Source organism: Molossus molossus, unplaced genomic scaffold (genome assembly GCF_014108415.1).
Source record: "Molossus molossus isolate mMolMol1 unplaced genomic scaffold, mMolMol1.p scaffold_m16_p_6, whole genome shotgun sequence".
Taxonomy (NCBI): domain Eukaryota; kingdom Metazoa; phylum Chordata; class Mammalia; order Chiroptera; family Molossidae; genus Molossus; species Molossus molossus.
The window spans coordinates 5,001-122,500 of record NW_023425399.1 but is presented as its reverse complement, the minus strand read 5'-3'; the positions used below and the strand labels follow the sequence as shown (position 1 = coordinate 122,500).

Sequence of the window (117,500 nt, the reverse complement as noted above, 5' to 3'; positions counted from 1 at the left end):
TAGCTTTGCTCCCAGGTCCAACCGGGGGCCAAATGGAGCCACCCTTGTCCCCTCCCTGTGCTCCCTGCAGACACACCAAGATGAAGACAGCTACCAACATTTACATCTTCAACCTGGCCCTGGCAGACACCTTGGTGCTGCTGACACTGCCCTTCCAGGGCACAGATGTCCTCCTGGGCTTCTGGCCGTTCGGGAATGCCCTGTGCAAGGCTGTCATCGCCATCGACTATTACAACATGTTCACCAGCACCTTCACGCTGACCGCCATGAGCGTGGACCGCTACGTAGCCATCTGCCACCCCATCCGCGCCCTCGATGTCCGGACCTCCAGCAAGGCCCAGGCTGTCAACGTGGCCATCTGGGCCCTGGCCTCTGTCGTCGGCATCCCTGTGGCCATCATGGGCTCGGCACAGGTCGAGGATGAAGGTCAGTCGGGTGGCCCTCCCTCCCCAGGCCCGGGCCCAGGCTCCCTGGCTGCACCTGACCTGCTTCTCTCCCTGCAGAGATCGAGTGTCTGGTGGAGATCCCCAGCCCGCAGGACTACTGGGGCCCCCTTTTTGCTGTCTGCATCTTCCTCTTCTCCTTCATCATCCCCGTGCTCATCATCTCCGTCTGCTACAGCCTCATGGTCCGGCGGCTGCACGGTGTTCGCCTGCTCTCGGGCTCCCGGGAGAAGGACCGGAACCTGCGGCGCATCACGCGGCTGGTGCTGGTGGTGGTGGCGGTGTTTGTGGGCTGCTGGACGCCGGTGCAGGTCTTCGTGCTGGTCCAAGGGCTGGGCGTCCAGCCAGGCAGCGAGACGGCGGTGGCCGTCCTGCGCTTCTGCACGGCTCTCGGCTACGTGAACAGCTGCCTCAACCCCGTGCTCTACGCCTTCTTGGACGAGAACTTCAAGGCCTGCTTTCGCACGCTCTGCTGCACGCCTGCCCTGCGCCGGGAGGGGCCCGCGTCCAGCCGCACGCGCAGCACGGCCAAGGGTGTGACCCTCGCCTGCAAGACCTCTGAGACAGTGCCACGGCCTGCATGACTAGGCGTGGACCTGCCCATGGCGCCCGTCAGCCCACAGAGCCCGTCAACACCCAACACGGAGCTCACCCAGGTCACTGCTCTCTAGGCTGACGCACAACCTGAGCCCTGAGCATCACTGCCTCCGGGGGCTTCCCTGTGGCCCGAAGGGCCTGGTGACGTCATGGAACAGGTCAGGGCATCAGGGCTGCCCATGGCCCAGTCACACTAAAGCTGCCCTCCTGGTGCAGGGCAGGGGTGTGCACGAGAACTCGCCAGTGAGTGTGCCCGGCCAGAGCTCACGTGGACCCAGGACTGTGATTCACAGGACTCCATGGCCTCTCCTCTGCTGCGCCCGGTGTGCCCTGGGCGGGCACACACCCGGAGGAGCGGCAGCAGTGTGTACAGTCCCCGTGCCCCGTGCCCCTTGCCCCGTGCTGTCTGCTGTCTGCTGTCTGCGCCAGGGCAGTGGGACTCACCCTCCCCTGGGAGCTGCTGCCATGGACCTTCCTGAGCCTCGCGCTGTGCGGCCTCTGTCCCTGAGTCTGCTCCGCTCCAGACACCCCGCAGGCAGCCTCCCCCCCGCCCCCCCCCCCCGAGTGCAGTGAACTGGCCGCAGAGGCCTGGCCAAGTGTGAGGAGCTGCGGGGCTGGGGTGAGAGCTGGGGACCCCAGGAGGCTGCTCTGTCATCGTTTGCGAAGCAGCCTGTGTACCTGGTCGTGACTGCTCAATGCCGAGCGTCCCCACCTGGGGTCCCTGTGCCCTCCTGGCGCTGTCTCCCTCACAGTCTCTCCTGTCCTTGAACTCAGACGCCAGCCACTGTGCGCTGGCAGGACCCTGTGCCCTCTTTGGCTCTTGGTGGCCTTGGCAGGTGGCAGTTGGGATGGGTTTTGCTCTGCACCCACAGTGACTGACCCCCTGCCTCATTTCCAAGTCTCCAGGTGTCTCTGGGGGAGGCCTGAGCTTCTGGTCCCCAATCAGAGGACGGTTTCACCTTTGGAGCTGGGGTGACAGGTGGGGCTTGGCAAGACCTGCTCGAGTGACGCTGTGCACACTGGGCCGTGGGACCCTGGTGGGGGTGTCTCCCTGGGGAGTTCACTGGAGAAGCCTGCTCCCCATCTGCACATGGAAGCTGTGACTTGGTGACTTTGCAACTAGTCCTCCTGCGATGTCGAGAAGACTGTTCTGCCTCCACCTGCAGCCCTGGGCCAGGTGACCTTAGGCACCTGAAAGAACAAGATTTGCTGACTCCGGCTGGCTTCTGCTTCCCTGGCCCGTGGGCTGATCCCGGGAGGCTCTGAAGCCCCAGCCTCCGTGGCTGCAGCGCTCGTGGCTGCGGGCCTGTGCCCCTGCGTCTCCATGTATTTATGCATGTTTTCCAGGTGTGACCCCTGCATGCATTCAACCTGAACCCGCACCTCGGGCTCAGGAAGGAGGCCCGTGACACCCGCCTGCTGACCAGGATGCTCTCCTGGCAGCAGGTGTTCCTGACCCCTGCTGGGGGCTGTCCATGGTGGGCGTGTGTGGTCCTCCTACCTGCCCTGTGTTCCTCCCCTGGCCACCCCCGCCCCACCCCCACCGCCCCCACCGCGCCTCCAACTTTGGTAAGGGGTGTGACTAGTTCCCGTGCCAGGGCTGTTACCTTCTATTCTGTGGACAACGACCAGGGCGCCTCTCTCCTGCAGTGGCAGGTTCCCGTGGAGCCAGTGTGTGGGTGTTCGTCCACCTGGTGTCCGCCGCCCCACCAGCCTGTCCTCCCTGGAGCGGCGCTGAGGGGCGCGCTGAGGAGAGATGAGCAGAGGCGCCCCCTGGGTGCCCCGAGATGCGCGTAGGCCTCCTGGCTCGTGTGGGCCCGGTTCTGCCTGGTGGACCCTCGGGGCAGGGGACCCTATCAGAGGGGCTTCTTAGGGGTGGTGCGGGCGACCCGGACTGAAGTGCTGGGCCAGGTGGATGGGCCAGGTGGTTCTGTACAGGTTTCTGTGATGGCACTTGGCTGAGGGGAAAGTTTGGGAGGAATGGGCCACACCAGGCAGAGAGGCAGTGACCTCGACGGACTCCGAGGGGGGCTCCTGGGGGCCGTGACCTTCTGCACGGCTGCGTGTCCAGGGTGACTCCACAGTGCCTGACCTCGCTGACCCGCAGGGAGCAGTCGGGCTGCACCAGGCAGGCAGGGATGAGGGGTGGGCAGTGGCCAGGTGGACCTCGTCTTGAAAGTGGGGGCCATCAACCCCCAGCTCTCCGGAGAAGAGCCCCCTTTCTGCTCCGGTCCCCAGCCCGCACCCCTGCCCCCTGCTTCCGCCCAGGCACTGCAGCACCAGCCCCTGGTGAGGTCTTCGGGCTCCTCTGAGCTCAGATTTCTCTCTGGAGCCAAAGGGACAGCCGAGTCCCCCTGGTGGGGCTGTGGGGAAGACCCAGGCACGGGGACACGCCCTGTCTGTGCCTTTGCCGGGCTACAGAAGCACTGTGGAGGGGGCTAGTCCTCTCCCAGGCCAGCAACTCCCTGGGGTAGGATCCTGGAGAGGGTTCACCTCCCCCTGCCTCTTGGCTGGGTCATGACTCCCTGGTCCTTGGGGTCTCCCTCCTGGTGGGTGGGGACGGAGTGAGGTCTGTGGGTCCCTGGCTGGTCTTGTCAGGGTGTTTCCAGTGGAGCTGTGGAGGGGTCAGGAGCCACCCGAGGGAGCAAGGGGCCTGGGGTCTCTCGGGAGCTCGGCCGGCACTCTGCTGTGGACAAGCTCCGCTGGGCAGAGGGCAAACCCTGAGCCGGGTCTTGTACGCGGTGCCCGGCTCTCTCCTCATGCCTCGTGCCTCACACCTGCCCTCTCAGGCAGGGTGTGGCGTCCCAGCATCTTCCCCGAGAAACCGGAAGGGCACAGGATGTGGTCATTGCCGCCCTGCCTCGGAGGGGTGACTGCGGCGTGGGGGAGCGGCAGAGGTGTGGGTGTCAGCGGCGGTTTAGAGTGTCCACAGCCCGCGTGTGGGCCAGACATCGACTCCCTGCTGAGGGAGAGAGCAGCCACACCCTGGTCTCCGCTCGCCCCGGCTCTGCGCTGTGGCAGACGCCCCTGCCGCAGGGGGAGGGTCGGTGAGTGGAGGGGCTGGGCTGCGCCTGGCCCTGGGAGGGGCCTTGAGGCCCTGAGGCAGAACCTCCCCAAGCTGCTGTCCGATTCCTGCGCCCAGGCCCCCAGACACCGTGGCCGGTCCAGCCGCAGCAAAGCGAGTCTCGTGTCGCTTGGTTTCCCAGCGCATGGAAAACGTATGTCACTGTCCCGTGTGCAGTGGCAAAGTGTACAGAACAGTGCACACACCTGCGTCACAAAACGCTTCCGTGTGGAGATGTCGCTGTCTGAACCTTCCGTGAATCGCGACCTTTCTGCTGGCGGGGGCCGTGCCTCCCTGCGGATGACGCGGTGTCTGAGGGACAGCGAGGTGAGCTCCGTCCTGGGAGCGGCCACAACAGGTGCTGACGCTGGGACTGGGAGGGGGAGGGGAGGCGGGTCTGGGCTCCGGGCTCTGCGGGGGAGCTGCAGTGACTGCCTGGTGGGGTGAGACCTGCACCAGGGGCACCTCAGGGGATGGCGGACGCAGGTCCCGGATGCCAGCCGGGCCGACTGGGCGGAGCTGTGTCGTGGGGACTGAAGCCAGCCTGGGGCTCCTGAGCGGAGAAGGGTCACGGGAGGTTCAGGGTGACTACAGATGGCTGGAGGGCCAGGGGCGGAGCCAGCGGGGCGCAGGGGGCGCCTTCAAGGCTGCCCCACCCTCCTACCTGGGGAGCCTCTCTCAGAGGGGCCAGCACCTCAGCGTCCCCACCCTGACACGGTGCCTCTAGGCCCCAGGCCACACCCTGGGGAGGAAAGGGCCCAGGTGCCGGCCTGTCCAAGTGACAGGTGCCCTGTGGACTGTGGGTTCCAGAGGTCCGGCAGAAGGGCCTTGAGTCCAGTAGCCGGACGGGAGCGGGCCACAGACTGGCTTGGACACAGGTGCATGGAAGGGGAGCAGAGGGCACAGGGCATGTGAGTGCATTTCGTGGCCTCAGTTTGAAGCGTGGGGTGGTTGCCGACAGAGGGGGGTGACTTCATCCTGGGGACCCCAGTCCCGACCCTGCTGCACCTCAGCTTCCTGCTGGGGGAGCTGCCCTGGATCTTGCCCCCCCCCCTTTGCCCAGCTGGTCTGTGACACACCTGGGTGCTGTCTCTGCACCAGGCTGGGCTGGGACCTGACCGGGTTCGGTGTCACCTCCGTCCAGGGCTCACGGGATGGGTCTTCTGCTACCCGCTGTCCGCTGTCAGGAGAGGCCTGGGCTGGGGCGGGTGGGCTGTGCCTCCAGAGTGCTGGTGGGGGCTTCTGCCTGAAGCCACTTGTCCTGCCCTCTCATCACGTGTCCTGAGGCAGGTGTGTCCATCACACACCTCTCTCCTCCCTGCCTGACCCTCCAGGGACCCCGAGTGGGGCCTGGGACCCTCCTGTGCACCGTGGTGCGCTCGGGGGCTCGGAGGGAGGACAGCGGTGGACGCAGGTGGAAGGAGCTTTCGGCAGGAGAGGGAAGCCGGCCAGAAGCAGGGTTTCAAGTCTTGGGGTTGCCATAGCAACACAGACCTCCCACACAGCTGTGGGTGTGGTGTCCGGCTGGGTGTGCGGGAAGCCACAGGGCTGGTGGGCTGGTGCCGGTGCAGGTGAGGCCTGCTTGCCGGGACCTCATCCCTGTCAGGGTCCAAAATGTGGGTCCGTGTGGGGCGGGGTGGGGGAGAGTGGGAGAGCCTGGTGTTGACCTCGTCGACCTGGCCTGCCCGTGGGTCCTGCCGTGTCTGTGGGGACAGTCCCGTGTCCTGGGGTCCCATGGCACCATGTTTTTTTGGTGTCCTGGGAAGGACAGAGTTTGAATCCAGACTGGTGCCCCCCCACCCCCGCCAATGTTGGCCTCAGTCTGCCCTCAGCTGCGGATCAGCGGGGAATGGAGATGTGGGCAAGCACCTCGGGCATCGCCTGCCCCGTGAGCTCCTTCGTGCCAGTGTGGGGTCAGCAGGGCCAGCACCGCATGCGAGTAGGTGTCAGGCCAGGTGAGGCCATTTTGGGGGGGAGACGCAGTCTCTGAGGGGAGATCAGGGTCAGCAGGAGGCCAGCGCTGGCTGCAGGTGTGGGACTGCTGCAGTGGGACAGCCTCAAAGCCCCCCTCTTCCCGGAGGCCCTTGTGGGTTAGCTCCGTGCACCCTAGGGGCAGCGCTTCCCCAGGGCTGGGGTGGATGCTCAGGGTCCCCTCCAGCTCCCGCAATGCAGCTCAGCCCTGACCCCCAGTGGCCACTGCTGCACACTGCTGCGCCCTCCTGGAGAAGAGTCTGGGTCTGGAGCCCGTGCTCGGTGGGGGGACACTGGCAGGGAACGTGGGGGCAACCTGATGTGGGTGTGAGTGGGAGAACAGTTATGGCGCCGGCATCCGTGAGGACGGAGAGATGGTGGGACTGGTGTTGGGAACCTGGGCTGGAGTCAGGGCCCACTGCCAGTGATGGACGGGAGGACGCACGAGGTCTCCAGGGCTCAGACTGACCTGGTCCCTGGGGAGGCCTCGGCCATCCGCCTGCCCAGCTGGGCAGGGCCCGTGTGGTGGTCAAGACCCCGCAGAGGAGCGGGCCCAGGAGTGTTGAGGATGGAGGTGCCTGGGCAGTGGGTGCTGCTTGGGGCCGAGGGGGACGATGGTCAGGTGGGAGCCCAAGGGCAGCCGCAGAGTCAGGCTCAGAGGGGCTTTGGGAACCTGACAGAGGCCACCCCTGGAGTGGGGGAGCTTCTGTGCCGGGTACACGTGTGTGTCTAGTGTGTGCCTGTGTACACACGTGTGCGTGTGCGCATGCCTGTGTCTGCGTGTGCACACGTGTGCGTGTGTGCCGGGCTGAGTCCTCCCTGCTCCTCTCTCCTTTTCCTTCAGGCCATTGTTGGCAGCCAGGGCTGGCTCCCTACACCGTAGGGTCATGTGACTTCTCCCTGAAAGCCTTCAAAACGACTCATTTAAACACTGATGACTGAAACGATGCTGTCAGGCTGGGGTTTGAGTCAAGGTGACTCTGTGGGTGTGGGTTCTCTCCGTGCTTGAAATTCTGTCAGGATAAATCGCAAAAGACTTTGAATGTAAAAAAAAAATTAACTGGTGTCCAGATGTTCTGTCTCTTGTTTTTCTGAACACTTTTAACACTCTGTAATTGCAGAAAATTGATAGCAGTGCAAACAGTTCTTCGCAGAAATGCAGATCAGATCTGTGTGCCGAGAGCAGTTGATCACCGCTCCTCATTTTGCGTCTGCGGACACAGCCCTGCGGTGTGTGTCTCTGGTCTGGGCTCTCCTTCGAACCAGGTTGTGACGTTTGACTGCTTTCTTCATCAGCGCTGTGGGTTGAAGTGCTGACCCCAGGACCTGTGCGTGTGGCCCGACTGCAAGTCAGGTCTTTGCGGATGTGGTGAGCGTGGTGCGGTCACGCTGGAGTCCTTATAAGAACAGGGACATCTGGACACAGAAACCGATGACACAGAATACCAGGTGATGACGGAGCCAGTGACTGGGGTGACGACGTGTGCATGGCTGAGGGACACTCGGGGCCACCAGAGGCTGAAAGATGTTGCCCTGGAGCCTTGGAAGGTGCCCAGACCACCTGGAGCCTTGGAGGACGCCCGGTTCTGCTCACACCTGGAGCCTTGGAGGACGCCCGGTTCTGCCCACCTGGAGCTGGAGTTCTGCCGCCCAGGCCGAGTGAGAACGGATCTGCTTGTCTTTAAGCCTCCAGGTCTGTGGCGCTCAGTCAGGACGACCTCACGCCTGTGTTGGGAGGGGTGGGCCTGCCTGGAGGGGTTATGGAGAGGATTTTGGACATTTTCCTAAAGGCAGTGGGAGGCTTTTGAAAAAAACAAATAAACAAACAATCAAAAAACAACTCATCCTAGAGAATGTTGAGAGGAGTTTCTGGGGGTTGTGTGAGTTCTCCCTGTCGTGTGGCGATGCTGCACGTTGAGGGTGGGGTGTTAGGCTGTGTGTCCACAGGTGGCTGGGGGTGGCCTCTGGGGGCCCTGGCCCAGGTGTGTGCACATGTGTTTGTGGACGGATCACAGGGTGGAGGTACCGGCGTAGCTGCCCGCGGCGTAGACACATGGTAGGGTGCAACGGATGTAGTCAGGGACCCTCTGCGACCTCAGGGCAGGGCAGGTCTCAGAGAGGACAGTGTGGGCTGTCTGGTCACCACCACGTCCGCACAGTGGTGCTTGGAGGCACTGGGCTGGGCCCGAGCTCTGTGCAGTGCAGGAGGCAGGATGAGGACCTGAGAATCAGGAGGGGGGGCCCTGGAGGGGCTCATGTTCTCCTGCTCTGGCTCCTCTCTCAGCCTGTGGGGACCCTCCTCACTTGTCCTGGTGGGGCCCGGGGCCTGGAGGGGTGTCAGGACCCATTTTCCCTGGGGTCTCCAGTGCTGATCTGCAGCCACATTGGAAAGAGCCTGAGAATTCAGTCCCGTGGCGACTGGGGACCCTGCTAACCTCAGGCCCCCCCACTGCCCAGGCAGGTCCGGAAGGCCTGACACCTTTCTGGTCGACGCAGACACGTGACACCTTTAGACACCAGTGTGCATCCCCTGGACATGCATAGTGAGCCCCGGACCCCACCACACAGAATAGAACATGGCCCTGGAGGGGGCCCCCAGGTTTTAGCAGGTCCCCCAGACTGTGTGTCCTCTCTCCTCTGCCAGAGGGTGGCAGCGGCCCCTCACGCTTGCCCGCCAGACTGCTCAGGGCTGGAGACCAGGGAGAAAGTGGCCACCTGTTGCTCCCGGCCCCTGACCCCAGCGTTGAAGACCCTCCTAGTGGTCCCCACCCCAGGCCCCAGGGCTGAACCTCTGGATGAAAACAGAGGCAGGAATTCAAACACGCACATTTACATGTCGAATACATTTTGTTTTCTTCTAGGGGAGGGAGAATAGGTCACATATCAGAGCAGAGTCAAAGAGAAAGGGGGGGCCTGTGAAAGGAACCTCTGTCTTTGCTCCACGCCATGGGTCTGCCACCCCCCTCTCGCAGGTGCTGGACGCCGTGCAGGTGATTGGCCAGTCCGCATGGAGCTCATAGCCCCTCTGAGCACAGGTGGGCTGTCCCTGACCTTTCTGCACGGATGGTGGGTCAGTGATGCCCGACTGTGGGCACTTCCCAAGGGGAGTGTGGAGACTGTGGGCTCACCTCTCAGTGGGTGCGGTGTCGTCCCCACACCCGCCCAACATGTCTCAGGTAGGAACCCTTGCATCTCCGACAACCTAGGGTTCATTTCATTTCATCTTTGTTAATCCTCATCCAAGGATATTTTCGCATTGATTTTTAGCCAGAACCTAATTAAGAAAGGAGGGAGAGAGACACACACACACCCCGATTGTGCCTCCCGCATGCGCCCCACTGGAGCCAGGAATGGAACCTGCCACCCAGGTACGTGTCCGTGACCAGGAATCAAACCTGTGACCCTTTGGTGCACGGGCTGACGCCCTAACCACTGAGCATGCTGGCCAGGGAGACAGTCTAAGGTTTCACAGAGAAAGTCTGCATTTTAAATTGCACGTCTCCTAGCATGAGTATGGTGGAGCAACTTTTTCTTTTAAGTTATATTTTCCCCTTGTTCTGTAAACTGTTTGTATCTTTGACCCATTTTTTTTTATTGAGTTCTTAGACTTGCTCTTAGTTATTTGTGCAGACTGTTTACATAGGGAGGCTTTATTCCTAAATGTTTGCAAATATTGATCCTTGTTTGTTATTTGACTCTTATCTTTGTTTAAAGTAGTTTTGCCATGTAGAATTCTTTTATTATACGAGGTAATTAATCTTCATGATTTGGGCTTTGCAAGCTCATAATAGTCCCCTCATGCTCCGAGCACGTTATGGTTATTTTTAGACTTTTGTATCTTTAACCAACTTAGGATTTATTTTGGTATAAATAAATTTATTTTGGTATAAGATCCAGGTCAGGGATCTTAGTCTGTTAGGATTCAGGTAAAAGATGGATTTTCCCACTTTGAGGGGACTGAAGAGTGGGCTTCAGGCTGGGCGGGGTGCAGAGACCACTGAGTGTACCGAGGTCCACCCTTGACCTGAGGGGTCCTGGAGAAGGCTGCCCGCAGGACCCTGCAGGGAGGGGGGGAATGAATACCCCCCCCTCCCATGGGCCCCCCAGGAGGTAGGCAGGCCACAGGTGAACCACACTGAGTTGGGAATGGGGGGAGGAAGGGTCGTGTTGGGTAAGTGACCTCAAATTGGTCTGGACAGTGTAGAGTTGCAGGGAGCTGGGTCTGTGGGTGTGGGGGGTGCCAGGGAGGCCGTTGGTGTGCACAGGTCCCCAGTGCCCCCCAGGGGGACCCAAAAACGAGGGCATCATGCTGCACCATCACGACTCATTCATTCATTCGTTCATTCGTTCAGCACCTATGAGTTGAGCCCTTGCCAAAAAGTGGGATCCTCCCTGACATAAAACTCAACAAACACTTAAGCCAGACACTGGTGTGACCAAGTCCCAAATGATGATTTTTCCCAGGATGACTATTTAGACCCTTTGGGGGAGAAAAAGCCCGGTTCTTGAAACAATTATTTTGGGTGGTTTGATGGTTCTCCAACACTTGACTGTTGGGAAGTCAGTGCCAGTTGGGTGGGGTCCCCATGGGCAGGGCCTTGACAGTGGGGGCTGGGGAGAGCAGGAGTTTGGGTCCCACGGAGGCCACCCAGGGAGAGGACGTGGCTGTTGTCCCGCAGGAGCTGCTGGTGACCACACTGGTGGGGGGACAGGGGCCTCCAGGACTACTGAGGACGAGGACAGCCTTCAGCGGAGCTTGGGCAGCATGGGGTGGGGCTGCAGAGCGGGTGACCCCTCCGTCTGTGGCCCAGTCCAAGGAGAAGGTGGGGAGGAGAGGAGGGCATGTTCACCTGGCCGAGGGGTCCAGGACCCAGGAGTGAGCGGGGCTGGCCAGAGGCCTGGGAGCAGCAGAGGGAGGCTGGCAGGGGCCCAGAGGGCACTTCTTGGTGACAGACCGCTGGTGTTTGAAGTCACAGGGCAGCACTCCCCAGCCCTCATCACCACCCCTATCCTGGCCCTCACAGCCTCCCCAGGTGTCCCCTGGTGTTCCCCAGCATTCTCTGTGGGTCCCCTGTGTGTCCCCTGGCCCTGTCCTAGCTAACATCTCGCACCAACCCCAACAGTCCATCATTGCTCCCACGTTTCCGGGCCCCCACACCTCTCCTGGGCCTGTGTGCTCCCTGACGGGGCTCTGTGGGCGGAGGACTGTCGTCTGCAGCCCCGGACTGTCTGCCTCCCTCTGCATGGCCCACAGGACGTCCCCAGTGTGGGGACAGCGCCACCAAGCCCTGCACCCCCCACGCCGAAGGAGGATGACAAAAAGGCGAGCTGTCCCTTTAATTTCTTCCTAGGCCAAGTCTCCAGACTACAAAAACAACATTTTAATTTAAATTCCGATTCCACATCCATTCACAGAGCAGCTCCGAGCAGGGGTTTCATTAAAAGCTTTAATGGGTTTTATGGGGCTTGTCACATCCGGAAAGGAGATGGAGAAAATCCATTTTCTCTGCTCCCAGAATTTCAACAACGGCGGGGAAACAAATTGCCATGAAAATGCAGAGCAGTCCAGCCTGGTCCAGACAGGGAGCAGACTCCCTCCAGGTGAAGGCGCCGGTGACCTCCACCCCCCACACACGGGGCCATGACACAAAGGACCAGCCAGGGCGACAGTCCAGGTTTAAAGCCGAGAATCCTGGGCCTGGCCAGGCAGCTCATTGGTCAGAGCATTGTCCCCGTAGGGCAAGGCCGCAGGTTCGATCCCCAGTCAGGGCACATGCAGAATCAGCCGAGGAGCCTGGCTGGTGTGGCTCAGTGGCTGGGGCCTCGGCCTTCGCACTGAATGGTCGTGGGGTTGAGTCATGGTCAAGGGCACATACATCCTTGGTTCCAGCTTCGATCCCAGGCCCTGGCCCAGGTGTGTGCGGGAGGCAACCAGTCAATGTGTCTCTCTCACATCGATGTTTCTCTCCCTCTCCATTTCAATCTAAAACTCAATGGAAAAAGTATCCTTGGGTAAGGATTAAAAAAAACAGCAAATCAACCAATGAATGCATAAATATGTGGAACAAATCAGTGTTTCTGTCTCCCTTCCTCTCTCTAAAAATCAATAAATAAAACTGAGAGTCCCAGACACACCTGTGTCCAGGGTGGTGGGCCGCAGGGTCAGACAGGCAGCAGTCAACCCACCCCACAGGGGCCTTCCTGTGACCCCCTCTGCCCCCCTTGTGCACCTGCTCGGGCCCCCACAGATTCCCCGAATTCAACTGTCACCAGCAGAACCGCTCTCTGCCCTCGGATCTCCCCCGGCCTAGGTGCTCGAGGCCTGTGGGTGGAGCCTCCTGGGGTCCTGGACCCCTCGGCCAGGTGAACATGCCACAGCCCTCCTGTCCTCCCCACCTTCTCCTCGGACTGGGCCACAGACGGAGGGGTCACCCGCTCTGCAGCCCCACCCCATGCTGCCCAAGCTCCGCTCAAGGCTGTCCTCGTCCTCGGTAGTCCTGGAGGCCCCTGTCCCCCCACCAGTGTGGTCACCAGCAGCTCCTGCGGGACAACAGCCACGTCCTCTCCCTGGGTGGCCTCCGTGGGACCCAAACTCCTGCTCTCCCCAGCCCCCACTGTCAAGGCCCTGCCCATGGGGACCCCACCCAACTGGGCACTGACTTTCTAACAGTCAGAGCAAGTGTTAGAGAACCATCGAAGAGCGAAAACAATGGTCATGCTGGCGGGTGGCTCGGTGGAGCAAGGACCCTGCACAGAGAGGTCCCTGTTCGATCCCCGGTAGGGGCACATGCCCGGGTTGTGGCTCGATCTCCAGTGGGATCGATGTTTCTGTCTCTCTCTCTCCCTTTTTCTCTCTAAAAATCAATAAAAAATATTTGAAGAAACAATTGTTTTAAGAATTGGGCTCCCGCCCTGGCCGGTTTTGCTCAGCGGTTAGAGCGTCGGCCTGCGGTCTGGAGAGACCCGGGTTCGGTTCCCGCTAAGGGCACGTACCTCGGTTGCAGTTTGTCCCCGGCAGCCACTCGATGTGTCCCTTCACGTCAGTTTCTCTCTCTCTCTCCCTCCCACTCTATCTGTACAAAAAATGGAAAAATATCCTCGGGTGAGGATAAAAAAAAAAGAATTGGGCTCCCCTCTCCAACAGTCTAAAGAGTCATCCTGGGAAAAGCCATCATTTAGGACTTGATTACACTAATTAAGGACTTGACTATGGACTAATGTTTTTTGTTGGGTTTTATGTCAGGGAGGATCCTCACTCTCCACACCCCGCCTGGTAGGACAGACGACAGCAGACAGACACGCACCTGGAAGTGGGCACAGCCCTGTGAGGACACACTTGGGACACTGAAAAGGTGCTTTTATTTTCTTTTCTCCTGGAGGCAACGTCACCCCGTTCCTTCTATGATGAAAAGTTCTAAGAAACACTCAGAACGTTTAACATGATAGCAGCCAAGTGCTGTGAGGCTACACGGAGGACCTGGTCCCCAGAGGGAAGCCCAGGGGCCCACGCTGGGGGCAGCGAGTGTGGCGGGGTCAGGGTGCGGGGGCACAGCTCACAGCCTCAGGCGCTCCAGCGGACATGGACGTCCGTGATGCCCACAGCCAGCGAGGGTCTCTCCCAACACGGGGAGATGTTTATACCTCAGCAGGAAAACCACAACCAAATGAAACAAAGGGTGATGGGTTGTGTAGAGATGAGTTGCCCAGAGAGAGCAGAGCTGGAGAATTGGCTTTTGGGGACACCTGTGTGCATCCTCCCTCACCCCAGATTGCTGAGCTGTCTGAGCAAGGTGGGCTACAGCTGCTGGACCTCGAGAATATCCAGTCCCCGCGTCCCTGAGGGGTGAGGCCCCGGAACAGCCTCTTGACCATCATCGGCTGATGATGGTACTTGAGTGTGTGGTACCCCCCATCATTTGAAGAGACACCCAATGACACGAATCACCCAGAAAACACAAGGGGTTAGCAAAACTGAGAATTGGAAATAAACTTCATCCCGTGGCAAGAGGGCCACCACCAGGAGCCCTGGAGAGCCTCATCATGGCGCCCAGAGTCATTCTCATCACCCAGGGTCACTGTCATCACCCAGGTCATCTTGTCACCCAGGTCATGCTCAGTGTCCAGCACCATCCGTGTCACCCAGGGTCATCTGTGACATTCAGTACCATGGAAACAGTTTCATTGGAAATGTACTTGTCATGACAAAAATGCGACCTGTGTGTCCCTCAGCAGAGATGCAGGTTTTATTCACTTCGTGTAATGCTGTTTGAAGGTGAGATCAGGCAGATCAACTCTCGTGCACCTCAGGAGCAGTGCTGAGCGCTAGCAGCACGTTGCAAAGGACTTCATTCCGTGTGATCACACGGATTCGCATCGCTGCAAGGACTGCTCCGTGACGCTCTCGAAAGTGCAGAGATGACGCAGAGCAGGTGCAGAGGCACGCCTTCTGGGGATGATGATGACTTCTGAGTGTTTATCACTGTCTATGTGTTGAAACATCTTCATGCTTACAAACTTAAAAGCAACAACAAAAAGATCAGGAGGGCTGGGACAAGGAGGCACCGGCTGGGGGCTGCCCCAGTGGTGGGCTGGGGAGCCAGCAGCCTGGGGTGGGTGGGGGATGCTGCTGAGGGTACCAGGCAGGATTTGTAGGAGGAAGAGGAGGGAAGGAGTCCGGGGCAAAGGCCAGCAGCGGGGTAGCAGGTGCTCAGTTTCTGGCCTCAAGGTAGGCTTGTGCCCAGCAGGTCACATTGGGAATCAGAATGACATTTCTGGGAACCTGGAGCTCAGGTGGGGACACGTACCTACACCGTATTGCAGAATCCGGGCAGTAGGCGCTCTGCGGTCCAGAGAGGGGCTGTTCCTCTCCTGGCCCTGGGTTGACCGGGCTGGAGAGGGAGGGAGGACACTCACGACGCGTCACTCAGACACACAGCAAGTAAGCAGTGTGTGAGCCTGGCTCAGTCAGCTCAACAGGTTTATCACACACACTTCAACTTTTATTCATGCCACAGCTAATTGCACCATAAACATTTTTCCATCAAGAGATTACTGTTTACGCATTTGCCAGTCAGCTCATTATCTCGCTTCCTGCTCCCACTTCTTCCCACTTCCCAGATCCAGGTGGTCACAGCTCCCCGCTGCCGCCCTCCAGGCCCACCCGTCTCCTGGCAGGTCAGCACCCCTCCAGCCGCCCAAGCCCAGTGTGACCTGCTGTCCCTGCTCTGGAAGAGTCGGTGCCCCTGTGGCCAGTCTGACCCTGCCCCGACTGCTCCCCCTTCTCGGGCTCCCTTCACCACGGCCCTCAGCTTGTCCATGGTCTCCCCCCACCTGTCTATGACTGCAGGGATGACAGAAAGTGGAGGGAGCCCTGGGTCCCCGAGGCTCATTCCTTTCCGTGAGCAGCACCTGTTCCTGCTGCTCCTGCTGCAGGGGTGCTGCTGCCTGTGTGGCTGGTCTTCCAGCAGTGCCTCCTGGAGTGTTCAGGTAGGTCTCACATCTGTTCAGTTGTTCCTTCCTTCCTTCCTTGAACCTTGACCCCCTCCTTCGCACAGGGCGCGGCAAGAGTCCTTCTCCCAGGAGCCTGCGTGCAGCCGAAGCAGAGTGAGCTTGAGCAGGGAGATGGGCGGCATTTCTGTGGTCCCCTCAGGACCCCTCAGCACAGAGAAATCGAGTACTTTCTGTGGGCAGAGTCTCTCCAATATCCCTCTGAGGGTGTCCCCTCCATGCTGGAGACAGGCCAGAGGAGATACTTGCACAGCAGCGTCTTGGGAGGAAAAGGAGACCATTTCCACTCCCCCTGCCCCTTCAATTTTAGGTCAGACATTGTCAGAGCCATTCTGATGGGCTGGGACAGTCCAGATGGGACTTGGCTGTTAAGAAAAACCATCCGCCACCCTCCCACCCCAAGAAAGACCAGGTTCAACACAAGGGCCTGAAGACTTGTGGGGGGCACACAGGGGGATGATGCAAACAGCCCCAGGTTTGGATCTGTGCCATGCCCAAGCTGATGAGAGTCGTGATCCCCGTCCCCACCGGGCCTGTGGGGATGGAGACAGCAGAGCCCACAGATCCAGGAGCCAGGGAACAGAGCTGTGCAGGACCCTTGCTCCACAGCGACACCTTCTGGCCACCACCGGAGCAGCACCTGGTGGAGCTCTGCTCTCTCTCCCTGGGTTGGGGCAGCACAGCCCTCTGGGTCCTGAGCCAGCGCCTGAGCCCTGACATTGGAGGAGGAGGTTTAGGAAGGAAATCATAGGCGTTGGGCCTAGAGGGTTGAGACTTGCTATTGGAGAAACAAAAACCCTGCTTACGTTTGTATCTGAGCTGGTGAAGGCCCCTCACACCCACTCCTTCCCTCCCTGGTGTTTGCTGGCCCTTCTCTTGGGCCCTGCAGAGGGTGTGGCCAAGGCCTGCTTGTCGGGTCTCCTGGTCAGGTGGGGGAACAGACCTGTCATAACTGCACATTAGGCTGTGGGAGTCTTGGTCCCGGGTGGATCATCAGCCTCTGCCTGCGTCCTGCCCTTGGGCTGGACACTCCCTGAGTTTGAGTCTGGTCCCAACCAGCCCCAACTCCCAATCTGGCCGGGGGCTTGGGCTAGGCCTGGGGTCAGGCGACAGAGAGCCACCGGGGCTGAGGTCCTGGGCAACTGAGGGGCTTCAGCTTGGCAGGGGGATGGGCTGTGACTTCCAGGACCACATCCTCCCTTCCCTCGTTCCACCCCCTCCCCAGACTCTGTTTTCAATCAGTTCAATTAGTACAACTTTAAAGCAATTAGGGAGAATTAGCAGCCGGGCTGCTGCAGGGCCTGAATGCACTCCTGTCCCCCACCTGCCCATCCCCCTTTGTCCCCCAGCCTGGCAGCTGCACCGACTCCCGCCTGGAGCCCCAGCTCAGGCTCACCTTCTCGCCGGGGTCCCAGGAGGGGCAGGTGGGCAGCCCAGCAGAGACCCAGGGACACCTGGGCCTGGGCTTGCTTGTGCAGGAGACAAAGACAGGGCGCTGGTGAGCCGCTCACCCCAAGCCAGGGTGCGGATCCCATCTGAGCACCTCCCTCTCCTCCCCCTTCTCTCCCTCCCTCCCAGACCTTCCTCCCTGGGAGAAGGAGGAGACTTGAACCCGCCCTCAGGGAGGTGAGGGCACTGGGTGACATTCCTGCTCCTGACAGCTGCTCCCCTTTCTGTGGTCTGGGGGGGCGAGCAGTGCACAGCAGTTTTCTGGGGAGGGCCTGTGCCCACCTCTGCCCACTGCCCCCTCCCTTTGGCCTCTGTTTGGGGCTCTGGTCTCTGCACTCTGCTCACCAGGGTGAGTGGGCGGGTGTCAAGCCCTGCACCCCTGGGCCTGCTCCAGGGACACGTAGAAGAGGAGACCTGTGTGCTGTGGGCTCCCTGGGGGAGGCCGAGGCCCCTCCCCCGAGTGAGAGGATGGAGGGGGCAGGGCAGGTGCAGGGCCCGACTACTACGCAGACAGAGCCCTTTGTGTAGGTCCGCCCCCCACCGAGCCTTCCGGCCCTCCCCCTCTCCCCCAGCTATCAAAGAAGGCCTGTTCTCCCAGTCTCCTCTGGGACCCCACCCGCCAGCCTCCCTCAGATGTGTGGGGCATCCTCACCACGTTCTCCCTCCTCTGCGTCCTCTGCTCTGACACTCTGAGCCCTGAGCGAGGCTCGGCGAGGCTTGGGTGAGACAGACTCAGACTGCCCCTCAGGCTGCCCCTCGTGCGACCCCCGAGGAGCTGGACGCTGGACAAATGGCCACGCGATGACTTGGGAAATCCCATCTGTGACAAGGGCTGCGGGAGGATGGGGCCGGAGTGAGGGGCCAGGGCCACACCCCAAGGACGCCCTGGCCTCATCTGGAAGCTTCCCAAAAAGGGTTTAGCAAGAGGAGCCCAGAAGGAGCTGGGTGGGCAAAGGCTGGGAAGTGGGAGGGAGCAAACCCCACTGTGGCTGAGATCAGGGGAGGCAGGGCAGGGGGAGGCCTGGGCCTTTATCCTGAAGGATGGGGCCCAACGAGGGGGGGGATCCCCAGGATGGGTGGTAGCTCCTCCAGGCAGGTGCAGGGAGGTGCTGGGCATGGCAGGAGGAGGGGCCTCCCTGTTCTCCAGCCCAGGAAGGGCCTGTCTGACTCCACAGAGGCCCCTCCCATGCCCTCACAGGTCACAGGGACGAAGCCAGTGGACAGCTGAAGTGGTCTGGGGTTGGCTCTGGGGTGTTTGAACCTCAGTGGCAGGATATGAGGAAGCCAGCCTGTCTCCACTTGTGAAACTGGCGCCGGTGTCCAGCCACTGCTGTGTCCACACTCATGCGGGCTGGTCCTCTGCTGGCCGAGTGTCCATGCCCTGTGTCCCCACAGCTGTGCGCAGCAAGTGCGTACACCAGGAGGGTCCCCTGAGGAGGGGGACCTCCCTGCCCAGCGAGACTGCAGTGGAGACGGTGGGACACCACAGAGCTGCTGGGCAGTGAGGACTCGCCACTGCCCCACCCGAAGCGCATTATCTCAAGTCCAGGTGACTTTGCGCTGCACACATTCGCTTCATCCCGACCTCCTTTCTGACATGTGCGCTGGTCCCCGGGGGGGGAGCTCCGGGCAGAGCAGGGCTGCCGCCTGCCCCCCACTCCTCCTCGGCTGGGACTCCGGCGTGATGCGGGCCAAGGACGATGGAGGGACCTTATGGGCTGCTTAACGGCCAGAACACTCTCCTGATGCTTGCTGTTCCCATTACAGGTTCTCACTTTCTGAACAAGCTGTTTTCAACATAAAGGCCCCACGTTGCAGGATAAATACAAGAAACACCGACGAGGCCTGAGATAAGGACCCTTGGGATCATCGTCCACAGAAGCAGAGGGCTGCAGGCGGCTATCGGTTGTGGCCTGGGACCCTCCAGCTCGGGTTTGAGGGGGAGACTCAGCAGACTGACAGGTCCTCAGGCCGGGTCACACTGGGCCCCCAGCTGAGGGGTCTGGCAAGGCCTCTGGAGGGACCCATGAGCTGAAACCTTCAGAACCAGCCTGTCCCCTCAGCGAGGGGCAATGGACAGTGTCCCTGCTGTGGCCAGCATGTGCAAGGGCCTGTGGAAGTGGGAGACCGCAAGGCCGTGGACGGGGATCCGCACACAGCCCACTGGAGGAAGGCCTCACGGTCTGAGGAGGGGCGTGATGGGTTCACAGACAGCAATGAGGGGTGTGAGGACTAGACATTGGCCTGATCCAGGCGCACGGCCACTGGATGGCAGCTGGTGGCTGGTCCACGTGCCCTCCTGTGGGTGAGGGTCTAGACCTGAACTCTGGTGCTTTCCCCAGCCTAGTCCCCTTCGTGAAACAGGGACAGTGTGTGTACACAGATGTGTACACATCGATGCACGTATGTGCAAACACAGGAATGTGCAATGTACACATGTACACAGATGTGCTTGGACACTTGTACAAGATGCGTGCACACAGATGTGGACATAGACCCACACATACATGCATGCACACATGTGTGTACACGAATGTGCATATACACTGTACAGGATGTGCACACAGACATGCAATTGCAGGTACGCACACATGTACACACAACACTCACAAAACAGCTCCTCTATGCAGCTTCTGCTCCTGCTGTCACTTGGAGACAGTAATGTGCAGGAACCCTGGCAGGCCGTGCGTCCCCCAGGACAGGGCTCAGGCTGAGGAAGAGTCCAGCCCAGAAGAGGACGTGGCAGCCCTCCCCTGCACGAGTGGGGTCTGAGCTTGACTGCAGGGCCCCAGCCGGCCCCTCTGTCACCAGGGGGGCAGAGTTGGGCCACCAGCTCTCTTCCGCCTGCGTCTGCCTTCCGTGTGACCCTGCGGATCCACTCTGCGGACAGCTGTGATGAGTGTCCCATGGACGAAGGGAGACTTCGGGAGGGTGCAGCTGCCTTGTCCGTTGGAGCTGTCTCGTTTTCTCGAATTTAGAAGCAACTGTGGGGATGTGCCCCACATGTCTGGGTCCCCTCAGTCTGGCCGAAGACAAGGGGTGGGGGTGCAGGACATGGTGTAGTGGTCCTTGTGTGCACCTTGGACGTCCAGCTGTGTCTGCCACCTCCAATCTGGCCCCAGGGACTGCTGTGTCTGTCTGCCCCCCCTGGTGTGCGTAGTGTGCACACGGTGTCGTCCCATGAGCTGCCTGTGCTCTGTGTGACGCTGAGGTCACTGGCATGGTTTCCGAGCTCCAAGGAGTCCATCTCAGCCGATGCAGGACTGGTACCGGTGCCCTGGCTCCATTGGGCCCGAGTCCATGAAGCGGGTGGGATTGTCTCACCTGAAACACTGACGATTCACCGCGGCCGTTGTCAGAGGGCACCTGCCAGGGGCTCAGGGACTGGTCACCACTCTTCCTCCTGATCTTATTGTTTCACGTGAACTCAGGCCATTGTTGTGTTTCCAAGGAGACTTTGCAGCTGAGTGAACGGACAGGCCAGCAGCCTCAAGTCCACGCAAGCCTGCGTCCCGAGCGTCCTGCCCTCAGCCGGGGGCTCCCAGCTCCCAGTAGGGTACCTCTCCTCTCACTGTCCTGCTTATCCTTCCCGGGGTGGGGGTCTGTGGCCACCCTGTCCCCTGCCCTCCTCTCCAGCACCCTGCCTGCATCTGGTCTGCCTCGCCCCCCTCTGCACCCTCTGGGGATTTGCATACAGGTGTTCCTGCCTGGTGCAGCTGGGGGGGCACGGAGCACAGGTGGTGAGACAATGGCCGCTCGGAAATGGGTCTCATTCTCCTGCTGCCTCCTCCGAGCTGCCGTCTTGAACCCATGCCAGCAGGGGCAGTGGGCTCGGGTGTGTGGGGCCCCCAGGGTGCCCTTGGTTGGCCCTTAGCTCCCCTGGAGCTTGTCACCCTTACTGGCTATCGAAGCCTTCGTTCCTTGTCGGTAACTGGGGTGACGAGGGCCGCGGGGGAATGGCCCGCAGGGCTGCTGTGGGGAGGAACTGGGGTTCTGTGCCTGATGGAGGTGGGCCAGGGGGTGTCTCTGCAGCTGCAGGAGGACCCTGAGGCCCAGGCTACACTTTCATGAAGACTTTAGGGTGTCCCTCCAAACGGGTGGTGCTCGGCCAGGAGGGTGCTGAGGCTCAGCAGGGCCGTCAGCAGGGCCGGTGGGCCATGCGTCTGATTGTTTCAGTTACTCCAACAACCATCCAGTGAATCGTTCAGCTGTGACGGGGGTTGGTTTCCAAACGTAAAAGCTGAAACACACCCCTTTTTGGGGGAACACTGGGTTCTTCTGTTCTTACGGGCTGGGAACCTGGTGGGTCAGGGGAGTCTCTCCGTCCCCACGTCCTCAGGGCCTGGTCACCTCCTTGGTGAAGGTCTGAGGTCTAGGCTCATGGCCCCACCCCAGCCAGCTCTGGGCCCTCGCCAGCAGCCTCATCCCCATCTGCTGCCCAGCCTGTGTTCCTGGGACCAGGGTGGCTGTGTTGTCCTGGTCTGTTTCCTTCCAGACCCGTGATGTCCAGTGTGTGGGGCTGGGGTTGAAGTTGCCTTTCAGGCAGTTCTGGTTGGGCACCAGGATGTGTCCAGGGCTCCTGGTGTGTGTGTGTGTGTGTGTGTGCGTGTGCGTGTGCGTGTGTGTGTGTGTGTGTGTGTGTGTGTCGGGGGTTGGGTCAGGTAGATAGGGACACACAGGGTTCTGAGCTGTAGCACAATGTGGACTGTTAGACCGGTGCCCCCAGTGAGCTGTGTCCTGTGTCCATGTTTGATGAAGCCTCATCCAGATGTACCAGCAAAGTGATGCATCCATCCCAATTCATTACCCCATCTGCTGTCCACCCATCTACACCCCCATCCATCCATCCCCCACTCATCTACACCAACCCCCCACACATCCATCTACCCACCTACCCACCCATCGACCCATTGACTCAGTGACCCACCTACCCATCCATCCGTCTGTCCGTCTGTGCACTCATGGGTGGCAGAGTTGGAGCATAGAGAAGTCAGGGCTATAGATGGGTTCACTGTAGCCTCATCCAGCAGATTCAGAGCTGTGTGTGTATGTGTGTATGTGTGTACGTGCGTGTGTGTGTGTGTGTATATGTGCATCTGTGTGTGCATCTGTATGTATGTGTGCATCTGTGTGTGTATGTGTGTATCTGTGTATGTGTATGTATGTGTGCATCTGTGTGTGTATGTGTGTGTATATGTGTGTATGTGTGCATCTGTGTGTGTATGTGTGTATCTCTCTGTGTGTATGTGTGCATCTGTGTGTATGTGTGCATGGATGTGTATATGTGTATGTGTGTGTGTGTGTGCGCGTGGATGTGTATGTGTGTATGTGTGTGTATATGTGTGTGTGTGTGTGCGCTGGGTGGTGGGAGGACTGCGTAGGTTTGGACAGGTCCAAGCTGCTCTAACCTACGATGACTGGGTGGGCATCCAGGGGAAGGTGTTGCCTTGCAGCCCAGGGCAGAGCCGCTAGACCGGGCCTGGTTCAGGCCGCTGGCTGGTTGGGAAGCCCTAGGCTGACCTGCCCTAGGCTGACCCGTCCCAGGCTGACCTGTCCTAGGTGGGACCTTTCCTCACCTGGAGGCTTTGACTCCTGCACCGAGAGCTCTTTCCCAGTCAGTTCCCCTTGAGGAAGCACCACGGAGGCCTCTCAATGGTGCTGAAGGCCCAGATCTGGGCTTTGGCTCCTGAGGGTCCTGGACTCCAGTCCCAGCTCTGCCCTGGGGTCTGTGGGCCCTTGGCACTCGGAGGCATGATTGCAAGTTAGGAACAACACTGCTGACCTGGCAGGGGCTCCACGGTGCCTGGCATGGACGTGTTGTCTCCCCTCCCTCCTCCTCAGGGGCTGGGCTCCTGGGTCAAGTGGCCAGTTTGGATGCCTGGCTCCCTCGGGGGGCTGTGTGCTTGCTGGGGTGCTGGGTGAGCTGGCCCTGGGTCTGCCCCTACTGCTAGCTCCGCTGAGGTTCCAGGTGCTCTTTCCCCCTTTGGGCTCTGGGGCACGAGCTGGGATGGGAGGGCCTTACACCTCTGCCCTCACCCCAGGGCACTAAATCTGCGATGGGGGCAGATAGGGTCTGTACTTCCTGCCTTCACTCACCTGGTGTGGTGTTGGTCCTGGGCCGGCTCTGGGTCTCCCATGCTGGGTACGGCTAGAACACCCAGGGTCAGCTGTCCTGAGCTCCACCTCCGGCATCTCAGCGTCTTGACACTGAGTGTTGGGAGGGAGTGTTTCTCCTGACATGACCTTGGACCCAAGCCTGAAGCCACCTGGTGCCCACTGGCCCCACTGAGCTCCGTGGTTGCTGCTGGGGGCCGATGTTCAGGCCAGGGTGCTTCCTTTCTGGGGCTCTGCTGGAGGGCTCCCCTCCACAGGAGCTGTCTTGACATTTGTGGGCGGCAGGCTCATGGCCACTAACAAGCAGACACTACCAGCCTGGCTTGCCATGGCAACCGCCCTTGGCCTCACCCTGCCCAGGCTCCGGGTGGCTTTATCTCCAGGGCCATCTGTTCTGAGAGCAGAGTTCCAAAGCCATTTAAACAGACCTGGAGCAGGGAAGGTGCCTTCCCCTCCCCCCTCTCCCCATGTGTGCACGCACACACCATACACACGCACACACGCACACACAACACACATGGACACCCCCACCCCACACACATGAACACCCCCCCCCCACGCACACACACACGTACAAACCACACACACACACAACACTCACATGCACACACTCACCTGCAGATGAGGTGTGACCCCTGCAGGGTGCAAGGCCACAGAAAGGACACATTCTAGAGAGAGTTCCACCTGGCACTGGGTGTTCTGTCTTTCGTCTCCTTTTCTCTACTTTCTTCACTTCTCTGTCCATCTGTCTATCTGAGCCTGTCTGATTGTGGCCTCACCTCTCTGCCTCGGTCTCTCCTTTGTCCCCACCCCTGTGTCCTTCGGCCTGTGTGTCCATCTCTGTGTCTGCTCCCTTGGCCCTTGCTTCCAGCCCTCCCTCCACTGCTGGTCACTTAGGCCTTTTCTCTCTCCTCCCTCCTACCCGGGCAGCTGCTGGCCAGGCCCTCAGCAGGCATCTGGTCCTCTCACTGTCCTGGACACACTTAGAACCCTCAGGTGGGGCTTCCCACTCAGGTCTGGACCCATCTGGCCTCTGCCACCCCCAGATGGCAAGGTGGGGGGCAGGGGCTCTCTGACACTGCGCCCAGCTTCCTGGACCCCACACCTGGGGGTAGCCTGCCTTCAGCTTGCACTGCGACCCCTCTCTCTGGGCCAGCACCCTGAGACCAGCCTGCATGGACAGGACAAGAAGCCTCAGCTTGGGATGTGGCCAGTGATGTCCCGAGGGCTCCCTTGTGTTGGGGTTGCTGCTCTCAGCACTGCCCTGGCTCTGGTCAAGGGAAGGGAGCTGCCATGGCCACACAGAGCCCCTGAGAGAGGCTGGGGCGACCTCTGTCCTTGACAGTTAGAACTGAACCCTACAGACAGGGAGCCCTCCCAGGGGCTACTGTGGCCAGAGGCAAATGCTCCTCAAACTACAGGGCTGCAGGTCACCTGAGGGGTCTTGCTAATTCCTGGATCTGACTCAGCTCAGACCTGGTCAGAACCTGTGTGGCCTGGGGCTCCTGGGCTGGTCCTGCTGGCCCCGAGCACCTGCGCGTGGGTGAGGGAGAAGCCTGAGGCCCTCTGCAGCCCCTCAGAGGAAAGTCGACCGTCTCACCCGAATCTGAACTTGTCCAAGTGGTTCTGTCATGGGATGGGTTAGGAGGCCGTTTGGTTTTATAGCAGGAAACAGCACAAGCATTCACAGGTTCCCCCATTGTTACTTTAAATAAGCAATCTTAATTAACTCCATCCGAAGAACGCCTTTTCCCCAAGGTTAGGGAGTTAGATGAGGTGGAGGGAGCTAATCTGCTAACTGTGGGCATCTGGCACCTGTGGGAGGGACTTCCTGGGGTCTCTGAGGTTGGGCAGCGGGCGGTGTAGTGGTGGGCCCATCAGCAGTGACTCAGCACAAGCCCGTTGGTGCCACCCTGTCTGGGACCCACAGGGAGGCTGGCCCCTGGCCCTCTTTCCAAAGACAAAGATGAGGAGGTTGAGTCACAGGAGGTTGGATAATTCTCCAAGGTCAGTTCTCTGAAAACACACAGGTCACTGCAGACAAGGGTCAGTGACAGACAGGGGGAGAGGTCCCACCCGGTCCCAGCAGCATCTGCAGCTACCTGCCCCTCCCCCACCTGCCCCTCTCCCTGTGCCCTCACCAACTTCACCCACTCTCACTGGGCTGTCTCCTAATTGGAGGGTTCACCTTTTTTGGTTAATGATCCTTACCTGAGGATATTTTTGGATATTTTTGCATTTACCTTCAGATAGAGTCGGGGGAGGGGAGAGAGAGAAACATCGATGTGAGAGACACACATCAACTGGTTGCCTCCCGCACGACCCTGACCAGGGCCAGGGGCCGAACTGCAACTGAGGAACGTGCCCTTGACCGGAATCGAACCCTTGACTCTGGTCTGCGGGCCGGCGCTCTAACCCGGAGCACACTGGCCAGTGCAGAGGGACTCACCTTCTGTTCGACCCTGACCCTGGCCCTGAGCCTCACCCTGGAACCCGCGTCCTAGGGAAGCAGAGCTGTTGGTTTACACACATCTGCTCCCTCCTGCTGAGTCCGGGCACTGCCCCCACCCGGTGGCCAGGCCAAGCCTGGGGTCCTAAGCAGTCCCCGTGGTCCCCACCTTGCCCCCGCCCCACATCCAGACCCTTAGCAGCCTGTACCCCTCCCCGTCAGGGGCGGACGCCTGCACACAGGCAAATGAGTCCCCAGCACTCAGGATGGGATGGAGACCTCCCCAGGAGTGGAAACTTGAGTTGTCTCAGGGTGAGCAAGAGCCAGGCTTGAAGCTGGGAGTGTCCAGCCGGGCCCGGGGATGGCCAAGCTTTGCGTAAAAACGCGCCTGTGGGCAGTGAAGGGTCAGGGACAGGGACAGGGGGTAAGGCAAGAGGACTTGTCCTAGACAGCCCCCCACCCCTCCCCACCCCTGGCCTGGACTGAGCTGCTGACCCTCCTCACTGAGAGGTGGGTTCCTGGTCCTCCCTCCACCTTCCCCCACCCCTCCCACAAGGTCTCCCTAACTAGGTGGTGAGGAGTCCATAGCTCAAGGGCCCCAGGGTCCCACCCCCTACGTAGTCGGGGATTGTGTTGGGGACAGGCCAGGACTCCCCAGACTTGATCCTACCCCTATCCCACTGGTCTCCCCCCAGGTTTCTGTCCTGAGTGGGTCTGGGGTGAAGTAGGGATAGAGGGAAGGTTGGAGGAGGAAGGTGAGGGGGAGGGGAGGAGAAAGGAGGAGGAGGAGAAGGGAGGGGGGAGGAGCTCAGGGAAGGGAGGGACGAGAGGGGGAGGGGAAAGCATCCCCGGGAAGGCCCCTCCCTAGCTCACTTGTCAGTTCCTCAGCTGAGGGGCTGTCTTCTCTTCCCCACCTGCAGGCGGGGCTCATTGTCTGGCTAGCCCCATTGTGTGGGGCCGGGAGCCTCATTGGCAAAGCATTAATTTGTGGCTGTCTGTGCTCTGCTCTGATTGGCTGCACGAGAAGGGGGCTCTCCAGGGCCCTAGGACACAGAAGTTTGCGCAGCAACTTTTTCCAGCATGAAGTGACTGTGTGTCCAGGGTCCAGGCTTCCGAGTAGAGGTCACCCGCCCAGCCAGGATGACGCTCTGTGGGACCTTCCTGGGTGCGTACTTTCCCCGACGCCCGCACTCCTCCCCGGGCCTGTTCATGTTGCTGCCAAGAGCAAGCAGGCTAATTAGCTGTGTCCCCTGTCAGCACTCAGTGCTCTTTCTGGGGAGGAGAAGGTGCCAGACAGGCGCCTTCGTGAGAGGCCCCTGGAACCAGCACCTCCTCCAGCTGACAGGACTCGCAGAGCTGTCAAGGCCACGGCTCTGGGCTGGCCTGGGAGGTTGCAGGTGGGGTGGCAGCCAGGGAGGGTGTGGGTGCGGGGGTGCCGGGCTCGGGAGACGAGGGGGTGGAGAGAAGGTGCACGTCTGTGCGTGTGGCCGGAGGGGCCCCTGGGCCTGCTGCTGGCATTTCCATGCCGAGTTCCCGTGTGAGCCTTTAACACAGAGCGGGAGCCAGAGTTGGTGTGTGAGCCCCACAGATCCCCCCAAACTTGTGTGTTTGTGTGCGTGTGTGTGTTCACACAGTGTCAGAGGGCTGGTGTGTTTGAGGTCTCAGTGTGAAGCAGTCTCACAACATGGCCCCGAGCGTGTGCGTGTGCGTGAGACAGGCACATGGAGTCAGCCCGGGTGTTGGGGAGAGAGGCTCTGGGTTTTGTTTGCTCCATCTGCCAGCGCCTGCCTGGGGCCGTGCCCCCCCCCGCCGCCCTCAGCTGTTCATATACAATATTAATGCTGACCACCTCGGCTCCGCACACAAGGGCCCTAATTGTCGTCTGCAGCTTTAAGACGGGCGCCCATCTGCAGGGAAGCTTTTCAGAAAAAAACAAGAAAGCCCTCACCCCCAGCTGGTCACCGGAGAAGGTGGTGCCAATTACAGATGCAGAAAAGTTTAGACCAAAATTGCTTGAAAGAGTTTTTATGAAGCAAATGAACAGACACTTGGACTGTCTGTGGGCAGATTTGCACAAGGAATCACCCTGTATTTGAAATGCTCTCTCCAGCTGAGCGGTCCTCAAGCCTGTTTCCCAGCGAGGGCTTCAGCCACCAGTTTGGTTTTGCAGTTTTCCTCCCCTTCTGGGGCTGGGGACCCCCAGCCAGACAGGTTTTTCCTGTGGGTGTTTCCAAACTTAACAGTCCCACGCGACTTCCCTGTAGCGCTGAAAGGAGCAATCTGCTCGGGGCTTAGTTATGGAAGAAGAAGTATCTTATGAGCGGTTTCCACCTGGGTAAGAAAGTTTCCGGTTGCACCTGCTGTTGTCGCTCCCAAGCAGGCCCGGCACCCTCGGTTGGAAGCGCCGCTGCTGCGGGTCCTGAGACGGTTCCGAGAACAAAGGCCGGGCGTGCGGCGCTGTCCAGAGTGCTGACCAGACCGCGGGCGCGGGGAAGCCGCCCAACCCCAGGAGCTGCCCGTGAAGCCCCTGCCCCGCTCCCGTCCTGTGTGCCCTCCTTTGTTCTCCTGACCATTCAGCTCAAGATCCTGAACCTGTGCTCATCAAAACCTATCTTCTGAGGCAGCTCCGGGGCTGCTCTGCCGGCTCTTGGCCCGGGCAGCGGACACGTTCGAAGGCCTGTTCCCGACACAGAGCTGCACAGCTCAGGAGGGGTGTGTGGAAAGCTGAGACCTAGGTTTGCACAGATATAATTTCCGTTACCTGAACAAATAATTATGCTGCTCCAGGGCTTTTGTTGCACAAATCGATGTCTCCCTGTTGTTGCCTCTGCCGGCTGTTGTTTCCCAAGTTTGACGGTTACACGTCTGAATCAAGGGCTTCCCGAGACGGTGGGCATTGTTGGGGAATCGGCTGATTCAGCACCGGCCCTCCCTTTGAGCCTATCTCCACGGTGAACAATGGCGCAGGGCTGCCTGAGCCTGCAGCCTGCCGATAAGAGTTTAATAGAATCTCTGAATGCCAAAGGTTTGGATGTAAAATATCCCAGCACTCACAGCGTGTCCAGAGGAGACAGAAAATGGCTTTTCAGGAGAGCTCTCAGCTGACTATGTCCTTCTATGCTAATGGACATGAGCTTTGGAGAGAATAAAAACAATGGTAGGCAGTCATTGTGGGAGCCTCAAAGGACTCTCGTTTGGCTAATTAATATTTCATCCTCAGTTTGACCAGTGAAGGTGTGCATTCCTTCTGCTCAGTCTGAAAGATTGCCCTCAGTATACTGCGTATTTTATTTGATGAGAATAATGTGCGTGTATAAGAGCTGGACGTACCTGCTTTAGAATGAAGCTTGTTGGTTTGCCTACAGACAGAACACTGCATGGTGAAAATAATTGCCCGTGAAAGAGTTTTAGCTGATTTTCAACGCGTGCGTTTTTTAGAGGATGCTAACTGTTCCAAGTCTGTCTCACTCATACTTCTGGTGGCCTGAGCCCTTTAGGGCTCATTAAGTTGAGGTCAGTGTGTTTCTGAATAACTTACAAGAAATGCTATTTGCTGCCATGAAATCTCAGCGCTGAACTTCTGAGCCGTGGGTTCACGGGCGTACACGCTGGTCTGGACGGCATCCTCGGAAGGTGTGTGAAATTCATAGGACAGTTCCTAGCAACCTGATTATGATAACGGACAGCTGCCTGCCTGATTCATCAGCAAGAAAAGGGAATTTGAGTAGGAACCAAGAATACCTTGGCTCCTGGGCACCGAGGAAATTCCTTAGTTTACCTCAAATGTGGAAAAAAGTCACAAAGTGACAGACTGAGAAAGCAGACAACTGGGTTGCCTAAAGAGTGGGTGGGCACTTCTATTGTGTGTGTTATTGATTTTCCTCCTCTTGATTTTCATTGGATAGCTCCTTGCAGGCAGTTTTAAAAAGACTCAAAAAGATAGAGCAGAGAACTTGAGCGCTGTGCTTCCCTCTGGCTGGGATAAACTTACCATGTTGGGGCTTCAGGATGTACCCACGTTCTCTTTGAGGGGATTTTATTACTTTTTACACAGCAACCGGGGGTTTTACACAGAAAGAGAACATGCGATGAAAAAAAAAAGTGTGTTTTCCTGATCGATCCTTTGTGTGTATGAGTTAATTTTTTGGTCGGTGGCCATAGGTACTATTTATGCATTTCAAAAATATACACACATATCCATCTGAGTCCTCAATACTTGCATATGCAGATGGGCCCATAAGCAGCCCTCCTGGTTCATCTGAGTGATAAATTCTGCTGTCCGTTCTTTATGATGGTAGGTCATATTCTTAACCACCAATAAATATTGTAAAGTACTTTCTCTGCAGCCGTGCTAACCCAGGGCATCTGTCATTCCGGTTGCTGCTATTAGGAATTATTGGACTGAACCACTGGTGGAGAAAGCAGAGGGGTGAGCACGGCAGTTGTGCCGCTCTCTGCCCTTTTGTGTATTTTGCATAAAAATAACCTAATCATGCTGCATATTAATTATAAATCAGTGTGGGCAAATGCGGGCACCTTGGGCTGGCAGAGGCTTGAAGCCAGAGCCGGGGGCTCTGCCGGCCGGGCACCTCGGTTCCCAGGTCAGCAGATCCATCTTGCTGATGCTATACTGTAAATTTATTTCACCTCGGAGAGTAAACAGATATATTGGAGCCCCAAGGGTTCATGGGTAGCGTATTTACAAAGGAGCCTCTCTGCCAGCCCGTGCCACCGCTGCTAATGAGAGCGGTCATTAAGTAAATGAGATGTCGCCTTTAGCTGGCTTAGGAGTTCGCACACTGAGGGGAGAAGATATTTAATTGAAACCCGCACCCAGGCTTCCCCACATGTGACGCGTAGGAGGCAGCTGCCGGCCCCTCCTCCCCCGTCCACCCTGCACCCCCCCATGTAAATTTCATGATTGCTTTCCGTGATGTCATTTTGAAAGAGGACAGACAATAGCTGTGGGGAAAGGTAAGTCAATGTTACGTTCTTTCGCTGACAAAGGCAGATGCGGGTGTTTGGCTTCTCCCCTGGCCGGGGACAGGGAGCGGGTGCAGCTGATTGCTGAGATGAAGGCGTGCTCCGCGGGGAGAGCAGGTCTGGGGAAGGCGCTCTAGAGCTGCTCGGCTGGACCGAGGCTTTCTTCTCCCGGGTCTGCCCTGGCGGTTCCCTCCTCTCTCGGTCCCTCCGCGGCTTGCTGACGCGCGTGGCCTCTCTGAGTCGAGCGGACACATTGTGCGTCCTGCCAGAAGAGACGTTGGGGGGACCTTGTATCAAGACGAGAAACTTTATGTGCGTTTCTGGAAGACGAACAGAGATACACCTGCAGCTGTGGGATCAGGCGGCTGGGACCTGGCAAAGGCTGGCTCCTTAAGCAGAAGACCTCTCTGGGACCGGGACTCAGTCCGGACCTCATGTGTGGCCCCCACCCAAGACTCGGAGTGGAGATGGTCATGTGAGCATTTTGTCTTTGCATGTCACGTATTTCTAAAGTTAGGGGACGGCGTCTAGGTGCGTGTGTCTGTGGGGTGGGTGTGCAGGACTGAGCAGCCGTTCCTCTCGGATCCCGTCTCCAGATGTGACCTGGTCCCGAGAGCCGTTGTTTTTGTTTCCGTGGAACCGGGCTTGCGTATTTAAAACTAGAAATCATGGTTGGCCAAGCAGTTGGTGTGCCGTGAGCAACGCTGTGCCTGCAGGGTGGTGCATCTGGGCCGTGGACTTTGTTCTGTCCCCCGGATTCACTTTCTTCTTTGTGAACCCGGAAAATAGACCAGCTCGGTGACTCTCGCCTGTGGGGGCCTCACATGGGAGCCCCCGCCTTCCCCTGTCCCCAGCCTCCTCTTGTCTCAGCATCCATGTCGTCCATGGGCATCACTGGCCGGTCAAGTTTGTTTTTTTCCTTGAACAAAACATCTGCAAGGGGCTCCGGTGGCAGGGAGTGGGCTCAGCCGCAGGCCCTCGGACGGTTCCTATGATGGCAACAATGACATCGATTATTATCATCATCCTCATGGGAGGGGGAGGTGGAGAATTTGCCTTTGTGGTTAAAATAAAAAGTCAGAGGAAGCTGCGAAGATCTCTGAGGATAGTGGCTGAGTGAGCAGAAGGCTGGCGGGTGCCGGGCAAAGCCAAGGAGCTGAGCCTCAGCGAGGGGTGAAGGGTGTGCTTGCTCTGGCCCTGCAGGGGGGTCCTCACCACCAGGGCACCCCTCCCATTGGTCCTTGGCTGCGATTGTCACCTCCTCCCATATGCTCCTTTAATTCATGGTAAACAGGAGTGGAGAGCAGGGATTGGAGTTTGTGGTGCCAGCAAGGACGTGCCACCCACAGGGCAGGACCTGCCTGGCTTCTCAGAATTGCTCACTGTGCAGAGGAGGCTGGGCAGGGCTCAGGGGCAGCTTGTTGGCCGAGAGGGGCAGCTGCATGAGCCCTCTGCCCCTGAGCTGGAGCCCGAGCTCCTACGGCATCCCTGCCCCCGGGCAGCGTGCGTCTCCCCCGGCCTTGGGGAGGTCTTTCCATCCTGCAACCACCTGGGTTCGAGCTGCCTCAGACCACAGGGCCCAGATGTGGGCCTGGGAGGTCGTGCAGGTCAGAGAGCCGCTTCTGACCCGGGGCCTGTGGGGACTGGGGATTGCTCTGGTCCAGAGGCAGCAAAGGACTTGGAGCCAATACTCTTCTTGGAAGATTCTCGCAAAGGGAGAGCCACCTCTGGTCTCTCCGGCCGGCGGACCTGGTTAGAGGTGACCCCACGTGGCAGGCAGGCCCTGGGCTGAGGTGGCTCTGTCCCAGGAGTCACAGCAGCTGCTGCTGCCCTGTCAGGGCTCGGAGACGCCAGAGTGTGCTCTCCCTGACCCAGAGTGGTGCTGGTTCTGGCTGGTTCTGACGGGAGCGTGGCTGGGCTATTTTGGGCGCTCTCCCTGGTGCTGCCCAGAGCCAGGGCCCCTCCTTTTTCCTGCTGCCCTCCTTCGGCCTGGAGTCACCAATGTGCCCACAAGGACATGGTGACTCTGTGAGTGCGGGGGAGGGGCGGGAGCCTGGTGAGCGCAGGCGGCAGGGGACGAGCCGGCCTCCCTCGTGTGGGCCACACCTGGGATGGCAGCAGGACAACGTGTCTGCGGGCAGAGGACGCACCAGAGAGGCCCCTGCCTCCCGTAGCTGCCCCGATGGCGCTGGGCACACTGGCGGGGCCGAGACCTCCTGCGTGGACTCCGTGCGCCCAAGCCCTCGCCTGGGCAAACACCCGATCAGCATGCCGCCTGCTGGCCCTGAGTGATGGAGTGACTGGCCCGGGGGCGGGGGCGCCGCTGGTCACCTGATCCTCGGGCAGGCAGGGCACTGGGCAGCAGTCAGGTGCACGTCAGTCACCCAGTCTGGGAAGAGCAGCACCGCGCCTGCCCAGGCCCTGGAGGGCCCGGCCCAGGTCCCCCTCCTTGGCTTTCCTCCTGGGCGGAGAGTCAGCTGGCGGGCACCCCTCCCGCGGCTCCCGGATCCTACGCACTTTCCCTGAGAACTCACTCCTTAACAGCCCAGAGCCGAGTGTCTGCAGATGTAATTTTAACGGGAATTTTGTGGGGAGGGTTTACAGGAAAACGTCTTTGGGAGCATCTTTGGTTCGTCAGCCCCAAACGCTGTTGTCCAGCGGCTTTCTGCTCCCAGAGACCCTGCCGCCCATTCTCTCGGGACCCTCCCGGGCAGCCCAGCCCAGCGTGCTGCTGCGGTTCTCTGAGCACTTCCTGTCTTTCACGGACACTGAATTTCTCCCAATGTTGCTTTAAAACCTCAAAACAAACGAGAGAGAGAGAGAGAGAGAGAGAGAGAGAGAGAGAGAGAGAGAGAGAGAGGAGAGTTGTCACAGGGCCTGAAATGCATTTGCTCTGTGGAGAGTCAGAGGGAACAGACACGTGGCTCGTCTGGGGCAGCACAGCCCCCGCCAGCCCCCGTGGCCCGGCTCCTACTGTCAGGAACACACGCACTTTCTCCAGCCAGGAGGAGCGTCACCTTTCACGTCATCCCTTTTCCATTTTTAAATTTGTCTACAAAAATGCAATGTCATTTTAATGAGGCAGAATGAAAGTAACTGAGAGGGCGTGAGTCCGTGCCTCTGTCGGGAGCCGTGCGGCGGGGTGGGGTGGCCCGCACAGGGTGGGCACGGGGGCTCACGGCCGTCCTGCAGCCCCCTTCAGGTGTGTGCTGGACACCAGGCGCCATCCCCCCGGGGAGCCTGGAGTCGGTCAGTCGTGTGTGGTGAGCCGTGGGGTTGGTTTGGGACTGTGGCCGGGGCAGGACTGGCGCGGAGGGTGAGCTTGTGACCGCCCTGGAGGGGCTGGCACGCTGTGCCTAGGGGTGGCGGGCAAGGTGTGAACGCAGGCACACCATATGGCCCGAGCTGCTGACAGACCAGCCCTCGGGCTCCCACTCACCCTCACACCTTGATCGTGTTGGACGTCAGGGTGGGGGCTCTGGCAGAAGCCATCTGGGTCCTCTCCTTTCCCCCCATTCTGTTGCTTAAACACTGCACATTGGCGGAGCAGCCTGAGGGACCCAGTCCCCAGAGCGCCCAGGCCAGGCGGCTGCTCCCACCTGCAGGCTTCTCGCTGGACCCAGGGCCAACCTCCCACGTTTCCTGTGCTGGGGCTGGAGGTTGGATACTCTGCTATGCCAGGTGGCTGCTTGACCAGGTCCAAGGAGGTCCCTGGGGCTCCCAGACCTCAAACCCGCAGCAACCAACAGCTCGGGGGTAAGGCCCTGGGTCTGCATGAGCCAGACCTGTGGCTCTGAGAGCCCGAGACGCTGCCCCGGTCCCTGTGCGTCTGCTGAGCTGACCACTTGCAGCCCTTCAGCCTTTACACCCCAGAGTGACCGGCTTCAGCCCTGTCCTCTGAGGGCGGCCCAGGTGGTTCTGATGGCTGGAGCTGCCTGTTCCCACGAGGCTTTAGAGACAGAGCTTCACCGATGACGTGGTCACGTGCGTGAAGCAAGGGCCCTCCCAGCCTGGGCTTCCCCGGCGGGTACTGTCCCAGGGCCCCCGGACTCGTGGTTCAAAGTTGCCTGTTCGGTTCCCAGACTTCACGGAACAATGAGCTCACATGTGGAACTTCGGTCTGCACATGAAACTGTGCAATTTCTCACACATTCTACCCTGGCCTACGTCTGTGCGGCCAAGACAGGGACTTGACATCGGGAGGACTTAGGACATTGTTTTCTTTGAGGCTGGACCACCACCTACAGCACAGACACATTTGACACTGTTGTGTCAACTGCTGTGCCTGGGGATGTACTGACCCATTTTCCCCATCAATGTGCCTGTGGGTACACAGTACGGCCCCCTTCTCCAGGCAGGCACTGACGCTGGGGGGCAGTTAGCTTCCCACAGGGGAGGTCCAGCCCGGGCACTGCCCCCAGGGGCAGTCTGCCCCCAGGGCTCCCGGAGGTGCTCTCCGGCTGCCTCCAGCCTTATTTTCCGTCCCAACGTCGAGATCCCTCACCTGCTTCTGCAACGCAGCTTCATCTCCTGCAGCTGAGTCCATTTTCTTCTCATTCAAGGCCCTGTGCCGATGCCCCGGGTCTCCCGTGGGCCTCTCTGGCTTTGAGGTCGCTCTCCCAGGTGTCTCCTCCTTGAGCCCCCAGTCCTGGCAGCTCCCTTGGGACACCGCCTCTGCCTCACACCTGCCTGCTCCCTGTCAGGGGCACCTGCGGGCGGGTCGGGCTTCCCTGGCAGGGGCCCGATGTGGGTGCTGCCCCGAGTTCTAGTGCTGGGCCGGACATGCCAGGGATGCTTCTCAGTGTTGGCTCTGGGGTTGGAAGGAAATTGACGTGAGCAGAAAAGCTACTGAAAGGCCCCCCTGAGAGCTTCACTTCTGAGTGTCTGGTCCACTGTCTGCTCCTGGAGGTGTGTCCACTGGGGGAAGCCGAGCGTGGGATCCAGACGGAGGAGCTGCTCCTGCTCTCCCTCCGACGTCCAATTCTGGGGTGCTGAGTCTTGTGCAACCCCTTTTCTTGGTTAATCCTCACCCGAGGTAGATGGAGTAGAGGGAAATAGGGAGAGAGACAGACACATCAACTGGTTGCCTTTTGACCCCGCCTAGGGTAGGGGATCAAACCTGCAACCCAAGTACGTGCCCTTGACCAGGAATCGATCCCGAGACCCTGTGGCCCGAGGCTGATGGTCTAACCACAGAGCAAAACGCCCGGGGCTGTGCGCCTTCATTTCACTCCCACCCTGTTCATGGTTGGTGAGAGTTGTGATGAGCCGTGAACTCTGTCTTCTCTCATGTGCCTCCGGATGCTTCTTGGAAATGCCCGGAAGCAGAGAGGCCTGCAGACAGGGCCCTGCTCCCTCAGAGCTCAGTAAGGAGACGGGTGGGTTTGGGGGGGCCCCGGCTGGCTGTGGGCTCTGGGTCCCGGCTCTGCTGGCGGCTGCGGGTCTGATCGTTGGCGTCTGGTTCGGGACGTGCTGCTGCACCTCTGGGCCCTGCAGGACCCCAGGTGGGCTCTGAGCAGGGAGCTGGACCCCAACTCTTCTATGATGCAGCAGCCTCCCAGGCAGGGGGCCTGATGTCCTCCCACCCAGCCCGGCCCCTCCTGGCCAGGCCCCCTTACTGTTCAGTTCCTCGGAGGCCACCAGAAAGGCAGCGGCGTGTTGCTGGGCATCACCAGGGGGCCGAGGGCACCCTCACCGCCAGGGCCACTCTGAGCCCTGGAGCTGGGCCAGGTTCAAGTCCGCGGGGAGCAGCTGCCTGACTCCAGGAACAGGGAGAAGGAAAACCATGCCCCCAGGGCTCGTGGTTCCCCTGCAATGCCGCTTCTGAATCGGGGTGACCCAGGGCACGGAGCTTTGGCCAACTTTATCTTAGTTTGTTCAGGAGAGAACCCACTGGAGTCGGGTTACCTTCAGGACCCTAAACCAAGTGTGGTCTCAAGAGAGAAGGAAGTGGCCTGTCGCTGGGAGGGGCAGTCCTGACTAAGAAAGGGGTTCCTAGGACTCGGGACAAGGAGTGGAGCTCCAGAGATGGCCCTGTTGTCTTGGAGGCTGGTGTCCCCTGGGGACCACAGAGCGCTGTGAGGAGGGGCCCGAACCGGTTCTTGGTTCCCACCCAGTGGGCAGTGGGCGAGGACTTGCCAGCTCCATCTGTCACGGTGTGTTTACCTGCTCTGTGCCCTTGTCTGAACCCAGGATTGAGACGGACGCTGATGCCGTGTCCCTGAGAGCGGCTCAGCCTGTCCAGCCACTGCCCCCCTTTCCCGAGCACTTGGGGTGCCCGGGTGCTGGGCATGTGGGCAGCAGCTACAGACATGGAGGATGGGTGTGTGGCAGTTACAGGGGACCCAGGGGCTGTGGGCAGGTGCAGGTGACAGAGTAGATGTCTTTCCGGCTTCTGCCTGGTCTGTGGCTTGGGTAGCGGGGTGGGTCTGGGGTTTGGAGGGAGCCCCAACCCCAATCTCTTCTGTACCCACGACAGCCCTGCCCATCCCCCCTGGGCTCTCCCTGGTTCTCCGAGGCTCCAGCCTTTCCTATAGGCCAGGAGGGCCGCCTCCCCCGGCTTCTCTTTCGGGGAGGGCGGGGCTGTGTGCCCAGATGTAGGTGGGTTGGCGCTAGAGCGGACCCCTCGGGTGGAAGTCCACTCGGGTGGAAGGTTGTCTGTGGAGCCTCAGGAGCGTGTGTGCGGAGCTGGAGGCCTGGCCTGGGGGGCACAGACTGGAGCAGCTCTGCCCGGCTAGGCCTCTCTGGGGGGCTGGGCACCCCCAGGGCTGACAGCGCCTCCCGTCCTGCTCGGACCCGCCCCGCCGGCACACTCCTGCCGGCCCCCTGGAGAGCAGCCTGTGATTTCGCTGGAGAGTCATTGTTCGGGCCGAGCACTTTAGGTGTTGTTTTAACAGCCCTGGTAAGGTTAAAAGAAATAATAATAATAATATAAGAAAGACTCAGCCCCAGTAGCTGCCTGCAACGTGCTATTTGCATGTTTAAGGAAACACTTCTTTGAGACAGCCTGGGTGAAAGGTCGCTATTTGCATGTAAATGGAAAAGAAAGTGTACGAGGCTGGAAGTTACATCTGTATTATTTTCTCAGCGGAGAGCTGCTGTGTGGAGACTCAGGGATGGGGCTTGCATTTGGCTTTTATTGAAAAGAGCAAGTTCCAGGGAGGCTGATTTAGAAGCGAAATAATGAGAGAAATGTGCGAAGGACGGAACGGCCAGCCCCGCCCCCTCTCATTTCCACCTAAACTCAGCAGAAGCAGGTCTATCTGCTCCACTCAGCATTTTATTCCCCGAGTCCCAGCCTCAGAAAAAGGAAAGAAAAAGAGCAAACTTGCCCCATTCCCCCCTCCCCCCGCCCTGGTTGTTTCCTGCCAAAAGCTGGTCCGTGGGTGGGATGCCAGCGCTGCCCGAGAGCCACCCAGATGCGGAACAGAACCCGCGGCAGCTGTGCTTTCCAGGGGTGCAGCAAAGAAGGGCCGGGGGCCAGGGGAAGGGGCGCCCTGTCTGGGAGGCCCAGGGCTGCAGGAAGCTGTGGGGAGCAAATGTGGGTTCTCCCTGCAGCCCTGCCCGGGGCCCGTGGTGTGCAGGGCACCGCCAGGTCCTTGTTCATTCTCTGGGCTGTCAGCCTCTCCCCAGGGCCAGCACCCCAGGAGGCCGAGGGCAGAGCCGGGGTCAGGAAGCCGAGCAGGTTGGAACCTGCCTTCACCCAGGCCACCCTGGGCCCGCAAAGGTGGAGACCCTGCTCCAGTCTCCGCACAGAGACCTCCGCTGACTGATCCCTGTCACTGAAAGCACAGCCTCGTGTCCCCTCATTAAAAAATTTTTTATCCTCACCCGAGGATACTTTTCCATTGATTTTTAGATATAATGGAAGGGACAGAGGGAGAGAAAGAGAGAAACATCGATGTGAGAGAGACACAGCGATTGGCTGCCTCCCGCAGGACCCTGACCGGGGATGGGGATCAAACCTGCAACCCAGGTACATGCCCTTGACCGGAAATGAAGCAGAGACCCTTCGGTTCACTGGTCAACGCTCTAACCACTGAGCAAAACCAGCCAGGGCATGTCCCATCATTTTAAAAAATAGTTTTGAAACACTCTCAAACTCACAGGAACGTTTCAAATCCAGGATCGAGCTGCTTTTCCTGAACCACTCGAGAGAATGTCAGCCACGTCCATGCCTGTCGCCCAGAACACCTGCTCAAGGTGTGTCCTGCAGAACACCCTTCCTCAAGGTGGGCGCAGGCCGGGCACAGGGCGGGGGGCACCTGGCTGAGGCATCCACCTGGTCTCAGTCACAACCTCCCCTCCGGAAGAGCGCTGGTCAGCTTCTGTAGAACTTCAGTTTGGGTTTGCCGGCTGTCTCTGTGACAGGATGTGGGTTATTTGGTGCTTCTCCCTGGCCCTGCTGTCCCCACATTGGTTACTGGGTTAGAGGCTGTCGTCCTGAGGCAAAGCCAGTCTTTCTTTTTGCAGAGAATGAGCATTTAGGGGAGAGGTACTTTGGAAACTAAGGAAACACCTCATTCCTCATAAAACTACCAGTGTATTTATTTTTATTGATGTCTGTGTAACATGATTCATGTCATCCAGGGGGTTATAATTATTCTGTTGATACGCAGTGTCCCTGCTGACCGGTGGAAGCTGACAATAGCTGGTTTCCGCGTCCTGTGCCGCATCCCCACAGCAGTGGGCGTGGCGGCGGCCTGAGCACATTCTGACTGCACCGCGTTCCCTTCCCTCCAGAAACACACCCAGCGCCATCAGCAGTCCCCCACCTGCCCCACACACCCGGCCAGCTCGGACACACCTCCGGTCCAGATCGACCGCGTCTGGACGGCCCACGAATTGCGCGGTGCCGGTGTTTCTCGTCTGCCCCTGGTGCTGAGCGCTTAGTGTTCGAGTTCACTGTGCCCGTGGGAGCCTTCATTCCTTCTTGTCAAGTGTGACTCGGGGGTATTTTGTTAAAATTTATTGATTGATTTTAGAGAGAAAGAAAGGAGAGAGAGAGAGAGAGGGAGAGAGAGGGAGAGTCATCGATCTGTTGCTCCACTCACTGATGCACTCATTGGTTGATTCTTGTATGTCCCCTGACTGGGGGTCGAACCCAAACCTTGGCACGTTGGGATGACATTCTAAGCAACCGAGCGACCTGGCAGGGGCCCATTGGTATCTTGTCACATCCATTCAGCAGTGGATGGACGTCTGGGTTGTTTCCACTTCCCAGCGGGTGTGAAGGAAGGTGGGAGAACAGCTGTGCCCAGGGCTGTGTGTGGACACGCGCTTTCATCCTCTTGGTCTGTACCGGGGGGCCTGGGTCCTGTGGACACTCTAGGCTCCATACTCGAGGGGCTGCCGGGCGGTTTCCAAAGCCGGCTGCGTTTCCATTTCTGTCGGCGATGCCCCGTGCTCCAGCTCCCCATGTTCTCTCCAACACTTGTTATTGTCTGTTTTTAAAAAATTATAGCCAGTTTAGTGAGTGTGTGGCTTTAATTTGCATTTCCCTGATGACTGGTGTCGAGATTCTTTTCATGTGTGTACTGGCATTTGTACGCTGTCTCTGGACCAGTGTCTTCAAGCTGGGCCGTCTAATTACGGGGCTGCAAGCATACTGTGCGTGTTCCGGATGCAGTCTGTAATCAGACGTACGAATTGCAAACATTGTTTCCCAGTTTATGGGTTGTCTTTTCACCTTATTGATGGTGTTCCACTGACGAAGTCTCAAGCTTTGATGCAGTTCAATGTATCCATAATGTATCCATTTCCCCCTTTATTACTTCGTCTAAGGAACCTTCGCCTAAGCTGGAGTCAGGGTGTTGGTTTCTGAGTAAGACGTGAGAGGGTCCCACTTCACTGTTTGGCTACTCTGTGTTCCTTGAGTCGCCACATGAATTTTACAGTTCGTCAGTTTTTTGCGAATGGAACACAACAACCGGGGAGACAAGTGCCAGGCGCTGGTGAGATCCGGAGCATGAGAGTGGCAGGGTTTGCGGCTGAGACAGTCCAGGGCCCCCACGCCGGGAGCAGGGGGAGGGCAGCCCAGTCCTGTGAGGAGCAGATGTTAAGAGCGGGGACCAGGGTCAGGAGTCAGCGGGATGGTCAGCGGCCAGAGGAGCCCACACACAGTTGTGGGGAGGCTGTGTTCAGGGGGTGCGCCATGGGGGTGTGACTGGGGACCCCCAGAGATCGTGCTTCAGGTGAGGACTGCAGGCGGATGCTGCGATGGGGAGTAAGGAGCAGTCAGGCAGGGTCCCTTAGGAAATGCGGCTGTGAGGGGGGAGATGGGGGTCGCTGGGAGTGGGGTCCACATGGATGGTGGTTTTAAATGTGGACGCCACAGCTGAGGAACAGTGGAAAAGCCCCAGGAAGGGTCCATTTGAGAGGATGAGGAACAGTGGGTGCCCTAGGGCCCTTTACCTGATAGTGGGAAGGAGGGGGATCCAGCCCACATGGAGGGGTTGGCTCAGCCTTGATGTTGGGGACAGAGGGGGACTGAGGAGGGCTGGGCCGAGGGCCTCCCGAGAGGGTCCTGTGTGCTCGGTGTCCAGGGCCGTGTGCTCCTGTTTCTCAGGAACTGTCCAGTCCGGGGGGGCCTGGTGGGCAGGTTGTGGGTCTGCTGAGTCGGAGAAGGAGGCTGCGCTGAGACAGGGACCAGTTGGGCTGAGGCGGGAAGACGCCCCCTCCCAGGACCTGTGTGCATCCGCTGACAGGCCCTTGTTGCTGTTCTGAGCTTGTCTGCCCGCCCGAATCTCATGGAAGTGAGTCTGGGACCTCTGTGGGGACAGACACTGGGCTTGTGGTGCCAGGTCCCAGAGAGGGGTCACGGCCAGCGCCTCCTCCTCACCTCCTGCTCCTGAGGCTGGTGCTCTGAGTCTGTGCACAGGGACTGATGAGCTCATCAGACACCCAGGGACCCACACGGAGGCTTGTCTTGAGAAAAACCTGCCCCTCGCCACGGATTCCTGGTCCTACTGCGGTGACACCCCACGCGCTCCCCCTGCGCTTGACCCAGAGGGGCACTTTCCCCTCGAGCTCCAAATCCCCAAACGTCTCTTCCCTCCCACTTTGTGGATGAAAAGGGGGCACGCAGGCGGATCTGGCCTCAGGCAGGTCCCAGAGGGGAACCCAGGGGCCCAGGCTGTTTCTCAGCATAGCAGGAGCGTGGTCTTCCGGCAGTGACTACAGTTAGCTGCCAACACGGTCCTCTGAGAAGGCAGGACTCACATCAGCGCAGAGCGGGTCCGTGAATGAGGATCTGGGCTCGGGGTGTGTGACGCCCCGTTTGATGCCCCGTCCCAGGGGTGAGGCTCCAGGCACAGGGCTGCCTGCTCCTTTGCCCAGAGGAGGCAGAAGCATCTGTGTACAGATGAGGATGCTGGACACTCTTGGGCCCCTGTGCTTTGCCAGGGGAGAGTAAACGCACCTGTGAGCTGGTCATCTCCCGTCAAACAGAAACCAGAGGTCCCTGCGTGGAGACTTGCTCCATTCACCCTGCTGGGCTGCTCTGGGAAGCGGGAGGGACATTGGGGGGGGCTCCCACAAGGGTGGGATGTGTCTAAGGCCCCTGGCTGGGGTGCCAAGGGGACAACAGTCCTCTGGCACCACAGACCCCAGGCTCTATGTCCTCCCCTCCGGCTGTCCCCAACACCTGCCGCACTCCCCTCAGAGACTTGCATGTAGGGTGACAGGAAAGTCCACGGGGGCCTCACCAGCCAGCCTTGCCCACAGGCGCTGTGGTGCCCCTGCTCCTGGAGGCTGTGTGTGGGGTGAGCTGTGTGCAGCCACCTCTGCCCGCAGGTGTGGGACACGCCTTATGGCTGGTGAAGTCACCCTGGGGTCCTTCCTCTCTTCCCTGTGAGTCTGTCTGGCTCCTCTTTGCAGCCCCCACCTGTGAATTCAGGGCCTGTGTGACCCCCAAATACTGTCCCCCACATGCCTGTCACGGGTTTGGAGTCTGAATACCTGATGGTGGGCCTGGTCCCGTTTTGGGCGTGTGGGTGACTGGTGAGGGTCTGGGAGCCGGAGAGACACAGCTGACACCTCTCTGGTCGAGGCCAGTCCGCACAGGGTCCCCTCAGGGGCCACAGGGTCCCCTCAGGGGCCTTGGCTCAGCAAGGCGGGCACACAGTAGGTGCCAAACCAGTCCTTTGAAGACCTTACATTAAGCGTCTCCTTGACAACCAGTCCTCTGTGTCTAGCTCCCGGAGGTCACAGGAGGCCCTTTGATGGCTCGGAGGCATTTCCAGACATGGGCGCTGTGGCCAGGAGCCAGAGGGACGCCTGGGGCAGGAGGTGGGATTCTGGACAAGCCGCATTTGAGGACACTGGCCAAGCATGCGAGGGGAGGCCAGGAGGGGAGCATGGTTATGACAGCGGTGGGCCTGACCTGCCTTCAGCAGAATCCAAACCCCCTTTCATGGAGAAGCAGAGAGCAGAACGCAGGAATTTTCATTTCCTGTTTTTATTGTTGGTTACTAATGACCTTCCTTTGAAATGCTGCCGTGGAAAGCTGGTTGTCATGGAAACAGGGAGTGCCGTGCAGGGAATAGGTACACAATGCATTTCTTTGTCATGTCCAGCTGATGCCTCAGCCTCCGCTGATGTGCATGAATTTCTGGGAGGAATTAAATATTAACTGGAGGTGTTGTCTGAAGAGGGAAGATGCTGGAAACCAGGGCAGAAGGGAGCAGAGTGTCCCCCGTAGTGACCTGCACCAGCCCCACAGTGTGTCCCACATACTGGACGAGATGCAGGGGTGTCTGAGCCAGAGAGTGATGTTCCCAAAATAGCCCTTCTCTTGTCCCTGTGTGTCTGTCAGTGGGTTCCAGAAAAGGGGTGTGTGGATGGCCGTGCAAACGTGACCCACGGTTCTTGGCTTCCGCCCTCGGGGAGCATGGCAGACAGTCATTGTTTCCTCTTTCTGGCCTTCAGAACATGAGTTCCGGGGTGAGCTGCTGAGTCAGAGGTGGACACACGGAGACAAGGCCAGCAACTGCAGGACCTCGAGGCTCCTGGACGGACGCGGCAAGGTGAGGCACTTGGAGGGCTGTCCTGCCCTGGCCCCAGGTCTGGGCCAAAGAGGCCCTTCCCTCTCCAGGCATGGAGCACACTGGTAGCTTTTGGTCTAGTCATCATCATTCTAGATTAGGCAACGGACACCTGGAGACCAGGGCTGGCAGTGGTCTGGTCACTAAAGCTGAAGGAAGAAAGGGGCTGAAGGGAGCAGGTCCCGTGCGGCCGTGGTCTGGCTCGGCGGTGTCTGTTCTGCGGTCTGCGCTGCGCTCGCTGCGGTGACCTGGGCAGGCTGAGAATCCCTAGGAACGCCTGAGGTGTGCTTCCCTTGCTCATCTGTCTTCCCAAACTGGACAGATGGTTCATGCGGCCACGGGGGGCGCTCAAGCCCCTCCCCAGACTGCTCCAAGATCCAGGATGTAACAAGCACTGACAGCCACGCCAGGCCTCTAACTCTAGAACTGCCCGTGATGTTCTCTGGGTGGAGCTGGTCCCCAGGGTCAGGTGACCCTCAGAGACGAGGTGCAGGTGGCAACAGGCTCGAGGGACTCCTTTCCCGGGTCTCAGATTCTGATTTCACTTTCTTGACGTGGAGACGCTTCTCCGTCAAGGATTCAAGCTGTGACCCAGGGTGTGGCCACTAAGATGTGATGGCAAAGGGTGTAGATGGTCAGGCTACAGCGTTCTGGTGACACCGCAGCTGAGGGTGCTTGGCTTCATTCTCAGAGCTGACGTCTCTACAATCTGGGGGCTGGCATGCACTTCAATGGGTCGGTGCCTGCACCTCTGTCCACACTTTTGTTCCTGTGGGATTACTGGGGCTCTGCCAAGCCATCTGGAGCCTGAGGCACAGGGAAACCAGTCCCCCCAGTCCTGCCTTTATTTACATATCAGGCAATTTGTTCGCCATAGACTTTCTACACTGATTTTGATGTTTTAAAATATTGCATTAAACTATTATTGAATCTTGATCTGAGTTTGTGTTCCCCCTTAAACGTGCACCTGGGTGGATGCCTTCCTTGCTCACCCCACCCCAGCCCTGAGCATCTACCCAGAGATTCTCATGACCAGGAAAGCGACAGGCAGCCTCCGTGACCCAACATTTACTGGTTACATTGGCGGCCTTTTTAGTGCATGGTTCATGGCGCCTGCAAACAATTACAGTAGGAGCATCAAAGATCACTGACCACAGATCACATGACAAACATCCTAATGACAGAGAAGTTCGAAAAATTGTCCGAATGGCCAAAAGTGACACAGAGACATGAAATGAACAAATGCTGTAGAAAAATGGCGCCAACCGCCCTGGTCGGTTTGGCTCAGCGGTTAGAGCATCGGCTTGCGGTCTGGAGAGACCCGGGTTCGGTTCCCGCTAAGGGCACGTACCTCGGTTGCAGTTTGTCCCCGGCCCTGGTTGGTTGTGTGGGTGGCAGCCACTCGATGTGTCCCTTTCACGTCGATGTTTCTCTCTCTCTCTCTCTCTCTCTCTCTCTCTCTCTCCCTCCCACTCTGTCTGTACAAAAAAATGGAAAAATGTCCTCGGGTGAGGATAAAAAAAAAAAAAAGAAAAAAGAAAAATGGCGCCAATAGATTTGCTTGGTGCAGGGTTGCCACAAACCTTCAACTGTGAAAACACGGGCCCTCTGCAGAAGCATCGAGGGCCCGCCTGGACCCGGTCGAGGCCGAGGGCCCTGGGTGCCAGCACTTGCTGTTGTGCAGCTGTAAGTGGTGGTGGGAAGGGCTGTCTCTGTGGCTCTGGCGTGAGGAGCTCGAGGGTGTAGGACACGCTGTGGACTAGTCTGTGGGCCACGCTCAGGTTCTCTGGCAGCATCGGCCACTTCACAGGAGACTTTCCCCTCTAGCTTGGGCAGGTGGGGCCCGAGTTGCTGTTCTGGTCAGAGGACGTGTGTGAGCGGGGTGATCCCCAGCACTGGCGCTGGAGCAGGCAGCAGCCTCTGGCCCAGGAGGCCACAGTGCAGGTGGCCGGCCTCGGGGACAGAGTCACAGCGCGGTGGCAGGTCCAGCCTCAGACGGAGGTGGGTGAGGTGAGGAGCCTGTGTTCACAGCCTATGGGTTCAGCACCAGGTGTGTGGACAGCTCACAGATGGGTTTGGAAGGGGCCCTTAGAAAAGACCGGGTGTGTTTGGGGGAATTGCTGGGTGTGTGTGTGCGTGATCCTAAGGAGAACAGGAGTAGGCTTTGATTGTAGGTTCTTATTGCCTCTTCTTGACCTTGATGAATAAAACGCTGGGGCCCCAAGTCACATCCTGTTCCAGTGGGTGATTGCCCGATATTCAGCCAGGCTTCTTCCTGCCACCCTGACGGCTCCTGTCGAGGGAGGGCGTCACCACCTCACTTGATGTGGCCTAATTTCTACCTCTGGGCAGGTACAAATTCCGTTTATGGTGGGCTTTTAAACAGAGGGACTCAGACAGGGCTGCTTTCTCAGGGTGTCATGATGTAGCTATAATTCAACTTGGTTGGGGTCTCATGCTGAGCCATCGTCTCATGCTTGGATGTGCCACGAAAACCCCTCCCAAGACACGAGCTCAGTAATGCTCCACGGTGTCCTTTCTGCAGCCCGGGAAGGAGGCTGCTCTGTTCAGCTCCCAGGAGGCCAGACAACGGGTGAATGTCAGAGAGGGAAGCGGAGGCTGTGCCGGCAGGAGGCCAGCGGGCTCTGAGGGGTTCCATGGAGAGGAGCAGGGGATGCACTGGAGGGCTGCCCTGAAGCCCCGAATGGAGCTCCTGCCCCGGGGTAGGGGCGGGGCCAGCACCATGCTGCCTGGGGCAGGGGCTTCCCAGCAGCCAGTGCGAAAGGTGCGGCCCTCGGCTGGGCACAGAGGGAGCAGCCTTGTCCTGCCCTGGAACACTGGGCAGGTGCTTCAGATCCAGTGGGGCAGCTGAAGGCAGGTTCCTGGCCACCTGCTGTTATGTCCCTCTGCCCTTCCCACCCACGTTGCCCCTTCCTTCAGCAGGGCTGCCTGTGGTCTCCTGGGGGTAGCGGGCGGCCCCCTTCTTCTAGGCCTGCCCTGGGGATACTGGAACCCATACAATCTTATGGATTTGAGATTTGCCCTAAGTCCTTTTCTAATTCTCCAACTTTGCAGCCGTTGGAACCAATTTTGAATAAAATGAAACACCAACCTGCTTCCTCCTACAGGGCCAGGTGGGTGTCCCTGTGGTGCCGGGGTCCTAGGCCCCCTTTCCCGCCCAGGGCTCTGGTTGGTGCTCAGCTGCCTTCCTCTGCCCAGGGTCTCAGAAACGTCTTTGACTGTCCCCACTTGTCTGTCCGTCCGCCCGTCCTTATGTAATATGTGCTGAGCAGTGAAGGAGGCACGGCACCTCGCTCTGCAGGACACGGTGACCTTGAAATGGGAACGGATGAGCTTATCTCAGGTGGAACCAAGGGCCGGGAGGGAAATGAGCACACGCAGGAGGGCACAGGCCCGGCTGTGGGAGGAGCTCCACCCAAGGGTGCTCCTTCTCCCCAGCTCTGAGCCCCTCCCACCCGGGGGCAGCCTAAATGTCCTCAGATTCTCACTGACCCCCGGAGCCTCCTCTCCCCACAATGCCCTGGGTCTGAGCAGCCCCTTTCTTGTGAGGCCTCCCCTGGCGCCCCGCCCTGGAGTGAGGGGCCCTGGTGGGAGGGCGGTGCTGCCCGGGCCAGGATGTCCTGCAGGGGCAGCTTGTCTGGGATGTTTCGGGCCAGGCGTCAGCCGTCTGTGCAGAGGGGCAGGAGGCTCCGGGGAAGAACAGGAGAAAGGAGGGACAGAGAAGGAGACACAGGGCAGTGGTCAAGGGTCAGGGTTTGGGGTTAGTGACAGGGAGGGAGGGGACCCTCCATAGACCCCGTAGGGGTCAACCGGACAGCCTTGGACGCAGCACCCCCACCCACCCACTGTGTCACTGGTCGGGTCTGAGTGAATCTCTCACCTCACGTTCCCAGAGTCCTGATGAAGTCACAGGTGTGGGGGCTTCTGACCACATGGGCTCGTCCGGTTCCCCTGCTGTGAATGTCCAGCTCTGGGAACCCAGTTTGGGCAGTGGATGTGCAGATGGGTCTGAAAGGGCTGGTCCTCGAGGAGCAGCCCCAAGGGAGGCCAGCGTTAGACATCGATAAAACAAGGCGAATGGAGGACCAGGTCCGCCCTCGCTGTCCGCAGTGCGGCCACATCGGTGGGTCTGCATTTGTAAATCACTCTCCTCCCGTTTCCTGCGGAGACAGAACAGTGGAGTGTCAAGCTGGCGAAGGCGCACAGGCTGTGGGGTGCCCCTCATGGAGAAGGGGCCGGCGGGACAGACACGGGCGATGCCCTGAGGGAGCCCCTGCCCCCCCGGAGAGTGGCGTTCACCTAAGGTCGCTCGGCTGTGACAAGGGGCCTTTTCACCTCAAGGGGAGAGGCTGTTCAGTAAGTTGTGGGCTGCGAAAAAACAGGGACTTGGTGGGTTTGTGCTTGGAGCAAGTGAAGGGTTTTCAACAACAAATGAATGAAAATCGGGATGTGTCTCCTTGTCTTTGTGGGGTGGGGGCTGCTAGGTGCTGCCAGGTTCTGCTGGGGACACGGAGCAGCCGTGTCTAGGGCGTGAGGACAGCAGAGAACCTGCCTCCTCACCCTCCCGGAAGGAATCCGTGGGCTGGCAGCCTTCACCACAGCCTTGCCCCCGCCCCAGGGGCCGCGACTGCCGGCCCCAAACAGCTTAGAGATCAGCCTGGCTGCCGACGTCCCGTCATCGGCTCTTAAAAGTTCACTCTCATGTTCAAGAGCTGACCTGTCTTTCTCCCTGTAGCTCCGTTTTTCTCCCTTTTAAAATCCAAGCACATGCACTGAACAGAACTTCTCACTGACCGACCACCTGATGCAGACACATTGCAAGTGCAGGTGCTTGGCGACGGGCTTGTAGTCTGCAGGCAGCGTCCCGATCCCCCGCCACCCTCCCTGTTCTCTGCTCTCTGAGCAACGTGTCTGCAGGAAGTCCAACTGCCAAGGCACGCATCAGCCTAGCAGTGCGCTCGCCAGTGTCCTCAGGAAGCAGAGCAGGTCTCAGGCCAGCCGTCCGGCCACCAGCAGTCAGCAGCCCGCCGTCCCGCACAGGAGGTGGGCGCTGGGCCCCGGAGCAAGGCTCGTAGCCATAACGAGGCCCCGTTGACACCTGCTCCTCTCTTCACGTTCACTGTGAGCCTGGTCCCCAGGGAGCTTACCAAACGGAGGTGTACCGACCGTCTCCTGCTGCTGGGGGGCCGAGATGCAGCTCAGAACCCGGGCTCTGCAGCCTGGACCCAACCTGCTGCGTGAATTACCCCAGGTTTTGATTTTTCCTCCTTATTTTATTTAATTTTTCTTTTTTCTTTCTTTTTTTTTTTTATCCTCACCTGAGGATATTTTTCCATATTTTGTACAGATAGAGTGGGAGGGAGAGAGAGGAAGGGAGAGAGAGAGAGAAACATCGACGTGAAAGGGACACATCGAGTGGCTGCCACCCGCACGACCAACCAGGGCCGGGGACAAACTGCAACCGAAGTACATGCCCTTAGCGGGAACCGAACCCGGGTCTCTCCGGACCGCAGGCCGACGTTCTAACCGCTGAACCAAACCGGCCAGGGCTAATTTTTAAAAAATTATTTGTTGTCCCTTTATTGATTTTAGAGAGAGAGGAAGTGAGAGGGAGAGAGATAGAAACATCGATGAGACAGAACGTCGATGGGCCGCCTCCTGCATGCCCTCCACTGGGAATGGGGTCCACAACCTGGGCATGTGCCCTGACTGGGACTCGAACTGGTGACCTCTTGGTGCAGGGTCAACGCTCAACCACTGAGCCACACCGGCTGGACGATTTTTCCTCCTAACAAGTCACATAAACCATCACATGTTAGTGCTGCTTGTGGGGAGGTTCGCTCTGCAAATCTCATCTCACTCATGGAGGCTCCTCCTCCTGTCTTCCTGGTGGTACGTACACTAAACCCCGGCTCCCACCACCCTGGCTTCCTCTCTTGCCACGTCTTCCCACTGTCCGGCTGTCCGGCAGGCGGCCTCGGTGTGGCCTGAGACAGGTGGACTGCTTCCTCCTCTTCCTGACCCTGGGGACAGGTGGTGAGCCCCGCTCTCCTGGGGCCTCCTGGGGTGTGGGGCACCTGGCAGAGGCCTCTCTCCCTTGGAGACACAGAGCATGTTGGGGCTCCCGTCTCCTACCTTCTCATCGCCTGCCCAGACGTGTCACGTGTGGCACAGGCCAAGTTCCTGTGTGATGACCGGTATCTCCAGGGGGCTCTCCCTCGACTCCCTTGGAGGGACAGTGCATCCCCCACAGAAATGGGTCGGGGCAGGGACTGTTGATGGGGCCATGATGGGCTCTGGTGGGGTCTAGTCTGTGCCTCGTCTCCCTTGGAGGTGCCACTCACCCTCTCCTGGGAGAAGCGGCCCCGGGTGGCCGGCGGGACTGGTTGAGCCGAGCTGGTGGCTGCGTTTCTGCCCAGCCTGGCTCTCATGGCCACGGCCCCTCCGCTGGGTTCACGTCCAGCACAGTGGTCATGGCACTTGGCACACGCTGTGAGCTCAGGAGACACGCGGGCCCTCAGAGTGAGTCATCACAGGACAAAGCCATAATTTTTATATCCAGATTGTTGAAGTGATAATGTTTTGGGTAGGTTGGGGTGAGTTTAGTATTAACATCGACTGTAGCTGCTTCCTCTTACATCGTTCGTGTGGCTGCTGGGACCTTCCTGGTGACGTCTGCGCCTGCCCTCTGCCCCGGGCGGTCGTGCCCGGAGGCCCCTGTGCCTCTGGGGACACAAGGGGCCCTGCCTGCATTAGGGGCGTCCTGAGCTCAGGCTCTTCCCCTGGGACTGTTCCCGGACAGCACACTGGGACTCAAGCTCTCCCACCTCTGACACTTCCTGGGAGGCCCAGCCGCTCCCAGCTGCCTGCTTCTGCCTGGACGGCCTCACGGCAGCTCCCACGGGAAGCTGTGCTCTGGGGACTGGGGGGCAGAGTCTGCTCTGCAGCGGGCGACCTGCCTGGGGCTGGAGCACTTGTGCCCGGTGAGCAGGGCTTGGGCCGGCCCTGTCCTGCTCAGGTGTGGACCTGGGGCGGGGTGGGGCACAGTGGATGGGGGAACCCGGCCGTCCACCATCCTGGTCCCCAGCCTGTCCTGCCCTGGAGCCACTTTTTTTTTTTTTTTTGGTATACGCCCTTAGCAGGAACCGAACCTGGGACTCTCTGGACCGTAGGCCAACTCTCCGACCACTGAGCCAAACCGGCCAGGGCTGGGCCACTTCTTGTCTGTGCCACAGACTCGCCGTCACCCGCAAAGCTTGAGCTGGAAAATGGCTGGAGACCCCGCAGCCCCGTTTTCCTGTTAACCTGACAGTTGTTTCTACTTGCAGATGAGCTTGGAGAACGAGGACGCACGAGCCCGCACCCGGTCCAAGGCCCTGCGAGGTGAGTGCGCCTCCCGCCCCGGCCCCCACAGCTGGCTCTGCCCAGTCCCAGGTGCCAGGGCTGCAGAGGTCACTTTCCCAACATGCCCTCAGGGGAGCAGAGCCGCAGCAATGCCCAGGCCTGCCTGTTTCTCCCCAGTGCTGGTGCCCAGGGCACAGGGCATCTGGTAGCCTCAGGGTGCCCGAGGGGCAGACGAAGTGCACGGGGCAGAGAGGAGCAGGCAGACACAGCTCCCCAGGCGGGGAGGCAAGTGCTAGGAGGCCGTTCTGTTTGGAAGTGACTCACCAGCCTCCGCTTCCCAGGGCGTCAGTCTGCGTACTCGTGGGGCCTGGGAGGTGGTGGGGTAAGGAGGAGGGGAGCCCGTCCCCTTCGTCAGCCTCACCTCCCTGACACACAGGTGAGGGGAGCGCTGAGCTTCTCAGGTGCGCTGCCTGCCCGGTGGGACCCGTGTGTTTCACCCTCAGTGGCTCATTGCTGAGCCCCTGCCGCTTGGCCCATCTGCTCCCTTCTCTGTCCAGCTCTATCTGCTGGGTCAGGTTTCCTGCCAGGAACCAACTTCTAGGTGCAATTAGAGAACGAGATACTGTCCGGGTCCCGAGGGCCCAGAAAGCCTGTGCGGGGGCATCCATCCCTCTGCCCCTCCGGGGTTGGCCGAGGCTGCTTGCCCGTTAGACTGTCAGAAGATGGGCTGGGTGCTCACGGGGCCCCTTCCTTCATGGTGCCTTTTCAATACTGACTTCGCCTGTTTCTCGTTTCTCTCACCTAGCACCCCCAGAGCCCGCAGGGGCCGACCTCAGGTAAGAGACTCCCCACCAGCACGCAGCACGGTCCCATACCGGGCACTTGGACTGGCCAACTGCACCGGGGACCTTCCCTCACGGGGCCCCTCTCTCTGTCACTGTTGGCTGTCGGCGCCCCGCCCCTGCCCTGGCCCCCACACAGCCAGCCCCTTGCAGGGCACAGCTGTGTGCACACCTGGCCCACCTGTACCTGCCGTCACCGCGGTCCCCAGCCATGCTGCCCTAGCAGGCTGTCAGGTGGTCTGAGGCCCTGTTGGCCCAGAGAGGAACAGGCTGTTCTGGTCCCGAGTCTTCCACAGACTCAGACATGCAGGTGGTGGTTCTGTGTGTTGGGGATCTCACGCGGCTGAACTCTGGGATGCAGATTCCGGCCCACGTCTCACAGGGGATGGATGTCCTGAGGAGGGGGGAGCACAGCTCGCTGCAGTATGTGCTGGTCAGAGCAGGAGGGGGCTGCCTGCCTCCCGGAGGCTGTGTGCCCTCACCTGCAGGCTTCTGTCCTGGGCATGGCCAGAGGGGAACCACCCCAGTGCCTCCAGGTCAGGCTGTCCCAGCACCTCCCCACAGTGCCCGAGGACTGAGGACACGGACACGGACACGGACATGCAGGCCTGGGCTCCTCCCAGGACCTCTGGTGCCAGCCCCCATGCCACCTTCTCAGACTGACCTCCACTGAGTGGTGTCTAGTGACCGGCCCTGACCCCCCTTTTCTGAGGAGGGTAGTTCTGGCTCGGAACACGAGAGGAGGGGAGGTGAGGGTCACCAGTATGCCATGTGGGCACTGGGTGCCCATTTCATTGTCAGAAATTCCTTGTGAGACAACTTTCCTGAGGCTCGTGCCTGGAGAGGTGGAGGGGCTTCTGCCCCACAGCAGTCCGGAGCTGGGGGCACCACCATGCCTAGCCCCTGAGACAGGTCCTAGGCGTGCCCCACCGCGAGATGCCCACTCTGAGGGGCCAGGACAAACACCCCTTGGTGGAGGTATCTGAGCTTCCGGACCCGGGGGGACACGGCACACCGGGTCCTGAGGGTCGATGCTGCTCTTCCTGCCAGGGCTCCAGGGCCTCTGCCGGTTCTCAGTTCTTAGGTGAGAAGATTCTCACTGAACTGAGAGCAAACTGGGGTCCAGGACCACTTTATTCCTCTCCATGTCGTTGTTGAACGATTAGCTTTTGCCAATGAGGAGAATGGGAGGACCCCAAAGTGTCCCGGAGTCCCTGGGGCTATAGCTTGGACCGGAAGGGCAGGGGTGTGGGGGAGGCGCAGAGGCCGAGCACGACGCGGTTTTGATGTCAGATCCTCACGGACACCGCGCCTGCCGGTGTTATGGCTCCGTTTGTGGGGCGGGGAGACTGAGGGCAAGAGGGTGGAAGTCACCCGGGCAGAAGAGCAGGGGTAGCTCAGAGCCCAGGCCTGTCTGGGTGGGAGGGGAGGTGGGCGGCAGTCCGACCAGCACCACCGAGAGACCCCGCGTGGCCTCCGAGGGCCTGATCGCGGGAGAGAAGCTTCCAGGAGGAGGTGTCACTTCCTTGCTGGGCTGGGACGCGCACCGGGCACGTCCCGGGACAGTGCTTGAGGAGCCTCCGGCTGGGTGACGGCAGGTGTTTCTGGCGGGAGATGAAATTACGGAAGAAGCTAGAAAAGCAAACCCAAAGGGTTGGATGTTGTCTTGGGACCTTGGAGTACGAAGGAACAATGACTCTGAGATGGATTTGCTGTGGAATAGTCTGGAGACCCGGCCAGCATAAGGGGCTGGTGAGCACTGGGCTTCGTCAACCTGCTCTCGGCAGCAGTGCGACCGTCCAGTTTCCCAGGGAGGCACTAGCCAGACCATTGAAGTCCAGTATTCTCCAAACAGTGTCTTCAGCAAGGCTTTCTGAGAGCCGGTGCCTGTGGTGAAGCTGAGCAGACCCGGCCAAGGTGTCTGTACCTCCCGCGCGGGGGGAGGGCATGAGCTCCGTGCGGGGCTGTGACCCGGTGCGACTTCCTCCCACGGTGGGGCCGGCACAGGGAGGGGGCGTGGGTGCCATGGTCCAGAGCTCCGGGTCACGTCCACCCAGCGGTTCCCTCGTCCAGGCATCAGCACGGGTGACGACGAGCTGAGCGGCAGACAGGCTGGGACGGCTGGGCCCTCGGCTCCTCCCACCTCCAGCGTCTGCGGGAAGACAGGGGGACTGACGGGTCCCCCTTTGCACAGGGAAAAGGTGGCAGACTCTGTCCTGAGGTTCTGGTCTGGGCCCATCTGCCGCCACAGCGCGCTGCTGAGTCCAGGCCCTCGGAGCGGTGCCCATGGAACCAGGCCTCCGGGTGGGGCCCTCCCCAGTGCCACACCAGGCGGGGCTGCAGGCCAGGCCTCTGACTGGGTGGCGGAGGTGCGTCTTGGAGCAGGTGACGTGTGGGGGCAGTGCCAGGGCTGCAGGCCTCCCTGGCAGCTGCCGCCTGATTGCTTGATTAACTCAGTGATTAATTGACTAATTGGGACCTAAGCTTCAAATCCCCCATAACAAGGAGCTTTTGTGGAAAGTCTCAAAGCTGGTTCTTGAGAGAGTGAAGCAAGTGTGGGGTACAGACAGACCAGGGGACAGACTGCAATAGATAGACTAGGGGACAGACAGAGAGACCAGGAAACAGACAGACAGAGCAGGGGACAGACAGACAGACTGGGGGACAGTGGCCACAGGTCTGTCTGCAGAGGACACGTGTGGTTAAAGTAGATTTCTCCCTCCCTCCTTCACTCCTGCCGTCTTCTTTTGAAAACAGAGATCAGTCCTGGGACCAACCGTGAGGCCCCCACATGCAGACAGTGTCCCCACCAGACACCCTGCTCCCCAAAGGCCACTGCTGGGCTCGGGTGGGGCTTTGCCTCCATACACCGTTCTGTTTCTTCCTGACTGGTCAGCAGGAGAGGCCTCCTGGCCAGTTTGGCCCCACAGCTGTCTACACGCAGGCCTGTGACCAGCCAGGTCAGGAATCACTGAGGCGTCTGGTCAGAGGTTAAGGGTGATGCCCTTTCCAGTTCCCAGCAACCTGCGGGGGTCGGACCCGAAACTTCTCTCCTCTGTGGCTCTGGGAAAAGTCTGACCCAAGGTGGAACTCAGGCCCCGTGGTGTTGCTCCCGTTAAACACAAGGTCTTCCCAACTTGGGGTGACCTCCTTCTAGGAGGAGCTCAGACCCCCCCTCCTTTAGGTGACATCCCAAGGGTTGTCCATCTTGTAGGTGTCAGTTTGCTGCTCTGTAAAATGGGGCGATAACAGCTCTTTGCAGTCCGTGGTCTGTGGATGTGTCCAGCAGCCTGCAGACGCTGCCCCCCGCCCCCACAGGTCCCTCACTGCCTTGGGGAGCTGGCCCCTGGGGAAGTGGGTCGGCTGACATGGTCCATGTGCATGATCAGAAGTTTCCTGAGCATCCCATGGTCTGTTCTGTGGGGACACAGAAGATGGTGAAGGGTGAAGGAGTCCTGGGGGTTCGCCTGCATCCATGTCCACCCACCAGCTCTGAGGTGGGGTGCCGTGACAAGCCCAGCGTCACCCCACTGAGGTCTCATGCAGCTCCAGAGCCATCGGTCCTCCTGACGTCACCACACTAGGCTTGGCCACCTCCAGCTGGGGCCTGTGTCCCGGGCCACACGGACGTGTCACCACCTTCCGCCTTGCCCAGGGACTGGCGAGCGCTGCAGGATGTTGGTGACAGCGGTGGAGGTCCCCGTGTCTGTGCTGTGCCCTCAGGCACTGGTCTTGGGGGTGTTCAGAGGGTCTCGTGTCCCAGCCCCGGGGACAGTTTGCTCGCCATGGGAAAGACGCATCAGTGGAAAGACAGCCTTCCGGAGATGCCGACGCTGGAAGTCTTATCGCATACGCACAGATCTCTAATTAAACACACTCATAAAACTGTAATGAGCCGTTCATTTATTTAAGTGGGGGGAGTTATTTCATTAATTTTTAGCCAACTGCAAGCAGCCGTCCTGAGATGAGCAGCCGGACACAGTCCTCTGCTCCCCAGGGTGCGGGTCTGGGCGGGGCCCCTCCCCCGAGTGACCCCTCTGCTTGTCTCCCCAGCTGCCCCACCCCGGGATGCACGGGCTCGGGACACATCCGCGGCAAGTACTCCAGGCACCGGAGGTGAGGATGTCTGTGGGCCCTCATCCCAGTGCGGGGGGCTGCGGGGTGTTGGAGACCGGGGTCTAGGACCTCCGTGTCCGCCACGGCTGCTGAGCTGCAGGTGCTCCCACAGACCTGTTCCTGAGGGGCCCTTGTGGCTGAGGCCGAGTGGGCGGTACCGCTCTCCCTGTCGGGTCCGAGCAGGAGCAGCCCCGGCACACTGGGCTGACCTGAGCCCTCCCAGGGCTCCGTTGACCTCAGGGTCAGAGGGTGGGTGAGGGTGGGAAGTGTCTGCCCTCAGGGACCTGCCTGCTGGGCATGGGGCAGAGCAGCCAGGCGCCAGGCCCTGCCCTCCGGGGGTCGTCTGAGAGAAGGCAGAGATAGGACTCACAGCTCTACCGGGACAGTTCGTGTAAAACCCAAAACCAGCCAGCGCGTTTGGGGCTGTGGAATGCCAAGAGAAGCAGGGCGAAGGGCGGGAGGGCCTGGGAGGTACTGATGGGGCCCCGGCTGGTCCCCTTGCTCCAGTTTGCAGAGCTGCCCTCTGGCCAAGAAGAGGAAGCTGGAGGGCGCCGAGGCCCAGCACCTGGTGTCCAAGCGGAAGTCGCACCCTCTGAAGCTGGCTCTGGATGAGGGCTACGGCGTGGACAGCGACGGCAGTGAGGACGCCGAGGTGAAGGGCGGCTCTGTTTCAGATGGATCGGAAGGAGCTCCGGAGGAGGAGGAGGCCGAGCTGTCCGGACAGGAGGAGATTCATCACCCTGGGCCAGCGGAAGGTGCTTTGTTCCCTCTCTGCCCGAATACAGGGCTCAGTGTGTCCCTGGGAGTCACAGCCCGTGCGCCCGGAGCCTCCTGCCAGGAAGGCCCTTCCTGAGAACAAGTGACGCCCTGTGCCGACGTGCACGGGCTTCCTGGGGGGGCCGGGGCGTCTGTGTGCGAGCCCTGTGTGACTGAGGCTGTGTGTCCGTGCACGTGAGCAGCAGGTGGACATGTGGACATGGCTGTGTGTCTGGCCCTTGGGGAGAGCAGCCTGGGGCTGGTGCGTCTTGTCGCCTGCGGAGACTGAGGGGCACCCCGCCCTGGCAATGCTGATGTGCAGCCCCGAGGTCCAAACACCCCCGTACCCCTGAGCTCCTGGGTCTGAGGTGGACTTTTTATTTTTATTTATTTACTTATTATTGTTAATTCTCACCTGAGGATATTTTTCCATTGGTTTTTAGGGAGAGTGAGAGAAACATTAATGTGAGAGAGACACATGGACTGGTTGCCTCCCTCACGACCCCAAGTAGGACCGGGGATCAAACCTGCAGCCCAGGTATGTGCCCTTGATTGGAATCACACCTGTTACCCTTTGGTCTCTGGGCTGACACTCTAACCGCTGAGCCAAACCAGCAGGGCTGAGGTGGATTTTTTTAGTTTTTGGAGCTGATCCTGGAGGGTCCCACACTAACCTACCTCTGGGCTCAGGCAGGAAGCCCTGACTCACAGGCTCCCTCACAGAGGAGGGGTGGGGGCTGGGCGTCGGTCCTGTCGTGGACCAGGAGCACGGCCTGCACACTGGCTTCGTGCTGCCCAGTCCCAGGGGAGATGACCACCCCCCCCCCCCGGGCTGGCACGTGGGAGGGCCCACATCGTAGTCACGGTGGTGAAAACATTTACATTTGGGTCCTTTAAAAGTATAAATTCATTCATTGCTTTTGATTTTGAAACAATTAAAAAAAATCTGTTGTATTCTTTGAGCTCCATTTTGTGAAATTATTTGGGAAAGTACCACAATGACTCTAAAACACGTATTTTATTAATTTTTTAGAGAGAGGAGGGGAGAGGGAGAGAGAGAAACATTGATCAGCTGCCTCTTGCACAACCCTACTGGGGATCAGCCCACAGCCTGGCACGTGTCCTGACCAGGGGATCGAACCAGCAACCTCCCAGTGCATGGGAACATGCTCAACCACTGAGCCACACCAGCCAGGGCTCACTTGACTTTAAAAATAGAGTATCAGCCCTGGCCGGTTTGGCTCAGTGGTTAGAGCATCGGCCTGCGGACCAGAGTCCTGGGTTTGGTTCCCGCTAAGGGCAGGTGCCTCGGTTGCAGTTTGTCCCCGGCCCTGGTTGGGGTCGTGTGGATGGTGACCAGTCCATGTGTCTCTCTCACATCGATGTTTCTCTCTCTCTCTTCCCCCCTCTCTCCCTCCTGCTCTATCTGAAGATAAATATAAAAATGTCCTTGGGTGAGGATTAAAAAAAAAAAATTGAGTATCAGTTACTCTGTCCACCCCTAAGATGAGTCCACCGTGGTCTCCAGACCTGGGCAGAGGCAGTGATACCAATGACCACACCGAGTCCCCTTCCGGGGGTTTGTGTCACCAGCTGCGGCAGTGGTGGGGACAGAGTCCTAGACACCGTCCCCCCAGGCATCCCCTTCACGTGGCCTTTCCGACCTTGTGCAGGAAGGAGCCCCGTCCAGTCTCATTTTGGGTCCAGCCTCATCGGCAGCCCCACACACTCCTCCAAAGGCAGCTACATCAGCTATCGGGAAACCATTGCGACTTCTCTCCTAAACCTGGGCCAAGTCTCCGAAGAGACGCTGGTCAGGGAGGGCTCGGACCAAGAAGCCGAACCCGGCAGCACCGTGCACCTGGTTCCGGAGGAAGATGAAGGGGCCACCAGCGACGAAGGGGAGAAGGACGTCTTTGTTCAGCCGGAGGACGCAGAGGAGGTCATCGAGGTCACCAGCGAGCGCTCCCAGGAGCTCTGTCCCCAGGCCTCGGAGGGAGTGGCCAGTGAGGAGTCGAGCCAGCAGAAAGTCTCCCTCAGCCACGCGGAGGAAGAGGAGGAGGAAGACGAGGAGGACGAGGAGGACGAGGACGAGGACGAGGAGGACGAGGACGATGACGAAGAGGAGGCCGCTCTCAGTGTGACCTGCCAGGAGGGCGCTCCCCACGCCGCCCCCAGAAAGGCCTCTGTGCTCCCCAGTCCCAAGCCGGAGTACTCGGTCATAGTGGAGGTGCACTCCGACGACGGCAAGGACGAGGACTCGCGCTCCCAGAAGTCTGTGGTGACGGACGAGTCGGAGATGTACGACATGATGACCCGGGGCAACCTGGGCCTCCTGGAGCAGGCCATCGCCCTGAAGGCCGAGCAGGTGCGGGCTGGGAGCGAGCCCGCGGAGCAGGGCACAGGCGAGTCGGTGAAGGTGGGCAGGCCCCTGGATGCCACGCGGAAGGCCTACTGCAGCAAAGGTAGGGCCGGAGCCCGATGGGTCCCCCACCCTCACCAGGGACAGCGGTGCTGATGCAGGCCCAGCAGACACAGCCTGAGCACCGCTGGGGGCGGGGGCGCAGGCGAGATGAGGGGCAGATATGCGCACAGTGTGGTCACTGCTTGGAGAACGTGAGCTCATGCTGCTCACACAGGGTCATCGGAGAGAAACACAGAGCTGAGGGCAGAGAGGAGAAACAGTGACCCAGCTCAGTGCTCAGCCCCAGCCTGGGGAGCCCCCTGGGTCATGGAGGGACACAGACAGACCTGGGGGACCCACCTGGGTCATGGAGGGACACAGACAGATTTGGGGGACCCACCTGGGTCATGGAGGGACACAGAAAGACCTGGGGGGAGCCCCCTGGTTCGTGAATGGACTTGAGAGGGCTCAGGGACCTCCTAGCTTGTGGAGGCCTAGGGCCATGTTTTCTGGGAACACTCCCTCATAGGAGACCGGCTTGGGGGCAGATATTCAGGGACACAGGTGAGGGGCCCAGATGGAGACATTTCAACCTGAGGATAGCTGTCAAGGGGAGACACTTCAGGGTGGCACAGACTTGAGGGACAGCAGTTTGGGGGCTCCAATTCTGGCCAGCATAAGCCATGCATGGGCCTTGAGGGGATGTGACACCAGGAGACCCACATGAATATGACATGGACTCGGGGGTGGTGTCGAGTGACAGTCCGGGGCCCACAGGTCAGTGGGACACTGTTGGAGAGGAGCACGACTGGGGACACGGGGACAGAGTGACCCCCCAGGCCCAGGTGTTTGGGGACTCACACCTGTGGGACGGACATCAGGGTCTCGAGTGCAGTGGCCGAGCTGGGAGTGCCAGGTGGTGCCACGCAGGCCTCGCGGGACTGACGCGGGCGCAGATGAGGGCGTCCAGCACAGAGGCTCAGGAAGCAAGTATGGGAGGTTCCTCAGCCCCCTCCGTGCTGGGGCTCAGGCCTTCTGGGTTCTCCCAGAGGGAAGGGCTCTGCCCACAAGTTTGTCAGGGGCACAGGCCTGCTCTGGAGATCATCGGTGTCCTGACAGGTGTCCCCTTGGGCTCCCACACTCACCTGTGACCTCTCTGGGCCTGCAGAGGCCGGATGAGGCCCGTCCTGAGATCTGAACTTCAATTCCTGCCCAGGCATTTGTTAGTCCTGTGGCTTTGCGGGAGTTCCTCATCTTTGTCCTCATTTTGTCAGATCTAAAGGACATGTCCTGGCAGGGACCTTGTCACCTCAACTTCACTTTTCTTTCTTTCTTAAAAAAAATTTTTTTTCTTTATTGATTTTAGAGAGAGAGGAAGGGAGAGGGAGAGAGAGAAACATCGATGAGAGAGAACATCCACTGGCCACCTCCTGCACAACCCCCACTGGGGATGGGCTCACAACCTGGGCATGTGCCCTGACCAGAAATCGAACTGGAGACCTCTTGGTGCAGGGTCGATGCTCAGCCCCTGAGCCACACTGGCCGGGCCACCGTCACCTTTCTGTGCAGGGGCCGGGCCTCGGGGTGGGGACCTGGGCAGTTCCCCCCTCTGGAGGAGCAGGAGAGGGGACGGCCCAGCTGTGCCACTGGAGCAGTTTGGTCGGCCTCCCGGCTTCTCCAGTCTCTGGGCAGACACCTCCTTGTCCAGCCTGGTCCCTCCAGTGGTCTTGGGCAGACTGGCCGCTCCCCTCGCTGCCCGCCACCTGCCGCACGGCTCTGGGCACCTTCCGACTGGTGTGTTGTGCCTATGCAGATTCCTCAAGAGCAGAGAAACGTGAGATTAAGTGCCCGACGCCAGGCTGTGACGGCACCGGCCACGTGACTGGGTTGTACCCTCACCACCGCAGCCTGTCTGGCTGCCCCCACAAGGACAGGATTCCTCCGGAGAGTGAGTAGCTCGGCACACCTCTGACGTTCAGACCATGTCCACGTGGAGGAGTGGCCACTTGGGGCTCCCCCTTGGATGGGCACCGTCCAGATGCCCAAACCTGAATAAGGCTGGGGACGTGGAGAATGCCCAGTCATTCTCCTTGAGACGGCAGAGTGGGCCAGGGCCCTGGAAGACGGTCATGGCACAGGCACCCGAGGGAGAGGAGGCAGCTGGGGGGAGGCTCTGTCTGTCCTGCAGGCTCAGGGGGCCTGTCCTGGTTTCCAGGCTGGAGGCAGTAACTGAGGCCGACAGGTTTGAGTCACAGGACAGCCAGCGGCTGCGAAGCTGAGTTCATTTCTGCCCCAAGGAGGCAGGGGGCATGGGGGGGGGGGTGTCCATGACAGGGCTGAGGCTTGGGTGCTGGGGCCGCCCTGACTGCCGCTCCAGGGTGCTAGGTGCCCTTCAGACAGGGCTCCTGCACCCTCTGGCTGTGCTCACCCCCCACCCCCGTCCTCTTACAGTCTTGGCCATGCACGAGAACGTGCTCAAGTGCCCCACGCCCGGCTGCACCGGCCAGGGCCACGTGAACAGCAACCGCAACACACACAGAAGGTACTTGCCGAGCTGGGCGTGGCGAGGGTGGGGGTGGGGTCCGCCAGCCCACCGTGGCTCCTCGGGCTCCGTGCAAGATCAGGGCCTCCGTGTGCTGTGCTTAGACTTCCCAGACAGACCCCTGAGCAGCTCGTGCTTTGAGGCTCGAGCACAGAGCAGAGAACACCCAGCTCTGGAGACAGGCCGGGTTCCCAGGGCTCCTGTGGGCACCTGCCATGTGCCCACTTGACAGGCAGAGACTAGAGAAGAGTGTTTAGCTATTCCCCTTGTCCTTTAGTTTGTCCGGGTGTCCCATTGCTGCTGCAGAAAAATTAGCCAAATCTCACGAGAAGCAACAGCCGCAGACGGGAGATCCTTCCAAGACAGGCTCCAATTCAGATCGGATCCTCAGGTGAGTGCAAGGACCACAGCCCTGGAGGGGCTGCCTCTGGATTGCCTGTGTGTGTGTGCCCGTGCCTGTGTGCATGTGTGTGCCTGTATGCGTGTGCCCGTGCCTGTGTGTGTGTGCTCGTGTGTGCATGTGCGTGTACCCATGCCTGTGTGCCTGTGCGCGTGTGCATGCGCCTGTTTGCATGTGCATATGCCTGTGCCTGTGAGTGTTCCTATGTGCATGTGCCCGTGCGCATGTCCTTGTGTGCGTGTGCATGTGCCCACGTGAGTGTGCCTGTGCCTGTGTGCGTGTGCATGCATGTGTCCGTGTGCCTGTGCCCATGCCTGTGTGCGTGTGCTGATGTCTCAAGTAGCTGTGGGGCCTTCCATGGTGGAGCTGGAGGGCAGTTTGGGGGCACACAGGACAGTTTCTATTCTGCTGCAGAGGTGGGGTGGGAGTCCCCCAGGCCTTCTCTCTGCGCTGACGGGAACAGAAGTTCCTCTGCACCCGGCACAGTGGGCAGCTTCCTCCCTGGTGGTCTTCGTGCCCTGGCTTCTGGGCTGTCTGGGCTGGGGCCTCAGGCCATCTCTGGTGCATTTAAACCTCTGAACTCTGGAGCTTCAGTGACAATGAGCGAACCTCCTGCAGTGGCTGCTCCTGCCCTGGGCCCTGCTGCGGTGCCTTCAGGGGCCGTCTCGACCAGCCCTACCCAGGGAAGGGTGCAGTGGGGCTGGTTCTCAGAAACAGGCCCCAGATCCCTCCCCCTGGGGCCCTCCCCTCCCACCAATAGAGTTCTGCCCTGCAGCGGCTGCTGCCTGGCTCCTGGCCAAGGGCTCCTACCAACTGTCACTGAGCTGCTGGAAATCTGCTCTCCTGCGTTCTGGGGGAGAGTCCCAGGCCGTGTCTCCTCTGGCTCATGCTGTCTACAAGGGGACAAGCCATTCCTCATACAGATCAGGTCCCAGGCAGGCACGGGGGAGGGTCCACCGGGGGCTCTGAGGGCTGTGCCGGCTGTGGGCTAAGGCTGCGGAGATGAGGCCTGGCCTCATGGCTCTGCATCTCCTTGCTCCCCAGACCCATGTGCTTTGTGAAGCAGTTCGAGGTCCCTCCATACGGAAGCTGCCGGTCCAGTGTGGCCCCTTCCACGCCCAGGGCCAACCTGGCCAAGGAGCTGGAGAAGTTCTCCAAGGTCACCTTCGACTACGCAAGTTTTGATGCTCAGGTGTTTGGCAAACGCATGCTTGCCCCAAAGATTCAGACCAGCGAAACCTCACCTAAAGCCTTTAAATGTAAGTTGGGGAGAACTGCCCCTGGGAGGTGCAGGGGAGGCGCCGTGAAGGAGGGGCCCTGCCAGGAGCACGAGGGGAGTCTGTCCTGGGGGCTGACGGGTGGAACCAGGGTGTTAGCTGGCTCCGTGTCCACCCTTCCTTGTTCGTCATCAGACGCGAAGTGAGCCCTCAATATTCGTGAAACGAAACCAGGTCCTTTGTGGTGTGCACGTCCAAAGGCCTGAGGATAACTTCGCTGACATGGTCCCCCTTTGACATCTCCTCTTGGCCATCTCCTCCCAGCCTGCTTGTTCTGACACAGCGGGGCAGGGTGTGCACACACGTGTGTGCGTGTGTGTGCACACACACGTGTGTGCGTGTGTGCATGCGTGTGTGCTTGGGTCTGTGTTTGGTGTCTGGGGTGGGTCAGACAACTGCTGTGCTGAGCCTGGTACCCAGACAGGAGCCATTTCCTTCCTACACGGGACCGTCTTGCTGGATACAACGTGTTATCTGTGATACTAGCAACACATTCTCTGCGCACTTGTTCTAACAGAGATGCGCCTTTGGGAACAATCCTTCCTGTCTCTTTTGTCACTTATCACACTGGTGTGTGGGTTGCCAGCCCATTAGCCCTGGAAATGCACATGAGATGGGAGAGCACCTGCACCACGGCGTCTCCTGGAGGACGTGCGGCTTCCTGCCCGTGAATAATGAGCACACCCGTGGATTCAGTGATGGCGGAAGCACGCGCGCCTCTCCGCTCCTTAGGACGAGGCTTCCTGCCCTCGCGCTTGGGCACCCACGGCACCAGCACACTCACAGGGAACTTTCCGTCCGTCGGCAAGTTTGCTGTGGGTCCGTGATCACTCAGACGTCTCAGGCCTGGTGGGCCTCATGTCGATTTCAACAGTCACGTTGCTTAGTTAAAGCAGGAACTATTATGGGGACACTGAAATCAGCCTTTTGAGATGTTTGACGCAGTTGTCCTGCCTGCGTGATACCCCAAACACCCATCCTGTCGCCTTCCGTCTTCTGGTCACCATTCTCCGAGGGATAACTGGTTTTTGTTTGAAATATCAGGGATGCTGGATGTCTTCGGAGGGTTTTGTTCTTTCTGTACAAATTTTGGTCAGGCCCGAAATAGCCTCCTCAGTCCCACCCAGGAGTGCGGGTTGGGTGTGGGGCACATGTGAGCAGCCTGAAGGACCCGTCGCTCGCCCTGTGTGCCCACCCCTGGAAGTCCCTCCGTGTCACCTCCTGCCCTTCCTCAGCCCGTCCGCTCCCTTTGCAGCCTTCCCGAGGGCCTCCTCCCCCGGCACAGCTCTCCCCTCTTCCGCAGGCTTCGACTACTCACACGACGCCGAGGCCGCACACATGGCCGCTACCGCCATCCTGAACCTCTCCACGCGCTGCTGGGAGATGCCTGAGAACCTCAGCACGAAGCCACAGGGGGCCCCCAGCAAGGTCTGTGTGTCCCGCAGGGAGCCCCTTCCGAGGCACAGGTCATTGAGAGGAGTTTGCAGTCAGGACCACAGGCCTCTGAGCAAGAGGTTCTTGGGATCACCCAGTGTCTGTCTGGAGATCATCATTCCCTCCTTTTCTACCCCCAGCTGTGGCCTCCAGATGGGAGCTTTCTTTCTTTCTTTTTTTTTTTTTTTAATATATTTTATTATTATTATTTTTTATCCTCACCGGAGGACGTTTTTCCATTTTTTGTTCAGATAGAGTGGGAGGGAAAGAGGGAGGGAAAGAGAGAGAGAGAGAGAGAAACATCGACGTGAAAGGGACACATCGAGTGGCTCCCACTCGCACAACCCAACCAGGGCCGGGGACAAACTGCAACCGAGGTACGTGCCCTTAGCGGGAACCGAACCCGGGTCTCTCCAGACCGCAGGCCGACGCTCTAACCGCTGAGCCAAACCGGCCAGGGCCAGATGGGAGCTTTCTGAGAGCTGGTGCTATGCCAGCGAGAGACCACAGGCTGTGCACACGTGTGTCCTCGTGCCTCCCTGAGTCTGAGGGCTGTACACACGCATGTCCTCGTGTCTCCCTGAGTCTGAGGGTTGTGCACACACGTGTGTCCTCGTGTCTCCCTGAGTCCGAGGGTCATGCACACGTGTGTCCTCGTGTCTCCTCGAGTCTGAGGGTCATGCACACACGTGTGTCCTCGTGTCTCCCCGAGTCTGAGGGTCATGCACACACGTGTGTCCTCGTGTCTCCCTGAGTCTGAAGATCATGCACATGCTCTCGTCTGACCATGCTCGTGCGCTCAAGGATGTAGTCTGTGATCCAGGGAGACTGGAAGGAAGGAGGTAGAGTCTCCTCCATGTGGGTTTCAGGACTCACGTCCCAGAGGCTCTTCTACTGTGTTTGGCTTCCTTCTGAGGGAACCTGTTTCGGAGTCTGCAAAGCTGCTGTCAGTATCTCCAGGCCCACGCGGAGGGTGTGGCGTTGCAGACACAGATGGCTCCTTTGCGTTGCAGTCCGCGGACATTGAGGTGGATGAAAACGGGACCCTGGACTTGAGCATGCACAGGCACCGCAAGCGGGACGGCGCGTTCCCTGGCGGCGGTGGCGGTGGTGGCGGCGGCAGCCCCGGGGTGAAGTCTCCCGACGCCTCCCAGCGCCAGAGCAGCACCAGCACCCCCGGCAGCTCCATGACCTCACCCCAGTCCAGCCAGGCCTCCCGCCAGGATGAGTGGGACCGGCCCCTGGACTACACCAAGCCCAGCCGCCCCCGAGAGGAGGAGCCTGAGGAGGTGGGTGCCAGGCCTGAGGGCTGCTCCCGGGCAGAGCCGCCAGGGTCCTGTCCTTTCGCACCCAGGGTTCTGCCCCTCGGGCAGCTAGGACTCGGCCCACCTCCAGGAGGGGTTCACCGCTGGGCGATGCTGTGTCCTTGTCCCTCCTGAGGACGGTGGTCTCTTCACCTCTGAAGACACCGTGGTCGGCACGAAAGGGGCCTCTGAGAGCCTGGGGGAGAGGGGGCTTCCTTCAGACCCCACCGGGGTGACCTGGGAATGGCTCAGAATTCCTTGGGCTTCCCACCAACCTGCTTTCCAAACAGGGACACCCTGGACCCCAGTAGTAGCCCTTTCTTCAGTTCCCAGGGTGCTCCAGGCCGTTGTCTCCTTGGACAGAGGCGGGGGAGGACTCCCGGCCTTGGAGCCTGTGCTGGGGAGTGGCCCGAGTCCCAAGACAAGCACCCCCTGTAAAGAGCTAAGAGCTGGCCTCTGTATCGGGGCTGTGGTCTGGAGACGGTGGGCAGTCCCCATCCCGTCACTCCACCCACCTGAGGCTGATGGAGGAATTTTTCCAAAGAGCTGTGCGTCCGGAACAGAAAGCCCAACCCTGAGGGTGTCCGGTGCCCGGCGGCTGCGCGGTGCGGGCTGGTCTGCAGGTCCCCTCACCGTTCTCTCCCTGCCAGCCCGCCACACACACCAGGAGGGGGGGCAGGTGGCGGGGAGAGCCCCTCACCTCCGTGGTTCCGTCTTGCGGTGAACTGGGCTCCCTCTGCACGCGTCCTAGGCAACCCCACCCTGCAGAGCAGCGGACTGGGCCCCAGGCTGAGGTCACATGCTCAGTCACATGGCTGTAACTAGGTGTTGGGCCTCGGAAGAGGGGCACCTCTGAGGCAGCCCTGAGTGGGGGCCGCTGACCTGAGACTCGCCTACTGGGGCCTCCTGTGTGGATGACATCTGCTGTCATCCTTGTTCCTGTCTTGCCCCCAGGACTTCGCCGCACTTCCTCCCCCAGTGACCTCGCCCCTAGTGGCCCCCTCTGGCTCCTTTACTGGCCCTTTTCCTCAACCCCCATCTCAAGCTGATCCCCTTCCCTGGGCTGGTCTTTGTCTCCTTGAGACCTTCTCCCCTCGCAGGCCTCTTGCCGTCACCCGTAGGCGCCCAGCTCTCTGAAGCCTGTTCCCACGCTCTGCCCCGCGGCCGATAGTCTTCCCTCCAGGCAGAAGCCTCAGCTCGTGCCCAGACCCTTCCTCTCCTCCAGCTGCCTCTCCTAGGTGGGGGGCCCACATCCCAATGGGTCACCCCTAGAAACACTCCTGAGCCAGGCCCTCTCGGTGGTTGGACCACAGCCCTGGACTTCCGGCTCAGACCCTCCCTCCAGCTCCGCCCTGTCCGGCCCCGCCTGCTCCGGCCTCTGCAGCACCCTCACCGTCCACAGGCCTCGGCAGGCTCTCCCGGGGGTTGCTTCTGGGAACCCCATCCATCCTGAAGAGCAGCTTCTTTAAAAAAAAAACTTAAAAAAATTAAATGCACTGGGGTGACTGACATCGGTTAGTAGCTTGCAGCTCGACCAGGCGAATGAGTCCATGACAGTGACAAGACCTTGCGCAGGGCGGATGCTGGGCTGTGTTCCAGGGAGTTTCCTCCTCTAACCCCTAGAAGTCCCGTGGGGGCAGCCCTTAGCTCCAGTTTCAAAGTGACACCTGGGCCCAAGAGTTTAAACACTTGCTGGGGGGACAGAGTGAGTGCCGGGCTGGGGCCAGGCAAGTGCCCATCAGGACAGCCTGCAGGCCGTGGCTCCCTGACCTGTGGGCTGCCCCCCAGTGGCAGGGACTGTCCTGTTTAGCCCTGTGTCCTCAGCTCCCTGCCTGTGGGTGGTGACTGAACACCTCCAGACCCTGCGTTCGAGCTCAAAAAGCATATTAAGTGCTGGCTCTGGTTTGGGCACGGTGCTAGGTGCACAGGGCAGAGGGTCACAGGTTATGCTGACCAGAGCCAGGACTTTGCATGTCATCACACCGTGCCCATCGCACAGACTTGCACGCACATGTCTTGGTGCCCCTGTGCCCTGAGCACGCCCGCCCATGGCAGGGGCTGCCCTGAGCGTCGACTTGAGTTTGGGAGGTGGCCCAGCGGCCGTTCGATGGTGGCGACCCTCATGCCAGGGACATGGAAGGTGTCAGGAGGCCCCCATCCTTGGGGCAGCTCTGGCTGAGGATGGGGAACACTCCAGCCCCTTGGGGTGCTGTCTTCTGTGCCTTTGGGGGTAATCTTGCTCCCTCACCCAGCAGATAGGAGACTAGAGAGACGCCTCTGTGGACACTGCTCTGAAGGGTCCCTCAGCCCGGGCCCGGGCGCCCGGCCCGCCAGCGGCTAAAACCTCTCCCTGCTGGTCTTTTGCAGTCAGAGCCAGCAGCCCATTCTTTTGCTTCTTCTGAAGCAGATGACCAGGAAGTGTCGGAAGAGAATTTTGAGGAGCGGAAGTACCCCGGGGAAGTCACCCTGACCAACTTTAAGCTGAAGTTTCTCTCCAAGGACATAAAGAAGGAGCTGCTCACGTAAGTCCCCGCCTTGGCCAACAGGACTCCTCGGAGAACCTCCAGCTGGAAAGGATGTGGCCGAGCCAGCCTGGGGTGGCATCTGCTCCGCTGGGGCCTTTAGCTGCCCTCCGGGCAGAGCTGGGCCCGGCCACAGTGGAGGGCAGGTTTCCCATCACTCCACACTGCCGGGTGCCCACTTGTCCTCCCATGTGCCTGAGCACGAGAAGGGGCCCGTCCGACCCACAGCAGGACGAGGCCGAGGCCGAGGGGGGCTGCCCGCTCCTGAGCGGCAGCTGCCTGCCCTGGTCCCAGTGGCAGGCGTGATGTTCGATCTCTCAGCTCAGTGCCCTCAGCTGGAGCAGCCTGGCTGCCCCTTGGAGCTGGTCCCCAGAGGGTTCACCAGATGTCACTGGAGAGCAGGGAATCTGCTGGGAGGCATGAGCTGCTCGGTCAGATGCCATCCCTCAGCCTTCTGGTCAACCCCCTGAGTGCACCTCTCCTCAAGGCCTGTGAGGCTGTCCCTGCACCTGTGCCCAGTTCCTCTTCTTGTCCCGAACCTCCTACTCTGTAGCTGGCCCTCCAGGACGGCCAGATGCGAGCTCTGGTCAGGGACCTTGTCCTCATGGAAGGCCGTGCACTTCAGAAAGGAACCCCCGTGTGTTCTGGGCACCCACACGCGTGCACACGCACATGCGTGCTTGAGACACCCGGGCTTCGGGTGGGCTCCTCGTCCTTCTTGGGCTGCACTGTGGGAGGGTTGCCGTCCGAGGCTGTGGCTGTGCTCTGAGGACAGTGGGGAGGAATTACCCCTTGGCCCGTGGGTGACCGAGGAGAAGGTGCCACCACTGCCCCTGTGCAGGCTCAGCCGGGGCAGGCCTGCCAGGTGGGCCCGCTCTGTTCTGACGCTCTCTTTCCTTTGTCCAGCTGCCCCACCCCCGGCTGTGACGGCAGTGGCCACATCACCGGGAACTATGCCTCCCACCGCAGGTTGGTCCCCACCTGGCCGGCCCAGCCAGGGTGCACGTGGTGGGTCTCCTTCCTCTCCTGCTCTGCTCCCTCTTCGGCTGACCCCCCTCTCTTCTCTTCCAGCCTCTCTGGTTGCCCTCTTGCTGACAAGAGCCTCAGAAACCTCATGGCTGCCCATTCTGCTGACCTCAAGTATGTCTGCCCTCCTGGCTGCCCATCTCTTCTTGGGTGGCCCCCTGGCTTTGCTGTCCCCTTCCATGAGGCTCCAGCCCAAATCGGCCTTCTCCAGGGCCCCGCTCCCAGGCCAGCCCCGCCTGCAGGAGGGGGCAGAGCGACAGGGCGGAGGAGAGGCCGATCCGCGTGGCTGGGGCCGCTGCTGCTTGTGTCTCCCTGCTCTGAGTGCTGCTCTGTCTCCCCACCGGCCGGGGCTGCTCGGGCTCCTGTGCTGCCCTGGGCCCTGCCAGCCTCTCCCAGGGCCCAGGGCAGCAGCACCGCCCGCAGCCCCTGGGGCCCGGCCCTTCTCTCCCTGCCGTCTCTGCACGTGGGGCTGGAGCAGCCCCAAACCGGCTCACTTGTCAGTGGGCTGTGGGCTGGCGCGCGGCTCGGCCAGCGAAGCAGCGGCAGGGACAGAGAACGCTCGTGGCCTCCTCTCTGCTGCCCTCGGCCGCTCTGCCGGCCTGGCCCCGACGGCCGCTCCTCCTGCGCTTGCCTTCTCTCTGCTGAGCCCTCCTCTTTCTGCGTCTGCTCCTCCCTGCCCCCAGCCAGGGCCAGGCAGGCCCGGGGCACCCGCATGGGCCTGGCAGCCCTGCTCAGAGGCACCCAGAGGTCTCCCAGGAATCAGTGTCCCCTTGGGGCAGAGTCGGGGGCCGTCCTTGCCTTTGGTTTTCATGCCTTCAGTGGATCTGTGACATGCTGGTCCTGGGCTGGCAGGCTGGGCCAAGGTTGGGGAAGGGTCAGCCCTTCTTCAGGTGTGTCCCCCCCTCGGGCCTCTGTGTGGGGAGGCCCTGAGTCCAGACACATTTCCTGGCTCATTTCATTCTGGGCCGGACGGGGGCCAGGGCCCTGGGGCCGCTGAGATGAGGCTCTGTTGTTGCTGAAGCTCCAGGGACCCGGCTGATGAGACACAGGGCAGAGCTCAGGGCTCCGTCTGTCCGGCCGCTGGGGGATGCGTCTCGTTGCGCCTGGTTACTCGGGGACCTCTGTCCCTGCAGGGGGGCCGAGACGCTCAGGCCTGGGGGCCTCTCCTCGCCTCTTCTCTTCCCGTTGTTCTCACACTCCTTTCTCCTGGCTTCTCCGCCGATCCCACTGGGACTGGCTTCATGGATTTCCCGTTTGAGGGCCCGAATGATTGTAGAGCCGTGACCACCTGTGCTCAGGGCCGAGGACGGAAAACACCAGGAATGTGGCTGTTGAGACGGTTACATCCTCTGAGACTAAAAGCCTGTGAGGAACGTTAACCCCAAACGTAGAAATAGCAACAGAAAATCCTCTGGTGCGAAAAGCTGTCATCTCCAGCCTCAGGAAGGCGGGGAAGGTGGCCAAGGTTCCCGACCCCTTCGGAAGCTCTTCTCCCCCCAGGGTCTGCCACGCAGCCCATGGCCTCAGTGTGGGTTTGGGGTGAGGTGGGCCAGGCCCCGCACTTTCCTGGTGCTCGACGCTCCCCTCTCCTCCCTCCTCCTGGCCAGTGGCATCTGTCGTGGGCGGGGGTGGGGGGCAGAGACTCGACCACTGCTTTGCAAGAGATGCCCTTTCGGTGGCCTCCCCATCGACACTGGGGGGCGGGTTTCTGTGTTCACCACACCCCCAGGCACTGCTGTCCTTCCTGTGCAGTGTGGCAGGGCTGGGACACGAGCTGCTTGACCCAGTCTGCGTGGGGAGGTGGGTGCAGGGGATGACGGGGCTCTGCACAGGATGGGGACAGAGCTGGGGCTCGGAGGCCAGAGTCTGTGTCCCCGAGCTGCAGAGCCTTGGCTACAGGGCTCCTCCTCCCAGACCACCCGCTCAAAGGCAAATGCTGGGAGGATCCCTACAGCTGACCCTGTGCATCCTCAGGGCCCCAGGAGTGGCTGATGCCGCAGGCACCCCATGTGGGCACCTGTTTCTCCAGCCGCATGGACACCATCCCCTCAGGTATGACTTGGAAAAGCTGTGGAACTGGGCTCAGCAGGACAGCCCCCTGCCTGGAGCAGGTGCACCTCATGGTGCTTCGTGGATGCCGGCCCGCCTGTGCTGGGGCCTGGCAAGGACCACCCACATGTGGGTTCTCAATGAGTCACCCCATGCCCCCAGACTCAGGCCCCACTGGGGTCTGCACCTCACAGGGTCGTTACCCACCATCCAGAGCTGCACTACGACCATCAGGTCCCAGGACACGACCCACCCGCTGAGCCTCTGAGTTCTGTCACTCGGGTCCTTGAGGGTGAGAAGAAGCAAAGCCCCAGGGGCGGCCGGAGCAAACACAACCTGGGAAGGAGGAGCAGGGGGCCCTCGGCAGCCACCCCCAGCTGAGGAAGGGGCAGCAGGGCATCGCGGGGGCTGTGGCTACGGCACAAAGAGCTCTGTGAGGGACACCCCATTGTGGCTGAAGGACCCAGTGTGCCAGCCGCTGGTGCCACGGACCTTGGACCGCACACAGACAGCATGTGTCCAAGCAGGAGCGCTGCAGCAGCTGGGGACTGTGGGAAAGGGTGACGCCTGCCTGGGCGGGGGTGGGGGTGGCTCCTACTAAAATGCAAACACCTCCTTGTCCCAGACACGCTTGGGTTGAAATGTCAGCACATGTGACTGGGATGGGAGCCACCATAACCTCAGTGGGGTTAGAGTTACCCCAAAACCCAGTCAGAGGGTGATTTGACCGGTCGGGCCAGCTGCCACACCAGGGAGGCATCTGGTGTGCGGCCCTGGGGCAGCGATGAGGGGCCCCAGAAGTCCTGGGGGCTGCAGAAGGACTGGGCAGGCAGAGGCCAGAGGAGCCCCTCAGCATTGAGCCCATGTTGCGTGCCAGCCTCGAGGATTCTCTGGCGGGGCAGGCAGTGCGGCCTGCTGGGCTCTGGGAGGCAAAGACCTGTGCCCTGTTCCAGTGGGCACTTGTGCCCAGGACCCTCTAGGGCCATGGTTCTCTGATCTCGAGTGTGAAGTCGGGATGAGAGCTCTGTGGGCAACAGGCCCTCAAACGCAGACGCCACAGCCTGGCCTGCCCCTGGGCTGAAACTGCATCCTCCTGGGGGGCACGGATCACGTGCCGGGTGGCTCTGGAGGGGCTTCCAATGGGCGCAGCTGTGGCCGGGCGCCTCTCCGCGCTCGGATAGCAGCAGGGACCCACTCACGTCTCTCAGCGGTCACGCAGGGAGAAATGGTTCCCCCGCCTCGGGGTGTGTTTGTCAAACGTGCCGTGTGTGCAGTTAGGCTGCGTGTGCTTCCCCTCCTGTGCCGGCGCCGGCACCTCAGGGAGGGAACACGCCCCAGGAGGACCAGCGCCGAGGCTGTGCTGTGGGTGCTAAGCCCACACGTGCTCACGTGCTCACACAGTGCAGCCCTTCCCGAGAAAGGCCCCTTCCTCCCAGTGGCGACGTGAAGACAGACTTCGCAGGTGCTAGGTTTCTTTTCCTGACCCTTGTGCAAAGGGAAAGGCCTGTATGGGTTCTAGAACCTTCCATTGCACCCTGAAACCCTGCAGGAGGCTGGGCTGGGAGCCCAGGGCGCCTGCCGTGGGAATGTGCTCTCTTCCTGGCCTTCCTGGGCCTCCTTGGGGGACTGAGTGGCCAAGTCCTGCAGGCCGGAGGTTGTGGCAGAGGCTGCTTGCAAGACCAGCCCAGTGGGCTGAGGGCACAGCTGTCCTCGGTGGCGTGTGTCTTTCCTGGCTCTGGCCCCAGCTCCCCTGTCCTTGGCAGGTGCCCCACGCCCGGCTGCGACGGCTCCGGCCACATAACAGGGAACTACGCTTCGCACCGGAGGTGAGCACTGGGGTTCCAGGGGGTGGGGTCGTTCCTTCCGATGAAGGTGTAAAGCTCCGAATGAGACGCTAATGTTGCTGGCAACCAGGCTGGGGTGCCCTTTGCACCCAGAATTGGGGCTCCTGGTGACAGGTCCTGTGGGCGGGACCTCCCAGGGCTGCTGGCCCCGGGCTCGAGAGGAGGGCTGAGGCAGGGCTGAGAGGTGCTGTTCTAGGACCACGGTTGTGTTTCTCCTCTTTCAAAACAAGCTTATCAGGCTGCCCTCGCGCCAAGAAAACTGGACCCAAAGTGACGCCAACGAAGGACGACAAGGACGACCCCGAGCTGATGAAGTGAGTCAGGGATGATCTTGTATCTGGAATTGCAAAGCTCCTCTCAATTCCCTTTCCCTGAACACGGCTGGTCGGTGGCCACACCTGCTTTTACAGGTGTTCTTGTCCCGTGCACGTGGGTGCCTGCAGAGGCGCGAGCCATGTGCGTGTGTCAGGGGCACACAGGCCCTGGCCCCGCGGGGTGAGAGGCAAGGCGCCTGGCTACACGTGCACCTGGGGGCCACCTGGGCACGGGGCTTAGGGTGTGGGCAGCCCCACAGTGTGCTCGTGGGCACTGGTCTCTGCATGACTTCATTCTGGTGGGAAAGGTCAGGTGTAGGAGTCAAGGAGGAGGCTGTGGTGAGAAAGATGAGAAATCCTTCAGTTGTGAGTGTCAGCACTTGCACCCTGCACACGCACCTGCACACACACTTGTACACTCACACGCCTGCACATATGCACCTGCACACACACTTGCACACTCACACTCACACACACTCACTCGTACACTCACACCCTGCACATTCACCTGCATACACGTGTACACTCACACACCTGCTTACACACTCGCATGAATGCACCTGCACATTTGCACACCCGCACCTGCACACACCCACCTGCATACACCTGCATGCACACACCCACACTTGCACACCTGCACACACTCGCACACTCATACACATGCTCACACACCCTCACACACACCTGCACACAAACTCACACTTGCACATCCACACACTCGCACATCTGCATGCACACATACCTGCACATTTGCACACATGCACACTTATACACCTGCACACCTACACATGTGCACACTCACACATTCACACACCTGCACATTTGCACACTCACACACCTGCACATTCACACACCGTTGTAGGGAGCTGGTGTAAGATTCCTAGAGGTTCATCCTGAACTGGGGCCTCGACATGGCTGTGGGGAGGAGAGAGGACATCCTGTGCCTCACCTGACTGAAGTCCCTGAGCCCTCTACTGGCCATCTTCCTGGGGATGTCTGATGTGTCACAGGGGCTTGTGCATGAACTCTGACCCTGTGTGCCCCACTCATTGAGGGCTTGTACTATGCGAGCTAATCCTTCCAGAAGGAAATTTGCCCCCTAGAACCCCTACTAGCAGATGAGGGCCAGGCCACAGGTGCAAACAGGGAAACCCACCATGCGATTCGCCCAGGGCTTTGAGAGCTGACATGGCAAAGCAGCAGCCAGGGCTGGCTTGGTCAGGGCAGGGCCTGTCAGGTGGTAAGGCTGATCCAAGAGGGGGCAGGTCTGCCCTCACCATGTTGCCTGGTGGCCAAGAGCAGCCAGATCCTCACCCCCGCAGAGGGCCGCGGCCTGGGCCAGCTGCGCTTGGCCACGGAGGAAGGGCGTGATCGATCTGCATCCTCCTCTTCAAAGGCGGCTGTTTCCTGTAATAGGCTGTGACTTTTTTCTGTGTTTATTATATGGCAACAGAATAATGAATGCTACATCAAAAATGCAAAACGTGTTGTTGTTGGAATGCTGCCTGCGAGGGTGGCTAGGAGTGTTTCCTTCTGCGACTCCAGGGGCCGCCTGTGCCCAAGTGCATGGAATGCCAGGCCCTGCTGGTCGGCTGCGTGACTGCGTCGTGCTGTCTTTGGAAAGGATTCAAACTGACATCAGCATTTCCCGAGTTAACCGGGAGAAATGGTTTTCCTTCTAGTGTGCTGTCAGCTTCGTTTTTACAAAACACGAGATTTCTGCAGCCAACTGGGGAACGTGACTTTCAGAAACAGTTTAGCATTTACAGGGTGGATGAGCTCCTCGGGGCCCCACAGCAAGGCGGGGGCCACTCATGCAGCGCCTGCCTTCACAGGCCCCCCAGCCACCTGCTGGGACACGTCCACCGCTGGTGGCTCCTCTGCACACGTGCAGACCACAGCAGAAGTGGTGACAGTGCACCAGGTCCCAGTGCGTGGCGGGATCCGCGAGCACAGGCGCTGTGCTCCGGCTGGGCCCGTGAGGACAGGGTTCCCTCTGGTGCCCTATCTGGGCTGTTTCAGACGAGGTGCTGTCAGCGCTCGGTGGTGAATCCCTTCGGCCACGGCTGAACAACTGGCCACGATAGTCTGTGGGGTTCCTGGGGGTCAGGAGTTGAACGCTGTGCTGTCCTTGGCTGCAGTGGCATCTGACCCAAAGATGGAACCCTGGTGGCCAGCACCCCAGCACCCCAGCACAGGTGGCCCCGGGAGCACGGGAGCCAGCCAAGTGTGAGCCCTGCACACACGTGTTGCTGTGAGGTCACCCAACGGCCTTGCAGACGTGGGGCCCGGGCGGGTGGAAGGAAAGTACTCAGTGCAAATGCAGGTCCAGGGGACACTGCAGGCCGCACAGCGAGGGAGAAGGGTTCGGGTCCGACCGGCCACAATGCAGACAGCAGCCTCTCATTTGTTCTTCAATTTTGTCATGTCAGGGCCTCACGGCACCTCGGGGCACCTGGCCCAGGTGTCCTCCAAGACCCCCAGCTGGGAGATGTCCAGATTTGGGAGCTGGGTGTAAAATGGAACCTCCCCAAGCCCCTTTCGGGGCCCCTGGCAGTGTGTCTGCTGTAGACTATGGGCTGAGATGACCTTGGACTGGGACAATGGACACCCCAATGTCTGAGGGTCACGTGGGCGGGATGACTAAGCAAGAACTGAGAGCCAGCACAGGCGGACGCATAGGCTGGAAAGGTGGCTGCCTCTGCCTGAGGCTGGGGTACGGGGCCATGAGCTGGTCATGGAAGCCACCCCCACCCTGCCTCCTGAGGGCTTCCTGCCTTTGGCTTTTCTGAACCCTGGGAATCTCTCTGCAAACTGAGGCCACATGTCCCCTCTTGGGTCCTGTGTGTTTGCCGGGTCTCTAGCCCACAGAATGTGGTGACGAGCTTCAAGCTAATGAGTCTCATCTTCTGGAGGGAGAAGACTAGGGACTTGCAGGTGGGGGTTCTTGTCCTTTGTCACCTGCTTGTCCCAAAGTCCTGAACTCAAAGTTCGTGCTCAGAAGGCCCAGCGGTGAGCTCCTGGGTTAGGTCCTTCCCAAAGGCCATGCGGAGGAACCCCCAGAGCTCGCTGCATCGCCCGGTTCTATGGGACTGTGTGGATTCCACAGAGTGGGGGCAGCCACTCAGAACCGGTCTTGACGCATCTCACCTACCCCTGGGCTCTGTGCTCTGCAGGGCGTCTGCCTGTCCTGACGACCCGAGCAAGGCAGTGCTGGCTTCAGGCTGAGCCACCGCTTGGCGGCCTCGCTTTGTCCTCCCAGAACACGTCTCAGAAGGGGCAGAGCTGGGACGCGCATGGGCACCGTGCCAGGACCAGGCTCATTCTGGGGTGCTGTGGGGCGGCAGGGCTCCTGCGGTCCCCATGCTGCCCGTCTTGGGGGGACTTCTCACCTCCTGGGCCACCCAGGCCTGGTGCTAGCTCCCAGCAAGTGGTCTGTGGCGGGTGGCGAGGTTTGGGGGCTGGGCATAAAATGGAACCTCCCAAGCCCCTGTGGGGCCCCTGGCAGTGTGTGCACCGTGACTGGTTGAGTGGACACCCCCCATGCCTGTGTGGTATGGAGGGACTGTGGCTGCAAGGCCGAGCTGTGGACCGAGTCCCCTTAGAGCAGCCCTGAGCCTAGGGCTCATGGTGGGGTCTGTGGGGACCCTCCCCACGCAGGGGCAGAGGCCAAGGCTGGAGGCGCGATTCCTGCTGCTCTTGCCTCCCGGGGCCGCAGTGGGTTTGTCCAGCAGCCCCCGCGGGTCGCAGGGCCTGGCTTGGGAGGGTCTCTGGGCGTGTCCTCCAGCCCCTTGCTGACCTTGAACTCCTGGTGCCCAGGTGCCCGGTTCCAGGCTGCGTGGGGCTCGGTCACATCAGCGGCAAGTACGCCTCTCACAGAAGCGCGTCAGGCTGCCCGCTGGCTGCCCGCAGGCAGAAGGAGGGCTCCCTCAACGGCTCCTCATTCTCCTGGAAGTCGCTGAAGAACGAGGGGCCCACCTGCCCCACTCCTGGCTGTGATGGCTCCGGCCATGCCAACGGGAGCTTCCTCACTCACCGAAGGTAGCGGTGCCCGCTGGCCCTGTCTGTGCGCCCCATGGGGCCCAGCTCTGGAGCTCTGGGCACGGCTCCCGGGGGCCCCAACAGGGGTTAGAGGTGACCGCCACCTTCTCAAGGGAAGACCGAGGCCAGGGCTGGCAGCTGACTGGGGAGGCAAGAGAAAGCCTGGTGGCACCTGGTCACGGTACTTGTGCTCGGTGCTCCCACATGTCCGTTCCCGGAAGCCTCCCTCCTCGGCCAGATGGACTCCCTTTGGCCACAGGCTGCCATCTTCTTAGGAAAAGCTTTGTCTGCCACACTCATGCTCTGCCCTCTCACTAGGGCCTCCTGTTTGAAGTTTGGGGTCAGGCCTCTGCTCATCTTACACAGGGGCCTGGTGACGAGACCCTCCTTGCCCTGGCAGTGGCCTGGGGTGCTCGCCGGCCCCCGGGCTAGGTGAACAGCACCCGCTGGTCCTCTTCCTCTCCATGCCAGTGACGCTGAGGTGCCCAGGTCACCCTGGTCCCGTCAGAAACCATCTTCTCTCTTGTTTTGCCCTCGTCTGTCCACTTATAAGGTTAATTAATCCCACAAGTCGTTCCTGGAGCCCAGAGAGTGCCGGGCTCTGGAGAGCCCAGAGGAGATGGTGTCTGGCCCTCTGGGTGTTGGTGGGCAGGGCGGGTGGGGAGCCAGGCTGCAGACACAAGCGAAACACCCAGTGTGCTCGGGGTGGTCAGTGGAAGGGGCACCGCGGCTGGTGAGCAGCCTCCCCAGGACATCTGGACATAAGTCTTTAGGGCACTGGCCAGGGTCCTGGGCCAGGAGCTGGGCTGTCCCCGGGGTGAGGGGGCAAAAGGACATGAGCTAGAAAGTCCATCTAGGACCCTACCAGGCTACCAGTGGTGAGCACTTGGCTGTCATTGGGATGTGTGACCTTGGACTGGTTTTTGATGTGTGACCTTTGCTTCCAGCTTGTCCGGCTGTCCTAGAGCGACCTTTGCTGGAAAGAAGGGAAAACTCTCAGGGGATGAGGTTCTTGGCACGAAGTTTAAGACAAGTGACGGTAAGGATGGCCCTCCCGCATCAGCTTTGGACCCTGTCCCCTGGACGGGTGAGCGGTATCTGTGGGGAAGGGTTAGGGATGCAGAACCTGCCGTGGTGGAGACAGACCCTTGAGCTGAGCCAGCGAGTCTCCTGACCTTGGCTCTAACCTCTGGGTGCCCATGTCTGGGCTCCCCACACTCCAGCTCTGATGGCATCAATGAGGCTGGCATCAGAGAAGCCTGTGGGTGGCTCTGGAGTTCCCGGCCTTGGGTTTGTGGCGCTGGGAGCTCCGTCTCAACGGAGAGGGACGCTGAGGAAAGCCAGTATCCTCGGAGAACACTTCCATGTTGATCTCGGCAATTAATACCTGGCAAAGAAAGGTGTCCTTTCCCACCTACGGCGCAGGGCCAGGCGGCCAACCACAGGTCCATGGCTAGTGGTCTCAGACTGACCTTCCCAGTATGAAATGTGGGGGTGAGCCCCCCACCACGGGGAGCTCAGGAAGCAGGTCCGCTGCCCCTGCTTGGAAAGGGGTCCCCGGTGCTGCCCAGGAGCAGGCCTCCGCACACCCCACTGGCTGTCCTGGCCACGAGGCCCGGAGCCACGACTGCTCTCCCCCTCTGGGCAGTGCTGGAGAATGACGAGGAGATCAAGCAGCTGAATCAGGAGATTCGAGACCTGAACGAGTCCAATTCAGAGATGGAGGCCGCCATGGTGCAGCTGCAGTCTCAGGTGGGTGCCCCGCCCCCAACTTAGTGACGTCCTGTCATCCTCGGTCCTTGACCTCCGCTTCTGTGAGTGGGGAGGAGCTGAGCCCACACCAAGGTCACTGTTGGGCTGAGCTGAGGAGTATAGTGCTCAGGGACACCTGACGTGCCCTGCCCATCAGGGTCCGTACTTCAACCAGCGTTAGTCCTCTGGTGCTGGGGGCTGGGGTCCCGCCAGGGTGTGTCACCCCTGCAGGGTGCATGTCAAGAGGAGCAGCACTGTGGTGCGGGTTTGCAGAGCCTGGTCAGAGCTGGTTCCACAGCCCCAGCGCGGCCACACGAGGCGAGTGACCTGGCAGCCTCAGTCCATGCGGACTTCCCGTCCTCGCCAGCGGAATGAATACAGCGGCATCAACTCCACGCTGCTGTAAGAGGAGCACATTTCCGCGAGAAAGCAGTTAGCATGAGGGGGACCTGGAAGAGAGTCACCGAGGACCTGGAGAGAGTGCGTCTCTGACGCTCGAACCGCTGAGCCGAACTGGTCAGGGCGTGCGTCTGTCTGACCCCACAGTGAACAACTGTGATCATGAAGCAGAAGAAAGGTCTTATTTTGAAAAGGAGACCACGCCTGCCCTTGGATGCTGACTGGGGGCCCAAGAAGACCAGGGGTCCCGAAGGTGGTGCCACACAGTCATGTCCCTAAGGCTGAAGGGACAAAGGGAGAAGGAGCGGACCAGGCCCCGTGGAACCTGAGGGCAGAGAGGGCGGATAGGACGATGGGCTCTTGTCTCGAGGCTGCCGCATGACACATTTTTGCCGACCACCTGTCACTCAGAGGCCTGTATGATGACAGTGTCGGCCGTGGAGATCGGGGAGGGTCTTCGTCCAGCAGCGGCTTCCCCGGGCTCACGGGCTGTCCCTGGGTGCCAACACGCATCTCTTCTGTGTCTGTCCCTCTCTGGTCCTGACCTTCTCAAAGACTCAGGCCTCTGGAGCCAGTACCCTGCAGGTGGTACCTCTGATTTATCTTAATTTGCCAATGCCTTCTTTTTTATTTATTTACATTTTTAAATCCTCACTCGAGGATATCTTTCCCCATTTATCTTCAGATAGAGCGGGAGAGAGAAAGAGAGAAAGAGAGAAACATCAATGTGAGAGAGACACAGTGATTGGTTGCCTCCCACACGATCCCGACAGGGACTGGGGACTGAATCGCAGCTGAGGTACGTGCCCCTGGCCGGAATCGAACCCGTGACTCTTTGGTCCGCAGGCCGCCGCTCTAACCACTGAGCACCGGCTAGGGCCAATGGTCCCTTTGTGAAGACAGCGTGTTTAGCAGCAGCCTTTAGGAAGGACTCCCTTTCCCTCGAGGGAGTTTTGGGCCATGTGCTCTATGGAGGACCAGTGAAGAGAAGCACCCCAGTTGTACTCTCATCTTCAAAGCCAGAGCTTGTCGCCAAGTGATGGGGCGTGATGCCCCTAGCACTGGTCCCAGAGCCATCTGGGGAGGAAAGCTCTCTACCTGATCCAGTCTTCCAGGCAGCTCCCTGCTCCACGCTGGGGACAGCTCAGGTGTCACCGGCCCTGGGAACTTGCCTCTGCTCGGGCTCCTTCGAGATGCAGTCAGGCTGGGGCCGCCCCCCAGGCCTGTCGTCTCCAGGGAGGGCTTCCCACCTTCCCCACATGGGCTGTGCACCTTTGCACGGGGTCCTGCTGGGACTCACCTGGTGGCCTGAGCACCACCCATGGCCATCAGCCCGGTCCTCACTGTCCTCTGGGATTGCACTGCAGAACCCTGAGAGCTCCCTTGGAAAAACTTTGGGGCTTCTGACTGGGGGTCCCCTCTGGTGGCCTGTTGGAAACTGTCAGGGTTCCCGGAGGAGCCCTCGGCCACTCCACTCAGGCTGCCGTGGGACAGGCGGCCGTCTGCTCTTCTGGCCCCCAGAGCTGTGTCAGACACCTTAGTCTTTGTGGTGGGGAAACCCAAAGGCAGCCAGACCCCCACTGGGTGCAGAATTCCCACCACAGACAGGAGTATCTAGTGAGCACTGCCCAGGACTTGAGCTCAGGCGCCTCAGACTCTGCGCTCCGCCCCACCCCTGTAGGAAGATGTAGCACAGAAAGCCAGGGCCCCATACGACCCTGGCTCAGTCACCATGTCCCCTCTTCCATCCGGGGACCAGGGCACTGCTAGCCCCTTGCTGTGGCAGGACCCCCGGGGGCAGGGTCCCTGCCTCTTCACTCCTCCTGGGAGCTGTGAGGTGGTCCCAGGGGGACGTGAGGGACACGGGCTCTCCTGTCTGTCGGTGCAGATCTCGTCCATGGAGAAGAGCCTGCAGACCATCGAGCAGGAGAACAAGCTCATTGAGGAGCAGAACGAAGCCCTGTTCCTGGAGCTGTCGGGCCTGAGCCAGGCCCTCATCCAAAGTCTCGCCAACATCCGCCTTCCACACATGGTGAGCAGTGCCCGGGATGTGGGGCGGGCAGTGAGGAAGCCCCTCTGCCCCTGGGGTGCTGCCTGGGCAGGCTGCTGCCCCACGGCTCCAGCCTTCTGGTGCTGCTCACAGTGAACCCCCAGACCCTCAGTGTTGACTGAGCCTGAGGTGGAGCAGTCAGTGCGGGGGGTGTGGCCTTGCCCTGTCCACTCCCCTGGGTGGAAGCACGAGGGGCCTGCGACGCAGACAGGGCTAGATGGGTTTCATCCTCCAGGAGCCGATCTGTGAACAGAACTTTGACGCCTACGTCAGCACCCTCACCGACATGTACTCCAACCAGGAGTGCTACCAGAACCCCGAGAACAAGGACCTCCTGGAGAGCATCAAGCAGGCCGTGAGGGGCATCCAGGTCTAGGCCCTGCCTGCGGATGGGGCGCCAGGGACCCCAGCTGGGCTCTGTTGTTTACCTCCCTTGCCCTGTCTGCCGGGGAGATTCCTGAGTCGCAGTGACTTCTAGGTGGCAGCCCAGGCGGCCTCCAGAGGGTTGGTCCCAAGGTGCCTGGAAATCAGTCTCCCTCAATGCGCTTGTCAGGGTGGAGGCCTCAACCCCCCGAGCAAGGGCAGAGCATGAAGTATTACAAATTGATTTATTTTTGCTTTCTGAAAGTAGTCTGAAGAGCAGCTCGAGTCTCCAGTGGTTCTCAGGGAAGTTTTGGAGTTTGCAGCCAGAGTGTTCCTGTGTCTGTGCGCTGGGAGGGTGTCAGCCCGGATCACACGCCCGGGCGCGGCTGCTCAGTGAGGCCCGTGTGGCAAGTGTGTTTTCTGTTTTCAGTTCATTCTGTTTTGTGTTAAAAACCGAAGAAAGTACTGCTCCGGAGGGTAAGTTAGGAATAGCCTGCAGCTCACCGTCGGCTCAAGGAGTCCAACCTGGGCGTCCCTGAGCGGCTGGCTCCCCAACGCTGCGGACTGGAGCGGCCTGGGGTCAGGCTCCCTCCTGGGGCTGCCTCTTCTAGACCCACGTCTGACTCAGGGCCAGGGCCCCTGACTCTGTGAGCCAGGCTGGGGACCCCTCACTGCTGTGGCACCTGGGTCACGGCTGAGCTCGCCTGGGGTGGAGATAGCGCCAGCAAGGTCAGGGGTTAACCCTAATCGGGGACCACCAAGGTTTCACCTCCTTTTAGATCCATTCAAGATGCGGGAAAAAAAGGTAAATTTTAATTTAATGTGTTAAAAACACAATGTTCCTACATGTAAATAGAGTCCAAATTGATTGTGACTGCAATTCCAAGTTAGTATTTAAAAGTAGAGAAATTACTCTTTCAGGAAGAAATAAAAAAAGTAGTTAGTTTAATTATTCTGTAAATTATTTAATTTTGTCAAGATGTAAGTATTTATATTCACAGCTTCTTTTATGTTAACGTTTACTATTTATTTGACGTTTTATTTATTAATTTTATACTGTTTCAACCAGCCCCACACGCCAGGACATCACGAGAGAGAAATGAAATCCAAGCAAAACGACCATTTGACTACGAGATAGGACACACACAAAAAAGTTGCTATAACTTTGTTATAATTTTGATGCAACCAATTTATTTTTTATATATTTTGTTATTTATTCTTTTAATAATGGAATTTTTAGAAAAGTATTTTGTAACCGAGGAACTTTGATAACTTGGGGATGTTCTCCCCTTGGTCCAGTGGAGAGAAGGCTTGGTTTTCTTTGTCCCTCTCGGTTCCTTTTGTTTTAGGCCTGACGGCAGCAGGTGGAGCTCTGTATTCATTGTTCATTTGCGTGTAGAGCAGCCGTGTGTCGTGTCGCGTCTGTGCGGGTCGTGATGGCTGAGTCCTGTCGCGGGGGAGCCGGCCGCCAGCGCCGGGCAGTCCGCCGGCTCCGCTCCCGCAGCTCCGATACTGTGACCCTCCTTCCTCAGGAAACGCGCGCCCGCCCACAGCCCCGCCCGGTGTGTTCGCAGGGTGATTTCCTAATAAAAGTCCACTCTGACTGTGCGCGAGCCTGTGTTGTGAGGGGCTCAGAGCTGCCCCCGGGGGGTGGGGGTGGGGGTGGGGCGTGGACGCTTTCATCTCGGGCCTCTTCCTGCTGCCACACATGGAGCCCGCGTCCCCCGTGAGGTGTGGCTCTGGAATCCAGACCCTCTAAGGCACCCGTCCCGCCCACACGCACGCATGTGCACACCAGTGCTTTCTCGTGGGGTCAGGGAGAAGAAGTCCTGCTGAGGTTAATCGGGGTTGGGTGGGATGGGTGTTGCCCGAGGCCATTTCCCCTTGCCGCAAGGAGAAAGCCTGCAGCAGGAGACAGTTTAGACCTTTTTGAGGGGGCAAAGCTGAGAAATGGAGAGCAAGGTGAAGGTGGGAAGGGAAAGAGAGATCTCTAATGACCTGTTCAGAGCTCCTGGATCCAGCCGTACCTGAAAGCTATCTAGCCTTGCAATTCCAAGTTACACGAGGCAACAGGGCAACAGATTCCTTGTTTGTTTTGGCTTAAATTCTCGGCCTTGCAGGAGCACCTGCCTCACTATTTCACTTTGTGGTAGGTGGAGCTCTGGCTCCCCCAGGGTTAGACTGAGGTTAGGGGCTTCTTGTCTCATCCTACCTGTTAGCACACTTCCACCTGGGAATCTGGGCCTGCAGGCCAACCTGGAACTCTCATCTAACATGTGAACAAAGGAAATGTTCTAGAAATTCTGGGTCTCGTTTTCAACCCCCTTTCAACTCCTGCCGAGGCAGACAGGGTCCAGGATACATTTGGTGCGTCTGGACGGCTCCCACTGTTGGCAGCGGGGACTAGAGAAGGATGCTTCACAAGCAAGGAGAGGTGCAGAGCCTGTGCGGGAGGTTTGAGGGAGGACTCCTGAGGGTCCCCTTTGCTGAAGCCCCACTGGGGATGGGGACCAGTGGCCTGGGCTGTACCTGTTCACATCCCACAGATGCTTTGATGTGGGCCAGACTGATTCTGAAGTGTCTCCTCTGCAGGCTGAGGTGACTGCATTCTGGCAGGCCTGAGAGTTGGCAGGGGGCAGGGAGTGGAGGTGCAGGGTTGCCCCAGTCTGGAAGAGCTGGACAGATAGATGCCATTCCCTCCCATGATGCTCCGACCATCCCCAGGAGGCTGCTCTGCCTGGAGACCACGAGGACTCTGTGAGGTGGAGGCGATTCCCTGGAGCTCCTCTGGCCACCTGTTGGTGCAGCTGAGCAGGTGCCCTGTGGTCAGGCCAGGGTCAGGGGCGGGCCCAGGACCCAGGAGACAGGCTGCCAGGTGGGAAGATTGGTCAGAGCCACAGACCTGCAGCATGTGTTGCTTGGGGCCTCCATGAGAGAGGTCCTAGCGTTCGGCTTCCTCCTGGGCTGCCTAGAACAGGGCACGTGGGTGGGAGCATCGGCATGTCCTGAGTTGGGAGCCTATGGATATGTAGGTGGAACTGGGGATGAGGATGTCTCTGCTGAAGGCCCCCAGGTGTAGGTGCTGTGGGAACATGGGGGGGGGGGGGCAGGTGTGGGTGGTTCAGGGTGTCACACAGCACCCTCCTCACGAGAGACAAGCCATTGTGGAGGTTCATCCACAGAACCTGGCTCACACCCCAGGGCTGACAGCAGTGTGCCAAGAGCCCACTCTGCCCCTCCTGACTTGGCCTTCATACCATCTGCCCTCCCTGGGCTTGGTTTCTCTGACAGGGTCTCCACTTGCTCTCCTCAGCTGGGCTGGGCTGCCTGATATCCTCCCATCTGCCCTGCACAGCAGGAACCCGACTGCAGAGTGCTGAGGACCCGGGCTTCCTGGGAGGGACTGATGCTGCTGCTCGGCGGGTGGAGCCCTGGGCCAGGACTGGCCACCTTTAAGCACCGTGCAGGTGTCTACACCCTGCACAGAACCCAGCCAGCTGAAGTGGAGGGCAGAGCTGGTGTGGTCTTAGGGGAAGCCCAGCACCACGGAGTAGTCCAGAGGGACCATTCCCAGAGGGCCTCTAGCTCCCCCTCATCAGCCAAATACAGAGGCTTGGAGACTCCGTGGTGGCGGCGAAGGAAGTGTGTCTGCACAGGGCAGCTGCCAGGTGTGAGGGATGGCACATGGGCCCTCATGGGGCTCCTGGCTTCTGATGCAGAGGCACAGGTGACAGCTCTGGGGTCTGCATCTGGGCCTCATACATGAGAAACTTCAGCAGGTCACTTTCAGCCTGTGCCTCGGTTTTCTTCTCTGTAAAGGGGTCCACAGTATGTGCTGCTGGAGGAGAGGAAGCCCAGGTCACACACCACCCTGAAGACACCCTCGAACCCACCTCCCCTTCCCATCTGTGCCAGCTGCCACCCCTGGCTCTGAGATCTGCCCCTGGCAGGTGGCCAGGTACCTGATGTCTGACACAGCTGCCACCCAGGGCCCTCCTATATGCACCCACAAGTCTAGCTGCCACCCACCTGGTGCCCTTAGGGTGCACACATCTGTTACTACCACCTCCCCGAGTGACGTCTTGGCTGCCAACAGCTGCTCAGGTTCACTCCTCCCCAACTGGCCGCACCTCACGGCGGCTGTCAGGCACTCCCACTCCCACCTGGAGCTTCTCGCCAGGTCTTTGGATAGTGAGGGGTGGCTGGGAGGCTGGTGGGGGGATGGAACCCTTAACCTTGGGACCTATATCCTAAGAAATGTGGCGTCCTGTGGACAGACCTCTGGCCCCAGGCCTGACACCACTTCTGTCAGGACCCTAAATTAGTCAAACTTCTCCAGAGAAACAGAACCAATAAATCAAGTTGATAGATGATAGATTTATTTCAACCAATTGGCCCATGCGATTTTGGGGGCCAAGTCTGTACTCTGGGGGCTGGCCAGCAGCTGGAGCCCCGGGAACAGGCGATGCTGAGCCCTTGCCCCGCGTGGCTGTCTGGAGGCCAAACAATTTCTTCCCTGGGGAGCCACAGCTCTGCTTGTTGGGCCTGAACTGCTAGCAGGGGGCCCCCCACATTACAGAGGAGAATTTGTTTTACTCAAAGTTTACTGATTTAAATGTTAATCACATAAAAACAACAGAAATGTGCTTATGGCAACATCTGGATGGATGTTTGACCAAGCGTCTGGGCAACGTGGCCAAGTGTACACATGAACGGACCACCTTCGACCCCTCCCCGGTGCTGTGCATCACGACGTTTTTATTCAATTACTTTTCTGCTAACCCTCACCCAAGGATATTTTTTTCATAGATTTTTTTGGATGGAGTGGAAGGGAGGGGGAGAGAAAGAGAAAGAGAAAAGAAAACATCGATGTGAGAGCAATACGTCAATTGGTGGCCTCCTTCCTGGACTCAAACCTGCAACCCAGGCAGGTGCCTTGACCAGGAATTGAACCTGGGACCCTTTAGTCTGTGGGATAATGCTCTAACCGCTGAGCCCCCCGGCCAAGGCCATTGCTAACTGTTATGGTGGTTTGTTTTAAGATGAGAAATTCCTTTTCCTTTTATTTTATGAATCATTTCACATGTACAAATAGGAATATTAGAGATCACCGGCATGTGTGACATCAACCCCCTTCGCTGATGCAGTGCACACAGCAGAGAAGGCTCGACAGGGTGTGAAAGCCGTGGTAACTCCAGTCAGGCCACGAATACCTGCAAGAGGAAGACATGTTTTTTCCCTTTTCAGAGAACCTGCTTTGGATGTTCTTATCCCAGCAGCTGGGCTGCGGTGATGCCTTGTGGTGAATATCGAATCTTGTTAGCACCATGGTCCCCAACTGCTGGGGTGTGGACCCTCCTGGCTCACTTCACACACCCACACTAGTCAGAGAAGGTTCAGGTTTAAGGCCATCCATCCGGGATGCCCCCATCCCGTCCCGTCTCCCCAGCCAAATGGTGTTTCATGCTTCCAAGGGCAAGAATCTCACTCAGAGGCCCAGGACACTGACAGCGGGCACGAGACCTTCCTCCTTCACTGGAGATGTCAGGAGGCCGGGCAAGGACAGGGCTGTCACCCAGCCCTACTTCCTCTGCAAAGGGCAGCGCCTCCTGGCTGACATGGGAGGAACCCCCATCACCCAGCAGGGCTTGTCTTCCTCCACTCCGCCAGCCAGAGGGCTCCCCCTCTGCAGCCCCGATTCAGTTTCCTGATCACTGAGGTTTAGAAACAAAAGTCCTCCTTAAAGATGGGATGCCATGTGTAAGACTCTCGGCTGACAGAACACATAGTTACCCTGACTGCCAAGGCAGTCCTCGTCCGTAGTGAAAACTGCCAGACAGCACTGTGGTGAATAAAACAAGCAGGTGTCCTCAGCCAGGACTGAAGCATGCTCAGGAAAGATGCATATTCCCCAAGCGGCTATCATTTCCAGTGCTCTTCCTACTTTTGTATAGATTTGTATTTCCATCGGGTATCATTTGCTGTCTGCCTGGGAAACTCCCTTTATCATGCTGTGTTGCGTGAGTCCGCTTCTTCTTCTAGCTTTTATTTTTGATCATTAAAAAATTAATAGTCTGGCCCTGGCCGGTTTGGCTCAGCGGTTAGAGCGTCAGTCTGCGGTCCCAAGAGACCCGGGTTTGGTTCCCACTAAGGGCATGTACCTCAGTTGCAGTTCGTCCCCAGCCCTGGTTGGGTCATGCGGGTGGCAGCCACTTGATGTGTCCCTTTCACGTCAATGTTTTTTTCTCTCTCTCTTCCTCCCACTCTATCTGAAAAAAAAAAAAAAAAAGGAAAACTGTCCTCAGGTGTGGATAAAAAAAAATTTAATAGTCTGTATTTTTAGAGCTATTTTAGGGTTATAGAAAAATTGCAGAGATAGCATAGTCCTATTATTAGTGTGTTACATTGTTATAATTAATGTACCAAGATGGATCCATTATTTACCAAAGTCGAGTTTTTTTTCCTGGATCACGTGTTTGGTGTTGTAAAATATCATCACCATGCTCAAGGTCAGCTACATGTTCTTCTATGCTATGTTCTAGAACTTTTGTGTGAATATTGTTAAGTTTGTGTCTGGACTCGTTATTTTGCATGTGGATGTCCAGCTGTCCATGTACCAACTGTTGAAGAGACTGTCCTTCTACCATGTTACCTTTGCTCCTTGGTCAAAGGTCAGTGGTCACATTTCTGAGGGTCTATTTCTTGGCTCCCTGCTCTGTCCCATTGATCTACTCATCTTTTCTTTCACCAGCACCACACAGTCTTGATTCCATGATTTCTCAGTAAGTCTTGATGTTGGGTCATGTCAGTCCTTCAAATGTGTTCGTCTTCAATGTTTCTATTTTATGTTTTTGTCTCTCCGTATTACTTTAGAATTTTTTTTTTTTATATCTATAACATAACTTGCTAGGATTGTGACTGGACTGCATTGAATCCACAGATCAAGTTTGGAGGAGTTGACATTTTCACTACATCGAATCTTCCTATTTGTGGACATTAACCAGCTGTCTCCTTATTTAGATCTTTGATTGCTTTCATCAGAATTTTGTAGTTTTTCTGATATAGATCTTGTGCTTTGTTAGATTTATGCCTAAGTATTTCTCTCTCTCTTTTTGGTGCTAATGTAAATGGTATTGTGTTTTAATTTCAAACTCCAATAGTTAATTTCTGGCTTAGTCCCACACCACATAGTTGTGTTCTGGACAGTGATGGACCGTGTGGACAACGTGGTCCCACAAGACTGTAATGGAGCTGGAAAACCCAGCCGCATTGTGTTGTAGCCCGTGCCTTCAAAAATGTGCCACGGTAAGGCAGGTGTGAACACTGGCCACACTGCAGTGGAGACGGCCGACTCAGGCCTGGGTGTGGATGAGAGAGGCCCCGAGGAGCTCCTGGAGGTGCTCCGAGGAACCGAGTACTGAGGGTGCTGGAACTGGATCAGCGACACAGAGGAAAGGAAACTGCAGGAGAAGAGAGAACCCCCAAGAAACCCAGTGAAGGGTTTAGCAAACTTTTGCAAACTTCCACAAGCTCCTTAGAACGTTTGAAAACATGAAGCCCAACACTGAAATGTTTTCCATGGCAGAGAGGAACACTCACAGTGCACAGCCTGCTTACCAGCAAAGCCATGATGGAAAAACCCAGCCAACCCCGACCCCCGTGACAGTGTTTACAGAAAGAGTGACACCCCCCGGAGAAGAACTACAGGCAGGGCTGCGGGAGCTGTTCCCGGAGAAGACACTGTCATCCCAGGAGAGGGCAGCTTCTGTGTGCTGCCTCTGAAGACCTTCAGGTGGGACAGGGTGTGAGGGGGTGGTCAATGATCCTGATGATCCCACTCTGTCTAGGCCTGTGCTAAAGTGTGTTTGTGTCTTAGTTTTCAACAAAAAATAGTTTAAAATCCAGAAATAAATATATTAAAATTTTAAAATTAGAAAATAGAACCAGAATATAAAGAAAATATTTTTGTACAGCTATACAATGTATTTGTGTTTTAAGCTAAGTGTTATTTTAAAAAAGTCAAACAGTTTTAAAAAATTAAAAAGTGTATGAAGCCAAAATGTTAAAGTAAGCTAAGGTTACTTTATTGTGTACGTGAGAAATTTAAAAAATACACTGAGTGTAGCCTAAGTGTACAGTATTTACAAAGTGTCCAGTCATGTCCTGGCCTTCACGTCACTCCTCACTCACCCCGACGCACCCAAAGCCGTTTCCGGTCTGAGAACTCCATTCACGTAAGTGCCCTATACAGGTGTGTACCCTTTGTTGTCTTTTATGCCACGTTACTGCGTGTCTTTTATGTTTAGGTCCACAAATATTTACCGCTGTGTTACAATTGCCTATAGTATTCGTTACAGTAACATGCCGTACAGGTTTTAATGTCTGTCTACTAATCCTAAAATCTTCGTAAGCTCTGGGTCACTTTCAATGGATTGACTTTTTTCCTCATCATGAGTCAATTTTCCTCCTTATTTGTATGCCTGACAATTTTAGATTGGATGCCAGACAGTATGAATTTTACCTTGCTGAGTGCTAAAATTTTGTATTCTTATAGTAAATATTCTAGAGCTTTGTTCTAGGACACAGCTACTAGGAACAGCTTGATTCTTCCAAATGTCTTTGATTTGTTAGCTGGGGTCAGAGGCTAGTTGTTCCTCACTGCCGAGGTGTGGCCCCCGTGTATGCTGTCCAATGTCCCATGGACCACCAAGTTTCCAGTCTGGCTGGTGGGGACAGGCACTACTTGGTGTGACAGTGGCCAGTGTTACCTCTTATAATGTTTTCTGAGTCCTTTCTCTGCCCAGGGCTGTTTCCCCCCACATAGGAGCTGATTAGTTTTCTATTGGATCCTTGTGGGAACTCGTATATCTCTGAGACCTTCCTTGTGACCAGTCTGCTTTGGGACTGCTCGGTGCCTTGGTCTCCCTGCATTCTCAGTTCTAGTTCCTCAACTCAGGGAGTCTCCAGGCCCTGCTGGGGTTCCCCTCTGCATTGCAGGCTGGAAACTGTGAGAGCAGTAGGAATAGGCCATAGAACAGTCTCGGCCCCTGGTTTCTCCTCTCTCAGGAGTCATAGTATCCAGTGTCCTAAGAACTGTTGCTTCATATATTGTATTCATTTCTTGGTTGTTTTGGGCATGAGAACAAGTCCAGCTCCTGTCGGTCCATCGTGGTCAGAGTTTTAGTTGCATTAAAAAAAAAAAAATTCTGGAGATGATGGTGGTGACGGTCACACCACAATGTAAATGTGCTCAATGCCACTGAACTGCGACCTAACTGATGGTTCAAGTGGTATATTTCATGTCATCAATACATTTCCACAATGTAAAGAAGAACTAAAAGAGGGGGTTACCTGAATCAAAGGAAGCCTTAGTACTGTATTTGGAAGACAACATAACCTAGCATGATCACGATGTCCAGCAAGGGTATCTCAACAACTCGCACAAGTGAGGGCTTAGCAGGTAGTCTGGGCAGGGTGCCAGGCCAGCAAAGCTTAGATTGGGCGGCTTCACCGGGGCAACCCTGACTCACCCCGAGACCAACGAGGTGCAAGTTCTGTGGGGCGCACACGTGCTCCTACCCGTCTGTGGGCTGTGGCGTCCCAGCACAGTGTCGGGCACAGGGCTCACCCAGAACGTTGTCGCGTAGGCAGCTTCCTGCTCCTTCCTTCTGAGTAGCTCTGGAGGTCACACCCGCATATTACGCTTTCTCATAATTACTCAAAAAAGTGATTTGTCCTACAGGACCCAAAGACATTTTACCAGTAGACCCTCTTGCCCAAACTCCACCTTTCCCCACGTGAACATGGGCGGACTTCACGTCAGACAGCGGTCCCGCAGCAGCTCTCACGCCCCGAGTGGGTGGGGAAGGCCGCAGCAGAAGGCCATGGTTAGAAGGCCCGGGCCTCCTCTCCCCACCCCTGAGACACGCCTGTCCTTCCTCTGCCTGGTGTCCTGGGCTGCAACCTCCCCCCAACCCTTTTTGTTTGCGGTCAGCACCCAGAAATCCAAACGTGGCGACCCTGACGCGCACTCATTCAGATGGCACTGCCGGTACCCGGTGTCAGCTGAGATGTCTTCAGTTGTCCCCTGTGGACAGAGCAGCTCCACGACACCGAAACGTGCTGGGTCACAGCTGACCCGGCTGGAGAGCTCGGACGGGCCGGGGAAGAGGGGCCTCTCTACCCCACGCGGGGGACACGGGCGTGGGCGGCAGCCGGCGGGCTCCCTCCGGCCCTGCACGTCCCTTCCGCGCCGCCAAAGCACAGCCGCCGCCGCCAGAGGCCTCACCTGTCGGCCGTGCCGTCCTGCTCACGGTGGGGCCCCGAAGCGATCATCCTCCCCGCACCTCGCTCCAGCCCAACTGCCCTTTGAACTCCGCCACCCCGCAGGGCGCAAGGCCGGCTCTGATTCCCTGGTCACTGATCCGCGCCTCGCGGGCGGGGCGTGGCCAGCGGCGGGGCGGGGCGGGGCGGGGGCGTGGCCAGCGGCGGGGCGGGGGCGTGGCCCATCCGCGGCGCCGTTGCCCTGCTGGAGCCCGGCCGGGGCGCACGCGCAGTCGTGCCGTTGCCCACGCAGGCGCAGTGGAGCGGCGGATGTTTACGGCGGCGGAGGTCGGCGCGCCGCAGACAGGCCGCGGACGGGCGAGCGGCGCCCGAGAAGCTCAGGTCGCGGGCCGGGCGAGCGCGGAGGTAGAGAGGCCGCCGCTGCCGCCGCCGCCCTGGGCCCTTCCCTGCCGACCGCCGGTCCCCCTCCCCAGTCCGAGCGCCTGGGCCGGCCCCGGGGTCTTCCCGCCCCCGCGTCCCCCTCCCCCCGCCCCCCGAGCCCTCCCCGCCGCGGTCGCGGCCGGCCCCTGAGCGCCCGGCGGGAGGCGCTCACAGTGAGCTGTCAGGCAAGTCCGGGGTCTCCGCGGCGCAGACAGGCCGCCCGGGGCCTCGGCCGGCACGCGGCGGGCGGCGCGCGAGCACAGCGTGGTGGCCGGTGCTGCCGCTCGGACCCCGGAACCGTCGCCGGTCTTGTCGCCCAGGGCAGCCGCTGCAAGCCGGGTCCCGGCGTCCGTCTGTCCTTCGGGGTTGGTGACGCCCGGCCCCGCGAACAGCTGCCGGGGAGCCGCACGCCCGGGGGCAGGGCCCGGGGGGGCGGGGGGGGCTCGGCCGCGTCCCGGCCGTGGGTCCGCCTTCCTCGGGTCCGGGGCGCGCACCGCGCGGCGGTGAGTGGGGAAACCGCGGGTGTCTGGTGGGAGCTCTGTTTCCAGGAAGACAGTCCGTTCCTCCCGTCCGTCCTCCAGCTCCTCTGCACCCGAATCCCTCGGGCCGCGTGTCCCTTAGCAGGGACGCTGCGTCGGACACGGCCCTCCGTGGGCAGTCCGCCGAGCCCCGAGGCGGATCGGGACCCCCGTGCAGGTTCGGGGAGTCCGACCCCCAGATAAGGCTGCGCCTGTGCACGGCACGTTGGGTTCAAAGTGCTGTCAAAGTGCGACGTCGGGAAAGCGATTTGGTCCCTTCGACCAGTCGGAGCTGCATGGACGGTGGATCAGACGAGCTCAGGCTGGTGTCAGAGGCTTGATGATGGTCACGTCCGGGTCAGCAGGACGCACTGGTTGTCTCCAGTGCGAGGGCAGTGTGAGATGCTGGCCAAGCAATACATATTCAGGCCCTGCAGATGGCCCCATGTACCCCACTGGTGGCAGGGGCAGAGTCACCCCGTAGTCATTCTGTCACTTTGAACAAAGATGACCGACGTGTTGTGTGTCTAGAAATGCTGTGTCCTTGAGAGTTGCTCTGCATTTGTTGGGATAAGGAACCTGGGCTTCCGACCAGTCAGACTTTGATGGAAGTCCAGGCCTCTCCCCACACACTGGCGTGGTTGTCCAAGTGCTGAGCCCCGGTTTGCCCTGTGATAATTGCGCAGCCAAAGTGAGGTTGTGACGGGCTGGTGGTAGCCCTACTTATTGGAAAACTAGCCTTTGCCTGTGGAATACATTTTCAAGATGAGGCAAACGTGGAGATGAGTGATAGTACTTAGTACAAAATAAAACCTACTTGAGTCTGGCTGGTGTGGCTCAGTGGTTGAGCATCCACTCATGCACCAAGAGATTGCGGGTTCGATTCCTGGTCAGGACACATGCCCAGGTTGTGGCCCCATGCCTAGTGCAGGAAGCGGCCAATCGATGTTCTCTTTCATCGATGTTTCTATCTCTCTCTTCCCCTCCCTTTCTCTCAAATCAATAAAGGAAAAAAAAAAATTAAAACCCCACCCTATCTGATATATAGTCTGTGTTTGCCTTGTGGGATGGAATGATGGTGTAGACATAGAGCGGTTCATCATCATGTGTAGGCTCAGACCCACGGTGGGGGTAGGGTGGGGCTTGTGGTTCCAGGCTTTTCCCAAACAGACCCTGAAGCAGCCACAAACAGTTCTACTTTTAACCAGTGACCCAAATTTTACGATAACTGCCCTAGACTAGGGGTGTAGACTTTAGCCTCAAAACTAAGTGGCTTATCCAAGATTAAATTTGACCTCATTTGCACTGTATCCCATCCGGCTAAACTGGACCAGAACCTAACAAGGACTCTGAAACAAAGTGGGGGTGGAGATGTAATCATTGGACTGCCCTAGTGATGAGTAAAGTCTAAAATGAATTGTCCCGACTGAAACAAAAGAGCGTTTGTATCCAACCCCAGGTCTCACTAGTAAGAAGCTGGAGAGTCATTTTGTTTCCTGGGTAAACTTCTCCCACCACAACTAACAGTCGTGAGTGTGGTGTGTGCATGGATGGAGTCTCTATGCCCATTGTTTCTTTAGGATTCTCCTAAATCTGTAGGAGTGAGGGCAAAGCAAGTATAAACTTTGTAATAACAAAGTTATAATATGATGTTATTAGAGTTGGTCTGATTCAGAAAATGTGTCAGTCTTGTGAGGCCAGATGTCCTCCCCCTACAACCAATGAGATGTTTGGTAAAATGGTACCATTGTATATGAACAACCACCATTATTTTGAAAAGTTACATGAGTAAGTATAACACTTGAAGAGATACATTTATAGTGTTTGGAAGAGTAAGACCATTTTCCCTGTGATTTAGGTGAAGGTACATTGCATGTTAACTAGTTGGGTCAGAGAACACATGCCGTGATCTGTACTCTTGAAGGCAGGTGGGTAGAAGGTGAGATGTGTGTGTGTAGTTACAGAGCTAGAAAGGCTGTGTAGCTAAGACTTGAAAGGGGGTGTAGGGGTTGGAGTAGCAGCTCCGTCCACCCATAAACTGTAGTCTTGAAACAGATTTTGTGTTTGTTACAATAACGTGTTTGTCACAAGATGTTCTTCTGGTAAGAGAGTTTTGTGGATTCTGTTTTCGCCTGAATTGTGTACATCAGAATATCCAAATGAGCGGATCGTGTTGACTTGGCATGTATGAGGATGAGGGGTACAGAGTTGCCAGATGAAATATAGGACACCATGTACAGTTGAATTTCAGATAAACAATGAATAAGTTTTAGTATTGTTTACCTGAATTTCATTTTTTTTTCCTGTTAAAGATTTACAAGATCTGCAGCACTTGAAATATTCGAAGAGCAGGGGATGTTAGAAGGGGCCCTCAGATTGTCTGCTCTCCTGCTGTTTCCCGTCAGTGATTTGGCTGCAGGTGGCTGTATCCCTGTTAAGGCAGATCTATATTCAAGGCACATTTAATTCTAAACTCTTGACTTTGTAGATTGTTGACGAAAGTAAGGTATGGAATTCACAGTTCAGTGATGTTTTAAAGTTGTGAAATATGGTTCAGGCACCTCAAGTTCATTTAAATTCAGTAGATACTATAAATTACAGACTTACTTCTGGATGGATGTCGAGTTTATTTCCTTCAGAATCTGGCATCCTTGCAGGTGGGGTGGGGGGTATTGACAATATATTCAATGTGTATATTATTTTCAAAATTTGAAATTGGTATGTGTTCAGGACTTTTGCTGTTCTGCTCTCACCTTTCATGTAAATGGCTCTTTTAAAAAATGTCCAAATGCAGTATTGCCCGAGTGTGAGCCTGAAAATGGGAGGTGCTGTGAGTGCGGGTGAGGACAACGACGAGCTGATCGACAACTTGAAGGAAGCTCAGTACATCCGGACAGAACAGGTGGAGCAGGCTTTCCGAGCTATCGACCGTGCAGATTATTATCTAGAAGAATTTAAAGAAAATGCGTATAAAGACTTGGCCTGGAAGCACGGAAACATCCACTTGTCGGCCCCGTGCATCTACTCGGAGGTGATGGAAGCCCTGGACCTGCAGCCGGGGCTCTCCTTCCTGAACCTGGGCAGTGGCACTGGCTACCTCAGCTCCATGGTGGGGCTTATTCTAGGTAATCTGGACACTCTGGAAAGGCTGCTGGCAGTGCCCTTCAAAGGGACCTGTCTAACTGCCCTTGACCGTCCCAGCATTATCTGGTATCATTCACCAATGGTCACTGGGTCAGCCGGTGAAGGGAGGGCCCTCGGGCACCCGTCACATTCTCTGTCCTCCTCCACCTGAACCTCCAGCAGGTGTTCAGGACACCCTCCTCCTGGACAGCGGAGCACCCAGACAGGGGTGTCAATCTGGACCTCACTGGAATTTCTTTTTACATTTTTTTTTTTTTTTTTTTTACCTTTCTTGACTTTTTAGAGATAGAGGAACGGAGAGGGAGAGAGAGAGAAACATTGATGAGAGAGAACATTGATTGGTCACCTCCTGCATGCCCCCCAACTGGGGATTGGGCCCACAACCTGGTCATGTGCCCTGACTGGGAATTGAACCGGCGACCTCTTGGTGCAGGGTCGCACTTAGCCGCTGAGCCACATTGGCTGAGCCTACCTGATTTCTTGACTAATAAGTCACTCTGCCTGCCCTCTCTGAACTGAGAGTAATTAACTTTAAAGTCCCCTGGGATCTAGAGTTCTCTCAAACACTTTTTGTTTGTCTTGTGATTTGAATACTGGAAGAATTACTACTGTAAGGTTATTTTTATATAAATTCCATGATGAGAAGGATTTCACAAGTTAACTTATTTGAAGCCACCTAGCAACAGTCTCAGACAACTGAGGACTCATTTAATTCCTACCATGTGTGAACTGTGATGGTGGGGAAGGTGTGAACAACTTTCATGGTCAAAAGCATTTCTGGAAAAAAAAATTTTTTTTCAATTGAGGCAGAAACAGGGCTAGGTCCTGGGCATCCCGGCTGGTCACCGGGCAGCCTTGCAGTATGGAGAAGGCAAACCTGTCCCATCCTGTGCCTGACCGGGACCTTTTTATTACAGTGAGTATGGAGGAGAAAAATGTAAATGGTGAAAACATTCACACTGGGTGCAGATAGGAGGAAGTGAGCAGGAGTGACATGTGGAGCTTGGAGAACTTATACCTAGGCATCCACTTCCCTGTGAGCACACCCAGAACAAGACGCCAAGTGGTCAGTACCCAGAGGCACCCACAATCCAGTCCATACACCCCCCACCCCTTGGAGGAGCGCTGTGCGTCCTCCATCAGCACAGCTGGTGCTGCCTGTTTCCGACCTTCACGCGAATGGGTTCCCACAGTCACCGCAACGGTCTGTGTCGATAGTTGTCCCCCAGATGTCACCTGAGGAAGGTTCCATGTAGGGAGAACTGACTTCAGTAACGGGGCGCAGAGTGTCTCTCACAGACAATTTCTTTTGATAAAAAAAAATTTTGCCCTGGCCAGTTTGGCTCAGTGGTTGAGCGTCGGCCTGTGGACCAGAGAGTCCTGGGTTTGGTTCCTGCTAGGGGCACATACCCCCAAAACAAAACGTTTCATTGTGACTTTGAATTGTAGTTTCATTTCGATGATTAAAACCTGTTTAGTGAGGATTATTAAAATGCCCCCATCTGCGTGGGGGCGGGACTGTCTGTGGAAAATAGTCCTGTGTCCAGTTTCATGTTCAAATACATGTCTCTTTCAATTATTAGTAAGACTTGAAACTCTTGGTTTCAGAACTTGGCTTTTTACATTTTCCAATGATTCTCTACCCGTTGGACAGTAGGGAGGCACATGCTCTTGAAGCTGTGGAGTCAGGAGCTCACAGAGATGAGAGTCACGATGTGGGCAGACACTGCACATTTAAAGACGAGCTCGGTGACTTAGGCCAGTGACGTGGTGAGACTAGAAAACCTGTGAATTTCTGCAGTGGTTCAGGCGGAGCCAGACCCAGTGCCGTTGGTGAGGGAGATGTGAAGAGTGAGACTTGTTGCTCCAGTTCTGAAAGTTTTCTCGTTTGGAACCTTTGTAGGTCCTTTTGGGGTGAACCACGGTGTGGAGCTTCATCCAGATGTGATTGAGTATGCAAAACAGAAACTGGATTTCTTCATCAGGACCAGTGACAGCTTTGACAAGTAAGGTCATTCCTGTCCCACTGGTGTGGGTTGTCATTGAAACTTGATGGTATGGGGAGAAATTCGTCTGCATTTTTCTTGGACCAGCAGATATGACTGTGGTGTGGCAAGAGGCCAGGGTGTGTGTGGATATGTTGTAGTTGTTGAAATATACTGGGAGCTCAGCCGGTATGGCTCAGTGGATTGAGCGCTGTCCCATGTACCAAGAGGTCCCAGTTTGATTCCTGGTTAGGGCACATGCCCGGGTTGCCAGCTCCACCCCCAGTAGGGGTGTGCAGGAGGCAGCCCATTGATGTTACACTCTCACATTGATGTTTTTCTCTATCCGTCTCCTTCCCTTTCTCAAATAAATAAAAACATATTATATATATATATATATATATATATATATATATATATATATATATATATATATATGGGTTTTGAGCCCTGGCTGGGTAGCTTAGTTGGTTAGAGCATCATCACAATATGCCAAGGTTGCAGGTTTGATCCCAGGTCAGGGCACGTACAAGAGTAACCAATTAAATCATAAATAAGTGGAACAACAAATTGGTATTTCTCTCTCTCTCTCTCTGTCTGAAAGTCAATCAATTAAAAAAATTAAAGGATATATATATATTGGGGTTTTAAGGGCTGTAGCTTTGTTAACTGTGATATCTAGGTAAAGGTAATTTTTCACCAGTGTAATTAGAGAGGGAAATAGAATGTTCATTTTGTTCAGTTTCCACGTTTCTGATGGAGACATTTTTTCACGTAATTCTCTCCAAAGCATTCGTCTGTAAACAGTATTGGTAACTAGCTCCTGCCATTTTTTTTTTTCTTTTTATCCTCACCCGAGGACACTTTTGCATTTATCCTCAGATAGAGCGGGAGGGAGAGAGGGAGGAAGAGAGGCAACCGATCGATGTGAGCTAAAAGTTTTAGACCACCAAATGTTTTTTTACTTACCCTCATTTTACTTGTTGTTTAGTGACCTGGAGTCAAATAATGAATCATGAGTGTAGAACAAAGATGGTGATGATTGGAGCTTGGATGGATCCAGCTCAGATCATGCTGATGATCTTCACGTTCATGACATTTTGTTTGGGATTTGTAGGGTTCATTTATTAATAATATAGTTCTTTTTGAAGCTGGGGCTCCAGTGTGTGCTCAGGAAGCTGGGCCACGTTGTGTGGGGTGTGGAAGGAGCTTGCAGCCTGTGGTGAGCACACACTTGCTGTGCTGACCTTTGGCAGGTCACGTGGCGTGAACACCTGTTCTACTTCCAGGTTCGACTTCTGTGAACCTTCCTTCGTCACTGGCAACTGTCTGGAGATCTCTCCTGACTGCTCCCAGTACGACCGCGTGTACTGCGGGGCTGGTGTGCAGAAGGAGCATGAGGACTACATGAAGAGGCTGCTCAAGGTGGGGGGCATCCTCGTCATGCCGCTGGAGGAGAAGGTCAGACCCCTTCCTAACTCGCACCTCTGCACACGTAACTGTTTGCCAAGGTCTGTCCCAGGTAGTTGATGTGTGTTTGCCCTCGTGACCTTTATAACAGCTCCCTGTGTCTGACCAGTGAGGCCACAGCAAAGACAGGCCCTGGGTCAAAGAGGCATCTCAGAGCCTCACTGCACACCTTCCCTCCCCACAGATGTGCTCTTGTGCTTGTGATGTTACTAGAGTTGCTATATGTAAAGCTTATTACAGTAATTCTGTTCCAGTCGTCTAATTGTGAAACACCGTGATGGCCAGTATTCTTTTTTTTTTTTTTTTTTTATCCTCACCCGAGGATATTTTTCCATTTTTTATACAGATAGAATGGGAGGGAGAGAGAGGAAGGGAGAGAGAGAGAGAAACATCGACGTGAAGGGACACATCGAGTGGCTGCCACCCGCATGACCAACCAGGGCCGGGGATAAACTGCAACCGAAGTACGTGCCCTTAGCGGGAACCGAACCCGGGTCTCTCTGGACCGCAGGCCGACGCTCTAACCGCTGAGCCAAACTGGCCAGGGCTTTTTTTTTTTTTAATTAATTAATTAAATTTTTTTTTTTTATCTTTATCCTCACCCGAGGACATTTTTCCATTTTTTGTTCAGGTAGAGTGGGAGGGAGAGAGAGGAACAGAGAGAGAGAGAGAAACATCGATGTGAAAGGAACACATCGAGTGGCTGCCACCCGTACAACGGATCAGGGCCGGGGACAAACTGCAACCGAGGTACGCGCCCTTAGCGGGAACCGAACCCGGGTCTCTCAGGACCACAGGCCGACACTCTGACCGCTGAACCAAACCGGCCAGGGTGCGATGGCCAGTATTCTGCAGGCGTCCCTTTCTGGCAGGCACCTCGCCCAGGCCTGCTGCTTGGTCACGCATGTCTCAGTATATCTTTGGCCCTGTGTTTCAGTGGCGAGAGTAGGCATGCATGGGTCCTTGGGAAGGGTGTCTCTCTGTCACAAAGAACTAGGAAAAAGAGAAGTGATAAAAATTAGGAGACTGTGCACTTTTTTTTTTTCAATTTTCTGAAAACTTTAAATGTTCACATTTAATTCATTTTGTTTGAAAAATAATCATTAATTTTAGGAAATGAATGAACATCAGGGACAGCTGCTCACATTTCCCACTCTGATGGCTGAGCGTGGTCCTTGTATCTGCCTCTAGTTTGATGTCCTCTTATATGGCGACTGCAGTCCCGCCGGTGTGGCTCAGCGGTTGAGCATCGACCCTGCACCAAGAGGTCACTACTTTGATTCCCAGTCAGGGCACATGCCCAGGTACTGGGCCTGATCCCCAGTGAGGGGCGTGCAGGAGGCGGCCAATCAATGTTCTCGCTCGTCGATGTTTCTGTCTCTCACTTCCTCTCTCTCTCAAATCAATAAAGTAAAAAAATAAAAAAATGAAATGGTGACTGCACGTGCTTAGAGCTCACCTGGCTCACTGAGCATGTGGTTTCTGGGCAGCCACTGCTCACGCCAGGGCTCCTGTCCTTGTCCAGCAGCTGCTGAGGGTCGGCCCCAGTGTGTCATCCGGGTCCTGTCATTGGACATGAGTGTGTGTTGTCTCTCACTGTTACATATTGTTGCATAGATAACTCAGTGAGTTTCCCAAATTAATAACATTTACTCATAAATATTTCAGTATGTATCTCTATAAGGGCTCTCTTTTTAAAACATAATCTCAAACCATCATCAACCAAAAAAATTAATAATTTCTTAATATCTTCACATGTCGACTAGCATTCAACTTCTCCTGATTGTCTCAGAGTTTGTTTCTGTGAGTGTGAGTGTGGGTCCAGGTGGCGGTAGGTGCTGCATCTGATCGGTGGGTCTCCTGTGTTTGTAGTCTGTAGATTCTTCTTTTATCTTTGCGGTTTGTTGAAGAAATAAGGTCCTTTGGTAGAGTTTCCTACAGCCTGGATTTGGGGATCGCGTATCTCTGGGGTGATGCTTCCATGTGTTTCTTTCTGTCCTTTCCCCCAGTAAGTTGGCCTCTGACCTCGGCTGTCTGTCCACGCTGCCTGTCTCTTACGCAGGGCATCTGGTCCCCAGCCGCCTGGTTTGATGTTTATCTAATACGTGGCATCATCATGATCACCAACCACCTGCTTTCTGTAACTAATGCAAGATTTTTGGGGGGTGTGTGTGTGCTTTTTTGCCTTTTTATTGCACTGGAGATGTAAAAAGTATGATATCCTGCCTGTTTAAATCCTGCTGTTTTTATAGGTTAGTGGTGACAGGACTTCCTATCTTTGTTCTTTATTCTCAGAATATTGTGTAAATACACCCTTACTTACAAATGATTGTAGAAATCTGTTGTTTTGTAAAAATACATAGAACCTTTTATTGGAATTGTAGTTCAGTTGGATTCATTTGAGGATTATAGACATATTTTCAAAATTATTCTGCTCATCCAGAACGTGAAATAGGGATTTATTGTTATAAGGGCTCATACATTGTTTATAGATAATATTTAACTATTTGATGTTCATTATAATTAGAAATTCTCTTTTTTTCTTTAATTCTTATATGAGGATATGTTTACATTAATCTTCAGATAGAGCTGGAGGGAGAGAGGGAGGAAGAGAGAGAGAGAAACGTCGAGGTGAGAGACACATTGACTGGTTGCCATCCACACAACCCTGACTGGGACTGGGGATGAACTGCAATCGAGGTATGTGCCCTTGGCCAGATAGAATCCGGGACTCTTCAGTCCGTGGGCAACGCTCTTAGCGCTGAGCCATATTGGCCAGGGCAGAAATTCTCATTTTTTAAAAGTTTTTATTTTATTTTATATTTTTTAATTGTCTCCTGAGGATATTTTTTCCACTGATTTTTAGAGAGAGTGGAAGGGAAGGTAGGGGAAAAGAGAGAGAGGGGGAGTGAAACATTGATGTGAGAGAGACACATTGATTGCTTGTTTCCAACATGCCCCCTCCTCCATGGCCGGGAATCGAATGTACAACCCAGGTACGTGCCCTCAACGAGGAATTGAACCTGTGACCCTTTGGTGCATGGGCTGATGCTCTAACCACTGAGCAACCAGCCAGGGCTTTATGGAGGGGGAGAGAGAGACACCACTGTGAGATAGAACAATCAGTCAGCTGCCTCCTGCACACCCCATACTGGGGGTCGAGCTGGCAGCCCGGCATGTGCCCTGACTTGGAATCGAACAGACAACCTTTCCGTGCGTCGGGCGATGCCCAGCTAACTGAGCCAGACCGGCAGGGCTAGAAATTTTCCTATTAAGAGATGTCTTTGCTGAGAACACAAGGACCTTGTTGATGTTTGTTGAACACATGGCTACTTAAGTCCTTTACTTCTAAGATTTATGACATAGAATCTTAGTTTAAAGGATTTGCTGGTTTAGGTATTTTTAGATAAGAGGGCATGTAATTTAGCATATCAGAACTGATCAGAAATGGTCCTGTAACCCACTTGGGCCATGGAGGCTGAAAAGTCCCATAGAACACACAAGAGGGTCGTTTTGTTTAATCAGGTTCTTCTGCTGCCCCTGACCTGTGCTTCCCCAGAAATACTGTAAGACCCGCACTGCAGTGTTAGCCAGCTGACTGCGGGTGTCCTGGGAGGACATGAAACACTTCAGTGTGCGTCTCCCCAGAGTGACAGTGAGCCCTGCACTCCCCGGGAGTAGCTGTGATTGCGTCACTGTAGCTGTTGTTGCTGTGGGTCATGAGTTCCCACCTGCTGTCGGGTCTGACCGCCAGGATGCAGTCTGGAGTGTGTGTCCTGGGACTTGTCACTTGAGAGCGCTCCCTGCTGGCCCACGTCGCAGGCGTCTCGTCGGACCCATGCCCCTGTCTGGTGTTTCCTCTCATGGTCCTCCGGTGTCTGCCTCTGTCATTGACATCTCCTGTAAGCAGAAGGGAGGTTTAGAAGCTCGAACATGTTCAGCTCAAACATACTCACATAATTACTGAGTCACGTGTAGTTCATCCCGCTCCTCTTATGGGCTTGTACTGTCAGGTTATTTCGTGATTCCGCCTGTGTGTGTGTGTAGATTATGTGAAGGGACGGTTATGTTTACATTTAACTTAGCAGTAGCCAAATCTTCTGAATGTTCTCATCTTGTCTTGGGGATAGTTGACTAAGATAACCCGCACGGGCCCTTCCGCTTGGGAAACCAAGAAGATCCTGGCCGTGTCCTTCGCGCCTCTGGTCCAGCCGCGGCGCTCGGAGTCGGGGAAGTCGAGGCTCGTCCAGTTGCGTGAGTACGGGAACCCTGACTCGCTGCTCAGGTCTTTCGGTGTCTTCAAAAGCATTTTCAACCTACTGTAGCCATAAACTTTTCCAAGTGATTTTTAGGCTATTTATAAATTATAATCCGCCCAGCTGGTGTGGCTCAGTGGATTGAGCAACGTCCCACGGACTGAGAGGTCTGGGTTCGATTCCCAGTCAGGGCACCTGCCCAGGTTGCAGGCTTGATCCCCAGTAGGGGGCATGCAGGAGGCAGCTGGTGGATGGTTCTCTCTCACATTGAAGTTTTTATCTCATCTCTCCCTTGCCCTTCCTCTTTCTTTAAAAAATCAATAAAATTATTTAAAAAAAATTAAAATCCCATATCCAGCACAGTATAGGTTATTTTAGCCTGGTTTTAAAATCTGCAGAGAGCTACACTGGTGATGCCACGGGAAGCAGAAGAGCCACACAGAAGGTAGTCAATCTGCCTTGTGGAGAGTATGTCCCGGGCACCTCTGGCCATGATGCTCCTGCAGATCCCAGATCCCCCTGCTCTGGGGCAGCTGGTGGCCACTCCACTTGCCTGTGGGGGTGGGGTGAGCAGGTCTGCAATGGTGCGTCCTCGGCCAGGCCTGTGCCTTTCACTCCGTCAGGGTGTAGACCCAGCAGAGAGCTAAGCGTTCTTGCAAATGTAGTTTCATAATGTCAGTAAAAATATACACAGCTTGGAGAATAGCAAAAGTCTTCATTTAAAATGAAACCATTCAGCATGCACTGTACTTTCTGATAATTTAGAAAATTAGAAAAAAATAGCAAAATAAGTTGCCGTAATCTCACCACCTAAAGAAAATATGTTAATGAATTCCTTCTGGATTGTATTCTGATGTACAAGAGGGATCATTTATGGAACAGTGACAGCATTCTCGGTTTCTGCCAAGTGCAGGTCACGTGAGGCTGACATGGTCATTGAAACGTCATGAGCATCGAGGCATCGAGTTTGTAGAGAGAGAGATGTTCAAGAGGAATTCCCTGAGGAGAGGAGAGAGGGAGGGAGGATCTGAGCTGGGACTTGGTGTGCGGACTTCCAGGTGCTCAGAGGAAGCATGTGGGAGACCCTCACAGTCCACAGGGTAGGCTGGAGTTTGCTGCACGGGCCACAGGGAGCTGCCTGGTGTTTCTGCTGTGAGGTGGTGCGTTTGCACTCAGGATCACCCTCTGCCCAGGTGGAGGTGTGCACTGAATGTTCTCCCCAAGAATCCCACAGAAGAACTGAGCAGACACTGACTGCGGTCAGGGAAGGTACCACCTTTCAGGGCCTTAGGACAGTGTCGGAGGTGAGGAGACTGTCAGATGTCTGGGAGGTTGATCGTGCCTGGATGGGAGTCATGACCCCATGGAGGGCACCCTGGGATGTGGTGTTTGAGGCCATGGCTTCCCAGTGTGTTGGATGGTCAATAATCCTGTGATGCTGTTTAGGCTCATGAAGTGAACAGCAGTAGACGAGTGATGTCACATTGGCACAGACAGTGAGGTCGAGCGGGTGTAGACGGGGTCGGCTGACAGTGGGCGTCCCAGGAATAGTGCAGCAGGAATCAGTTAGGAGGCAAATTGAATCTTCCAGGCTGGAGATGAAGATGGGAAGTCAGACCCTGGCCTGTTCGGGAAAGGACTCCTGGAGGCCCTGGGGCCTCTCTAAGGAAGGGTGTCAGAGGCTGTTGTAGATGTGGGCTTGCAGGAGGCTCCGGACCCTGGTCAGGGCTGGGTTAGAGCCCTGGGTGCTGCTGGCCAGTTTCATCGAAGCCACAGAGCAGGTGTCAGACCCATGAATAGACAGGGGAGCAGAGAGGGTGGGAATCACAGCCTTAGGAAAGGCCTCTGGGGCTGGGCGGGGGGCAGCCAGCGAGGGACTCAGGCTGCCGGGAGCAGGCTCCTCCCCATGCGGCCCCTGTGCAGGGGGAGGTCTGGTGGCCTGTGCAGGACTCCTTCTAGCTGCCTTAGGAGCAGCAGCGTGTGGAGTGGCAGGGTGAGCCCTGGAGCCCTTCCTGCAGGAGGAGGACAGTGAGCAGACAGAAGAGTTGGTGCTGACAATGTAGAGAAGGTGCAGAGAGCTTGGGATCACTGAAGTTTCCAGGGCTCCCCTGGACCAGTGGGCATTTGCTGAGATTCTGCACAGGCCTCTCCAATTTGGGAAATAAATGTTACAGTGTGAGAGCACCCTACTGTGGGTTGTGGTTTTTGGAGTACTTAGGTACTGGAGGGGAAAAGAGATGCTGATGCTGAGTTTAATGTATTGAAACACTCGACCCCCTAGTTCCTTGCCCTGTGAGAGAATCCCTCACGTCCCCGTGTGCAGGGCCTGCATTCAATGGAGTTGTAGTCGCCATGTTTTACTTCTCTTGGGTGTGCTGTGCAGTTTTGTTCTTTAAGATGCTGTGACCCACTTACTTTCACGAAAAGGTAATATCCATCTCGTAAAGCATGTTGGAAACAGTGAAGTGGCCAGGGGAGTGCTGGGTGCGCTGGACGGAAGGGCTGTGCATGAACACAGGGACCAGAGTGAGGAGCCAGGTGACGACGGGAGGAGAGGAGCCAGGCTGTCGCTGCTGAGTCACCAGCAGCAGGGAGCTTCCCTTCCCTGTCAGAGCTCAGGGTGACGTGCTTAGAGAGCCTTCTGCAATGAGCTCCCATCCTGGGCTGTGTTGTCACGATGCAGTTTTCAGTTGCTGAGGCCTGTGCTGTCGCAGACACTGATCCTGTCCTTCACCCCACAGCGCCCCTGGCCGTCCGCAGCCTCCAGGACTTGGCTCGCATCGCCATCCGGGGCACCATTAAGAAGGTCATTCACCAGGAAGCAGTGAGCAGAAATGGGAATGGACTGAAGACCACTCCCAGGTTCAAGCGAAGGAGAGTTCGCCGCCGTCGAATGGAAACCATCGTCTTTTTGGACAAAGAGGTCTTTGCCAGTCGGATTTCCAACCCGTCAGAGGACAACAGCTGTGAAGGTTTAGAAGAGGAGCAGCAGGAAGAAGAGGGGCAGAGCCCGGCTGAGATGAAGCCAGAGCCCCCCGTGAACTTCCTGAGGGAGAAGGTCCTGCGTCTGCCCCTGCCTGACCCCCTGAAGTACTACCTGCTCTACTACAGGGACAAGTGAGGGCGGGCGGCGCAGCCTGCGGCCAGCAGAGGGCGCCCGTCCGCACGTTTCTTCTTCCAGTTTGATCTCGATTATCTTGTAGAATTTTCATTAAATGGTAGATTTCTTTAAATATAATCTGACAAATGTAAGTGCATGGGAGATTGTTTTCTTGAAAGAGAGAGTGTCCCAGAGAAGGGTTTACTGCCAGTTCCTGTGACACAGGTAGAGGCGTCTGCGTAGCAGTGAAACTGCGGTCCAGGTGACCCGGCCGGGCTGAGGTTGAGCTGTGGATGGAGCGTGAGAGGGAAGCACAAGTTCATGAACCTGCGAGTTTTTTCTGGGTGTGACACACCCATGTCCAAGTTTGTACATTATGTTATTAACCTGTTAATTCCTGGCCCTGACTTTCACTAGAGCCTGTAGTTTTAAAGAGGGAACTTTTCTTGAAAAGCCTCCCTTATTGTAAGTAATGGAATCACTCTTATGGGAGTTATCAGTGTTGGTTTTTTAAAAAAAATCGTGTTGGGGAAGGAGGAACAAAAGTATCAAACTGCGAGATATCTTTTAGAAGTTCCAAAAGAATTCCAAGGGATTTTTCCCTGATACCTTTGATTACATTTAAAAGAACTAATGTCACCCTGTATGGGTAGCCCTGTTGGCTAGAATGTCAGCCCAAGACTCCAAGGTTTGGGGTTCAATCTCTGGTCAGGGCACATATGAGAATCAACCAATGAATGCATAAATAAGTGGAACAACAAATCATTGTCTCTCTCCCTTCTTCTCTCCAAAATCAGCCAGTCAATCAATAAAAAATAGAAGAAGCAATGTCTAGTAATCCTTGGAAAAATATCCTGAAGAAGAAAACGAGTGTTGTGTGCAGGTAATAAACCACATAAGTTCTACCCAATGACGGGGATCACTGTGGTCTTTCAGTGGGACTGTGGGTGTCTGAGGACTGACCTGTTGGTCCTCAGCAGGTGGGGGAGGGACTCAGGCTGGGCTGGACTCAGGACTCTTGGAGGCGGCCTGTGCTTTTCGTCTTAACTTCAGTTGGTATTTTCTGTAATCACATTAGAGCACTGATTCATAGATTTTATCTTTTGTAATTCTGCAGAAAAAGATTCGTTAGTTTTGTACATTTTCTCAAGAACAAATGCATGTGTTTTGCTGGCTGCACTGTGACAGCAGTTCCGGCCTTGGGGAGCCGTCTGGGCTCCTGTGGCAGGAGCTTCCTGTCCCATCGGGGTCTGGTCCAGAAGGAAAGGGGCTTGGTGGTGGCAGAAATGTTTTGAAGTTACACCTGTTATTCCAGAAAATTGGTTCTCTTCGAAATTTATTTTTTATCCAAAGAAAAGACTAGTATTAAATGTTCACAGTAAGCCCAAGCTCAGAGTGCTGGTGTCGGATTACTCACTCAGATGTTAGGATTAGTTTTATCCCTTAGCCTCTTGGGTTTTGCTGAGGTTCAGTGTCTCTGTGGTTTCAACCAGTTAACTGATGACAGCCCGGTTATTTTGTTACCTTGTTGCTGTTTGTAGTCACCGAATCATCCTTGTCACGGGATGCTGTGTGCATGTGTAGCCGGAAAATGTATCTCGTCCTCGATTTATAACTCCAAGCTGTTGTAAAGAGGCTCATCCTGGTTGTGGTACTTCCTCTACCGAGGCAGGCGGCATCCTGCAGAGAGAGGAGCGTGGTGTGTGCTACACTGCACGTTGGGCGTTACTCTAATCGATCTGTAGCGGCCCCTGTGATCTGTGCACATCTCCACACATACTATTGAACAAAGGACATCTGTCAATCTGTTGCCTGACTAAATTTGTTCCCCTAAGATTGTCAGTGGATTTCATTTATTTTAAACCGTGTTTGCCTTATAACAAGGCAATGCGTAAGACATGTCTTTCCCATGTATGTGTTAAACCTTGCCTAATAGTTTAAATTTACATGTTCTGCGTTGTCATTTTTAAACCAGAATTTGGTTAAAAATAGGAAGATATAACACACGTGAACTAGCTCAGTGTCTCTGTCAGCAGGAAGGAGCACTGAGGAGGTGTCCTGGCCCCGCGTCACAGGGTCAGTGTGACTGCGCTGTTCCCAAACAGGTGCGTCCAGCGTGGTCTGTGTTGGAGCCACAGTCTGGACGGCTGTGGCTTCTGTGTTCAGAGTCATCTGTATTTTTATATGTGACTTTTGTCCTGAAAGTAGTAAAGCCATAGAGATGAACAAAACAGAGATAAAATGTATATTAAGTGTGTAATGTAAAAATCAACTGTGTGTGTGAAAATGCTTTTGCCGGTCTGGAACTTCCAGGGGATTCATGTAAGAATTTGAAACAGATTTAAAGGAGCTGATATGTCTGAATAACTACAAGATATCAATAAAGGTAGTTAAGACGTTTTAGCCTTCTTAGCATTGCTTCTGTTACATCTGCGGGATAGAAAGTCTTAACTACACCCCCCCACCCCCCAAAAAAAACCTAAACAATAAACTTTCTTTTCTTTCTTAGAATGTGTTTTCATTCACACTTTGTTTTATTGCTCAAATTTGGTATATGAGAGTGTCTGTGGTTAGATTTTTGGCACAATTTTTCCATGTTGTGAAATGTTGAAAGATAATTGGGTACTGGCAACACATCTTACCGGCAGCAAAGGGGGTGAGGGTTGAGGGTTTGGGGTCAGGGCCAAGGGCCAGGGCCAGGGTTTAGGACAGGGGTTTAGGGTCAGGATCAGAGCAGGGTCAGGTGTTAGGGTCTTTGGTCATCTGGGTCTGAAGGTCAGGATCAGGACTTCAAATTTTTAGGCCCTGACCCTACCTTCATGACCTGAGGCCCCCCCTCCTTTAAGATCCCGATGTGAGATTTTTGTGGGGAACAGAGAAGTGCAGAAAGTGGTTAGCCTGGGGTGGATTCCAGTCCCCCAGGCCCCCGAGACGTGGCTGCAGCCGCTCGCAGACCTGGGGGCTCATCCACAGGAATTTCCATCACAAGCTCAGGCTGCAAGGCCAAGACCACGGCACCAGCAGAGCCTGTGCCTGAGTCTGTTCCCAGCTCGACCTTTTCTCCTCTAACCTCACATGACATAAAGGCAACGGAGTTTTCTTAATAAAAGTCTGTATTTTTATACTGGGGGATGGACAGTCCTTCTCGGGGGCAGCTTGGAGGAAATAAAAGTTTGGAACAATCCAGGTGTGGTTGCTGTGTGGTGAAGGTAGAAGGGATGAGGGGTGAGGGCCCCTCACCCCCTCCCTGTGTCCTCAGTCTCTGTCCTGGGGCGGAGTAGGCGCCACTTTCTTTCCTGCCCCTCGGGACTGTTGAGGGCCACGCGGTGACGGAACGACAGGCATGTTGGTGGAGAAGTGATCATCCCGACCCGTCTGCTGGGCTCCCGTGCCGTCTGCTCCAGGTAGGTGCCCTCCACGAGGGAGTTTTCCTGGTATCTCTGGGCACTGATTTTGTTCCTTCATGAGGCCTCCACCTTCGTGGATGAATGTCCTCCCAGCAGCCCTGCTTCCTAATGCACCACATGGGCACAGGTTCCAGCCTGGGAACTTGCAGGGACAGAGCTGCTCCACACACAGCAGGAGGGTCTGCTCCCAAGCTCATTCCTGTGGCTGGTGTTCAGGGGATGTTCGTTTGAGGACCTCAGCTTCTCCGTGGCTGTTGGCTGGAGGCCTCCTGCGTTCACTCTCCATAGGGCAGCTCGCAGCAGGAGCAGCACCTGTCGGGAGAGGGCTGGTGAGGGACCTGGTCCCACTGTGAGTGTCAGGACCTGCATCCGCTTCGTCCAAGCCCCCTCTTAAACTGCATGTGTGCATTTATTTCTGTGATTAAAAAATTATTAACGGACCTGGCCGGTTTGGCTCAGCGGTTAGAGCATCGGGCCTGTGGTCCAGAGAGACCCAGGTTTGGTTCCCACTAAGGGCACGTACCTTGGTTGCAGTTTGTCCCCGGTCCTGGTTGGTCTTGCGGGAGGCAGCCACTCGATGTGTCCCTTTCACGTTGATGTTTCTCTCTCTCTCTCTCTCTCCTTCCTACTCTATCTGAACAAAAAATGGAAAAATGTTCTCGGGTAAGGATTAAAAAAAAAAAATTATTAACGTACTTTGTTTCAGTAAGTGTGTCCAGTCTTTTACAGTACGATGGTCTTAGGTGACACATTAGACTCAGTCGTTGTCTGAGACTCCCTCCCACAGTGTCCTCACTTGGTGGGCACAGCAAGGGTGGGGCGGTGGGGGGTGCAGGCATTTACTGGGGACAGATCTTAGGGGAGCTGCGATCAGCTCTGTCCCTATTTCCTTCCTCTCCCAGCAGAGGGAAAACCCAGAACAATGAGGACAGTCAGCAGGGGGAGGAGCTGCCTGGAGGGGTAATTTATCTGTTTGTAGTTTCCTCATTTCAGGGTCTATTTTATGAATGTGAAGTTTTACTAGGGAATCACCCATTTTTCTCTAGTTATCCTATTTGATGCAATAGGTTTATTTTATTTGACTCTTAGCTTCTCCTCTCTTTCTATTTATTTTACAGAATTGTTACAATTAATAAATATGGATACATTGTAAGTGACAGAAGTCTGTATTTTATTACATTTCCTGCATTCAGAGCTCAGTCTCATTAGAAGCCCCTAACGGTCTTCCAACCAGAGAGGTTAATGCTGACATCTGGGCTCCTGTGGGCCGACGGGGTGGTGTGATGTGAGATGCAACCAGGAGAAGAAACAGGCCTGATACGTAGAGTGTCCACACTGTGCCCAGGAGACTTTGCTCTCCAATCTCGGGGGAGCTGTTGGTAGATTTTATCCATGATGTTCATTTTGAAACATCAAGTGGTCACAGTGAGTAAGTCAGATAGGACGAGAAGGGGCAGGAAGCAGAGAGCAGGGAGCACACGGTGGAGGTGGTGCTGGCCTGAGCTGGCAGGTTCGTGAGCTGGCAGAGGAGCAGGGGTGTGAGGACCAGAGAGAGTCTGTGGTTAGTGCTGCCCAGAGGATGGAGCCGGCACAGGTGCAAGAGTGAGTTCCTGCGGGGACTTTGGCTCTGGACACCAACAGAAGAACTCATTCTGCTAAGGATGCTGTTTGCTAAACTCTCCATGTATCCGGACGTGGAAGTTAGAAAGAACTAAGAAGGGAAGAGGAAGGGAAAGTGTGTTGATCACGTGCTGGGCTGGAGCTACAGGTACCACCTCACAGAATCCTCACAGCCACCCTGAGAGGGAGCGGTCACCACCCTCTGACAGAGCAGGAGACTGAGTTTCCGTTTCTTTGCCTGAAGTCACACAACTAGTAGGTCAGCTGTGCACCTGTGTGTGGCTCCAGCACTGCCCTGGAGGGAAACTGCCTCCCTGGACTCCATTCCGAGGGGAAGCAGACCTGTGCTCTGGAGAGAACACATTTTAAACGGCTGAAGGAGAAACGGTGGAGAAGTGGAGAAGTCACTGTTACAGGGATCTGGTGTTGGCCGTGCTCTTGTGAAGGGTCAGTCCACCTCCTCCCTCCCCACCTGTTCCCTTCCAAAGCTTCCTCTCAAGTCCCCCCAAGCCCAGGTGGAGCGAGTGCAGGGCAAGCTGGACCCTTAGGTGAGGTGCAGGTTTTCTTCAAGTAGAATGAGCAACAGGAGACTATAAGATTTTAGAGGGAGCAAAGATTCTCAGTACAATACTAAGTCAAAATCCCATATCTTCAGAGCAAACATAACATAGCATTTTATAATCAGAGTGGCATAGTATCTGACTTGGGGCAACTTATTCTGTACCCCTCCAATAGCATATTGTAACATAACCTTGAATTAATGATCAAGATGTGGTTATTTTGTGCCAGAGAACAACTCAAGAATCACACAGTAAAAGTTGCACACTAGAGCCCTGGCCGGTTTGGCTAAGCGGTTAGAGCGTCCGCCTGCGGTCCGGAGAGGCCCGGGTTCGGTTCCCACTCAGGGCATGTACCTCGGTTGCAGTTTGTCCCCAACCCTGGTTGGTCGTGCGGGTGGCAGCCACTCGATGTGTCCCTTTCACATCGATGTTTCCCTCTCTCTCTCTTCCTCTCTCTCCCTCCCACTCTGTCTGTACAAAAAAATGGAAAAATGTCCTCGGATGAGGATAAAAAAAAAAAAAAAAAGAAGTTGCACACTAGATACAATGGCTCCGCCCAAAGTTCTTATTACTGCCCCCTCCCCTATTTGCTTGTTCACCTATTGCAGACCCTCAGGGCTCAGAGAAGGTGACCTATCACTCCAGACACTGGGGAGTGAAGCGTGACGCTGAATATCACCTTAATTTTACCTGGAGACACCTGTATTAACTAACCCACAGAAGTGAACACTATACCAAGAGCCCATTTCTGTTTTGTTTGAAAGAGCTCAACAAAGGAGTGGCAGCCTCCGCCAGCAAGTCTGTCCAGGAGAAAGCCGCCTCTCCAGCCTTCGCCCCGAGGCCAAACAGCTCAGTTCTTCCCTGTGTGTCTCTGGCAGCCCTCAAGCTGCCTCCACTTTGAGCTCAGAGGGAGCAAGTCCTGGTAAGTTTGTGCCCGGCCTTTTAAGAGGAGCTGCCTGGGGCTCCAGCAGCCTCAGCCTCCCTCATGCTCAGTTCCCACTGGTTTTACAGGCAGAAGTGATGGGGATTCTTTTCCTGGTACTGGAACCCTGAGCCGGGCACCTGGTGTGGGATGGAGACCCCTCACTCCTCAGGGAGGACCTTCACAGCCAGATGTCCCTCTTGATGTTTATCCATCCCAAGTGGACGTGGGCCCAACCTGTCCACCTCCGCCCCTCCTCTGTCCCTCCTGCCAGTCTCCATGTGGCTGCTGCTTTAACCTGGTAGTTGTAGGACTTCCATTCCGCTCGATTTCAGGTGGTTCTGAATGATGGTTGTGTTGTAGTTTAGTTGTGATTTTGATGTGGTTGTGGGAGGAGAGGATACCGCGAATACCTTACCCGCCACCCTGACCAGAAGTCTAAGGCACGTTTAAATAAGCTGTTCACGCATAAGGCTAGAAACTGTCTCTATTTGGGGTCGGGTCGGCTTCTGCACAGCTGAAACTCAGTTCTCTTTCCAAGGAAGAAGGAGGTAAAGATAATTCCTTCTGGTAGCAAAACAGCTCCAGTGTTTACAAACCTCACAACTCCAGACCTCTGTCCGGGGCTTCAAAGGTATGTTCTTGTAGATGCACAGACACGATGGACAGAGCTTGCTGAAGGCGAAGATAAGTCTTTTACTAAAGAAGTTATGCCCGGCCGGTGTGGTTCAGTGGTTGAGCCTTGACCCATGCAGCAGGAGGTCACTGGTTCAATTTGTAGTCAGGGTATGTTCCCAGGTTGTGGGCCCGGTCCCTGGTGGGGGGTGTGGATGTTCTCTCTCTCTCTCTCTCTCATTGACGTTTCTCTCTCCCTCTCTCTCTGAGAACCAAGAAAGATAAAAAAAAAGAAGTTATGTGCCTGGGGTTCCACTATCTACTTTCTACTTTGACCTATCAGGAATGTATGATCTGATGACCTAGAGGTTATTTTTCATAGAAGCCCATTTTTGTCTACACTGTATATCTTTGGCCAGGGTTTGAGATCTTTACCCATTTTAAATTGAGCTGTTTGTAGTGCAATCCTTTTTGTAGTTTGAGCAGAAATTTCTTATCAGATATTTGTTTTGCAAAAATTTTTCCCCAGAGTGTGTTTTTATTTTTTTTTAAACAAATGGTTTTACAGAGCATTTTTTAAGTTTGTAAAGTCGTGGTTGTGAGACTGGGGTGAAGCCAAATGTGAGGTGAGCAAAGGGGCCCAGAGTAAATGAGATGAGCCAGGGTGGGGGCTGGGCTGAGCAGGGACAGGAGCAGGTGCAGCCAGTCTGTGCGGAGCAGAAAAGGTGCCCAGACTGTTTCTGCGGCACAGTCTCAGGTGCCGATGTGAGTGAGCAGTTGCCGTGGAAACACCTTTCGGGAGCATGTCCTCGAGACTGGACACTAGATTTAGGGGTGCGCAACCTCTGTTGTCAGTTTATTTGAGCAGCTCTCAGGAGCAGAGCCGGTTCTTGCACCTAAGTCTTCCAGCACCGAATGTAGTAAGCTACAAAAATGAGAAATTTCTTAGTACTAAAACAAAGACCCTAAGAGGTTTGTTCCTTGTCCAAAAGGACACTGGTTGTAAATGACAGACCCAGGTTCAGATCCATTTTGGAGACTAAAGCATAGGAGTTTCCTCTATCAGAACTGCTGCCATTGTCCACGAAGGAGTGAAAATTAGGAAAGGAGCAATTATAGGTGAAACAATTCATAATATTTATGCCCCCCACACTGTTAAGAGGCCAAAGTGGGTGAGCCAAAAAAAAAAAAAAAAGACATCTAGTTGTTGTCTCCACAATAATCTAGGTGTTTATGTTTTTTAACTAGCCCATGTTTTCCTCTAGTAGTTTTTTCTAAATGAAAATGGCTGTTTGTTACAACTTACTTAAACAATACAGAAAAATACAATTTTCTAAAACGTCCTACTCCAAGAGGAAAAAACTGCTTTATATTAAGTACATACCCTTCCAAAAAGCTCTGTACGCATGCACATTTACTTTCTTCTCTTTTCTGTGGATTTAATATTCTGTAGGTTCTTACAATGGTGTAAAACTTGCAAAATTTGAGCTCTTCTCTTTTCTTATATGTGCACTAAGAATGCACACTTTTCTGTAAGTTGTGCTTTGTAGACTTTTTATTGTTATTAGGTTCTAATTATTTTCTAACTCCGTGATTTATTTTGGGGGTTATTAATTTCTTTCATAATTTCTAAATATAAGAACTTTCCAGTTAAGTTTTGTTACTAATTTGTAGACTAAACGCAACAGGAGCAAAAACCATGCTTTATGTAATTTTATAATTTTAATGTTTTGAAGTTTGTTGAAAAGTGGTTTTCCTCGCACAGTAGATTCGCTAAAAAAAGTTCAAGTGTGAACCTCTGCTGCCATCTAGTGTACATGCTGGGAGTAATACCTTACTGCGGGTCAGCATGAAAAATGGGTGAATACAGTCAATGTAATGAAAGTTCAATTTGATTTGCTGCTCAAGTTAAGTTTCTGATATTATTACTGATTTTGGTTGGTATCTGTTAGTTCTTATGCTCTGTCCTTGAATGAGAGCTGTGTTAAATGTATTATGATGATAGATTCGCCTATTTTTTTTCTTGCAGTTCTGATATTTATACTGTGAGTATGTGTTATAAAGTGCTTGTGAATTTGGAACTTCCTGGGAAATTGAAGTTATTGACCTGAGGTGCTCTTCCTTGTTTCTAGTAGCGCTTCTTGCCCTCAAGTCTATGTATGTTGTTATACAATGTTTATTTAGTTTGTTTTCATCACATATCTTTCTACATGCTTTCACTTCAGTCTCTTTAAACCCTTATGTGTTTAGAGCCCCCATGTTCTGTGTTAATAGTGAGTGCCCATTAAAATCCCTAAGCAAGTGCTCCTGATGGAGGGTATGACCTAGGGGTCCAATATTTTTTCCATTCCGTTGTCTCTCACCATTTCTCATATAATTCATATGTTTCCAATGGTCTCAGGAGACATCTTTATCATAAAAAATTGACACGTGGATTTGAGTCTGTTACTGGGACTTTCTGCCGCATCCGTTTGTGTACAGGGCCTCATGCACTGCCGAGATGACCATAGCTTCACACTGCGATACATTGTTGCATCCAGTGGGGCTGCATGTATTCAACACTGTGGGTGCTCAGAATTTTCTTTCAGTTCTTCCTTATTTTGTCAAGTGAAATAAAATTGAGTATGTTTTCTTTTAAAAACCTTTCTCATATATTTTAATGTCTATAATATTAAATATATAGACAAATTTGGAAAATTGACATCATTTTCTATCTAACTGCACGAGGTTACTTTGCATTTATTGAAGTTTTTTATGACAGTAGCATTTTAAAATTTTG

At 56.8% G+C, this 117,500-nt stretch overlaps 3 protein-coding genes across 9 annotated transcripts in view; all 3 read left to right on the top strand.

Annotated features, from left to right (window-relative positions):
* Nucleotides 1–1,214, top strand: part of OPRL1 (opioid related nociceptin receptor 1) — a 9,651-nt gene extending 8,437 nt beyond the window's left edge. Inside the window, exons 3-4 of one of the 2 annotated variants that reach the window (XM_036245073.1) lie at nt 71–426; nt 504–1,214. In XM_036245073.1, coding sequence (XP_036100966.1) covers nt 71–426; nt 504–1,027 — 880 coding nt within the window. In that variant the 3' untranslated portion in view covers nt 1,028–1,214. Of the gene's footprint in view, nt 1–38; nt 427–503 lie in introns of both variants that reach the window. The other variant, XM_036245074.1, reaches the window with a different exon arrangement.
* Nucleotides 1,215–30,271: 29,057 nt separating this feature from the next.
* MYT1 (myelin transcription factor 1) lies at nt 30,272–83,339 on the top strand. Its single transcript, XM_036244504.1, has 23 exons — nt 30,272–30,568; nt 43,505–43,602; nt 50,970–51,024; nt 51,791–51,821; nt 55,881–55,943; nt 56,451–56,698; nt 58,373–59,164; nt 60,917–61,051; nt 61,555–61,645; nt 61,923–62,036; nt 63,090–63,304; nt 64,626–64,750; nt 65,770–66,045; nt 68,428–68,582; nt 69,489–69,551; nt 69,654–69,722; nt 73,421–73,483; nt 73,732–73,815; nt 77,635–77,856; nt 78,804–78,895; nt 79,505–79,608; nt 81,896–82,039; nt 82,293–83,339. Exons 3-23 carry the CDS (start codon nt 50,970–50,972, stop codon nt 82,431–82,433), a joined length of 3,282 nt encoding a protein of 1,093 aa, XP_036100397.1. The 5' UTR covers nt 30,272–30,568; nt 43,505–43,602; the 3' UTR covers nt 82,434–83,339.
* A 9,700-nt stretch (nt 83,340–93,039) lies between these two features.
* PCMTD2 (protein-L-isoaspartate (D-aspartate) O-methyltransferase domain containing 2) lies at nt 93,040–110,000 on the top strand. 6 transcript variants are annotated; one of them, XM_036244632.1, is made up of 7 exons: nt 93,040–93,109; nt 96,437–96,767; nt 98,690–98,792; nt 100,061–100,232; nt 104,372–104,495; nt 107,239–107,555; nt 108,395–110,000. In XM_036244632.1, exons 2-7 carry the CDS (start codon nt 96,461–96,463, stop codon nt 108,407–108,409), a joined length of 1,038 nt encoding a protein of 345 aa, XP_036100525.1. In that variant the 5' UTR covers nt 93,040–93,109; nt 96,437–96,460; the 3' UTR covers nt 108,410–110,000. The 6 variants fall into 6 exon arrangements, with proteins under 6 accessions (XP_036100525.1, XP_036100521.1, XP_036100526.1 ...); XM_036244628.1 differs by lacking the exon at nt 108,395–110,000 and having other exon boundaries at nt 107,239–108,382; XM_036244629.1 differs by lacking the exons at nt 93,040–93,109; nt 108,395–110,000 and adding an exon at nt 95,480–95,570 and having other exon boundaries at nt 107,239–108,382.
* Nucleotides 110,001–117,500: the final 7,500 nt, after the last annotated feature.

Excerpts from the sequence above, each read along its gene's own strand:
- MYT1 (XM_036244504.1), top strand. The coding sequence starts at position 50,970 with ATGAGCTTGGAGAACGAGGACGCACGAGCCCGCACCCGGTCCAAGGCC. Across the intron at positions 56,699-58,372 it reads TCACCCTGGGCCAGCGGAAG|GAAGGAGCCCCGTCCAGTCT; the intron begins GTGCTTTGTTCC and ends GACCTTGTGCAG. Across the intron at positions 77,857-78,803 it reads AGCTTCCTCACTCACCGAAG|CTTGTCCGGCTGTCCTAGAG; the intron begins GTAGCGGTGCCC and ends CTTTGCTTCCAG.
- PCMTD2 (XM_036244628.1), top strand. The coding sequence starts at position 96,461 with ATGGGAGGTGCTGTGAGTGCGGGTGAGGACAACGACGAGCTGATCGAC. Across the intron at positions 96,768-98,689 it reads CATGGTGGGGCTTATTCTAG|GTCCTTTTGGGGTGAACCAC; the intron begins GTAATCTGGACA and ends GAACCTTTGTAG. Across the intron at positions 104,496-107,238 it reads GTCGAGGCTCGTCCAGTTGC|CGCCCCTGGCCGTCCGCAGC; the intron begins GTGAGTACGGGA and ends TTCACCCCACAG.